Raw genomic sequence first — 141,096 nt, 5'->3', positions numbered from 1 at the left:
ATTTTTATTGCTATTTATGCTTTGTGTAACTTGATCACTTTTTCAGCTTTTACCAAAGTGAAACCAAAAAAAGAAAAAATAGTACTTAGCAAGCACTAGTACTAGATTTCTTTAGAGTATTTAGCTGATCGTGCATTTATTGCAGTTGATATGTAAAGCAAAAGATGAAATCTGTCTATATTCAACTGTAGAAGACGAATCTATACAGGAAGACCTCAGACAGCGTTTGTGCGTGTTTTCCCGTTGAAAGACAGATGGGTTTAGTATAATCCAGGTGTTAGTCTGTGACTCACCTGCAGCAGACAGTCGAGCGTTCCCTGGTACAGAGCCCCTCCCCTCTGGTTCATCATGCGTGTCCGGACCACATCTACTGGATTCGAGGCCAGAGCCCCAGCGAGGCCACACAGAAAGCTGGACCTGATGGGCAACAAAGAGCGGCCAGCGTTAGGGACATTACAGGGTATCTGCAGGTTTCAGCAAGTCAAATTTAAGACCTTGAATAAAATTTAAGATAGAAAAAAACTCCTATAAATAAAGGGGACGGTTAAGGGACTCGTATATGTTGGCAACAGAAGTAAGCCACTAGTGAAAATGAACGTCATCCAGCCAGCAGGTGATGTATTTGCATTTACCCACGATAGCTAACTAGGTGATATTAGCAGCTAGTTACCGAACGCCTCAAGTCACAGAACTGTGTGCAACTCAAACTTTAGCCAGACAGAAAAGTCACAGCAACATTTATTCCCTGGTATTGGCGCATTTATGACCAACTCACATTTTCTTTAAATTAATTTAAGATATTTTAAGTCCTTAACTTTAGATAAATACGTTTAAGACTTTTTAAGGATGCATGGGCATCCTGCATTATATCATGGCGCTAGTCAGTGTTTCGGTGCCACCAATGAAACCAAGACCTCTGAATCCTAAAAACCACTAATGCAGCCCTTTTCAAACACATCAACAATGGTTAATGTGTGTCTGTGGGTCTTTGATTATCACACTCCCTAACTGACCAGTCACTAAGTGGACAGCCATGTCTTTGGCTCTAAAGTTACTGTGTGAAAATTTTAAATCTATCCAAAAACATACATACCGCAAACCAACAACTCTAAATCCTGACAGATGCACGTCACTACAACATATTTTAACTGATGCTTTTCATTTTCGACAGCTCTAATTTACAGCCACTTAAGGGATACGTAGGGATCCCTTCAGTAACTGAAACTCACAGGAAGTGTGTGTACACGGTGTCCCCCATGTAACCCGACAGGATCAGGTGCTTCTTGGTGATGTCGTAGACCGGGAGTTCGACGCCGACCACGATGGCCGCCCTCTGCGCTGTTAGAGAAACACCCTGATACGAAGACAAAAGGAATGCTTACAGGATGAAACTCTGAAATGTGAAACTCACCGGAGGTTTTTTTTTTGTTTGTTTTTGATTCTTTGCCAATTTCCTCTACCTTCCACAGTCCTCGTGTGCCCTCCTCCTGGTAGATATTGATGAAGTTGCCCATCATGCTGCCTTGGATCACATTTCCCTGAGCCTGCATCCGGATCTGGGAGAAGACACAAAGAAAGGGCATCAGATATGACAACGGCTGCATTGTTTTTAACCTGCGTTTAAACCTGTAATTACACTGCGGGTGTGACTTAAAAAAAGAAAAGAAAAAAAGAAAAAGAAGCGGCCACTGTGTTTGTTGCTCGGTTCTGTGATGATTTCACACAGACAGCTCATGCAGCACACACCCCTATGAAACACAATGTTCCAAACCTGCAGACGCATGTGTCGAGGCGTTAATCTTACAAACACTAACCGTGCCAAACGGAGCGCAGACAGAGAGAGAGAAAAAAAGGAGAGATAAGAGTGTTGGCATTCACCAACCGGTATCATTTACAGAACGCTATGTTAGGCCTTTCAGGGGTCAGTCTATAAATAAAGCACCAGCGAGGTCACGACAGCCCCGGTTTGACTTTCGCTCTGCTACGCTGCCTTCACCAAGTATTAATATCTCTTGAACTTTTTCACATTTCATCAACTGACGGCCTAGGTTGGGATTTTTTTTTTTTTTTTGTGCAACCGGCAAAGCAGAAAACTAGTGCAAAATTGTGGCGCATAAAAAAAAACAATATGTGGCTTTCACATTTCTTTTCACAAACAAAAAAAAAAAGAATCTAGAAAGCGTCCTATGCATTTTTCCATGATAATTTTTTTCATTTTAAATATCTCAAGTTCTGTCAGATTAGACTGAACAACATTCAACTGATGTTAAAGACTTTTGGGTCTAAACCTGGCCTTCAACTGGGTCATTCTCGCACACAAATATTCTCTCTTATAATCCAAGGGTGTCAAGTTGCAGTACTGCAGATTTCAGATGCATCTATGCTTCTACACACCAAATATCTAGGCCGTTATAGAGCTACATGCAAGCTGAGGAGGCAATTCAGTCGTTTGATTTAGGTGTAGTAAGCCAAGGATTGACCAAAAAGTAGTACAATAACACACGTTAAGGGTCTCAATTTGACATCGGTGACCTGAACTATTCCACGGCAGCTTTAGCTTCAATGTTAGGGATCTTTAGTCCTGCTGGAAGTTAAACATCCACTCCCGGTTTTGGAGTTTGCTGCAAGGATTATTGTTAAGGATTCAGCTCCATCGCCACCCACTTTGTAAAGAAATCAGCTCAGACCTCCAGACCTGAGCACCTTCCCCCAAGTTTGTTGTGTCAGCACACGAGTGCGCAACTAATAATTGTTCTTGTCGACAGCTGTGTGGATCTCTACAGAGTTATTGTGACCCTCTAGGCTGTTTTTTCTAACTCGGGCTGCATTCAAACGACCTAGTCAAGCTGTCGTTTGTTTGACTAGAAAGTCTGGTTGGTTTGGGGATGACGGAAAGAGCAATAAAACTTTTTTGTGGAAAAAAAAAAACCCAAAACAAACTCTGGCCTTCCTGGAAACCTAGGTCCTGGTTCGGTTGAAGTGAACTCTGATGCGTTTCAAATGCGCATGTGAATACCAAGCAGACCGGAGACCGCTCCAAACGTAGGAAGTGGACGATAGCGCAGGGCATTCTGGGTAAATACAGCCTAAACAAACACAAGAGTCTAACACTAGAAGGAGATTAGCTTGTAATTATAATTGTTGTCGTTTTTTTTAACCAACAAAAAAAGAGAAATCCTACAACCGCTAAAATATGACGCTACTCCAGTTTTGTTTACACTTTGTGAAGGAGGAAGTTGTGTTCAGTGTCTTCTTCTGAGGTTTTCATGTAGTTTCTTTTAGTGGGTTGTGGTGCAGCGCCACCACAGGTGAGGAGGTAAACAGGTTTTTCAAAGAGTTTGGTTGGTTTGTTTGACAGAATGAAGTGTGAGAGTGAACCGCTCCGCTTAGATTTTCAGATGGACTGAACACTGTTTCATAATTCCTACTGTGCTTGGGATATTATTTTATCATCTAATCCCGCTATAAACGTCTCCACCATTTTCTCCCCAACTTATCTGAAGTGTGTCTTGATCGTCGTGATGCTTTTTGTTCACTAATGTTCCCTGACACAGAACAGCTGGATTAAAACTGAGATTTTATTGCACATAAGTGGAGCAATTAAACAACTTCTGACTTCAGCCGGTTCAAACGTGAAAAGGTTTAAATTCTACTAATAGAGTAAAACTCCACACGTTCCTCCGGTTTCCAGACAGACTGCTGCGTTTTTCACTGAAATATTTCCGCGCACTTTGCTTTGGGGGCCCAAAGACCCGTCAAACCCGCTCTGCCGCTTTAAGAACAATAAACAAGACCGCTCACGACCTTTATTTATGCTAAATTACACACCTTCAGCACATCAGTGGGGTTGGCAATGGAAGAAGAGATGACTCCAGAGAGAACGCCGCACAGCACATTGGTCAGCAAGGTCTCATCTGGAAGAAAACTGAGATATTAACTTGATCCACTCAAAGCGTGCAGTACTGGTTTTATAACTCGCAGCACCCGGCCAGGCGCTGCGCTTTAAGAGGTCACGCAATGTCACACCAACACCTGTGAGCTTCAGCAGCAATGCGCATGCATGCATGCGGCATGTTTGCCTTGCAGCGGTTTGTGGGTTTGTGTTTGAGAAGTGCAACAGAAACTGAACGCTCACCTTCTGGTCTGTCCACCAGCAGCCGCTTAAAACTCTGATATGTCCCAATTTTGATGGTCCCGTAGGAGGCCTGACGGAGCATGGCGGGGGAGATGCTACAAAAAAACCCAAAAACATGCTTATTTTTAATTTTAAAAATGTAGCACTAACAGAAAAACATTGATTAAATAATCCAGAAATCGTTCTCTCTCTCTCTTGGTTAAACAAGGATGCAGAGAGATCGGTCGACAAGAAACAGGAACAGGAAATATATTGTGTACATGCAGTAGGGTTACACTTTCATTTTGCGCCAAATAAAACACGCTCAGCTACATAAGTGAACCCACTCACCCTGAGTAAAGCGCCCGGAGCCCCTCCTCTCGTCCTATCCTCATGATAGCATGGAGCATGCCTCTGTAGCGGATCTCACGGTACTTGATGTCCCCGACTTGGCCCTGAACCTGGAGGCGCGTCTTGGCCAGGTCGATGGGGAAAGTGCCTGTTAACCCACAACATTGGAGACTCGTTAGCTTGTTTTCAAACCCAAAGCAGGAAGAAGAAGAAAAAAACAAAACAAAAACACCCCAACACACGCTGCACGGCCTCCTCCATCCCTCACCCACTCACCGCATTCTGCCGTTATGGAAGCAAGCCCGCCGAAAACGAAAGGCTTCCAGTTCACGGTGGACATTTTTTTCTTCCCCGGACCGAGTGTTAAGACGCAGCCAGCCGCTTCTCGGTACTATACAGCCAATGTGTCTTATGAGAGAATCCCAGGTCCGGTCGTCGCCAGAGAAGTTCAGCCCCACGTCGCCTCCTCAGACTGGCAGACTTGAAAGGCGCTGAGCTCCGCCTTCCCGCCGCTCCTTCACCGGCGTCTGTATTCTCAGGCTCCGCCCACTGCTCGCTGCCTGGCAACCATGCCAGAACGTCTCGTGACTTTAGATATCAGAGCTTTGCTTCCGCTTCTTCTTCAAACAAATATAGACTGACTATAAAAAAATAATAATAATACAGCTGGGTGTTTAGATTTCCACCACAGGACTTCACGAAATCCAAAGTTTTGTAACACCGCATAAAATAAATAAATACAAAATAGAAAAGCTTTTTCCCCTCCTTTACTCTTTGAGGGGGGCGTGGCCTAATTTAGGAACGGAACATGACAGAACATGGTAGTCAGACACTGGAATAATAATACAGCTTTAATGTGCCAAAAAGAACAAAATGTCAGAGATATTGGTTTTAAAATGGTGCATAAATACACACTTAACATTTTACATTTAAGGGCTTAAAGGTTCTCTTTTTTTATTTGTGCTGTCAAAACATGAGAAAATGCAGTCCACCTCACCTAACCAAAAAAAGCAGAGAAATTTGTGTTTGGTAGGTTATTTCTACGTTGTAGCGATTCTTCTAGGCAGGCCTAAGTCAAGCTTGTATGGAGCCTTAAGAGGAATTTGGTGTATATTTGTTGTATTGTGTGTCTTGTGTTGTTACTTTCATTTGATGTTAAAATAATCCATATTTGTAGTCTTTTGTTATTATTAAGTTGTCTTTATTTCACTTTGGTTACATTTGGTTAAGATTTTCTCAGGCAGGCTCTTTCATTTGTCTATTAATGATTTTGTAAATCTGTAAACAACAGTCTCGATCAAGTCTGGCCTCCACTGCCACCTTTCGGTTGATAGTGGCATTACTTCACCTGACGTTCGGTTTGTTCAGCAGCACCAGTTTTTAATCAGTGTGGCAGTATGTCTGTCAGAGACGAGTTAGTCCGAAATTCCATCAGATCACTGAGCTAAAAAAGGAGAGAAAAAAGCTACTGCTTTAGCTTGCTCATTTCAGCCTTAAAGTAAAATGATGGTTAAGACCCAAAGGAACAGAAAAAGTGCAAAATTAAAAAAAAAAAAGTAGCACAAAATAAAAAATAAAAATCAAGTAATGGAGGAAAAAACTGGCCTGGAATGTTGACCATCACGAAATGTAAATATCATTTTCACAAGTCAATCTGTGTCGTTTCGATCAGAGCTGCTATATACTAGCAAAAAAATAAAACAAAGAGAATCACCTGGAAAAAGAACAGTCAGAAATTACACCAATATCATTTTGGAAAGTTTTAAGTCTTGTCTTCTTGTTTGACCTTTTTGACACATAAATTCGCAGTCATAAAGCTAGCGAAACAAAGCAACAGAGCTTAAAAGGCTCGCGGAAACATGAAGACAGTTTGTGATTTATTGCTTCAAGCTAAACGTGCATCACTCTGGAGTTGGAGAGGGAAATTCTTCAAAAACTATCTTTGTCTGCCTTAGTGTGGGAATCATTTGGGAACTAAAACTGGACCAGATCTATCCGTGTTGAAATCTGTAATTTCATTCCGCTGCCGCTAGAGGTCACAACAACACTACTATTATAGTCGATCAACGCCACTACGGAACGCCTGATGTGACGATATGACTGTATCACAGATGAGCCAATCATTCTCTGCTTCATGGGGGAAACAAAGACAGCAGGAAAACGGAGCAATCATGAAGCTAATTAGGAAACACAACATGGAAAGCCCTGATTGAGGGATTTAAATTTGCATGGATGGCCAGAATAAAACTCAATGAGTTCTGCTTTCTCGAAACAGAGAGCTCCACTAAATATATATACTTATATATTGTTTGTTCCATTTTATTTGTGTGAATTAATATTTCTACTTCTGGAGTCCATCCTTCCTACCGGAAGAAATGCATTATTATGATCATATGCTAGTTGTGTTGCTTGATTAATGGGCCGGGTATGGGTCAATAACCTCGGAATTCCCATCCACACGTTATTAACGACCGGGAGGGACAAACTCGGCGTGCGCGTCACCGTGCGCGCTCCTGCGCACACGCGCATGTGTGTGCGGTGCGTGCAAGGTCGAGCGCCGGGCACAACATCGATGAACGGAAATAGATGAATGGAAATATTGCGGTTTTATCTGAAACCGATAGTCGGGGGGTGGAAGCAAATGGCCACATTTAATGTGGTGATTTGTCAAAGGCGAGCCTGAGCAGAGACACAAGAAGGGGAGATGATATACTGTATCTGTGTTTGGTGGTCTGCGCCGTAAGTAGGTGGAATATGGTTGTGTAGCAAAGAAAGGAAGCTATGGGTCAAGTCCAAATGCTCGGCCGGAGCTGTGTAAGTTTAGAAACAAAAAGCCACTGAGGAAAAGTTTTGATGCAATTTCTATAAAGTTATATAAAAACTCCCTGAGCAAGGTGAGATAGATTTCTATAGTCATTCAATTTGGGGGAACCGCAATACACTCAAAGTCAGGTGTGAAAAGTATTTGAGCTTCTTCTGGGGCTGGGGTGTTGTCATCTGTCACCCTCAGGGATAATTTAGAGAGACCTACCTAACAGTTATGTTTCTGGACTGTGAGAGGAAGCCAGAGAGAATCCACAAACCACTGGGAGAAGTTGGGAGAACGTGCAAACTCAATGCCGAAGGACTGCAGGGAGGGAGTCAGTCAGTCTCTGGACCTTCTCGCTCCATGACTCTAGGTCTACCCGAACTGTGTAACCCGTCAGACAAAGATACCAGAATCAGTTTTCAAAAACAATTTCATTTTTTAGGTAGAAAATCTATCAAGCCATGATGTTTTGATTTGTTTTCACACATTTTGCGCTAATGCATGTGAGTGGGAGGGTAATTAACACCGTAGGGTTACCTCGTTCATCATTTTCAGTGTGGAAATTACAGTTTTTCAGGCTTGCTGCGCGGAAAGAAACATCCTGTTATCGTCTGTCGTATTTTGGTGCCATGACTCAGTTTCTAAAGACTTTTTGTGCTGTTTGTGTACCATGCTTTGATGCAGAATATGACATTACCTACAGTGCAACTTTGGTTGCCGAATAGAACGTTTTGTGGCAGAACAGCCACAAGAGAGTTTGATGTTTTCCCTATATTGGAGCATGTGTTTAGGTACCAGGAAAGGGCTTTAGTTTTGTTCGCTTTTCCTGGTTTAAAACTAAAGACATTTTCTACACAGTTGAGCAATGATTAACCAAACTAATTGGTGTTTTTTTCCCCCTTCCCTCTGAAACAGAAAATGGTTTACTTTGTTTTTTATGAGCAAGCGTGCAGACGTATGAAGAAAACAGTCATCGGACTCAGCACGCAACCTTGGGGAACACCATCAGTCAGAGTAGAAAAAGCTGATTTTCCTATTCGGATACTTCGGGCTTGATCATTAAGAATGTCGCAGGTCCAGTTGGAGGTGATCACTATAAGACCAACAACCACACAGTTGTTACCCAAGACACAATCATCAACATAGTTGGCCTTTTCAAATTCAAGGGTCATTGTGTCAGTTAAGTAAGAAGCCCTCGTTCTCTACTGAACTGTGGCTGATTGTAGGAACATCACGTCAACGATCCTGGTCTCGACAAGACCTTGTTTAAGATGTGCGCGAACAAGAGCGTGCATTCCTGTAAGTGTGTTGTCGCACCGTGATACTAAGTCAATGTGACTTTTCCGTTTAGAAGACGCTGTAGTGCTCAGGCTATAGATGCGTCTAAGGTTTTCAGGGCAGTGCACTGGGCTGCAGTCGGACAATCCAAACAGCAGAACACAGGCTGACATCCATGACACACTGGCCTAATAAATCTCAAACAAAAAGTGTTTACGTAACTCATTACTTTAAAAAAAAATTCAGGTCAGACATTGTTTTGCTACATTAACTGCACTAATGTGTCACTCAGTGGAAAAATCCAATGTGAAACACTTGACTTGACTACCTTTTGTTCTTTCAAGAACTTTGCAGATGGAAAAGTTTTCATCCACTCATCATGGACATGAGTGCTGTACCTACTTGGGCCTTTTAATGATTGGATTCAGCTGTTGTTTTCCCATGACTACTCAGCAAACAAATGGAAGCAGTTTTACAAACTATTGTTGGATGTATTAATCTGCATGGGTAAACTTGTAGGATCAGATATATGCATACACTTAAATCTTTTAAGTAAGTGGTGCTGAAGGTTCGGGAGAGTCTTTTGACTAAGTAAGGCGAACATGAGTCGCAGCTCACATTGAGGCCAACACCGGCAGTTCTTGCATGAATGCAACACTCGAGAGCTGCGGATCAACTTCCAATGCCACATTGCTTTATCTTACATAATTTGCATATTGCACAACATCAGGCGACACTCCTTCCATGTAACTGATAATGCAGTTAGGTAAAGAAAAACTTGTTTATGGTGAAACTGCAAATGAGAAACCTGTTTTTTGGGGCGGGGGGTTCAGTGCTAATGACGCCCTCCCACGTCCCAGGACATATCGCCCAGGATGGAGAACCCCATCACTCATAAAAAAACCAGCAGGGTTAGGAGTTTTTGACAAAGAAAGAAGCCATTGCTCCAAAATATACACCTTCAGTCTTGACTGAAATTTACCAGTTGATGGCATGGATAAGCCAGATGCATTTGGAAGTAGAGGCAAATATTGAACCATGTGGTCACAATGACCAGAACACTGTACTCAGTGTCAAACATGGTGGTAGTAGTATCATCCTGTGGGCTGGCTTGCCTTGACATCCACCAGTAGTCTATAAAAATCTGAAAATGTAAGACATTTTATCAGAATAAATAATAGTAATTTGTAGGTTATTAAAAGAGGGTTTGTAGGGTCTTATCATAAAAACAGTCATTATTAGTATGGTTTTATAATGATCCTGTAATGATGTGAGAAACACCTGTGATTTAGTGGGACAGAAGTTCAGTCATGGTACGACGAGAGCCGGTGAGGAGTGCCGGAGGCTGAAGGAAACGCCCAAACGTTCCGGATATTCCTCACCTGTCAGCTGGAATGATTCAGGGAACGCTGGAGATTGTTCCTGAATCGTTAGGACATACAAGAACTTTACAGATGGAAAAGTTTGATGACATTCATGGACATGAATGTTGTGCTGATTTGGGCCTTTTAATGATTGGTCTGAGCTGTTGTTGTTGTTGGGGGGGGGGGGGGGGTTCCAGAGAGGAATGATTACTCACCAAACAAATATAATAATTTTTACCAACTAAAATTGGATGTATTCATTTGTATTTGACTGTGTAGATTGAAAAAGAAGCACAAGCATGCAGCAAGGCCAGCACTGGCAGTTCGTGCGTGCATGAATGCAACACTTGAAAGCTGCAGATCATCTTCCAATGAAGTGCTGCTTCGTCTAACATGATTTGCATGGTGCAAAACGTCAGGCGTCACTGATAAAAAAAAATAAATAAAATTCTGTTTTAAACAAAAATGAAGGCAACTATTTGCATCATTTATTTATGTTGATCAAGCAAAACTGTTCTTTGTCTAAAGCGCTTACTTATTTCTTTACATGAAAAATAAAATCCAAGTAAAGTGGACTTCATTTTGTCAAGTAGATCAAGCACAACTAAGCTCTGTATTAATTACTCAACTTTTTTAATATAGTAAATTAAATTTGAAAGCATACTGTAAAAACCAATTAGTTCACCTTGCTTAAAAACATTACGCAGACTCATTGCCTCGAAATAACCAAGGTTTTGAAACTTAAAAATGTTAATGAGTGCAAGTTGTTCATTTTAAGTTTACACAACCCAACTAACTTAATCATTTTGAGTTGCATAAACTTGCACAACCTTAGCGTACAAGTTAAGTCCTGGCTCCTGTCTGTATTTGTTTCTCTGCTAAATAAAAACTATGAAACTCAGTAGTTGTTTGCTTCACTGAAGGAAGTGAGGAAGTGAGGAAGGCAGAGCGGGTGGTCATGACAGTGAGCGTACAACTCACTCTTGGTGCTAAAATCTAGCCAATTAGCGCTCTACTGCTCTGAAAGCGCATCTTCATTTCTCATGAACTGACTGTACAGATGAAGCTTTGGAGTCTATGATTTTGCCTTAAACATCTTATAACTCATTTTTGCGACAGACAACAAAACGGTTTGATTAGTTGCTGCTGCTGGAGGCGCAATGTATTGTGGGATACCTTACTGGCCAATCCCTACAGTCGCATACAAACCACAGTCCTAAAAAAATTAAATAAAATCAACTACAGCAACATATTAAACCAGATGAAGACAAGTTGAGTAATTTAAGTATTGCAAACCTAGAATAACTTGATACATTTTGTTTAGCTGTACATAAACTAAATAGCAAAAACATGCTGACATTATAGTTTATATGAAATAAGGTATTTGGTCTAGGCTTTTCCATGGTAAACAATATTCTTAAGCTGAAGCATTATTCTAGGGATCTTCACATTAACTTATTTTTTTTTAAGTAGCTAGAGCAGAATATTTTTACCGATGTCCGTTGATGTTTGGGAACTCTGATGGCTTATGGGTAACACTGGGTATTTTTGAAATACCAGATGAGACACAGTAAAGATAACAAGATTGTTTTCTTGTTGTGTGGATGGTGTAGATGCATTTTGGGAGTAAATGGTCAGAAAGGGCCAGTTTTGAGCCATGTGGTCACAATGACCAGAGCATGGAGGTAGTTGCATCATCCTGTGGGCTGGCTTGCCTTGACATCCACTGATAAGTTATAAAAGCCTAAAGAAAAAAAAAGACATTTATGCAGAATAAATAATAATAGTCATCATAGGTACTAAAAAACAGTCATGATTACCATCTTTTTATAATGATCCCGCAATGATTTTTAGACAAACCTGTAATTTAGTGACACAGAAGTGCAGTTATGGAACGATGGAAGCCGATAAGGAAACGCCCAAATGTTCCAGACATTCCTCACCTGTCGGCTGGAATGATTCAGGAAACACCGGAGACTTGGAAACCTTAACTCTGAATTGTTTGTAAGGATTACACAACATTGTGATTGTGCATCCAGACAGAAAAAAAAAAAAGAGAAATACTGTTTATATTTTTACCTGGCTCATGACTTTTAAAAGGAAATTAGTCTTGCCTTTAAAATAGTAAAAAAAATACTTATTTGCAAAAAATATTTAGGTCAAGGTGAGCGTGCCTGGAATAAACACTGAATCCCTCCCTCTCTCACACATACACACACGCACACACACAACAGTGCTGTTTCCTGCTGCCTCTCTCTGTGTGGTGAGGTATTTTTACCCCTACCTCGGGGCACTATTGAACCTAATGGGATCTGAAGGCGTGTCCACCCCGGTTAGCGCGTGTTTGTCTGTCCTGGTTGTTTTTCGCCGTGCTCTCCTCACACCCCGAAGCTTTGAGAACGAGGCCTGATGGGACGGGCGCACGCTCCATCGTGATTGGCTGGGAACGTGAGTCCGCCTGCTCCCCCAATGGGCATGACAGAAAAAGAGATCCTTGTGACGTGGGGAAAGGAAGAAAAAAAATTTGCTGTGTATTTTTCCAGTCTTGTTTTTTTTTGTCTTCTTTTTGAGTCACATCACGATTCCCAGAAATCCAGGCTTTGAATTCACTCCGTGACACGATGCAGGGATTTCACATCACAGCCAATCCCTGTGAATAGCTGATCTTTTCTTTGCTCTACTTGCGGAGGGTTTGTTTTTTTGTCATCACCCTTCGTCTTACACAACCAAGACCTTAGAGCCGTGATGTTCCACTACGCTTCAGGGTTTCTGCTTGATCAGCTGGACGCTCTTATCAAGGCCCCAATAAGTCGGAGGTTTCAGGATGATAGAAAACCCTCTGGAAATGCCCAAAAATGGACATCAGAACTTAACCTCTGAGAAATCCCTTTTACCTTTACAGAGTCCTCAGGTTTTGACCTCTTCAAGTACGACTGATTTACTCCGCCTTGCTTGTCCGGATAACACCTGAGGAAGGCCATCGTAAGCAAGGTCGTCTGGGATGGGGATGAAAAGTCTGCGGGATCATCAATCTTCAATAAGTATATAGCTGAGTTATGTGAAAAAAATACTTATGGAAGTTAGAAAAGGCACAAAACAGAAAAAAGCCCCACCTTGAACATCAAAATGGCTGCTAAACAGTGCAACTGAAGGGTAGGTAGTACACTCTAAAGCAGGACAGTGTGTTCCCCAGGTGCAGAACAAACAAACAACAACCAGAAAGCTGAGATGCCAGAACAGGTTTGTGGTGTGAGGTGGTCAACTGCACTGCAACAACAAAAAAGCAGATAATCGACCAAGTTGCTCAGATTCTTTTCATTTGCACCATTTTGTCTTCCTCCAAATCATCAACTCCTAGCATCAGGTGTGCCATTTCTTGAGTTTTTTTTTTTTTTTTACTTATCCCACCACAAACAGCCACCTGAGTGAAGTTGCCCCTCCAACTTCACTCAGATCAGACAAAAACGGTGTCAAACGTTTTTGCGGCAAAATTTTCTGTTTAATCATTTAAAAAATATTAAGAAATGTTTCCAGAGGTCATGAAAGGTCAACCAGCCCCCCCTACCGTCTTCAAATCAGATAAAATCGGTGTTAGTCAGCCGATTAACACCGGTTGATTAATGTTTGTGCTGGTTTCTGCAGCAATTTCTTTTGTTTGTGCTGCTTTAGCTTTGAAGATATTTGTGAAAGTCTAATGGTCAACCAGGTCCCCCACTTTTACGAAATCAAAGTGACCTTTAAAATTTCATTAATATTTTCAAAGCCATTTACTCTGATTTACCTCAAATCAGACACCAATTTTGTCTGATTTGTCTTTAAAATGATAGCGGCACGAACAAAAATGTTTTGCTGCACAAACTCTTGACACCATTTTTGTCTGATTTTGAAGACAAACGTCACTCAGGTCAACCTGCCAGTGGTGGGTTTTAAACATCCTGCAAAAACAGAACAAATCACAACTTTAATATTTGCAACAAGTGACCAAAAGTATTTGCTTGATACGCCAAATTTCCAATTGTGTGTTCAGTAAGAAAGTTTGCTATGGTTGCCTGTTAAAGCCAAAAAGCCTGATAAAGCCAAGATCCTGGTTCCATGATCTTGAAGGACAGTACGGAGTGACCCCCCCCCCTCCAACCAGGGTGCATTTATAATAATCTCTCACCCCGTTTAGGTCTGTATTTAGAGCCATTAACCCCCCCATGTAGCACCCTCTCTTACACTCTTTCATTCTGCCTCTTAATAGCCTGGATTAGCTGCTGCTTTAATAGACTCATCCATCTCCTCTGTTTATTCACTAGTTTTACACACACACACACACACACACACACCCCTGCACACGCCTGCTTTCTCTGCACCTCGTCCTACTTCCATCTTCTTTGCTCATGGGCAATTACACAAACAAATACAGCTTGTTTCCACTGTTTCTGGCTGCTGTATGGCTAATGAATAGATTTATCAGGCAGTTGTTTCTTTTTATTTTTTATTTTATTGTTGGTAGGTCAGAGGTGGCGTAGTCATCCTGGCTGGGTAAAGGTGAAGCAGCGCTGTCGCTCCTGCGGTTTTGCAGGGCGCATTAAGCATGCAGATTTATGTAAAATTCCTGCCACAGAGCTCAGCTTCTGATTGGACGGAGCTTCGAGCCCCTGCAAAGCCCCCTCAGAGTTCAAAGCTGGATTCATTTGGTCTGACGTGAGCAGAAGCAGGGGGACGGAGGGGCGTATGCTGAGAGGAAGGGCTTTCTGGGGACGGCATTCGTCAGACACATGCAGGGAACCCACCCACGCTCAGCTCTTCAAAAAAAAAAAGACAAACAAAAATCCATATGAACGTAATGTGATGTCATCTCAAAGGGAGGGGGAAAGAATGACATCCTGTTGGTATTCTGGAGGGGTTCTTAAAACCTGACATGTTTTCAGTGGAGGTCCATAAATTTGACTCATCATCAGGCAAGGTCAACTGGGTCAGAGATCAGTATGGGGAGACAAATAATTGTGAAAAAAATGGAGCTCCTCTGCCTTCTCCCAATGCTAACCAGAATGAACCAATCAGAGCCAGGAGGCTTGACATACATTTCATTTTCTCTAGAATTCCCTAAGCATTTCTGAGCAAAACAATGTTTAACAGCTCAAAAAGCATTTAAAGAAACTATTCCAAATCCAAAACAAATATTTAAAATGTTTCATTTGAACTTTGTTTTAGGAGAATTTTGCTCAGCCGACTTGCTCCCCCATGGCAAAGAGGAACAAAACCAGCAATCAGGGGGTTTACTAGGACATAAAATGGGACTAAAAATGATAAGCAACGAGAAGGAAACCTGTGAAGAACATGCAGGAAACAGGGAGATCTGACAAAGTGGTGATTAAACCGAGAGGCTCTTAAAAACAGAGGAGGTCGATTACCGGAGCTCAACACAGGCAAGTCTAATTATTTGGTGTTTTATCAGTGTAGCGTTCCTCCATGGTTTTCTAAGACAAAGATCCGCTTTTGTGACAGAAGTGTTTCACTGTGCGGTACCATCTCAACATTCTGTCCGTCGATCAGCTGCCATTTTCTTAAACCTGCTCCACTGTTACTGATTGTGACGTAGACGCTTTAACTTTCAGTTGTCACCCACCCAGTGTCTCCAACTCCACCCCCACCCATCCGACCAACCCCTTTCCTCCTCATCTCCTTTTGTCGTGTTCTACTGTTTTTTTTTTCCTTCTCCTGATTCCCTGTGGGGAGGAAAATTCCTCTTATCAGCTCCGACCATATGCAGCCGCCTGTGTGTGTGTGTGTGTGTGTTTGAGCCCTGTGTGTGTGCGAGGATAATCCTTTAACTCTGATTGGCCCAGCTCATACCCCTATTTTTTTTTTTTTTATTATTATTATTTTGGTGAAAGCGATGACTGGAGGGTTTTTTTTCTTTCTTTCTTTCTTCCTTTGAGAAGCAGCAACTTTCATTTTGGTTTTTAAAGGTTGCGCCTTTTAAATGGCGCAAGGGTAATTACAACGTGAAGCATCTTAGAGTGGCATTTTGGAAAATCCATTAACTCCTGGATAATCAAAAGGAATTTGCATCTGTCATCCCATTTGAAAGACGCCACGTGTGTGTGTGTGGGGGGGGGGGGGGGGTTGTGTGTGTGTGTGTGTGTTATATTAGTACATACTGACTCACTGAGCCTGTCAGAGGACATTAACATCAATTCAGGTCTTTTTTTTTTTGTTGGAAGCAGCTTGCTTCTGAATTTGCTTCCCTCATCCATATTTGTGATGCCTTGCATGATGATGATGATGATGATGATGATGATGCTGTGGATGGTTGTGGGGGTGTAGGTGTGTGTGTCGTTGTGTGTGTGTTTCCATTCAGTAAAAGTCACAACAGTCCTGCTGCATTGGAAAATTAACACCTGTCATTTAATTACAGGATGGCGGCTCGTGGCCAATCAGCGCGGCCGCCATTATCGTCAAGGTCAACATTCATTGGCTGCTGCTCGGATTCGTTCCTCCGTTCGGAGCCGCGACCACGGGACACGGACCGCATGTGTGTCAGTGTGCAGCCCCGGCGTTTGCCAAAATTGAGAGTAGAAGAAGAAAAAAAAAAAACGAAATAGTCTTTCCCTCCTAGTTGCCATAGTAACCAGTGATTCACCACATCTGGCAAATTATAGGGCTGTTCTGGAAGGGCGCGAGGGTGTGTGTTGATGTGGGTGTGCAAACTATAAATGTGGGGGTGTGAGTGTGTGTGTGATGGCGTGAGAGTGCGTACCTGTCCCGCATGCGAAAATAGAGGTACAAGTGAAAACTAGAAGGAAGACGGATTGATGAGTGACGTTTCTAGCTAAAAAAAACAACAAAAAAACCCCCCAACAAAAAACAATTCCAGAGGACAAAATCAGTGTCCGTAATACTAGATATCAAAGTGCAACACTAGGCAAAAATAAAAGAAGAAGAAAATAAATAAAAGAAGAAAATTGCTTCCCTGTGTTGGGACGTCAAAGCCAAGTTGCAGATTAACATCAATTGAAAGTCGAAGAAGCTAACAGGGACCGTAACCCTAACCGCCATTTTTTTATTAAGTACAGACAAGTCTGTCATGCAAAATAAGTGCTTATGATACATCTATAAAATTGGCATTTAATTAGACTGCACAGCAGTTGTTTATATTAGTACCATTATTATCCACATTTTGACAATTTCAGTTGATGAAATTGCAACATGTCTCATCTTATTGTTTTCTTTCCTTTATGTCATCGTTACTGCTTTGTATCGTATTGAAACAGATGGCATTACACTGTACATTGTATCACATTACATTATATTAAAGAGAGAGTGACTGAATGTGATTTATATTTGAAAAAAATAACATTTGGCTTCACACATCTACTGCTTAATAGGTAGCTAAGGGGCGAAAAATTGCATAAGATTATAAAGTATAATGTTACTATTTGACTTAATCCCATTTACGTATTCAGCTTAGAATCTCGTAGTGAAGTATATAAAATTTTTGTGAAGACTTGGTATAGTTTTGGATATTTTTTTTGTTTTGTTTTGAGCTTCTTATAATGCATGTAGAGCACAGCTAATGTGATCTGCAACTGAAGATGTTGATTCCCATTTCTATTTTGAGCAGTGCAGCTCTTGCTTCAGAGGATGCCACAGCAATTTTGGTACGTAACGCATTCACAAGAACGCCTCGAAATTGTCAAATGAGAAATATTACGAGGATTAAAAATGTTGACACGTTTACAGGGCTAAAACGAACTAAAAGAAATTCAGTTTTCCACTTTGAAGCAGCACAATTTTAGTTTTCAGGAAAAGCCGTACCTGAAAAATCACAGAACATGCAGTGACTTCCTGATCCAAGGTCACAAGAGATGCTGCAGGGAAGTACGGCATCATGAAAACAACTTCTTTTTTTTTTTTACATTAGAGGATGTAAACATGCATCGTTATTTTGAAAATGTTTGATATGTTTTTATTTTTATTTTTTATGTGTGTGTTGTTTTCATGCAACGTATTATCCGAGCCAGTATGGGAGAGAGAAACAAACATCAACGGTGATATAAGAACATTTAGTCCTCCGTTTACAACCCGGTTTCCCCCCGACTCCATAAGGCATCAGTCTCTTTAACAGCTAAACGCTCCAGTACACACAACCTCTGAACATGTGTGTGATTCGGTGTGTGTGTGTTTACTGCTTAGTGCGTGGCAGGTAGTGGATTAATCTGAGCCTGTATGTTAAACACTGGCTCAAAGTGAACCAAACAGGTCCCTGCTGTTGAGTTTAACGGCTATTTTTTTAGGGAGCACATTAAGTTAAAGATGCAGGTGAAGTGACTTCAAAAAACATTCGTACAATTTAAACTTATTTTCTGGTGTAGCACAAACAAACTTCAAGGTATTTTGTTGAGATTTTATCTGATAAACCCGCACATGGGGATGTGCCAGTTTTTAAATTTGTGCTAATGTTTATTCCCTTTTGATCGATATTTTGTAGAATGAACTTGAGAAAGTCACACTGACAGGTTTTTAAGTTTACATTTCTACTCATTTTTCCATGTTTTTTAAAAACTTTTTTAGATTCTTAGTCGCTTAAATTGTTCAAACTCACGCAGACTGAAATGGAGAGCGTCTGAGAACACCGCTTTTCAACTTAATGGTTAAAATTCCTTCAGGTTTGGACTTTGGCTGGGACATTCTGACGCATAAATATACACTGATGCGCCGCGTACGATTTTCTCCGCTTTGCATTTAGCATGCTTGTCGGTGTGGGTCTCATCTGACCAAAATTCATTTGCAACTTTCCTGTGGCTCCTACATGACTTGTGGCATCGGCAAAAACAACCTTAGCTTTCTAATAGTTATACTTCTATAGTTCTGAAATCTCTTTCCAATTTTTGATGATGGTTGAAGTATTTATTACATTTTTTTTACAAGCTAACCCTGCTTTAAACATTTCCCCACCAAAGGTAGCGTTTGACTGTTGGCTACACTGGAATTTCTTTAAAGGGGTAGCATTATGTTTGAGCATTACATTCTGTTATTGTCACGAAGAGGACCCAAATGCAGCGTGGTTTTGAAGATTTAATAAAAAACTGGATAGCAAAAAACACAGAAAAATCACAGGGAACACGGGGAGCCAGAGCAGAACAAAAAAAAAATCACAGGAACCAAGAACAACAGGGAAGTAACAGGATATAAGAGGTAAAGTAAAAACAGAAACAAGGCTAAGCTCATCAAATAATGGGAACACGAAACAATAAATACCAGACCCAGCCCAAGATCCAGACAGTTATATAGTTATTCCATCATCCAAAACACACCTGGAATGTTGCTTTGATTCTTTTATGCATGCTTGGGAAATCCTTTAATCTCCTGTGGCAGCCATTTTGTTTGTAGAAACTTTTGCTCTCACCAAGCGCTGGCTTTTTCACCGACCTCCTTCTCGGAGCTGCAGTGTCCGAGCCAAACACTCGCCTATGACTTCCCCACTAGCTAGCTAGCTAGTCAGCTCCTTCAGACTAGCGGCAGCGGCAATTAGCAAACCTATGGTGGAACTGCGCGTCTGCTGAGCTCATCATACGAACTGCTTCTCTGTGAAACGCTGGTAAAACGTTGCAAATGACTTAATGGAGGAATGTTGTTGTGACGGCTTCCAGAAGGCGGAGTTTCAGACAGAGCAGGAGCTTCTTAAAGTGACAGAGGCCGAATTTCAAGCTGCCAAGTCATGTTTGATATGTACAGCATTTTTGTAAAAACTGAAAGTGACACATCTCCTTGAAATGGCGCAATATAGCTGGAAAATACATAAATACGCCCCTAATTCAGAACAAATGCAGATGAATACAACTTTATTTGATTAAAAAAAAGGAAAACCATATATACTTTCCCTTCAGAGTTCTGCACAAAATTGTGTTGAACACTAGCAAAATGCATAAAAAGCAGGGGAAAAAAAGTTAAAGGAGTATGAACACTGTTTCAAGGTACTGTATGTATAGAGATGAGTTTAAGTTTGAGAGTAGACAGCACAGGGCTGCATGTATACCCAGTAGAGAGAATAATACGAACAAGGCCTTTCACAGTGGCTAAACAGGGGATCAACCTTGCCTTGTTTGGCAGCGGCCCCTTTTTCTATAAATCACGGGGGTAAATGGTCTGTGTTTAAGGTTTAAACACCGCTCCTATTACGGCCTGTTCGATGGCTGACAGCAAGCTGTATATTTGCAGCATTTACCTGTTAAAAACAGACACACACACACACACACAGCACGAGTAAGACGTTTTCGCCCAACAACACCTGGGCTCGTCTCCATTCTTAAAAATGATATATCGGAAACGTTTAGCTCTCCGAGCTGAGCGGCGACGTTGACATCTTTATTTTTACTCCACTTTCAATTAAAGCTACCAGTGAACCAAAAAAGAGAAAAAAAAAAACCCAGAAGTTATGAGCTGTCTTGGGTTGAGGGAAAGAGTGGAGGAGATGGGAAGAATGGGGTGAGAAATGAGAACTCCTTTAGGGAAGAGCTGAGATGGACAGCAGATAGAGGGAAAGATGGAGGAGAGGAGGAGAAGAGAAAGGTGGAGGGAGGAGGTTAATGACTGATCGGTGTGTGTTTGTGTGACTATGTGACACAGGGGAGAGACACACAGAGAGAAAAAAGTGTGTGAGGGCGCCATTAAAGCCTTGTACCATAAATCTCCTACAGTGTGTGTGTGTGTGTGTGAGTGGAGATAACGGAGGGATGTCTCTCTCCATTCTGCTTCTATCAGGATGATTCATGAATCCCTTTCTTCCTCCTTGTGAAATATTAGAGAGGGGACCTGTGTGTGTGTGTGTGTGATCTCAGTCGGCGTGTACTCACCTCTTATCAGGGTGGACACAAGGTAATGTAAGTGGGAGACTTGTGGCCACCTGAGAAAGGAAGGGAAATGACCCAGATTCCCAGTCACACGCTCACTGATTGGGGGAGAAAAAACACCCAGAACCGTAAGGAGCGTCTGACAGTGACGGCTCTCTTTGACGGAGGGCCGCGCGGCTGACAGCGGTGATTGATTACGCCAGGGTGAACACATTTCAGCGCTCCGCTCTTCATTTAGCTGACAGTATTGTCTTTATGGCGCCTTGTGTTATGGCATCATAATCATACCGGTGCCACCGGAGCGCCGGCGGGGAATAAATCTTTATAATCTCTCCCGTTTCCTCGGCGTGGGACTGCCTCTCTCCTTCGTGACGCTTGAAGGTTGGCCCGACGGTCACACGGCCTCGGTTTGGAGCCGCCGAATGGTCGGGCGGTGGGGGGAGAGAGAGAAAAGAGGACGGACGAACGGAGGGAGGGAGTGATTTTGCAAAGTCAAGTCAAGTTTATTTTGTATAGCACGTTTCAGCAACACGTTATAGCAGTTCGCAGTGATTTACACGGTAAAAATATCAGACTAAATGGCGTCAAATGGCGTCATCAAAATCATCAGCAACCCCAGGAAGTAAGTGCAGCCCGTTTACTTCTGTTGATGCCTAAAGTCTGAGTCCTGTACGGTTGTTCCAACCGTTCTAATAGGTTTCGTTCACACTGCAGACTGAAACGACCCAATTCCGATATTTTGTCAAATCGGATTTTTTTGCTGGGGCCGTTCACACTGCCACATGCGACCTAATGTCTTCTGCAGTCTGAACGGGCAAAGGACCTGAGAGTGTCCCGCATGCGCAGTAGAGGGCGCAACAGCGTCCGCGTTCTCAGTGTTCTGCCAACCGCCATAAAAAGTAGAAGTGCTCAGTGTTTGCGGAAGTGAACATGGAGGCTAACGATGGAGCATAGCTTACACATTTGAAGTTGTTGTCCGACCGGAGCAGCATGTTAACAACTTAATCCTCATTATAGTCCGTCGTGGTTGTTGTTATACGTCCCACTTGCGCGTATCAGGGCGCAGAATAGTGAGATTTGTCCAGTTTCAGTGACGTTCAGTTCGGGTAAATGCGACCTGAAGTTTCGGTCGCATTTGAATCGATACATATCGGATATGCTAGCGGCCTGTGCTGTTCAGACTGTCATGAAATACGGAGCCCTCCAGGGGACATTGGGAATTTTTTTTTTTTTTTGCGTTCCCTCGCAATACTGTACTGATCAGTTCATGCGGCATAATTGAACACTGTAAGCCTTTCTTACGGTGGCCGCCGTACTTTCTGCTTTAATATAAGGTTATGTAAGGTTTTTCCATGAATGTTAATATCTCTTTGTGAACTATCTGTGTCAGGATCTGCGGCTTCGGCAGTTCCTCTACTTTCCTTCTAGGTGGCGTCCGAGAGCTCGCTGGCGTATGAGCACACCCCCCACAGGTGTGTTTCGGCACACCTGCAGATCATCAGCGGGAGCATATTAGAAGCGGGTTCCCGGCACTTCGTCGCCAGAGTGTTGTCGCCATTGTGGTACATCTGGTTCTGTGATCTCTATAGATATCCAGTCTGTTTCGCCGCTTACCTGTCCTATTCTGTGATCCCCAGGCTCCCGTGGCCTGGACACCCCGCGCAAGCAGGAGGTTTGCAGTTCCGTCCGCTGAGCTCCCTGGCGAGTTACGCCCACCAACCAGCTGTTCAACCGCACCTGCCCGCTCCTGATCTGACACTCCTAAACTACACACCCTTGCCCTTGTAAATAAACCTTTAACCTGATCTCCTGAGAGTGGTTTTGCATGTGGGTTCGGAGAGTCCAAAATAACATGACAGAACACTCTGGCCACTCGAACCCAGCAGACGCTCTCAGGCAGACCATGGCGGAGCAGCATTCCCTGCTGCAGTCTCATGAGGTGGTTCTCCGCGCTCTGAGCGAGAGACAGGAGGCGACAAACCAGCGCTTGGATCGTCTAGCCAGCCTGCTCCAAGACCTGCAGCCCACACGGTCACCCCAACCTGCTGACGAGACTGAGGCTTCCGCACCCGTTGCGCAACAGATAAGTCCGACTCATGACGTCAGAACCGCATCTCCAGAGCCTGAACCGATGCAGATCGGCCGAGCGCGCCTGACGCAGGAGGAGAAGCAGCGACGTAGGGAGCTTAACCAGTGCATCTATTGTGGAAAGTCGGGTCATTATATTGCCACCTGTCCGGTTCGCCCAAACCCGCAGGTCCGTCAGTCGGAGTGGGGAAACTGACGGACCGTGAAGGCATCGCCTCATCCCCCCGTTTCTTGTTACCGGCCACTCTACAGTTCAATAATGACTCCATACCCCTTTCAGCACTTATTGACTCAGGTTGTGAGCAAAATCTCATAGATCAGTCTCTAGTTCAGCAGGCTGGGATTGAGACCGTGAGACTCCCTGTTCCGTTCAGTGTCTCCGCCCTTAATGGAAAGCCATTACCTAATATTACCCACAGGACTATACCGCTCCAGCTTATTGCCTCAGGTAATCATCACGAGACTATCTCCTTTTTTGTTTTTCCCTCGACCCAGTCACCTGTAGTTTTGGGTTTCAACTGGCTACGGCAACATAACCCGCATATAAACTGGGCACACAATCGTGTGGAATCCTGGTCTACTAACTGTCTCTCCTCCTGTCTGCAGTCAGCCATCCCGCCAAACCCATCTACGGCGGAACGAGAAGGAGCGGACCCCGTAGATCTCAGCAGCGTCCCAGAGGAATATCACGACCTTAGACAGGTATTTAGCAGGGACAAAGCGCTCTCTCTACCCCCACACCGACCTTACGATTGCGCCATTGAGCTTCTTCCAGGAGCTCCGCTCCCTTCCAGTCGCCTCTATAATATCTCCCGGCCGGAACGTCAGGCTATGGAGAAGTATATAAGCGAATCTTTAGCGGCAGGTCTCATCAGACATTCCTCATCACCGTTGGGGGCGGGTTTCTTTTTTGTCAGTAAGAAGGATGGGTCCCTTCGTCCTTGCATAGATTATAGGGGACTAAATCACATCACTGTTAAAAACAAATATCCTCTTCCCCTCATTGCTTCAGCATTTGAACCTGTACAAGACGCGACCGTTTTCTCCAAACTCGATCTCCGTAATGCCTACCATCTTGTCCGTATACGTCAGGGTGATGAATGGAAGACGGCCTTTAAGACCCCGCTAGGCCACTTTGAGTACTTGGTTATGCCGTTTGGCTTGTCCAATTCAGCTGCCGTATTTCAGGCCCTTATAAACGATGTCCTCCGCGATTTGTTGAATGTCTTCGTTTTCGTCTATTTAGATGATATTCTAATCTACTCCCGGGACATCGAGTCTCACCGCAGACACGTTCGTTTAGTTCTCCAGCGCCTCCTCGAGAACCGTCTTTTTGTTAAGGCCGAGAAATGTGAATTCCATAGACCATCCATCTCCTTCCTCGGCTACATCCTAGAGAGGGGATTAGTCCGACCAGACCCAGAGAGGATCACGGCTGTCATGGACTGGTCAACCCCGAGCTCGCGTAAGCAACTACAAAGGTTCCTAGGATTTGCAAATTTCTACAGGCGTTTTATTAGGAATTATAGTCAGCTCGCGGCCCCATTAACGGCTCTCACATCGACCAAGGTTGCCTTCAGCTGGACCAAAGAGGCAGACCGGGCATTTGTGGAGCTAAAGGAGAGGTTCTCACAAGCCCCTATTCTCGTGCAGCCGGATCCCCAAAGACAGTATGTCCTAGAGGTGGACGCGTCTGATACGGGAGTGGGTGCGGTCCTCTCCCAACGCTCAACCCCTGATGAAAGGCTGCATCCCTGCGCCTTTTTTTCCCGCAAGCTCTCCCCAGCCGAGAAGAACTATGAGGTGGGAGACAGGGAACTCTTGGCCATAAAGTTGGCACTGGAGGAGTGGAGGCATTGGCTAGAGGGCTCTGAGCACCCCGTGTTAGTCTGGACAGATCACAGAAACCTATCCTATTTACAGACTGCGAGACGTCTTAACCCACGGCAATCCAGATGGTCGTTGTTTTTCTCCCGCTTCAATCTAACCATCTCCTACCGCCCTGGTTCTAAAAACGTCAAACCCGATGCTCTGTCCCGCCAACACTCCCCGGAAGACTCACAAGGGACTCCTGTTCCCGTCCTGCCGTCCAGCTGCACTATAGGAGCACTCACCTGGGAGATCCTAGACCAGGTCAACCGGGCCCTACAAGACGAGCCGACTCCAGGACACTGTCCCGCAAACAAAACGTACGTACCTTCCTCTGTTCGCCCTCGTCTTATTCATTGGTTTCACTCTTCCAAGTTCTCCGCCCACCCAGGCATCAGTAGGACTGTCTCGCTCATCTCGCGCCGCTTCTGGTGGCCTTCCTTGCATAAAGATGTCAAGGAGTACGTATTAGCATGTCAGATTTGTGCCCGCAACAAACCATCTAACCGACCCCCTGCAGGCCTGCTTCAACCGCTGGAAATCCCCAGACGTCCGTGGGCGCATATAGCTCTGGATTTTGTCACTGGGCTTCCCTCGTCACAAGGTATGAGCACTATCCTTACAGTAATCGACCGATTTTCTAAGGCATGCCACCTCATTCCCCTCAGGAAGCTCCCGTCGGCGTTCCAAACGGCTCAGCTCCTCGTCAAGCACGTCTTCCGCCTGCACGGCATCCCTACGGAGATCCTATCTGATCGGGGCCCCCAGTTCGTTTCCCAGGTGTGGAAGCAGTTCTGCCGCGCACTTAATGCTAAGGCATCACTCACGTCAGGCTATCATCCTCAATCCAATGGTCAAGTGGAACGGATGAACCAGGAGCTCGAGTCCACTCTCCGATGCCTTTCCGCCTCGAACCCGTCCGACTGGAGTAGGTTCATTCCATGGGTGGAATACGCACACAATTGTCACACCTCAGCCGCCACGGGGTGTTCTCCTTTCGAGGCCTCCCTGGGATACCAGCCACCCCTTTTCCCTACTGATGAGAAGGAGATCTCTGTCACATCTGTCCAACATCATATTCGGCGCTGTCGACGCGTCTGGTCTGCAACTATTTCGGCTCTACAGCGCGCTGAGCGCCAGAACTGCCGTTTTGCTGACCGTAGACGTATACCGGGCCCGCAGTACTCACCTGGACAAGAGGTTTGGCTGTCCTCTCGGAACATTCCATTCAGGTCCGTCCCCAGGAAGCTGGCCCCTCGCTTCATCGGCCCTTTCGTTATAGAATCCATTATCAGTCCTACCGCAGTCCGCCTGAGGCTCCCTTCTACTCTCAGGGTCCACCCCACGTTCCATGTTTCTCAGTTAAAGCCCGTACTCACCAGCCCCATGTGCCCTCCTACCGAGCCCCCTCCTCCCACCCGGGACCGACACGGGCACCCCTTGTACAAGGTCAGCCGTATTGTGGGTTCTCGCCGCAGAGGCAGAGGCTGGCAGTACTTAGTGGACTGGGAGGGCTACGGCCCGGAACACCGCCAGTGGGTTCCTCGCTCCTTCATCTGCGATGGTTCCCTCATTGCTGACTATCGCTCCTCTCTCCCGTCTACCTCCTCGGGACCGCCAGGGGGCGGTCGTTGACGGGGGGGTGATGTCAGGATCTGCGGCTTCGGCAGTTCCTCTACTTTCCTTCTAGGTGGCGTCCGAGAGCTCGCTGGCGTATGAGCACACCCCCCACAGGTGTGTTTCGGCACACCTGCAGATCATCAGCGGGAGCATATTAGAAGCGGGTTCCCGGCACTTCGTCGCCAGAGTGTTGTCGCCATTGTGGTACATCTGGTTCTGTGATCTCTATAGATATCCAGTCTGTTTCGCCGCTTACCTGTCCTATTCTGTGATCCCCAGGCTCCCGTGGCCTGGACACCCCGCGCAAGCAGGAGGTTTGCAGTTCCGTCCGCTGAGCTCCCTGGCGAGTTACGCCCACCAACCAGCTGTTCAACCGCACCTGCCCGCTCCTGATCTGACACTCCTAAACTACACACCCTTGCCCTTGTAAATAAACCTTTAACCTGATCTCCTGAGAGTGGTTTTGCATGTGGGTTCGGAGAGTCCAAGATAACATGACAATCTGAAGTTTTATATCTTTTTCTTTAGGACAGAAAGGCACTATAAACCAATGATATAAACAAAAACTGAACATGAAAACGGCCCTTTAAACCATTCAGACTACGAACACAACAGAGACACAATCAAAACTGTCAGATGACTTATAATAACTCAGAAATAGTCCAAATAGTTTGGATGTATGTTTATTTCTTTCCTACTTACAGAAAGTTTCTGTTATCATAGTTTTGTAGTGCCTTTCTATACTAAAGAAAAAGATATAAAATGTCAGATATTTCAAAAGGAGATATTAACATACATGGAAAAACCTCACATAACCTTGTAGTAAGGCAGAAAGTACGGTGGCCACTGTAAGAAGGGCTTACAGTGTTCAATTATGCAGCATAACTGATCAGTAGATCGTTGCGAGGGGACGCAAAGGAAAAATAAATTTTCTTGTCTTCTGAAGGGCTCCGTAATGAAAAGACCGGACACAGGTCGCATTACGTAAAAAAAAAAATCGGAATTGGCTCACTTCGGCCTGCAGTGTGAACGCAGCCATAGAGACAAAGATAAACGTTATTTTCATGTTTCGAAGGTAGTTGGTCACAAGGAAGTTCATTTAAAAAAAACTTGCCGAAAAAGGATGAGAAAAGCGGACCAACAATCTACGGCTAAAAACGGGAGGCGCGGAAACTAAAAATGCCAGACTGTCGTGATTTGCGATTGTAGGTTCGGACCCAAAAGCAGAGAGGAGAGGCGGCAACTTAGTTTGATGAATTATTGAGTGTAAGGACTTTAGAACTGGGGTGATGTGCTTTAGCTTCCTGGTTTTAGTGTGAACGTAAAAGTTGCTTTGAAATGAATCAGTGTTGTCCACTGTGATGCAAGTATAGTGACACCGTGACTATAAAGAACAACTAAGCATCTTGCAAGTATTTTGTTCGCAAAGTTCTATCCCCTTTATCCTGCTGTAATGACACACCTGTGTGTGTCTCCTCCTCTATAGCAAGACCCTAAACTGATGGAAGAAGTGCAGAAACTTCACATATTTGTGTCGGAAATTGAGAATTTGATAAGCATAGATATACCACGACAAGACAGTCCCTCCAGGTACAAAGAGTTCAACAGGGTTGCACTTTTTTCATACCAACGACACAACCGAAACAGAAACACGTGTAGGATAAGACAGGACATGAACAAAGGCATTCTTGAAATGTCACGTAATTCACTAGATGTAATTTAAAACCGGTTCTGCCCTCAAGACAGTTAAAGTGCTCTGCTGCAACCTACAATTAAAAAAAGTTTTAAAAAATAACAAATCACTCTTTTGGCTTTTTCCACGTTGACAAACAGTTCCTTTCCCTACTGAGTCATCAATCTTGCGAGATCAAGCTGTGTCTAGCCTACATTTTTTTCAGCTGTTCAAATATTTCACAAGGCAGTCAGTACTGCATTGAGCACCGAGGGAGTATTGAGCACTTCAAGCTGACAAATTTCCACCGTCAGTGGGAAACACACCAATTGTGCACAGTTGACCATGAGGCATTGACAATACGGCGTACAAGGATGTTCTCAAAACCTATTTAAATAGAACAGTTTCATCTTTGTGTTGAATTCGGCCGACTTTCAACCCTGTCTGCCACGTTCCGATGTCCTCTGCCTGAAAATTTCAACAAATAGATATCCAGCTCCCATTTTTTTTTAAAAATAGAAAAACAAATATGTTAACCACAAATAAACCAAAAAGATTCTTATGAAAACAGTTCTTAAGGTGCTGGCAGTGCTGTTGCCTTGTAGCAACACAGTCCTGGGTTTGAATCGAAATAGTTTTTTGATAAAAAAACAAACAAAAAACCTTCAAAGATAATTAAACATGCTTAGTAAAATTAGGCAGTATTCACACAGACTTGAATGTATGTGTATATGTATGTATATTTTCAGTTCTGCACTTTTCAAAGTGTGGAACTGGTAAGGCTGGGATCGCTGCAGCGTGCGCAGGTGGTACAGCGCGGCGGACGCTTCATAAAGCACACATTTATGTAACGCTCACATTGGGCCTGCTTAATGAGGCGTCCGCCCTATCGGATATTGTGACCACGTGTGTTCTTCGAGGCTAATGGCCTTTAAATTTCGTCCTTTTTAAAGCTGCTACAGGTTCACCTTCGGAGCGTCTCGTGAAGAGCTGCATTTTAACAAGATCCTGTTTAATTTGAGACTTCTCCTCCAATCAAACTGATCATCTGGAGCGAGAAAAAGTTGTAAGCGTAACGAAAAGTCCCGTATCTCGCATAACGATCATATTTATTTTTTCCCTGCTCTGCAAAGCTGAGAGCTGGCTGACTGCAATCGTGATGGGCTCATCCACTGAAACATCTTCTGCTTTGGAGGAGGATGGGGGGGAGGAAGCAACCGGCTGGAGATGAGGGGCCGAAAATAAAGCCAGAGGAAGGCTGAGAGTGAGGCAGATTAATGGAGAGCGGAAGGGAAAGGAGGGAAAGCAGCTTCCCAGAGAGAGATGGCTGATGAGTGAAAGAGAGACAAAGATTGAGAGAGGAGAGAAAATGAAGAAACACGGAGATGATGAGTGAGGGATGATGAATGGGGCCAAAAGAGAGACAGATGGGCCGATTCTGTCGGCGGTTTGGGCGGCAGGGAAATGGAAACGGCAAGTCAAAGCGGCATTCAGGAAGTCCTGAGATAATGATGACATACACACTGTGAAACACCCAGAGGCTGCAGTCGTCCTCACAAATAGATTTCTTATTACAAGTAAAGCGTCTGTAATAATATAAATATCAGTTGTTAAAAGCCTTTGGCTCACATGACAGTGACACAAACAAGGGAGTGATTTACTGGAGCCATAAACGGATGTGTCGTTTAGGGGCCGACCCCGACGTCAGAGGCAGGAGAACGGACGGGGAGAGTGAAAAACCGACGAGTGAAAGACAGCATTGCATTGACCAAACACTAAAATCTCAGTTTTTTTTCCTTATTTAGGTTCAGAAAATTTGCTCTTAACCAGGACTGTACATCCTGAACACAATCCTGTAACATCTGTACAGCAGACCGGCTGTCATTTGTAGTTATAGGTAGATAGATTTGAGTGTCGTCTGCAAAGCAAAGCAATGGAAAGAGACTTTGTGCTTTTTAAAAATACAACCCAGAGGCAGCAGATACAAAGCAAAAAGAGCAGGCGCTAATATCGACCCCTGGGGAACCCCATAGTTCAGAGGAAGAGTTCTGTCCTAGATTTACAGAAAAACTCTTGTTTGAAATTCGGACTGGTGTTCTGACTGTCAGTGCTACCTCGTCAGATTTTCCTATCGTAGCACGGATAGATAGCTATGTCTGTCTGTCAGCGCTACGCGTCCAAAACTGCTACCGTCATGTTTACAAACCCAAAACTATAGCGGGTTGTGTTAATGTTAAATAAATTCGATAACATTATTTGAGTGGACTGAAGTGGAAGATTAGGAGTTATGCTTAGCTTAGCATTGGAACGATTTATAAACATGGCGAAACCACAAGAAGATAACTTCCTTCATCTGAATATCCAACCCGCTTAAAATGAAAAGCTATGCACTAATTCTTTTGTTACAATATCCTACGTTTAATTTTTTGTTTTTAAATAAATATTTTGTAAGATAAAGTGGCATCAGACAGGGGAATCAGGTTTTTACTGAAAGTAAATTAACCAGACATCACCGCAACTCAAAACTTTCAAAGATCGCATTTCAAACTGGAGCCACTGGATCCACACTAGTAAGAGTAGCCATAGTTCATGACATCACTCAAGTAAAAGTTAAAAGCACAGCGAAGTAAAAATGCTCCTAAAAGTACATATTTTCCGAAAGATCAATCAAGTAAATGCAACTAGTTACTGACTCTGACTCACTTTGTTTATGCACGACATTTTCCACAATGCTGTGAGCTGCTGTACCTGACGTCCACCAGATCACAGTAACCATTTCCTGGAAGAAGAAAAGAATACATACAGCATTGCCTTGTCAAGCATACACACAGTATACTTGGTGTAAACATATGTTGGTTTCGGTGTTCTTTGTGCACCGGTCACAATCAGCAGCGGTCAGGGAAATGGGCCTTTCTTTGTCCTAATTCGTGAGTCATGGTTATATCACCAGTGACTGGCCTTGCATGTCCCTCCCTCCTGGAAAAGGGGAATATTTCCAACAAGTGAATCAATATTTAGTCTCAGTTATCCATCCGTTATGTAGTCTGATTGTGACGTCACCTTTCGGGACTTTAAACCCCCCATTTTTCTCTCTCTCTCTGTCTTTTTTTTATACAAGATGTGCACTTCCACCTGCATGCAGCACCATAATGGAGCAATTATCCTCTTCAGCTCCGGCGTGCTCCTCTGATTGTAATTTGCTTTTATTATTAGCCTTTCTCCTGCCGGAGGTTGTGAGGCAATGAGGATGTGGATCCGTCAGAAAACCGCGTCACACTGACGGACCTGCACAGATGCTTCCCAAACACGGGGAAACGTGGGCCCCGAATGCGTCGTACTTACACGCACCGCATAGGAAGGGATGTTTCTTTTTTTTTAGAAGCAGGTCTTTGATAGTGAAACCAAGGCAGGGAAGGTATGTTCAGCGGGTGCTCCTTCTGGGAGTACACGGCTTTCACGTCGTCGATGTCCTAAGGGGACGTAGCGTGTCTTTCTGCTGTCTCTCTCTGGCAGCGTGGCCCCAGGGTTCATACAAATGGAAATTTTGTGAGGAGCGCCGTCTCTCCAGGCATACGGCGCGCGCACGCGAGCACCGTGTGCCTCCACGATAAGGGACGCACGCGCTGGCACTCGAAGAGAGCCGTGCGGAGGATCGGTGGAGTGTGAAATGATTCTGTTATCATGTGGTCTGGGTGGGATATAATTTCCCATCAACCTTCCACGGCAGGTGTGGCTGTGTCTGCCTGATGATGAAGTGGCGGCGGCGGCGTGTCTGGGTGAATTTCGACGACGTCTACTGCCGCAGTGATTCTCTTGGCATGTGTAAATCAGCTGGTGATCTTAAAACAAGGAGCCAGTTTTTCTTGTTTTCTGTTTATTTAATTCCCCCCTCCCCACATTTTTGTTATTTTTTTATTACACCTTTTAAAATGAACCACAGTTCAGTCGGTTCAGCAGAGGTGTGCGATACGGGATAACCAATACCGAGTAAATATAGGGCCCTATCGCCGATACCAGCCCTTTTTATTTAAGTTTGATATATCGTCACACCTCTGACCCTTTAGGTGTTTTTGTGGGATTTCCTTTGAATTATTTTGTTCAAAGCTAATACAGAACTTGGACAAACGTTATAGGTGTCTACAAAATACTTTAATTTTTTTTTAAAAAGCAAAAAAAAAAAATCACAATTTGAGTGAAAATCAAAACAAAAATCTTGTTTGAGGTAGAGTTGAGAAATTACAATACGAAAATAAAACCAAATTTCAAGTGTGTTGAGAATAAACAATTCGGTGTTTTCCTCTATCTCTTTTAGCTATTTGCGTGCTCGTATATACAGACATGCACTCACATAGAGCACATGAGCGCTAAGCTAAGGCTAAAGGAAATTACACACTAGAGAACGCCTTTTTTAACATCTAGCTTAGAGGCCAACAAAGGGAATTACAAACTATTGTTTGATGCCATTTTGGTCTGCTAGCCCATAGGGATAGCTTGAACAATGGACCAGCTGCATTTTGGTATTAATAAATGGAATTCATGAGTTCAACTCACTGACTCTTCTTCAACCTCATACATCAAGAACCTAATGGAAAAGGATAACTCTCCACAAGAGGGAATCTAAAACTAAGGTACGGATTTTACCACGCTAGCATTGACCTGAAACTGACACCCCATTATTATGGATGTTTTTGGATCAATCCGCTTGCCTCTAATGCTTCGAATCTTTCTTAAAACCAACCCTGATCTGTTATGGCTGGAAAGTGTGCTGCCAATGTTATGCTTGGAGACACATGTCTGGCTCTTTGAGAGGACGCTCAGTGCGGACCAAAGCAGGCGACAGAGAACCATCAGCATGTGCTGCTTCTCCCTTTTCTGAACTTTGATTTTGTAACATCTAACAGAAAGTTCCAGCTCTATGATTACAAAAGCTTTCAAGTAAGAGGTTGCCAACTATCTGTCTACCATATCACTCAATCCCTTTCGTTGAGGGCACAGGAAAAACAGGTGTGTTTAGGGTACTGTTTCACTTTGTCTTCATAACATCCTCAAACTGTACAAGCAAAGATTACATGCACAAATTTTGTTTGTGTGACTTTTCTTCTGCTTTTATCACTATCCCAAAAGTCATTGCAGTGGGTGGGAAGAAGTCAATGTGCAACTGGATTTTTGACCAGAACCTTTGGCCTAGACTCTAGGCCCTAGAGTCTAGACCAATGTCCAGCAGTGTTGGGCACCCAATGTTTTCCTTTTATACAAATGATTGAGTTTGTATTGGCAAATAAACCAGATGTTTAAATTTACGGATGACACTATAGTGGGTCGGATTGACTGCAACAACTTACGTTTCGACATCTCCGATCCCAAGGAGATGTCTGATGACTTCCGTAAAAACAAACCTATCCTTGATCTAATCAATAAAACCTCCTCAGCTTTTAAAAATATGTCAACAGCATGTTTCCTAATGATCACCAAAATGATCAAATCAAACTTTTGCTTATTTACTTATTGCCATTTTAAGTCTGGTGAAACACTATTTCTATGCGGAAGCCTGGAATGTCCCTTGGACATTGGTCAGTGATCTAGAACTGCATTTCTCTCGACTTTGTGCAGATGTTTCAGTCCGACTGTCTGCTAATTTAGCTACAGTTCAGACCTGGTTTCTGGACATTTTAGGTCTTACATTGTGGCTATGAAGGCACTTCAAAAAACAAAACCTCTTTTGGGTGTGGTCTTACTGTCAACAAAATACATTTACCTTAACTGATGAAATCCTTCTGTGTGTAAACATGTGTACATCTCAATGTTGTGCAGAAAATATGTGCGAGTTAGCTTATAGGAGTTAGCTTATTGTGGGTTCTTTTCTCAGCATTGTCAGCACAAGCCCAATGTTTTACATCAGCCTTTGGAAACAAATCATTAAACTCACTTTCTTGCATGGTGAACACAGTTTTGCTTTAAGCCCAAAAGTTTTAAGAGGCGTTAAAAATCTCCGTTCACGCATAGCAGGCGAGCTACTGCATGGATACTTGCAATGTCAAATTGATGATGAGAGAGAGTTTTCAGCACAATAATCTGTTTTCTCCACCCCAACTGTGAAGGTTAAATTACTGGATGATCTAAGCAAGTAATTTAGGTTCATGAAATGAACCAAAACAATAGAGAGTACAATTTTTCAGTGGGCTTGATGATGAGCAGATGACAAAATGAAGTTATTTAAAGGGGTAGTATTATGTATTTTCCAGGCACATAGTACCATTTTATAGCACAATCAAGTAATAGAAATGAAAAGAAACTGTACTTCGTAATTCAATGCTTTGAACTTGGGCCTCTGTCTCTTTAAGAAGCTCCTGCTCTTTCTGAAACTCTGCCTTCAGGAAGTTATCGTAACGCCATTCTTCTATTCACCCTTTAGCGACATTATTACCAGCGTTGCGCTGAGAAGTAGCTTGTAATGCACCTGATGTGCAGTTCCAGCAGGTTTTTGCTAATAGCTGCTGGCCAGTGTGAAGGAGCTGAGAGCCACTCTGTGAGTCAGGAGCTTGTAGACGGCAGCTCGGAGGAGGAGCTTCACCCTCAAAGGCGGGGCTAGGTCCACCCGGCTGTTTTGCACAGCTGAATGGTTGACACGGGCAATAAAAGGATTTCTCAAACATGCGTGAAATAATCAAAGACACAATCCAGGTGTGTTTTTGATGAGGGAATTGCATCATAACATGATGTAAAGCTCAGAAGATCATCTTACATAATGCTGCCAATACATTTAAGTACGTTGTGTTGAAAAACAGATGCATTTAAAACACAAATGCAGTGAATTCCAAACTCTTCTAGAACTGCAGCAACAAGAGCAACTTTTTAACAGGTCATAGTGATTTTAATTTTTTTTTACTTCCCCACTTCTACAATCACAAAAGCCCACATACAAATGAATAAAGTCATGCACGCGTCGTGGATTCAGTGGCGAGTTGGCGAGGGAGCGTTCACCGTCCGAGAAACGTCACCGCACCGCTTAATTGGTGCGAGTTTTGAAAGTGCTTGGATGAGAGACCAGGAGAAGGCAAATACATTTAATTGTCCTCAGCCAACCTCAACTCTTGCCTTAACACTGCTTCAAATTCTGAGAGATAAGTAAACTATCCTGTCAGTCATGTGCTAAATTAGCATCTAAAAGATGGCTCACTCTTTCAGCCCGTCAATCTAACAGTCGGCGTCTTCTCGAGATCCCAAGACAAGCATGAAATAATACAGCCAAGTGCCAAGAAGACCTGAACCTATTACAGCCACACAACAACTTATTCCACAAACTCTCTCCCTCTCTCTCTCTCTCGCTGCATGCTGATTTGAGACTGAGGCGAGTCATTTCGAAGTGTGCGCGGCTAATGTAGCAGTTACAGCTACTTATTGGATGAATTATGGCTGCCACCGAGGGTGGACAGAAACAGTTACTTGAGAGAAGCCGTGAAACTGCCGGACACTGGAAGTGTTACAAACACTGCCTTTTATGCTTTAAGTGGCTTATCTGTGTAGCATTTTATTTCCTAAGTGTCACAGGCAACTTAGCAAGTTGGTGTAAAGAGAGGTGGGCTAGGAAAACATGTCTAAGGTTACAAGTTAAGGTAAATGACGCCACATACGATGTTGTTTCATTAAATGAAGTGCACCCTCTTTAAAGTCTTTTGGTTATGAGTCTAACCAAAGTCTAACCAAGAGGTAGATATACAGAGGATGGAGCAGAGAGGACAAAAGAACCAAGTAGGGAAAGAAATAGCAGCTGGGAGGGGAGAAAGTGAGGCTAGATGAGGTAAATGACAAGCAGCTGGGCAAAGGGAATAAGTGGTAGAGTAACTATAGCAAAAACAGCGATGAAACTAGAAGGGAGAGAACATAAAAATAATTACCAAATCTAACAAAATAAACCGAAGGCCTAAAATGAGAAACTAAACTAACAGAAGGAATAAACTAGAACGAAAAGCAAACAAATCCAAAACTCAAATACTTGAACTAACTGATCGTCCAACTATTTGTAAATGATTTGGTGTTCATCAGGGTCTACACACAATTATAATCAAACACAAAACACCACACACACACATTCCACACTACCAGTGATTAACAAAGATGAGGCAATAATGGAAAAGCTGCACCTTTTGTTCGTCAGCATTTGCAATACTTCATTAGTCAGTGTGAATCAAGCAATCCTAACTTCTTTCAATCATTAAAAAAATACAATAAAACTCATCAGCTTCGTAAAATAATGGTCTAGGCCGTCTTTTGCCAATCATTTTTGGGGAAAAAACACTGATTTAGGCCGTTATTTTAGGAAGGTGACAAAATATTCCCTTTGTGTATAACAACAGTAGTCTTGACATTTTAATCAGTTGATTAATGAACTGTATTAAAATGAAACTGGTGTTGGGTATTATTAACACTTCACAAAAAATGATTTAAATCATAAGTTTGCGCAATATTAATAGGTACAGTTTATATCCACTTAAAAAATACAGTTTAAGTGTTCTTATATACTAAAGTTACTAATACAGTGATATTTGGCATCGGCAAACAGCCAGTCAATGGCCGCCACTGGTTTTTCCGTACTGTCAATAGCAGAGATAAGGAAGATGCTAGCTTCTGCGGTAGTGCTAAGGCAGTTTCGACTGTGCTTACTGATACATATTAAGATATATTTGGTGCTTGAATTATTAAAATAGGCACTTATAAGTGTTTTTAGAGGGGTGGGGGCTCAAGTATTTGAGGATTTTAGCTACTTGTGGTTGGGGTCCATGCCCCCCGCCCCCATGAATACCGTCGGTCCACTGTCATCCCCTCTGTAAAACAGAATCTAGCTGCTCTGCCACCGGCTTTCTCTGTGTGCATGACTACGAAACAAGCAAACAAAAACATTCCTGCAAACTAAAACTGGAAATGAGTGTCTAGTTTGCCTGAAGACAACATGAAAAGTTAAGAAATGTCACTGTGCAAGTGTACTGTAATGCCCACTGAAGATGTTTGCATGAGAAATGTCTCAGACTGCAGACCGCCCCAGAATGGAATGTGTAGAATTTTCAGTCGTTTCAGGAACACAACAAATATCGGGGGAAAATGAATGTATTTCACTAAAATTAGAACATTTAACACAAACCATGCTGAAGTGCAATATTTGAATTGCATCAATTTCACAATATAAATAGTTTTTATTCAAATATTAAAGCCAGGCTTGAAATCAATTCTCGACGGTTTCTCCATGGAAAGAAACATTTGGAGACTAGCAGCCAACACGATGTTTGGAGTTTCTGAGGTTTGACGGCAGCTGGTCAAACAAACTTTCACCTCGTTGGGCCCTTTGTACCTGCTGTGGTTTGATGACAAGTGACAGGAGAATCGACGGCATCAAATTTCTCAGCGCAACAGGACGTTCAACAAAGGACATTTTTGTCTGCTATGCTCAAGTTTTAGGTGAAACTCACACAGCCGCAGCATGGAAAGCAGGCGAACAAGTTCAGACCTGTTTTTGAAAACGTATGCGGCCCAGCACTGATGCTGCTTTTCAAAGAAAAGAAAAACGGAAAAGAGTTCCTGGGAAGCTCCTGTTGGAAAACAAAATGTGCAGAACATCAATGGCGAGCAGAGCAGAGGGATGGGAACGCCTTTAAGTACATATTGGACCCGCTAGAGGGGGTTTGCTTTGTTATCTGAGGTTTTTGTCTGTGTGCCACTTTAATAAATCAGGGTGGAGATTAAACAGTATGACACAGGCAGAGGTGAATGTAAAAGACGTTGCTCAAACGGATGATTTCTGCACGGAGGACGCATCTCGCTCTCTTTACCGATGCACTCGATGGCGGTATTGAGATAGGCAATATGACACGCCACCCAGGGCATCAGTCTGTCGGGGGAGGGGGGCAGCAAGAGGCATTTACATGCATCAAGCTTCGAGGGCTATTTTATTGTTTGTGTCTTCAACAAGCCTGAACTCAAGTGAGTTCCAAATCTAAAATACGTAGACTGATCAAACCTGAACTGCATATCCAACACTGAAGAGAGATTCTGTGAAACGTATCTTATTTAACCTCTTTCCATTGGTGAAAACACAAGAAGGTACAATTATTGAGGTAAGATTGAGGTAAACACAATGGCATCAGAGTACAGACAGACAAATCCCACAATCTGACAGTCTGCTTGGCGTACCTGTCCCCCAGAGTCGATGCTTTTAGAATAACACGCTGCTCCATTTACAACCACTATAGTGACAACTTTTAAAGGAGTTTTTTTTTTTTAAATCTCTTTCTTCCAACAATGCTTTCTTCTCGCCATTTTTACACAAAGGCCGTATTTGTGAAGCGTATGGCAGTCGGTGTCCTGTTACAAGGTTCACGCAGAAATCGAAATCAGATCCGATCACTAACGCCGGCACGTTGTGTTCTGATTTAAAGAAATTGAAGAACAGCTGAGAAACAAAGTTATTGCCATTCATCGGTATGTAAAGGGTTGTAACGCTATTTCTAAGAGTTTAGGACTCCAGTCACACAAAATCAGACCCAATTGGAACAAATGATGAAACAATGAACAGTGGGGAGAGCCTTCCAAGAGCGGTGGGACGACCAAAATGATCCTAAAAGTGTATCCATGACTCATCCAGGAGGTAACACAAGAACCCAAAGTCATATTTAAAACTCTGCAAGCCTAATGGCTAGTTCACCCGGCAAGATCCTTAATGACTTTCAGCCCGATCTCCCCCTTCCCAAAAATCTTAAGGACGCTCCGCTTATCGGGATGGAAACACGGAGCGGAATCAAAGACACACAGAAGACCAAACAACTGCAACCAGAAACTCCAATGGATGTTGGAAACTATATCGCCGTTGCCTCTTCCCAGTCCGTCATGTTTGTTTACTTTGAACTCGCATCAGATCTCAAGACTGAAACCTACATGTTGGTGAGTGAAATCAGTTCACAACCGCTCCTGGACGCCACACACCCGTTCACACAGTCGCGCACCGAAAAAAGCCTTAGACTTTTAGAAAAAAATATATCATGTGACACATGAAACATAGGTGGAACCTTTTGCACAGTGTGCGTCTGATTACATCTGGTGGAAAACTGACTCAGCATTTCAGATGGAGAACATCGTGAAACGTGGTGATGTAATTGATAGAACCATAAATCCTCCTCCTTACAAAAAAAAAAAAGGACAATGTGTGGCCATCAGCTGCTGACCATAAGTCCAAGTGCACACCGGCAGGTCAATCTCTGCACTTGTTCAAACAAATGGAGGGGCTTGGCTGTAGTCTATGTCTGCAGCTCAAAATAACCCCACGGTGACTGAATTGAAACCAAGAGGAGTCTAAAAAAAAAAGTGTCTCCTCAAGGTCAGTCGCTGAGGAATCAAGTCAGAAAGCGTTTTAGGAGATCATTACTCCACACCACCCAACATCACCCCCAGCCACCCCCACAACCCACACCTGGAGACACGCACGTGCCTGAAGGAACAACACGTCACTGTTGCATTTAATTTCACATTTTGTCCCCCCACCCCTACCCCCACCCCTCACACCCCCACGCTCTCTCGCTCGCTCCCCAAGTCTTGCCAGGCTTCTTGTGGTGCCTCTCCGCTGTCAGTGGACTCCGGCCAGGCTTCATTAGGCGTCACAGGGAGGCAGCGCCGTGACTCACTGCCTGCGTCGAGGGACCAATGGGCAGCCTCAGCTCTCCGATATAAATAACGAATAAAAGACATTCTTGAGAGAGGACCGGGTGGAGGGCGGGTCAACGTGCGCTCGCAGCTGGATTGGATTCTTTCAGCGCGCTCCCTCGTCAATGGACTGCTTCTTGTCGCGCATATTCTTTAGTTAGTGCGTGGAGTCGATAACCTGTGCCGGTAAGATCCGTTCACCCCTTTCCTTTCTGTGCTTCGTGTTTATTGACAAGGCGTCGACAGCCGCAAAAACCCAGACAGGTGACAGGTTGATCCTTCTGGGTATCATAAAACCCGGAGCTGGTTTCATTAAACAATAATAATTATTATTATTATGCAGTTTTAAATGAAAATACTCAATTACTTTTGATATTTGAAATCCTAGAAGAATGACAGAACGAATCGTGTTTTTTTCCCCCTTCACACCTTTATGACATCGACTCGTTTTTTGTTTTTTTTTAGATTGCAATGTTTTACTGATCAAATAGATTCTTAATAGAGCAAAATTAGTCTAAATGTTTTCTATGTCCTTGTGCTGCTTCGAAAATATCAACTGGTGCGACGGCTGGGGATGCTCGACAATAAAGCGCAAATATTTTATTTTTAATTTATTTTTTTGGGTCTAATTAAGAAAAAAAAAACCGAAGGGGGATAAAAGAGGCTCGTTTATTGAAAGACGCAATGATAGAGGTGTCTGGTTCATTCCTGTCAATCATTCTCGTTATGCATTATGTATGGGGGGGGGGGGGGGGGGGGGGGGGGGGGGGGGGGATTGTTGCAAATCGAGACATGGTCGTTTAAATATTTTTAAAATATCCATGTAGGAATCGCCTTATCTCAAATATCTGCGTTTTGATGTGCACCTGTTCTGTTTATGTCGTGCGCAATTCTCTTCAAACTGCGCGTCTCGATCAATGCCCACACCGGGCTTGGTCTTCGGAAATATTTATTTATTTATTTATTATTATTTTTATTTATTTTTTATTCTTTTCATCAGATCTCACCATGGATGTACCGCTTATTCTGGATTTTATGTTTTCAGACCCCGCAGCCTCTTTCACCGCCCCCACCCACCACCACCTTTCTGTTTGCAGGTGAATTATCCCCCAGCTTTGGACACCAGATACCAGGAGAAGCGATGGCGACGTCCGAACCCAGAGCCACCGGGGAGGAGCAGGACCCCAACGCGGCTAATTTACGACCCCCGACTGGAAGTAGGTCCTCACACACCGACCATCCGGCTCACGACAAAAGCGATGTTGCCTCCGTGTCCAGGAGTTAGAAAAGATAGCAGCTCAACGACAAGGCCGATGGTGCCTTGCTAAAAGGCTCTTCTGAACCCAGTCCAACCCCTCACATCTCTCTCTCTCTCTCTCTCCCTCTCTCTCTCTCTCTCTCTCTCTCTCTCTCTCTCTCTCTCTCTCTCTCTCTCTCTCTCTCTCCACTCCCCTCAACCTCTCTCTGATAAAGGCAGTCTCGCCCGGGCCATTTGCTGTGTGGGCTCCGTCGTTAATCATCCCGGTTAAAAACAGAGCCATTACACCAGCCTGTCGCTGTCTGGCGGATCAGCAGTGCGCGCCGGGCAGCAGACAAGGCTGAAATAACGCACCATTAAAGCCTATCTGAATGACATTTATCCCTATAGAAAACACATGATAATAATTCCGAATAATTTACAGCTTCATTTTGCGTCTTCTTCCTTTTTTTTTTTTTTTTTCATGGAGTCTTATTCGTTCGCATTTACTTCTGACTTCTTAATATTCCATGACAAAACCGAAATGCATATGTCTATATTTTTCCCAGTAAAACCTGATATCATCTTTTTTATTGGCTAGTTATTTTTCATCCACTTTTCCAGAGATGACTATACATTAACCCGGGGGGGGGGGGTCAATTAGTCACATTTTCAGTCTGTGGCGCATGCACAAAATCGACTCTATTAAAACACGTTTGAGCGGCCATCTTCACCGCAACGCGGAGGAAAAAATATAATAACAATAATAATAATAATAATAACAACAACAACAGGGTGTTGTCCTCCTCAACTCAGCCAGTCAGCAGCGAGAAACGGCCAGTTCGGGGGCCAGTGAAGCGGCACATATGACATTTTCTTCTTTTGTTTTTCTTAAACGAAACATTTTGGAGTGAGAGTTTACATACTTATGGCCTTTGGACGTCAAGTGGACGTGTCTCAAACTCCCGGATTTATTCCCAAGGTGAATCTGTACAACCACAAAGACGCATTGGAGAGAAATGAAAAGAAGAAAGAAATAAGAAAATCTAAACTATAATGTTTGTTTTGTCTGCTGCTGCTGCTGCTGCCATTATCTCTTTGCTGTGCTCCATCTCACGCCTGCCGGGCTTGTGTCTGTGCGTGGGTGTTTGTGTCGTGGTACGTGAGATTGCTTTAGCATATAAAAACACATTTTTTTGTTGCTCTGTTTTGTTTTGTTACACAGAGTTTCTCATCAGGTGCTTTATGTAGGCCTATGCCATGACTTTGCAGCTCACGCTTGTCCCTCAGGCTGCAGCTGCATAAAACCTGCTTGAGTTCTGTGCACTAATAAAACAAGCTGTTAGAATTTCCTAAATAAAAGATTTTGTAGTGTTAAAATTGTTTTAATTCTTTGGGAGGAAAATTTTTGCCGAATATCTATGAAAAGAAATTATGTATTTTTTCCAGCTTATAAAGAAATTATTTGATAATGTTTTAAAAATGTATTTATTTGACAAACGTATAGCTAACATTTGAACTAATTAGTCATTTGTGCTTCTGGTTTAAAAGAAACAAAAACATAACAGTTTGTTTAGCATGTTACTACACAACTAAGATATGCTAATGAGAGCCTCAGGGTTAAGAAGCTGTGAAATATTGACAATACTGTACAGAAACAAAACGTTAGCATTTAAGCTATAAAGCCGACGTAACAACTTTGGATATTTTTGTTTGGATATTTTTTTACTCGTCTCAATATTTCTGAGTAGAAATTATGTAGGTCCAACAGCAAAAAGACTTAAGCGAGTTCCAACTAACTCTTGAGATGTGCTAACTCAACAGAATCTAATAAGCACGTTTAACGTTAGCATTAGCACTGTTCCTAATCACAATAAAAAGAAAATACCATGGTGGTTTGTAAACCTTTCCATGGTAACCACAGCTAACACGTGCTGCTCTCTGACAATGAACTCATGGTTAAAAAGTGCCACTTGCTAGCAGGTTTAGCATTAGCAAAGTTGCTAAACAGGCTAAAATTCGTGTTTCAAAACAGAAACATTCACAATTTCAAGTCATTTTAAATTTCTTAACTTTTACTAATGTAAAATCTAACAGTTATTGAAAGTTATGCTGCATTTACAAGTTAAAATGCTTGCTAGCTCTTTATCATTTTAGTAAATATTTAACTCAGAATTTTAATTTTCTAGGGCATAAATTAATCAAAAAATAATAATTCAGAAAAAAAAAATTATAAATAATTTTACCAATTTTGTTGTTTAAATTCCATCACATTCCAGGTGCAAGAAACTTCACTTGTCAGTATTCTTCACATTAGCATTAGCGCTAAGCGCTAACTTGAATTCTTGTTGTAGCACAAGTCTTTTGACAGTTCTTAATTTTAATTATGTTTATATTGATTTTTATTACACTACATACCCAGCATCCTTTGCTGGACGCCACACACAACGCATAAGAATAACAGTGGCGTGAACCAACATCTGCAGTTTAATTCTAATTTAAATGTTTAGCCAGGACGTTCACAACGATAAAGCGACAAATGCTGTTACAATTGTAACATTTTGAAACATTGCATTCGTGTAACTCTTGATTAAAAATAGAAGCAGTTTTATTGGTTCATATTTAATGTCCTCCTCAATTCATTTTTACAGTGTATCAGATGTAAGGTTTAAAGCTTTCTATTTCCAGCTTGCCACAGGCTACCTAAAATCACGCCCATTACCAGCCCGTTCCAGTCACATATCCTTTGTTGCACTCAATTAATTTCTCGTCCGTGGGCTCATTTCACGGGTGTTAATTCCAGCCCGCCCCTTGGCTGGGTTTCGAGCCGGCGTGGATGAGCCCCTCGGTCCCTATTGATTGAACCCAAAATCGGAAATGTTTTAAAACTACTCTCGCTGAAATACAAAGGGGTTGTGGCACAGAGGATATAATTAGAGGACAAAATAAAGGCCAACCAATTCTGTGTATTGAAAATAATTTAACAAAGGGAAGGAGAATATGACTCAGCCGACCTGTCCGACAGCCGTCGCTTCACGCTCTGCTCAGTGTGTGCTCCGTCGTCATCCGCCTCTGCACGGCCTGCACAGCACACACAAAGACACACACACACACAAAGACACACACACACAAGCAAAACTCAAAAACGTTCATTCTGTTTTAGCCTACGAGTATGCGTGGATGCACGGATGCACACGGAAACTGGGGATGAAGATTTGCGGTAAGTTCTGGTTCGAGCCCATCAATCATTTCCTGTCACGATTTCACCACCTCGTGAGCCATACATCAGGAGGACGGGTTTATTTTGTTTGTTTGTTTGTTTGTCTCTTCTGTCTGACATTTAATTTGCGGAAAATATTTGTATTATTGTGCAATTTTTTTCTTCGAAACCGGTCATTACTGCAGTTTTTGTTTGTTTGTTTTTACCCATTTTGAGGCCTTCTGAAATGTAGGCCATTGTTTCGAGCTGAGCTGCTCGTACAGGCCGATCCACCACTGTCACTTTGCGTTTCCATCTCCCAAAGGTCAGCGGGCATTAGCCCCTAAGGTGCCGTGGCGATACCCCCCACAACCCGCCCCCTGACCACCGTGTCCTTTCTTTATCAGCACTGAGAAGAAAAGCCCTTTCGACATGTCGAGGAAGGGAGGAAAAAACAAACAAAACCCCAGAATTAAATAAAACATTTTCGTCTCATTTTGATGAAAGTGGCATTATTATCGTTACCATTATTATTATTAATATTTTTTTATTATTTTAACAAAACATCTGTGGTTTGTTTTTGTGACTTGCAAAATCCATGGATGATGTAGATTTACAAAATGGAGATGAAGGTAATCAAACGGAATGTTATTGACCTGTTTGTCTCACCAGAAATCAATGAAAGGCCCCAGGAAGTACGACAAGCCAGTGATCCTTTTTCTTTTCTTTTTTTGTCTTCTTTAATTTTAATTTATCATTTCGACTTTGATGAAGTCGTGCCTTGAGGGCAGGTGGAGTGAGAATGTTTACAATGTCACAAAGATAGATTTTAAATCGGCTTTATAACAAGAGACATAACTGCGCCTTCAGAAAAAAAAGGGTTTCGAACAGGCGTGAATGGGACGTCTATGTTTTTACGCATTTATCTGCAGAAAGCTATTTAGTTAGGAGCCGCCTGATTAAGTGGCTGAACGTAAAATAGGCCTCCCCCTGGGCGCGCGGAGGCAGATTGCCTCGGGACTCTGTTCATCCGTCATTAACCATTGGGTTTGTATTCAGCGGCTGCGTGGAACATCGCCTCGGGCTGCCGTGTAGTTGTACTGACTCGGCCTGTTGTTGCTCCCTGCTGGTAGGGACTGGCTGTGACGTCACTGGGTGGGACCCTCTCCCCCCCCCTTTCCCCGGTGGTCGAGTCCTAACATTGGCCCGTGCCGCTGGCCTATTTAAGGTTGACCTGCCCACACCAATTAGCATTTCACACGGCTCAGATCATATGAAGCCGAAACAGCTTTTTTTTTTTTTTTTAAATTTCGGACATTCATCGTCTCAGATTTTGTGAAATAAACTCATTTTTTATTATTTCTTTTTCTGTTTTCATAAACCTTATTTTTTTTCTCTGAGTGTAATGGAGGTGCTTGGAGATAACGCATTCTCTTCGTCGTGCAACACTTTAGGCTTCCTGCAGAAGAACAACAGCCTGGAAGAGAGAGGGAGGCTCGCGGGCCAGAAGAACCTGCTCTCGTGCGACAACAGTGACAGAGACTCGCGCTACCGCCGCACAGAGACGGACTTCTCCAACCTGTTCGCCCGAGGTGAGACCTTCACACCTGGCTGTAGTTTCACAACGGTGGGCCTAAAACGGTGCTTTTAGCCCTGCCTTCGTACAAAACTACTAAAGTGTTTCCTTGTGGTTTTTCTTTCGCTGGCCTGTCGCTCTTATCTTTTCATCTACTGTAAGGTGTTCGTAATTAGCTAAATTCATTAAGTTTGTGAATTTATATCTGTTTTGCTTCATTTTCTCTCCCCCCCCGTCCTCCCCCCAAGAAACACAATTAACTAGCTATTAAGTCAAATTAGTTCATGTTATTGCTTGTTTTCACCTGGTAGACTATTTACGACGCTTAAATTTGCTCCCAATTTGATTTCACCTCAACAACATCTGGAGAACCGCGGTTTCAAAGTACATATAAAACAATAGTCAAACCTGATTTTGACTATTATGAAAGGACAATAAATTCTTGAAAAACCACACTCAATAGACAGGTCAAATTTGGACGTATTTAACGTATGAAAGATTCAACTAAATACATTCTTTTGGATGTATTTAGGCCTTTATTTTCGATTTGTGAACACTGGAAATGTGATTTACAGCTTTTTAGGTTCTTCTTCACCTCAGACAGTATATATCAGAAAACAGCGGCAGATCGGTCAAACCTGGAAATGACCTGGCACAAATAATTTAGAAATTGTATAAAATATAGTTTATGAAGCTTTTTTATTCAGTTTGTTAAAACCCAAGAAGGAGAATGGCTTAAAGCTGCTTGGCTTGTCCGCCACCTTAAATGGGGTCCAGCCAGAAAACTGCAGACTAAAACCTGGACAGATTCATTCTGCAGCAATGACAGGTGTCATAAAATACAACTTGTGAAACTTTTATCCTATTTAGATTTTTAAGACTCTTTATAAGTTATGTACAACTCATTTAAAGTTGTACTTAACTTTAAATGAGGTTTGGCTTGTAAACTGTATGACCTGCACAGGTCAAATCCTTTCAGTTATTCTACGCTAATTACAGCTTCTATGACATATAGTTTACAACTTGTTGAGTTTTTTATGAATACTCGAGAAGTGTTTCAAAGCCTTTTGGGTTTGCATGGTGTCCAGCTTGAAAACTATTTAATAAAAAAAACTCAAAAGTTCTCATAACTGCCCTTGTAAAACTTAAGTATGACTGAGGATTTTAGATTTTAATCTAAGCATTGAGGTTAATTTAATGCAGTGAAACAGCCATTTTGTCTAACACCATCATAGATTCAAAGTTCAGCATTTCACGTTATTGTATGACAACCTGGCCGCAAGGAAACTTTTATTAGTTATTATAGACTGAAAATAAGCTTCCAGAACATTCCCACCTTTAATCCAAGTCTCATTGGTCACTTGGGTCTAAAGGAGAAAATTGAAAAATCACTTTTACCCCTGAGGTAAAACAAGTCAATTTGTCCTTTTAAAGTTTATTTCAGGAACATTTCTAAAGTGCAGTTATCAAATAAGCCTGTAGTCGTCGTTAAGCTATTTGATTCCAACTGACATTGAGACACAAGGTAAAAAATAAATAAACATTTGGAGATCAAATTGAGTTTGGTGTTTTTTAAATATGTTTGAATTTTAAACAAGGACCGGTTTTAAATTCGCCGCTAAGCTTTATTCCCACTAACTCTCCCCTCCCACTTCTTAGACCTTCTGCCAGCCAAAAATGGAGAGGAGCCCACCATACAGTTTTTGCTGGAGGTTGTTGAAATCCTCACAAACTACATCAAGAAAACCTTTGACCGCTCCACCAAGGTGCTGGATTTCCACCACCCTCACCAGCTGCTGGAGGGCATGGAGGGTTTCAACCTGGAGCTGTCTGACCAGCCGGAGTCCCTGGAGCAGATCCTGGTGGACTGCAGGGATACGCTGAAATACGGCATCCGGACAGGTGAGAAGTGGCTCGTATATTGAGTTCAATAGATGTGCAGACACAGGGTGTGTGCCAATTGCTGCTGGCTAGTCTGAAGGAGCTGAGCATTGGAGTTTCGGGGGGAGGGCTGCTGTGTGTAGCAGAACCTCGAAAACTGCAGCTTCAAGGTGGAGATTTGTTTTTAAAGGCGCTTTTTGCGCAGCTGAATGGTTGCCATGGGAGATTACGGTATTAAGAATCACTTTATAACATGACGTAAAGCTTAAAAAAATGTATTTTACACAATACTACCCTTTAATTTTACACGGTTGCATAGGAAAATTACTTCAAATAGTTAAACTGTTGGCCAAAAGCTTGCTGAAATTTTACTGGTTTCGCAGTGTGACTTGGCTACAATTTATTTAGGCTGAAGGTTTGAACATGTATAATTACATTTTTGAATCAATATTTACTTTTAAATTAAGCGCCAGAAAAACAAAGAGGGTTTTATTTCCACACATGTAGTCTATTAAGATAACTACTACCTTGTGTGTTTCCCCTTGCTATTCATTTGACGTTCCCTCCTGTTTCCCCCCATGACTTATTAAACCGAGTGTAGCCTGAGGGCGATCCTGACGTGGGCTGTTTCAAGCTGCTAAAACGACAAAGCTCAAACTGTCCCCTGGGTTTTACCCCATGCTTGTTCAATTCAGCCCCTGTTTTTCTCTTTGTTTTAAAGCACTGCCAGGAGGATTTTGGTGTGTGCGTGCGTGTGTGTGTGGGCTGAAGTGGAGCTCTCCACAGTGCTGAAACAGAAAGTGGCCCGTTTCTTCCGATAGCGGTAACAGCAGATATACCAGCTATTTTTTCCATGATACTTAGTATGCATCTGTTCATCATGTAACCCGTGTAGAGAGCTCGCGTCCTGAGTGTTGGCTGAGTGTGAGCACCTTGCAGTTTAAACGGCTGTCGTACAGCTGTCACCAGGGCAAATATCACATACTAAATGTTCATGTTTGATCTATTGTTTTTACAGGTGACCATAGAAAGAAAAACAGTGTTTGAGCACCATAGCTCTTCTGTTTATTCTGTTTTTGTTTTTTTTTCCCCACTCAAATCATAATCAGATTGTCTCTAGTGCATTACATAAACTCAATTTAGTTGTTCGCACTGTATATGAAACCTGATGCAACCTGCTAATGCAGCCTGTATTTGTTTATTTGTTCAGGCCACCCACGGTTCTTCAATCAGTTATCTTCTGGTTTGGACATCATCGGCCTCGCCGGAGAGTGGCTCACTTCCACGGCGAACACCAACATGTAAGTCATACAGAAGGCAGGCCTCTGCTTGTCCTTGAGCGGGACACAGTTTGTCTTTACATGTGCCACATGAGGACAACTGGGATTTCCTGTTTAAAGACAGCTGGAAATAGCCTCTGGTCATTACCATAACAGGATGCGGCGGAAGGGTTTATGTCGGTCCCCTGCGCTCGCTCCGCCACAGGTCCCAACAACCACAAGGCTAGTTATATAAAGTGCTCTGTTTGTCCTGTTAAGACTTTGTATTGACACATGCAGGGCTCCGCTCTGCTCTGCTGTTGTGCGTATCAGAGGCTGCCATGCCCCAGGGGTGGTTAGATTGCATATTGATCTCAGGTCAGACTTACATGGTGGCCCAGTCTGATGGAGGGCATGAACCACATCTGCTTTAGACGCTCTTAATACACATGAACCCACACAGCACATGTGCATGTTGATGAAAAAAGAAAAGAAAAGCCATTACACTGATACGATCTGTAAAACAGAATAAGTAACACCAGGGTAATAGGTAAACAAACTTACTCCTTCTTAGAAAGTGGAATAATGAATCCGTCGTGTAAAGAAACAAAATTAGTCCAGTATTTTCAGAGTTTTTAAACTTGATATTGTATACTACCATTATATTGTACTGCTAATAATAATAACTTTTATTGTACATATCTGATAGAATATTCAATATTCAATCGATGGGATATTCACTGAACTTTGATCCAAAGCCGCACAGCATTCTGGGAGATGTAGGCAGAGGTGAGGCTTTAGCCACTCGACCTCTCACATCTAGCTGATAAGCAAAGATGGTGGTGTCAACTGACTCACTCACTCTTTGGTTACCTAGCAACAATCTGCTAGGTAAGTTGCACAGCAGCAGTTTCATGTTGTGCCACCGTGTCACATAATGACTTAAAAGTAAAAAAAAAACTATGTGGAATGAAAACGGGATAAAACAGGAAAGGTCAAATCACTAGTTTGGCAGCATTTGAGATAATTTAAACGAAAACAAATAAAAACATTTTCATATCGGCTGATATGAATCGCTTATATCGTGATAAATTATTCAGTCATATCGTCCAGTCCTGGTTCTTAAAAATGTTCTTGCTTGTTCTAACTGCTTAATTAAATTCCTTTGCCTTGCTTTGAGTTTGATGCGTGAAAGACCAAACAAACAAGCAATACTATCCAGCCATGCTGATGTCTCCGCTGGCTAAGCAGATCCTGGTTGTTGTTAGGGTGTTGTGTACTGCAGAAGTGGTCCTTAACTCAAAAGGAAGTCCAACAGAGCGTAGTCTACAAGAAGGTATGATTTGACAATCATCTGCAAAGCGAAACCAAACCAAAGTTAATGTTTCTGAGGGCATCAACTCAAGTTTAAACCATATTTGTCCCTTTAGCTCTGAAACCATCCCCAGCTCTTTTTCAGAGCGCTACAAGCAGCAGCCAAGCTACAAACTGAAAAACTTCCTTTGGTCTCAGGAAAGACAACACATTTAAGAATGAGTGCAATTTGGAGGTGTTCACACTTTTCCTCTTTGTCCAAACCTTAAACAAGCTGGAGTTATACATACGGTTTCCAATCTGAAAATATATATTTAAAATATCACTTTATTTTCCTAAAGATAATACATTGAAAGCTATTTATGTAGTGAACTAATAACATGCTAGAATTTTATGCTGCTTCTTCAGATTTAACCGCTAACAGCAGCCGTGTGGCAGAAAACATGACACTGAACAAGCTGTAGGGAGCCGAAGAGGAAAAAAAAAAACTGCAACGACAAAACATGAATTACGAAAAATCTACAGCACTAAGTTAATTCATTTTTTTCCCTAAACATTATCTCAAGAAATGACCTCTTCCTTAATCTGCTCTCTCTCCCATCTCATCTGCTGGTAGGAAGAATGCCCCAAGAGACAGGGCCATTGACTTTGCACACTCAAACACACCTCCATAACGACAACCGCACACACACTCACACACCAGCCCCGGCTGTCCCAGATTCAGCAGCAAGTCTTTCCAGTCCATTGACTGCCGGCTCATTGTGAGCTGGTCTTAGCAGATAGGCCAGCTGGGCCCCACACTGACACACAATATCCTCAGGCTGCACAGAAAACCCTGTTACTGCGAGGAAACCGGCTGCCGCAGATCCCTGCAGAGTCCTCATTCCGCCTCTATTGTCTCCATGGTTATGAACCGAGTCCCTGCTCCTCTGAGCGTCTGAAAGTAGCGTTGTGTGTAGTGTCAGAGGGTTTAGCACATAAAAACACACGTTCGTGCGCGAATTCATCTAAGCACACACACACACACACACACTGCACGCCCTTGATGATGATAATAAGGGCATTTAGGGGCTGTCTCTGGGGGACAGGCAGGTGACTGAGGGGTAATTTTCACCCTGAAAAGACCAATGATTGGCTCTGATTGTGATAATGATCACCATTATTGTCATTACAGCATGAAATGACTCAGAGATAAGGAGAATTTTAAAAAGGTGCATCGGTTTTGTCCCTTTTTTTTTTTTTTTTTTTTTTTTGCTGTAGCAGGGATTGGTTTTAAAACCAGAGAAAGTGAGATGTTGTGGGGATTAAGTATATATATTATTTCTTCCATAATCCATACTTCCAACATATCATAGAAGACTTTGATCTTGGTCTTTTTGTCATCTCTGCAGTTTTGTCCTTTTGTTGTTGTGGATGAAAGTCAAAGCCCATAAGTCATGAAAGGAGAATTTGTCCTTTTATGTCTGTTCAATAAAACTGAGCTTGCAGGGCAGCACATGGATTAGACCCCATCACAAAATGTTTCTCTCTTTCAACCTTTTATGCCTTTTCTGTCCTGTTTCTAAGCTATCTCCTATACAGGGCGCTCATCATTTCATTATTTGCCTTCTCATTCCTTACGTAGTTATAGTTGTTTCATAGTTTCTTGTGGTATGAACCGATGATCGTCAGCCACACATCAATTTCTTCCATTGTTGGGGGCGTTTCATTCTGGCTTTGACAACTGAGGATTTGAGAAAATTGTTTTAGAAACACACAACGTACCCATAGTCTACAGTAAAGAAATGAATCGACTAATAAATAAATGTTTCTTGGAGGTCATCCAGAGTTATTTCAATATATTGAGAAACTATCACATTCTAAGAGAGTGAGCTAACCCAAACAGGGATGAGAACCAAAAGATAGAGAGAGTAAAATGTTCCCTAATTACATCCACCTGAAATAAATTACATGAAATGCTGAGTCTTTTTTTTAAATGACAAACTATCTTCATAACTAGAGACGCAAGTCTTTCATTGTCTAACAATTCGATTCCGATTTTCAGGGTCACGATTTGATTCAGAAACGATTTTCAAAGAATTGTTCAAAATATAATTTTGCAGCAAAATTAAGCAGACTAAAATGGATTTTTGAATCGATTCAAAATTGCCAAGACTAGGAATTGTGCTTCTCTGTATGATAGGGGGGGGGGGGGGGGGGGGGGGTTCTGCACCTTTATTCAAAACAACTAAATTACAATGAAAATATTATCTGATACACGATGGATACAAAACAGAAGTAGATATGGATGAAATAATAATTCATAGGAACAAAACAGGGGACGAACTCGCAAATAGACATATATTAACCCTGAAAATTCAATTGACCCAACAGAGATGAAAAAACAAAAATTGATTGAATTAGGATAGAAAAAGTTTTGAGATTACAATATACAACAATTACATTAAATTAATCAAGATATTTGCACCACTATAAACCTCTATAGTTTATTCCAGGAATATAAAGAAATAATAACTATATGCTAAACTTTTTGAGGATCGGTGAGTCAAATAATCTTTTTGCACTTGACCACAAAACGAGGGTGCAATCTGGCGAAAGGGCCAAATGAACCTGGGATGGTATGGAGTGGGATCTATACCATCCCACTCTACTCTCCCACCACAACATTAGCAAACCCAGTGTGGGTCAGGGAGAGGAGAGCCTAGTCTTGTCATGGTGGAGCGGCGTCTCTTCAGTGATGGAAGCAGTGAAGTGTTGTGTAACTGGCCTCCTTACAGGCGCGGTAAACAGCGATGTGTCCGGAGGCGGCGCGTAGGGAATGGCTCGTCACGTAACAAAGAGAGCGAAGGCGCGTGCGCTTGTTTGGAAGAGTCAGCTCTCTGTGTCAGATTTAACCTACTTTAGCCTCCCAAGCAGTTTTGCTCTTTTGTTGTCGGTCGACATGCCTCTCATTTTATCGTTTCTGAACCAGCATTGAGGTCAAGTCCACACCTAGCATTTAAATCTCCTCCTCGCCTCTTCTTCTGGATCTTAAAAGAATAAATTTTGCTATTTAGCTTGCAATATTTTTTGTTCTTTTAATGCGATGGTGAAATTCATTGATTCAGACTTTTCTTTATTCTAGGGCCAACCAGAGCTGTTATCTCATTCAAACATCCTCTCTCCTCCTTTCGTCCACACATCCACGCACACACCCTTCCACATTTGTGTTCTTTCAGCCGTCACATTGGCCCCATTCAGAGCCGTCGCCGGGACGGACGGACCGCCAGATAGCCATCAGGGCTTTGTGTGTTCTAATTAAATCACTCAATGATTTCAGGAGCCATTTCAATATGAATGTTTGCGGGTTGGCTCCTATCAGAAACTTTTTAATTAGCCCAGTCAGCTCTGTCCTGTGCGGATGGAGATGCACAAAGGCTAATAGAAACAATGGAAGAGTTGGGGGTGTGCACGTGTGTGTGCATGCGGTGATGTGTCACATCTGCAAGTGCTGCATACCTTCATTTTCCAAATGTGTTTGCAATATGGAGCAATGTGCCGTCTTGATAATGGGGTCTCATGACTGGCAGGTTTACCTACGAGATTGCTCCAGTGTTCGTGTTGATGGAGCAGCTGACTCTGAAGAAGATGAGAGAGATGATTGGCTGGCCAGGCGGAGAAGGAGACGGCCTCTTTTCACCAGGTCAGTTAATAAATCCCACTATCGGTGGATAAGCTGAGCAAGTACGTGCTTTAAAGGATCCCAATAATACTGTCACTAGAAGAAGAATGTGTGGTTTTCCTCAGAAAATACTTGCATGCATCATTGGCGGGAATATTTGGGGCTTTTTAAGGTGTTTATTTGGATGGCCCTGATAACAAGGTAGTTTGATTTTACAATTTAAAACGTTACAGATTCTTTGATAAAAGTTTAGTTGGTGTGAATGCTCTGGCATTGAGGCTCAATTAGAACTAAAGGTTTAAGTCCTAAATTATCACTACAACCAACAGATTTAGAGTTAAAGTGACCTTCTAGCTTTTCAAAATGTTTTTTTCTGACTGGAAGAGATATAAACGTTTTATAAACCAGCCAGAGTTCAATCCTAAAGAAAACCTGTGAAGGGAGCAACGGAAAATAGTTATGGTAATCTTAAATACTTTAAGTTCATTGGAAAATAGGAACTGTCAAAAATATCTGTGGAAACATGCAGAACAAAAGCCAATAAATGCACTAATGCACTGAGTAATGTATAAATAATTTTTGGCATGCAAATTTTAGGTAAAGTATACAGAAGCTGTGTTTCCTATGACAATTTAATTGCATAATTTAATATTTTGAAAATAAATTCACTTAATGGAAAGCAATTTTTAAACAACTCTTTGTTTTTTAATAAACGATTTTGCTCTATGATGAGATTTTTTTTGGCCCTATCAAAAATGGTTTATTTCTCAAAACTGCAATGGAAACACTTTTTTTTCGCATCATCAGAGTCACATGATCAAACCATGAAGAAGAAGACAACAGGAAGTAGTTGGAGGATCATGGGGCGGCATGTTTTTAATGACTTATCCCGTGAACAAACTTATGGACGAATGACGATAAAGTTTCTTGTTTAATGGAAATACTGCAATTGTGAAACTGTCAATATTCCTCTAATGTCGAACAAACACAAAGTTTTGCACACATTTGTAATGGAAATGCAGCTATAAAGAAATGTATAGAAATAGTTTTTTCTCCCTAAAATTATATCTTTTTTTCACGTTTTTTTTACGTTCTTGGCTGAATAAAAATAACTTTAAATCTAAATCTGCCAGGGGTCAGACTAAATTTGAACTTGACTGTACAACCTCAATGATATTTTGTTAATTGCTCCCAACAAAGCCGCACCTCATTCACACAGTTTTTGTAACCATCAAGCATCTGGCATGATTCTACCTGGATATTTGACCTCTGACCTTTCATAATCTGTAGCGTTCACTTAATTGGTTGGTTTCATGGTAGAAGGGAATCTCAGGGGAGAAATCAGTAGATAGTTTAACCTATTTAACTCTTGACTTGCTGTGACGTAGAAGGTTTTGGAGGAGTTCCTCCTCACTCATATTTTACTGGGTCTGGATGATTCTCCGCTGTGGGACTGAGTTATATGTCTTTCATTGACAGGGGGCGCTATCTCCAACATGTACAGCGTGATGATGGCTCGCTACAAGTACTTTCCTGAGGTCAAGACTAAGGGCATGTCTGCTGCTCCCCGCCTCGTCCTTTTCACATCTGAACACGTACGTCATCACACACCAACGCGCTGCTCCACCTCACACCTCGGGAGAACTAGTTCAGTGTTCAGTTCAGACAGTTCACCCTTTGAAAATCTGAAACACAGTAGTTCGGATTTATTCATCAAGTTGTCATAAGCAGAAATCTTCTGGAAAGGCTTTCAAATGTTTCAAATGATGTTGTGAGTTAATAACCATAATAATTTTGTTCTTGTTTAGTATTTCCAGGCCGGAAACTTTTTGAAAAATCTGTTCTTTTGTTCCCCGGAATCACAAACTGGGGAATCTCACGAAATTAAAATACCATTAAAAAGCAAATTCAGCAAAGCCGTCAAACTCAGAGCCAGTGCTTTAGTGAGCTGACATTTCTGTAATAAAACTTTTTTTTTTTTAGCTGTTAATGATAGAATGAAATTTTCACAGAAACTGAATTTGAGATTTTTAGCTGTTGTAATTCATATCTGTATAAATGATTGAGATGCAAAAGTATTCTTAATATCTTCATCTAATATGAGTCAATGTTTAGTCTGATACTCTGACACAAAAACATGTTGAAGAGACAATAAGCGATACTTTGAGAAATATTTACATGTATGATGAGTAGCTTTAAAGAAGCACGCTAATGTTATGGTTGTTGCTGCTTTACTCTTCATTCACCTCTGAATTCACTATGTGACGGAAGGACGCCCCCTGCTGGTTAAGTTGACAAATTGGCACCAGGTACAATTTAACGGACGCTTATTCTCCAGCAACTAACTCAAGTTTTACCAAAAAGAAAACATCTTATGACACATATTCACTTTTGACAAAAGTAGTTGTTAGCAATGCAAGGTAAACATTATTTCTAAAAAAAAACCCCACTCTACTCTTTGTGGAAAAATGTTTTAAGGGAAATGTTCACGTCGTTTGTTCTTTTCTTCCTGCCAGATGCTCATCTTGCAAGAATTGCACATTCGACAGTTTTAGTGCAAGCGAGAAAAAGAAAGAAAAAAAATCAATTATCTCACAAAAATGTTCAACCTTCCGTGAATGGGGCTGTTTGATCATAGATTAAGCTTTTGTCTGACTTGTGTTCCTGCAGAGCCACTACTCTATAAAGAAGGCCGGAGCCGCTCTTGGTTTTGGGACCGACAACGTTATCCTGCTGAGTACTGACGAAAGGTTTGTTGAGGGAAAAGCTGCAATCTGCAGAAAACCCCACATACTGTATATAAAAAATGACTCTTGAAACCAAGAGTATAAAAATATATTGTTTTACATGTTTTCAGAGGGAGAGTCATACCTGCAGACCTAGAGGCTAAAATCATTGCTGCGAAACAAAAGGTTGGTGTCATTATTTCTACTCATTGTATGTTTTTAATTTCAACTCAGATTTTGATCCATCTATAATTTCTGTGTCTCCGCAGGGTTACGTGCCATTGTTTGTGAATGCCACAGCCGGTTCCACTGTCTATGGCGCATTTGATCCCATCAACGAAATTGCTGACATCTGTGAGAAGTACAACCTGTGGCTTCATGTTGATGTGAGTAGCTAATAACTCAGGGTTCACATACATATGGATCAGAGATCCATCTGATCTTTAATCGTACTTATTTTGTCTTCTCAGGGTGCCTGGGGCGGCGGACTGCTGATGTCTAGGAAGCATCGTCATAAACTAAATGGAGTTGAGAGGTAAGACAGCATGAGAATAGAAACTGCCCTCTTGTGTCTGAAGAGTGTTTTCACACCTGATAGTCCGGTAGACTCAGTTCAGACCCTTTGAAAAACCTATTCACCTCCTGCGGTAGCTTTGCACCAAGAACCACTGAAGGGAACAATATGAAAACCTCTGAAAGCGACCAGCGCAACTCCCTTCTTCACAAAATGTAAACAAAAATGGAGAGGCATTTGATTTTAGTGGTTATAGGATTTCTCTTATGTCTCAGGCAAAAGACCACAAGCCATTTCTCTTGCTAGTGCGAGACATGAGCGTTTGTTTTGGTTGTATTTACCCAGAATGCCCTGCGCTTCAGTCCGGTTCCCACTTTTGGAGTGGTCTCCGGCACGCTTGGCATCCACATATGCTTTAAAAGCACATCAGTCCACTTCAATCGAACCGAGACTGACGTTTATGGGCGAACCAGAGTTTGCTCTTTTTGGTCCACATCAGAGTACGATTGCGCGTTCATGCCTCTCCAAACAAACCAAACCTTTTAGGCAGATGAACTACAGTTGAATTAAAGTGGATTAAACATGGCTGGTGTGAATGCACCCTAATTCTGCTGGAGATTTTCAGCCTTTAATGAGTGAATGAGTGAACATAATTCACATAACGACATGTATTCAACATCGCAGGGCCAACTCTGTCACTTGGAACCCCCACAAGATGATGGGTGTCCCTTTACAGTGTTCTGCCATCCTAGTCAGAGAGAAGGTACAAACATAAAAATCAATATTTGTATATAAATATCTTATAAGTTGCATGTATTTCCTACAAGTTCCAGGTGATCTGTTTAGAGGAGTCAGAGGGGAAGTGCTAAAGTTGCGTGCCTTGTTTTTCTGCAGGGAATCCTCGCAGGCTGTAACTCCATGTGCGCCGGTTACCTTTTCCAACCAGACAAACAGTACGACGTCACCTACGATACAGGCGACAAGGCCATCCAGTGTGGACGGCACGTTGACATCTTTAAGTTCTGGCTCATGTGGAAAGCCAAGGTGAGTTGGCTGAAGAGTCATTAACTCAATAGGAATAGTTAATGTTTGCTTCTATGCCCATAAACATTGGTTGAACAACTTTTCCCCTCAGGGCACAATTGGCTTCGAGCAGCACATCGACAAATGTTTGGACCTGTCTCAGTACCTGTACAACAAGATCAAGAACCGGGAAGGATTTCAGATGGTTTTTGATGGCGTGGTGAGCTTCAGCAATTTTCTGTTTAAATTATACAATGTACATTTGATTGTTGATTTTTATTTTTTTATGAAAAGTAAAACAATTTAATGACTAATGTGGATTAGTAATATTTGTTTGACTACAGCCTCAGCACACAAACGTCTGCTTCTGGTACATCCCACCCAGCCTGAGAGGGATGCCCGACAGCAATGAGTGGCGAGAAAAGCTCCACAGGGTAACTTATGATTCTTATCAAATTATTCATATTCCGGGAATTGTTTTCAATTTGTCTCATTTTGAACACAAACTTGAATTTATTTTATTGGAATTTTATGTGACAGAGCAGCACAAAGTTGCACGTAATTGTGTTTTCCAGTTTTCTTCAGGAAGAAAGATCTTAAAAGTGTTGCGTGCTTTTATACCAACCCATTCCGACTTGCCTAACTAAAATCCAAGTGGTGACCAAATTAGTAAATAAATAAACATTTTATTCTCAATGAAAATCCATTTGTTCCAACAAATGATTTTTCTGTGTAAAAGAAAAAAAAACAGCTTTAAGGTCATTTGAGTGCGCATCTGCCCTGTTCAACTGGCTAAATATTAGACCCGCATCACACTGGAAATATAATTCCCAGCAATCGCTGCCATCTAAGCAGTCCTCTGCGATATAAATATTGCACAACCTGGTGTTGCAAAGATAATACATTTGCGATTTATTGTGTACACACAGGCATTCAAGTTTGCTTCATAGTAACCTGTCGTTTCGACTCCACCAGGTTGCTCCAAAGATCAAGGCCATGATGATGGAGTCGGGGACCACAATGGTGGGCTACCAACCCCAGGGCAATAAAGTCAACTTTTTCCGCATGGTTGTCTCCAATGCTGCTGCCACCCAGTCTGACATCGACTTCCTGATTGATGAGATTGAGAGGATGGGTCAAGACCTGTAGTTCTCTCTGCTATTCAGACAGCAAACTGTGGGGGTGTTTTTGCCTCGAGCCTAACAAGCAAAAATACCAATCACGTGAACCATCAACAGTGCTGCAGAACGATAAATGGTAGAGTCTGGTTTTGGTTTCTTTTTATTCAGTAGTAATTTACCCGAGGCATTCTAAATGTTTCAGCAACTGAAGAGAAACAAGTTCACATAGTAGACTAAATATATAACCTGTGTTTGACATCTCCAGGTACAGAAAGCGTAGGATTTTTCTGTGATGTGGAGACTTTTAATATTTTAACGTAAATGTAACAATAAGGCTCTCATTCAGAGACATTTGTCTTTTCAAGCTATATGTGTGAGTGAGTGTGTGTGAAGATTGTAAATTACAAAAATGGGGGGAAAAAGCACATAAAAATATACAGAAGTATCACTGAATAGTTTTTGCTTTATCACACATTTGCTACTCATAATTGACTCATGGATGCTCTATGATATATATCTCTCTATATATAGAGCTTATATTTATTTTGTATGCACCAGCCTATTGGTCCTGAATCATCGTCCTGAACTCCTAAGGCGCCGTGTGTCTTTTTGCTCATTTAATGCTAACAGGCGATGCTAACACACGCGCTGCTAAAAGCATTTTACAGCCTCTGTAAATAGAGCTACAGTCTGCAAAGTCTTCCCTCGTGACGATAAGCTCTTGTGACGACCTTTGTTTCATTTAGCGCTGGCTCGTATTTGTTCCCGGTACTCAGGCAACGCCAACAAGCGAGTTTAAACATTGATAGTGAGTCACTATTTGCGCGTCTAAGAACATATTTATTTAGCTTCCAGCATTTGCAGATTCATTTATTTCAATGTGGCGTTGTCTTTCTCTGCATTACGTTGTAATACGTTTGTAAAAGTGCTCAGCAGAATAAAGTTTATTTATAGTGACGTTGTCTGCCAAAGAAAGAGACCCAGGACCAGAGCAATCCATTTGTTTTGTGTGAAACTTCTTCTAGATGTTTGTAAAAAAAAAAAGAAAAAAAAAAGTTATTTATTGAGGCGTGATGAAATTTCTATTATTTGTTGATTTCTGTGAATGAGTCTTTGGCCTGAATGTTCTGAGATTAAGAATGAATCTATATAATCCTCTGGCTGTTGTGCCAGGCCTATTTTAGCAAGAAGCACAAGGATGTGAGAATGTACTCTCCTCTGGAGACTGCGAAGAAAGTTATGCATCTGACTGAACCCGAATGCATTTACCGTTGTATAGTGGATTCACTGTAATACATATTACTGTTATTCTCAGTGTTACAGGGGCCAAGTGGAATATCTTGTCTGACGGTTGCCGTTTCTGTCTTTGCACAATCTTCACCTTTCTTTCTTCCATTGTAAATGGATGTGTGTTATATAAGATATATGTTAACATATTTATGGTAATTAGGGACCATATGTGAACAGCACAATTGCATATGTAATACTGTTATCTGTGTACTGGATGTTATCAATGACTGTGACTAGTCTGAATTTTAATGAAGCCAACAGCAACGGAACTGCTCCCTTAGGGTTTTCAGAAGGCACTTTAACACAAATCATACTGTTATGGAAAAATATATTGAATAAAGTCTATTAAATGGGGAAAAAATACTTTATGTTCTATCTTTTCATTCACATCTAAATAAAATTACGCTAAACGTTACTCGTAAGTTATCAAGCTTTATAAAACATTGTTAGGCCGACAAAGGTAATCCAAATGGTTTGAGCATTATCCAATTTTAAGCTAATTTATCAGTTGCAGAGGGTGACCGGTTATTTTTTTAAACGACCGGAAAATTTAAAGCCCGTCCGTCATTTGACGCCCCTGATTGGTGCACATGGGCAGACGCAGAGGTAGCTAAAATCAATTAATTAAAACATCCTTTCTGAATATCATCTCATGGACACTGAACTAAATGCGTCTTTCTAACCGGGAGCTGCCAGCGTGTTGAAGAGTTATGGACCGGACGCTTTGGAGCTTCTGGTTAGGAAGCTCATTCCTAACCTCTGGTAGAAATGGTGCGTTTAATTCAAGTCTCCTTTACAGACCAGAGAAAACTAAAGATAATGCAACGATGTGTTAATCCATTATAGACAGAGGAACCGACAGTCAGTGGCGCAAAAAGGTGGCTATGCAGTGAATGCAACGCATAGGGGCGCTGCACTAGAGGGGGCGCAAAAACGATGAGGGGAATTTTTTTTCTAGTCAGCATTTGATGTACTTAACAGCTGTTTGTGTATGAAATGATCAATAACAGAGGAACAGACAACAGGGAGCTAAAGATGGGGCGGCAGAAAAAATTCCGGGGCTCAAAACAGAAAACGGAAGAGGAGGAGGGATAAAGATGTTGGAGAGACGAAGAAAAGCTTTTCAAAGTGGTTGAAAGACAGAAGGTAAGTAAGTAATGTCAGTGTATCAACAAGAGAGTTGTAAATATTCAGGCTAGCTTAAGCTAGGCTACAATGACAGGAGGTTGTTGTTGTGCAATACGGGACGCGATTTATTCCGTATTGCTATAAATGTCTGATAGACACACCTATCACACACATCTCGACAATAAGTGTAATAATAATGACCAAAACAAAACACGGGAAATATTAAGGTCAGCTAAATTTTCTTTGCGGGACCTAAATAGGACCCCTCCACGAACTGACGCTGTTGTCATGGTTACCTAGAGACGGACACTACGCAGCCGCAGTGAGCTGCTATCAACCGGCGTCTTTTTAAAATGTCCACCCGATAAAACACCGTCCTTAGAAATAAAACCTCTGGAAAAAATACAGACGGTAAACAATGACAGTGAAGTTTAATAGGGGCATTAAAATAAATGTGTCGGCGACATTCAGTGGGTTTGACATCAGACAGAATGGATCAGGAGAGGAACCGCAGAACCTAAAGAACCTAAAGAACCAGACATCAGCCTCTTCATCCCTCAGTGATTTCCTGAGACCGAAAAATAATATAGATGGCAATTTAAAGAACAAATCATACAAATATATTAATAGTAAATAAATATTGTGAAGAGAACATTAAAAACGTTTGTTAGGATTGTGTAGGAAAAACGTTGATATCTTTTATAAATACAGTGTTTTGTGGACAATATTATTTCACCATTTTATTAATGTGGGTTGCCAGTTTGGATCAGGCTTCCTATAAAGCTATAAGAATGATAGAAAACATGCTAACAAAATGCCTCAGACCTGCAGACACAGGCTAACAGAAAAGGCTCTTTGGCTCACTTATATATTAAATGATGAAATATTGCCCTGTTTTTTGTTTCATTCTTTTTAAATTGCCCTGTAGGCAGCAATTTATTCACATATATGTACATTTATTATTATTGATACTTTAATTAAAAATGAGTTGTACAAGTTTATGTCATTGCCGATGACCTGTTCGCATACACCTCAGGAAGTATGGAGTTGCGCCCCTGCCGACAGTTTATCTTGAGGAAATAAATGACAGTGCAGAAGTTCATTAAACCGTAGCAGGCGCAGTGCACTGCACAACCAACGCAGACTGCGAAGAATTAAACTCAACTCATCCTGCGGTTTTAACAAATGGAGACCTCTGGGTGCACATTGCCCTCCCTGCCAAAAAATAAATAAAATCCTCGTCAAAGCGCACATCTGGACTGCACAGGGTAAAAAAAACTCGCAGAATTCAATTGATCGGTTTGGTTCAGACCGATCCAACTGACTAATGAACCAGCGCTGATTTCTCTTCAGATGCGACCAGGGGGAATTTGAGAGGCTGCGAGTTCAGACCGCAGCAGGTGAGGTGCTGGTAATTTAAGTGGAGTCGTATTATCTGCATGATGCGTCGTTGATTCAAATTCAGTTAAAAAGAATAATTTCTTGATTCCACAAGGAAAATAATGAAGCTAGTAATTACTTAATTATAATATTTGTGTAAACAAAATTCTTAAATCCTGCAGCTAGTTGTAATCTGCAGTTTGTAACTGCCCTGTTAGGTTTCATTGGATTAAAGTGAGCTGGCTTTGATGTTGCCTAGCAACATAGCACACATTAATTTATTCCACTGATGGAATCTGATTATGTCAAAGTGTTATGATGTCATAAAAGACATAGGTAAGGTGTCATTACCTTAAAGGCAAATGAATCCTGCGTCTGAATTCAAGTCACAGAACTCTGGAAAACGCAGCAGGAGGTTCGCTTTTTCCGTCTTGGATTTAATATTGCATTTTGTTTCGTAGATTTTTCGATACACCGGTTGGACCATCAAAATGTTCTCATCTGACAGTGATTTGTTAACAAAGGCCCAAATTAGACAAATGACTAGAGATGAACTGGTTGTCTTGGTTCTGGAATGGTTAAAAAAGTTTAGAGAGAGAGCTGGAATACTGATTAAGGAGAGCACAAGGCAGCAGGATTTGGAAAATGCTCATAAAGAAATTGAGCTTTTACAGGAGAAAATCGAGGCACTCACCAGAGAGCTAAACTGGTCTCTCAAGCACAACAAGTTCCTGGAATGCGAGCAAATCCCGAAGTTAAAACAAGAGATAGATCTTCGCGGCTCACACAGGACTCAGTTGATGTCTGACTTAAAGCAATACAAAAATAAAGTCAAAGAGCTTCAAACCATTTTAAAGAAAGTCATGAGGGACTCAAAACTGCATACTGAGAAGATCTTGGCAGAAAAAGAGCATGTGATGTCTCGAATCCCAACATGCAATGTGAAGATTGAAAAGTATCGAAGTGAAGTGAAGAAACTGGAGCTTGACGTAATCCGAAAGAATAACGAAATTGGCATGAAGAATACTGACATTTTCAATGAGAAAGAGAAGTCCAGACTTCTTGAGAGCAAGATCAGATCTCTGGAAATGCAGTTGAAAGACTCAAAGAAGGAAAGTAAGAGACTTGAAAAGAAACTTTCCAAAACTCCAATGGAGGAAGCCATAGAGATAACGAAGCAGGCGTTTAAAGCAAGGTTTGATTTAAGTTCAGGCAGCTTAGCTGAGGAAAAGGAGCGAAACAAGGGATTAGTAAAACGTCTGTTGATGAAAGATCGCCAGGTGAGCAAACTCTTGGAGAAACAGGCTAAACAGGAGAGGGAGGCTGTGGTTCTGAAGAAAAGCTTTGACCACACAGTGTCTGATTTTATTATTAGAGACCTGAGGAAAACAAATGAATCCTTAAATGGGCAAATAAAGGCACTAGTAGAAAACAGAGCCAGGGATCAAGTCCAAATCAAAGAAGTCACCGACCAACTACTGAAGATGAGAGAACTGTACTGCATTGACAGGATGAAACACGAGAATTTTAAGGAACCCATAAAGAGCAAAGAGGCTAAGGTAGCAGATTATATTGCTTTGGAAAAACCTGAAGATGAAAGCAAAGTTGGGACACAAACCACCAATAAAACACTAGAACATCTACCAACCACTGACAAAATAACCGTGCCGACACACCAAAGAGACCCAATTTGCAACCGAAGAATTTTGATTTTGGGTGAAGGCAAGTTACAGCCAAACTTTAAAGAAGACTTCACAAGACAAGCACAGATACAGTTTAAGCCAGCGCCCCCTCACAAAAAGAAGCCTGAAATGCCACCTTTTAAACCATCAGGCAGGCAGCATTTGTCACGGAAACTGAGCGGGAAAACAGACAGCGGGCAACCTGGCGGCGTGAGAGCCTCTACAGATGGGAACGATAAAGTTCCCATATTGGGGATTAAAGGCAACAGTATATTATGAGGTGTGTTTGTGAGCATAACATACAAGAGGCTCCACTTGACTGCTCAAGATGAGACACTGTAACATCAATTACTCAATTGGATGGATGGGTGGGTGGATGGATGGATGGATGGATGGATGGATGGATGGATGGATGGTGGGTGGGTGGGTGGGTGGATGGATGGATGGATGGATGGGTGGGTGGGTGGATGGATGGATGGATGGATGGATGGATGGATGGATGGATGGATGGATGGTGGGTGGATGGATGGATGGTGGGTGGGTGGGTGGGTGGATGGATGGATGGATGGATGGATGGTGGGTGGGTGGGTGGGTGGGTGGATGGATGGATGGATGGATGGGTGGGTGGATCCATCCAATTTAGCATTCAGAAGGAAAATCTGCAAGACATGGTAGACACACAGTTGCCAATCCCACGCATTGCAAAGTTGCTTGGTGTCAGCCATGGATCATCCATCCACCCACCCACCCATCCATCCATCCATCCATTAAATCCTTCCATCCTTCCTTGTTTGTTTGTTTGTTTGTTTGTTTGTTTGCTTGCTTGTTTGGTTGGTTGGTTGGTTGGTTGGTTGGTTATGGCCAAGCAACAATAAAAGGAAGTCTGAGCGGACATTATTAGTAAATGATTGATGGATGTTTCCAATCAATCATTAACTAGTAATGTCCGCTTAGACTTCCTTTTCTTGTTGCAGTTTGGCCATAACCAAATAGCTCCATTCATTCATTCATTCATTCATTCATTCATTCATTCATTCATTCATTCATTCATTCATTCGAGTCCATTGTAAATGGTAATACAACGGTGAAGTTTAGTTTGCTTTCAAGCAGAGGAGGAGAGACCTCCATGAGTTCAAGGGGCAAAAGGCGAACAAGATTGAGCATTCAGAAGGAAAATCTGCAAGACATGGTAGATACACAGTTGCCAATCCCACGCATTGCAAAGTTGCTTGGTGTCAGCCATGGATCATCCATCCATCCATCCATCCATCCATCCCATCCATACATCCATCCATCCATCCATCCATCCTTGGTTGTTTGTTTGTTTGTTTGTTTGTTTGTTTGGTTGGTTGGTTGGTTGGTTATGGCCAAGCAACAATAAAAGGAAGTCTAAGCGGACATTATTAGTAAATGATTGATGGATGTTTCCAATCAATCATTAACTAGTATTGTCCGCTTAGACTTCCTTTTCTTGTTGCAGTTTGGCCATAACCAAATAGCTCCATTCATTCATTCATTCATTCATTCATTCATTCATTCATTCGAGTCCATTGTAAATGGTAAGACAACGGCATAGTTTAGTTTGCTTTCAAGCAGAGGAGGAGAGACCTCCATGAGTTCAAGGGGCAAAAGGCGAACAAGATTGAGCATTCAGAAGGAAAATCTGCAAGACATGGTAGATACACAGTTGCCAATCCCACGCATTGCAAAGTTGCTTGGTGTCAGCCATGGATCATCCATCCATCCATCCATCCATCCATCCCATCCATACATCCATCCATCCATCCATCCATCCTTGGTTGTTTGTTTGTTTGTTTGTTTGTTTGTTTGTTTGGTTGGTTGGTTGGTTATGGCCAAGCAACAATAAAAGGAAGTCTAAGCGGACATTATTAGTAAATGATTGATGGATGTTTCCAATCAATCATTAACTAGTATTGTCCGCTTAGACTTCCTTTTCTTGTTGCAGTTTGGCCATAACCAAATAGCTCCATTCATTCATTCATTCATTCATTCATTCATTCATTCATTCATTCATTCATTCGAGTCCATTGTAAATGGTAATACAACGGTGAAGTTTAGTTTGCTTTCAAGCAGAGGAGGAGAGACCTCCATGAGTTCAAGGGGCAAAAGGCGAACAAGATTTAGCATTCAGAAGGAAAATCTGCAAGACATGGTAGATACACAGTTGCCAATCCCATGCATGGCAAAGTTGCTTGGTGTCACCGAAAGCACTGTATTCTGTTGCTTGAGAGGATTTGAAATTTCTGAGAGATGTCAGACCAGGAAATTGACAGCTTAGTGATGGCGATCAAAGCTCCGATGCAAAATGCGGGCTCTATGCTTGTAATGGGAAGACTAAGGTCATGGGGTCACTGGATACAGTGGAGCAGGGTAGAGGCAGCTATGCACATAGTGGATGGAACTGGGACTCCTTCTCATCTAACGCAGTTAGGATGTGTTGTAAGAAGAAGCTTCTCTGTAAGAGCACCCCTTTCTATGAGGGGCCGTTTAGGACAAAAACAATGTTTTGTCTCTCACACACTACTAAAGACTCACACACACACACAAAATTCAAAAATTGCGCATATACACTATTAAAATGTCACACGCGCATACAATTTTTTTTTTCTCACACGCACACATAAAAGACTAAGGTTGCACATATACACTACTAAAATATCACACACACACAAAGCATACAGACGTACTATTCTGAATGATAGGTCGAAAATGTATGTGTGTGTGTATGTGTGTGAACTAAAACTATGAATGAATGAATAGGGATGAGACTTGAATTTTTCTGTGTGAGAGATTCGTATTTGTTGTGTGAGAGTTGTCACGGCAGAGGCGGGCATGCGTTGATGCCACAGTGAAGTTAGCTTCAAGTTGGATATTGGAGCTCCACGGTGTAAGGGGCGTTTAGCTCAAGGTTGATCCGATTCATGAACTCTCATTTCGGCCAGCCGTTCTCTACCGCTCCCTCGTCGAGCGCTCGGAGGTTCACTTAGGGCTCTACTCCGGCGTTAGAGTAGAGCCCTAAGTGAAGCTCACTTCACTGTGGTATCAACGCATGCGCGATCTGATCTCCAAATTATGCCCCGACAACTCTCACACAGACAAAAACTGAGTCTCTCACACAACAAATACGAATCTCTCACACAGAAAAATTCAAGTTTCATCCCCATTCATTCATTCATTCATTCATTCATTCATTCATTCATTCATTCATTCATTCATTCAGCCTAGTTTTAGTTCACACACACACACATACATTTTCGACCTCTCATTCAGAACAGTATGTCTGTATACTTTGTGTGTATGCGTTACGTGGACCCAACTTGATTTTATGAATTTTGTTATTGCTATTTAACTATTGAACTGACAGAAGCTACACTGAACTTTATAAAAGAAGAAAAAGAAATGTAAAAAGGGAGATGTGATGTATATTGAAAAACATTGTAATTATTTGGTGCTGCCAGTAGGTGGCACTGTGACGTATTGATATATAAGACCAGAAAGTGACAAATAAAAAAGAGAAATGTTTGTTCAGACTACAAACGGCGTCCCGTCTCACTCTGTTAGTTAGTCTTACATGTTATGGTTATGTCAGCGTGCAGCCGTGTGCGCGTGAGCAGATAAACCAGATAGAGAAAAGACAAAGAGTCCTTTTGTCCATTACAAAATGTTCCTTATGAATTTTTTGCAACATTTCTTGTCTATAAACTCACAAGATTCATAGTTTCTTTCACAGAGGACATTTTAGTTCCATTAGTCTTTTTGTTTTTCACAACGTAGCATAAGGTTTTTTTCTATTTTTGTGTATTTATGTTTGTCCTTAACTTGATCTTTTTAGCACATTAGCTCCACTTTACACCAAACTAACTTTTAGCCACATAAAACAGCTGGGGTTTTTTTTTCGATTAGCAGATGAATATGTAATCGCATCTCTAATTAGTTAAATCAAAACCCGTTGGGTAACACTTTATTTGACGGGTTGTGAATAAGACTGACATGACATGGTCATAAACATGACATAACACCTGCCATGAACATGAGTGAGTCTTCATGGATATTTATGACTGTTGTCATAAAGTGTCATTCGGTAAATAATGACACTTTTACTACAAAGTTGACATTATTCAAAATGTCTTTGTTAAAACAACTTGACATTAGCCAAGAAAAATGTGTTATAAAAGTATTACTGATTAAACTTTAGCTTTAATAACATAAAGCTGCATAATTTTAAAGTTTAATCAGTAATACTTTTATAACAAATCTATGTCCGATCATGATTTCTTGGTTAATGTCTAGTTGTCATAACAAAGACATTTTGAACTAGAGTTCAACTAGAGACTAGAGGGGTGGGCACTCCTGGTCCTCGAGGGCCGGTGTCCTGCAACTTTTAGATGCATCTCTACTTCAACACACCTGAGTCAAATAATGAGGTCGTTAGCAGGACTCTGGAGAACTTGACTGCACGTAGGAGGTGATACAGCTGTTGGATTCAGGTGTGTTGGACCAGGGAGACATCTAAGAGTTGCAGGACACCGGCCCTCGAGGACCAGGATTGCCCACCCCTGGACTAGAGTCTAGCTTGAACTCTAGCATGAAGGCCAGCACAGAGGCTAACAAGGAGACTAGATTGGAGGCTAAAGAAAACCTCCTGCATGAAGGATAGCATGGAGGCTAGCATAGAGATCAGCATTGAAGCTAGCATTGACACCAGCATTGAGACTAGCATGGAGGCTAGCATGAAGACTAGCTTTGAGGCTAGAATGAACAATAACATGGAGGCTAGCACAGAGGCTAACATGGAGAATAGCATGCAGGCTAGCTGTCGAACACTTTGAAAACCTCTGGGCTTCACTGAAGATCAAGTTTTGTATTTTGTCGTTTATCATGTAATGATTGATTGGAACATGTCATGTTTACATGAAGAACATGTCAAGGCTGACTGAGAGCAATATTTGCTTTTGTTTAATATTTAAAATGTGGCACGGTTTGAGCCTTCTACTAACAAAATGTGTCCCTTTGACCCTAAGTGCTGCTGTTTAGCCTCGCGTGTCCACAAATGCATCAAAGCAATCAAGGAAAAACCGTAAAAGCAAAGAATCATGGGTGATGAAAGAGGTCTGTGTCTTTAATAAAAAGAATCACATCAGTTTAAATTTTACCGTAGGTTCCTTTTAAAGGTTTCTATTAAACATGTTTTAAACATCAGAATTGTTTTCATTTAATTGAATGGATTTCTGTGAGTTTCAATTTTTGGTTTTAATTTTGCATTTTTAACAAATGCAAATGCTCTTAGATACCCAGCACAGTAAAAATGTTCTTTTTCCAAATAAAAGACATAAAACCCTTTCCTGTTATTATAGAGGGTCGTTTTCACAGCTCAAAAATAGACAAAATGATTCTACTTTCGGGAGCGAGAGCAGATGTGAATTCTTGTAGATTGGAAAGAAAACAGTTTTAAAAAAAACATCAGCCTGAAAACAAGGACGAGTCGCTCTTTCTTCATTTAATTAGTTTTATTTAATCAAGTTTACAATCAAGTTTTCCCTTGAGCAAAATTCACTGCAAGCTTGCGCACTGCAGAAAATGTACCAATTATTTTTAGTCCAGTTTCTAGTTCAAGTCTCTCAGTTCACTTGAGAGCGATGAGATGTTGAAGTTCCTCTGCATGCAGATGACGGCGCAGATCAGTGTCCGTGTTGTGATTGGACAGATCGGTGTCCCTCCTGTGGTTGGTGGCTTCCTGTCCAGCAGGAAGTTGTGAACAGAGTTTAAAAGCTGCTGCAAGACTGCAGACGTTCACAGGAAGCTGGACCAGCAATGGCTCTGCTGAAGGTTCTGCTGCTGCTGGTGTGGCTGGGTGAGACAGACACACTGGACACACTGGAGACATTTCCACTGGTTCCAGGGAGGCTGCTGCTCTCTGTGCCTCTCAAACCTCCCTCTGATTATGTTTCAGACGGAAACTTCTTTGCATATAAATTGTGATGCTTTTTAATCTTTAACTGTTTATCCTTTTTCTGTTCCAGCAGCCATGTTTGTACCTGATTTCTGAGTGAAGTCCTCTTTTTTCCTTCTTCAGGTGTTTCAGTGAACTCAGTTGTGTCTCTGCAGAAGAGAATAATTGGAGGTCATGACTGCGATGACAAGGAGCGTCTTTATCATGTTCGACTGGAGAGCAGCAGCGGGCAGAGAAGGCCCCGCTGTGGAGCATCTCTGATCCACCCTGAGTGGATCTTGACTGCAGCTCACTGCTTTATGTCGGAGACAGGGTGGTAGGAAAGAGATATTAACACAGTCTTATCTGCAGATGATCAGGTTTTCTGTGTGTTCATTATATTTAACGGTTTTTGCAGGTATAACGTAGCAATGTTAAAAGTTCATCCACGGACTGCTACACATCAGAATCAGGTAATCCGAGAGCCTCCTGTGACCTATACTACTGGTAAGGACCACGACATCATGTTGCTGAAGCTTCGGAGGCGAGTAACAGATGTCCCACCCGTTCGGCTTCCAAATTGCGACAATCGTCTTAAAATGTAAGTTTTTCTCAGATTAAAAACATGACTTCAGGTTTTCTGTCTCCACTCCTCCAGTCCTGCTGCCTCTGCTTCAGCACAGCTGAGTCAGGTAATCAGGCCACCAGCAGAACCAGAACCTGTTTAGCTCAGGTGTGTTGGACCAGAGACACATGTAAAGGATGCAGGACGCCATAACTGAGGACTGGAGGTGGACAGTCCTGTGTCTGCGGATGGAATCCTTCGCGATTTATTTTCTGTTCTTTCAATGTGCTTATTAACAATTAACTTTCTACATTGTTATCTTGTATTTTTACATTTTATTCTTATTGTGTTTTAGAGGCGACACAGTTCAGCTGGCAGGAGAGGGAGGAACGATGACCGGCCCCAATAACGAGCGAAGTGAGAGAAATATTGAAGTCATGAGAATAAAATCTTTGTTTCTGCCTCTACAGAGAAGGTCGAGTGAATAACATGTTTATGATGCTCATGTTTCTCTACAGTAAGAAGACCTAATGTTTCACCACGTCTTCAGTGTGTCGACATGCAAGTTATTGCTGTTTCCTGCATCGAGCCGAGAAGTGGGCATGTGTTTGATACTGAAGCAGCAAGCAAGGATGCATGTCTTGTACGTTTGTTTCTTCAGTGTCTCTCTAAGGTGATTTAAAGACTTTGCTGTCTTATAAAACAAATAAATGTATTGATGTACATTTTTCTACAGGGTGACTCTGGTTCAGGAGTGATCTTCAACGACATGATTTATGGCGTCATTTCTCAAGGTGGACTAGACTATGCGTGTCAGACTCCAGTTGCTGTCATGGATGTCTGTGAATACATGGATTGGATAAAACAAACAACTGGGCTTAAATAAAACCAAAACTATCATGAAATTAAATTCTCATCAAATTTCCTCTCAGATATAATTTTATAGCCGTGTCTTCATCAGTTTGTCTCACAGGTTTGTAGAATTAGGATGAATTAATAGTTTAGTTTTTTTCTCACTTGACCTTGACCTCCCTAATGGAGCTTTCTCTTTCTCAGAAATGAAAAATAAATCAACAAATGAATGTAAAAGAAACATTTTTTTGTCTTTATTTTACAGCAGAAATGAATAAAAACGTAGGTCTGAGGTTGACGTTAGAAAAACTGTTTCTATTTATATTTTCATAATTGTCCTCGCAAAAGCGGGGAAAAAACCCGCCTCGCCCCTAAACACAGAAATGTTTCAGCTGCACAGAAAACTTCTGACTTTAACCTCATCGTTCTGCTAAAGGCCCGGTTCGCTACAGGCAGTCTGAGTCGGTCCACCGACAGATAGAAAGAATATATGTCTTTAAATCAGACTTCCTGATATAAGACATGGTACTAAGATGTCACCGCGACGCATCTCAAAGCCCCGGTACCAGGTGGAACCACCTGGTACCACCTGCAGACTGTTGGCTCTGCATCTCCTTAATGTTTCTAACAGGCGGGTTAAAGCCGCTGCTGATGGGATATTGCTCCAGTTTTGTTCAACCCTGTAAAAACCTGTAACACATAACAAACACACCAGCTAGCTAGCACTAGCCAACCTGGCGTTGTTACGGTAATGTTATACAACGCAAAGCACAAACACCCTAGATGCCGGCAGACAGCCAAGTGAACACAGTTAGCTAGCTAGCAAACATGCTAGCTAGCTAGCTAACACAGTTAGCTAGTGGCTATTGCTAGCTAGCAGTAGCTAGCAGTAGCTAGCTAGCAATAGCGACCCTGTCGTTGGTACGGTGATGTTACGGTATTTCCATTTCTTGATTTTCTAAAAAAAAAAAAAATGCGGTTTGCATTACATGAAAATCTTTGAGATTAACCCGTGAGACACAAAGTGCACTGAATTCAGAGAATGACCCACACGACACTTTACAGTGTTTTAATTCTCAAACTGTTCACCATGTAGCCGTTCATGTACAGTGACAGAAAGCTTTTTTATGTTAAATTTGTGGAAGCTACCATTAATTAGTTTGACCTGTTTTTAAATATTTTCTTAAAACTTCTCTTTCATTCCAAATTTTGACTTTTAAATTGTTTTTCATTTTTGAACTTTTTATTTCATGTTTCCTTGTTAAAAATGTGACGTTTTGTTATTTTTAAGTTATTAGGATTTCATGACTTGTTAACTGTTGTATTATGTGACTTCTGTTTCGTTATTTTTGTGTGCAGCTCTTTGGTCTTGTTGGAGTCTAAAGATCATGAATAGGATCTCCAGAGCTGCAGAGTTTAGATGCTGCATGTTCATTTCTGCTGTAAAATAAAGACAAAATCTGAATAAATAAATACCTTCTGGTGTTCCTCTTCATGTGACTTAAAACTCATGTCATGTTTTGAGACCCAGTTCAGGGAAAATATCAACTGAACAAACTGAACCATGAATGTAAAGGCAATCAGCCAGGAAATGTTTCTTTATTTTCATTTATTGATTTAGTTTTCATTTCTGAGAAAGAGAAAGCTCCATTAGGGAGGTCAAGGTCAAGTGAGAAAAAAACTAAACTATTAATTCATCCTAATTCTACAAACCTGTGAGACAAACTGATGAAGACACGGCTATAAAATTATATCTGAGAGGAAATTTGATGAGAATTTAATTTCATGATAGTTTTGGTTTTATTTAAGACCAGTTGTTTGTTTTATCCAATCCATGTATTCACAGACATCCATGATAAAAGTTGGATCCTGACATGCACAGTCTATTGCACCTTGAGAAATGACGCCATAAATCATGTCGTTGAAGATCACTCCTGAACCAGAGTCACCCTGTAGAAAAATGTACATCAACACATTTATTTATGTTGTGGAGCAGAAAAGTCTTTTCATCGCTGTAGAGAGACACTGAAGAAACAAACTTACAAGACATATATCCTTGTTTGGTGCTGCGGTTTTGAACACATGCCCACTTCTCGGCTCGATGCGGGAAACATCAACAACTTGCATGTCGACACACTGAAGACGTGGTGAAACATTAGGTCTTCTTACTGTGGAGAAACATGAGCATCATAAACATGTTATTCACTCGACCTTCTCTGTAGAGGCAGAAACAAAGATTTTATTCTCATGACTTCAATATTTCTCTCACTTCGCTCGTTATTGGGGCCGGTCATCGTTCCTCCCTCTCCTGCCAGCTGAACTGTGTCGCCTCTAAAACACAATAAGAATAAAATGTAAAAATACAAGATAACAACGTAGAAGGTTAAGTGGGTAACATTTTATTTGACAGGTTGTGAATAAGACTGTCATGTTTTTTATGACAAGTCATAAAAATTCATGAAGACTTACTCGTGTTTATGACAGTGTCATGTCAGTCTTATTCATACCCCGTCAAATAAAGTGTTACCATTAATTGTTATGAAGAACCAAGAAAGAACAGAAAATAAATCCATGAAGGATTCCATCCGCAGACACAGGACTGTCCACCTCCAGTCCTCAGTTATGGCGTCCTGCATCCTTTACATGTGTCTGGTCCAACACACCTGAGCTAACCAGGTTCTGGTTCTGCTGGTGGCCTGATTACCTGACTCAGCTGTGCTGAAGCAGAGGCAGCAGGACTGGAGGAGTGGAGACAGAAAACCTGAAGTCATGTTTTTAATCTGAGAAAAACTTACATTTTAAGACGATTGTCGCAATTTGGAAGCTGAACAGGTGGGACATCTGTTACTTGTCTCCGAAGCTTCAGCAACATGATGTCGTGCCTCGGTAAGTGGTCGGCATAAATGACAGGATCGTACACGATTACCTGTTCCTGCTGTGTAGCAGTCCGTGGATGAACTTTTAACATTGCTACGTTATACCTGCAAAGAACGTTAAATATAATGAACACACAGAAAACCTGATCATCTGCAGATAAAACTGTGTTAATATCTCTTTCCTACCACCCTGTCTCCGACTTAAAGCAGTGAGCTGCAGTCAAGATCCACTCAGGGTGGATCAGAGATGCTCCACAGCGGGGCCTTCTCTGCCCGTTGCTTCTCTCCAGTCGAACATGATAAAGACGCTCCTTGTCATCGCAGTCATGACCTCCAATGATTCTCTTCTGCAGAGACACAACTGAGTTCACTGAAACACCTGAAGAAGGAAAAAAGAGGACTTCACTCAGAAATCAGGTACAAACATGGCTGCTGGAACAGAAAAAGGATAAACAGTTAAAGATTAAAAAGCATCACAATTTATATGCAAAGAAGTTTCAGTCTGAAACATAATCAGAGGGAGGTTTGAGAGGCACAGAGAGCAGCAGCCTCCCTGGAACCAGTGGAAGTGTCTCCAGTGTCTCCAGTGTGTCTGTCTCACCCAGCCACACCAGCAGCAGCAGCAGAACCTTCAGCAGAGCCATTGCTGGTCCAGCTTCCTGTGAACGTCTGCAGTCTTGCAGCAGCTTTTAAACTCTGTTCACAACTTCCTGCTGGACAGGAAGCCACCAATCACAGGAGGGACACCGATCTGTCCAATCACAACACGGACACTGATCTGCGCCGTCATCTGAGGAAATGTAACATCTCATCATTCTAAAGAAACTTGAAAAACGTTCTTGTTCCTTTGACAGATTATTTTACTAAAAATCAAACATCCCGTTTCTTATAACTTGAATAATTAGCCAATGAAACATGAACTTTTTCATCAATAATAAGAAGTTGACTTAAAACTAGCAGCTCCTCTATTTTGCTGAAAAGTTATTTGTTAGTTAGCTTTGCCTTATCTCAAGTGAATTGAGAGATTTGCGCTACAAACTAGACTAGACTAAAAATAAGCCTGTGAACTGTTTCTGCAGTGCACAAGCTTGCAGTGAGTTTTGCTCAAGGGAAAACGATAGTAAACTTGGCTAAAAGGTAGTTTGATGTAAAGTGGAGCAAATGTTAAAACAAAGATCAAATTAAGGACAAACATAAATACAAAAAAATAGAAAAAAGCCCTTACACTACTTTGTGTTAAACAAAAAGACTAATGGAACTAAAATGTCTTTTGTAAAAGAAACTATGAATCTTGTGATTTTATAGATAAGAAATGTTACAAAAAATTCATAAGGAACATTTTGTAATGGACAAAAGGACTCTTTGTCTTTTCTCTATCTGGTTTATCTGCTCACGCGCACTCAGCTGCATAACTGTAACATTTAAGACTGGTGACAGTCACACATAAAAAAATCTGAGGAAGGCAGGCCAACACCTTAGAGAGGGAGCAGAATGAGGAGAAAATAAAACACAACTTGTGTTATAATCTTTGCTTCACTTGGTGTCACAGCTAAAGTGGAGTCCGGCGCTGGACGGTGAATGTCATTCTTTATCTGTCCCATTAGTATGACATGTAACATTTGATCATTTTCTACATAAAATGAGTATTTAACCAGAGCTCATTATTTCTCAATTTAACAACACTGGGATTTTAGTCGAGTCCTGAAACTGGTAAACGGACCTGGTCGGACCTGGAGGGGAAAATGGGTGAACTGCAAGATCTCTGACATCAATTTTCTTCCTCTCTACCTCGAGAAGAAAACATTTGTTTAAAAATTATGATAATATCTCTAAAGAAAATGAGAACCAGATAGCTTTTTATTCCACTCCCACAAAAAGAATGCAAGATATTACTTTCATAAATATGCATGTACTTTTCCCTGTAATAACTTTCTTTAAAAGAAATTGGTGCTGCCAGTAGGTGGCACTGTGATGTATTGATATATAAGACCAGAAAGTGACAAATAAAAAAGAGAAATGTTTGTTCAGACTACAAACGGCGTCCCGTCTCACTGAAATGTTCCAATGGGATTAATTTTAAAGGTGACTTCATGTATTGTTACTGCTACACTAGGGAACGCCCTCTTTAAGGCGTAGCTTAGATAAAAATCGATAAAAGGAATCAGAAACTGGTCCATCGCCATGTTTCTTTACGAGACAACATATAAAAATAGTGTCTAACAGTGCTGCATTTTGGTCTTAATAAATGGGATGGATGATTTCAACTCGCTGATTCTTCAAGAACCTCATACATTATGAACCAAGCTGGAGAAAGGATCATCTACAACAATATAATATAACTCTTCATCCACTGTTAGAAGACCAAATGTTATTGTATTAAAACTTAAAGATGGAATAGATTTGTTGTTCAAGATCCACTTTTGAAAATCTTTGTAAAAATATGAATGAAGTTGCAATTGAAAGTTGCTGAATGACACTTCATGACTCAGCATTCTTGAAGACTCCTTCATGTTGATGACAGGTGTTATGTCACGTTTGACAGTCTTATCCACACCTCTTCAAATAAAGTGTTATCAAATATATTCATATGAATATTTTTCTGTTTTTGTTTAGCAAAACTCTGTGTAACATTGTGATGACCAATAGGTAAAGTGATTAGGACTAATAAGCTCTTTATGACATGTGATCATAAGAACAACGTTAGTTTTGTTGGGGTTTAGAACTTTTTAATGAACTTAAGCAACATAACGAATCAGAAAAAAGCATTTCCAATGATAATATAAACACGTCCAGGTGTCCCGTCAAATATTCTAAGCACAACTTGGATCACCGATGGAATGCTTGGAATGTGATTTGATTTGGCTTTTTTGTAAATTGCCTACAATTAATGTCATTTATTTATTGTGAAATTACACAATAAATACATAAATAAACTGAATTCAATTGGAACAATGACAGAACTTCATACAGAAATAATTTTAAAAAAAAAAGACTGGTAAAAACGCTCAATTCATTTCTTTAGTAGCTCAAAGTGCTACTAAAAGCATCACTTTGAGCAGCTTTTAGTATGAAGGGTGATTTATAAATAAAATGGATTGATTGATAATGACATCGTTACTAATAATGCTATAATGTTCTCATCAATAACAACAGCAATAATAACATAAATAATAATAATCATCATCTTCCTCTTCATCTGTATCATACATCAAGATATGGTTGTTGTTTTTTTTTGAGTGAAGACCGTATTTGTGTAGTAGATGGAAACGTTCAGAGTTTGGACATTAAACACTAATTCCATAGTCAAGCTATAATTTCACAGACTGAGAAGGAAAAAACATTTTCCTGATATTACAAAGTCCATTAGAAAACAACCAAAAAGTTTTATAATATTTTATAATAAATACAAACACAGAAGAAAAGTAACACTAAGAAAAACATAACTCCTACTAAACACGGAAATGAACAGCAAACCTAAGTTGTACAAATGAAACTGATGAGAATGTATATAAACCCGGGAAGGTTTGTACTTGATCAAGTACTGAGTAACTGATCAAATTATCAATCATTTAATATTTAAAAATTACATCATCAGATGGACCAAAAATATAAAATGAAGTGGAAAGGTTGGCATTTTAAGGACCAAAATGACAATAATTCATATAAGTAACAAAAAAAATTACATAATTTCCAAACCAGTTTCCTTCAATATAAAACTCATGAAATTCCAACAGAAACTGAAGGTGTGTGTCTGTGTCTGGTGAATATTTGGTTAAAACCTGCTTGTTTTTGAGAATCCAGAAATTTCACTCAAGTAAGAGTAGCGATCCTTCACAATAAAATCACCGAAATAACAGCAAAAAGTGCAGCGTAGTGAATATGTGTCACATACATGTTGGATACGAAAAGACTTTTTAGTTTTAAGTCTTTTAAAGGCTTAAACCAGAATGAACTAAACACAACAGGAACAATTCAGGAAGGTTCACACCAGAATAACTTACAAAAACAGACCTACAAGGGAAAAAATGGTCTTTGAAACGCCTTGCCTCAAAAAGTCCGTTGCTCATCAGGTTTTGCCAGGCCAGTCCATGTCTAGCTTCACAGTTTATTCTTTAGTCCCCAAGATTAGTTTTTTCACTTTGGATTAGTCCTGTCTTGTTCTTGTACCAGGGTTTTGGTTTTCTTACTCATCCTCGTTTCATTTGTGCAATTTTGGTTTGTCGTTTAGTAGGTGTTATGTTTTTCTTAGTGTTGCTTTGTAATAAAACGTTGTCTAACGATATTCTCGGACGATAATGTTAATTTTAAGAGTGGATATGTGATGCTGGCTTCTAAGGAGTAATATTTAAAAGATTTTGTTCATGTGCTTACAGATTAGCAGCCGTTCTTTTGTTGAACGGCAACCCAAAGGTTTTAAGCCTGCACACAAATATACGGTGCAGCTGCTCTCAAAGATGACATTAAAAGCCCAATGGCGCCATCTAGAAGTCGTCGTCTCAGTATTGTTGAATATTTTATTGATGCTGCTATTTCTCAAACAAGATTGAAATCGAGTCAAAAGTAGGCCTGTCGCCATAAACAACAAATCAATTAGTCGCATAATAAATGAAAATGATGGACCTCATTTTAATTTATTGTTTCTTCCTGCCTTTTTCTCTTTCTATTGATGACACTGGATGAAAAGAGGCTCACTGACCCCTCACTTCCTCATTTCCTCAGTGTAAGAGAGGAGTGAACTATTGCATCAGGTAGTCGGATAATCCCGTCTTCTCTATCTAAATCTATTGATTATTGAAGGGCAATATAGTATACAGACTTCATAATCTGTGCTCTTTTGGTTGAATGTAGTTTTTATTTCTTTGGTTTTATGTTGTGTTTAATTTTTATTCCAGTGCCTTTTTTTGTTAACGGATACTGAGAGTCCATTTTATTTTTTGTTTATGCCGTGTTCCAGCGTTAAGTGTTCTTTTGAAAATAAACCCCATTTACTTTTGGCAGGATATCGCTTGCATTATCATGTCACTACCATTACATCAGTTTAAAATGGACTTCAAACAATATTATCGTTTATCGCAATAATCTTTGAGACAATTAATCGCTCAGCTAAATTTGTTATCGTGACAGGCCTGGTCAGAAGATGTTTTTGACCAACTGTTCCTTTGTCATCATGACAGTGTTTTCAAATACAGCTAAACATCTGTTGCTGCGCAGTCCCATGACTCTCCTAGCGCCTATTCTGCAATGTGAAATCAGTGTAAGAAATTAAATCTCAACATATATTTTTAAACTAGCGTTTTTTTATGTTTATCTTGCAGCGCCTCGAATACAAAACACGCTTTTACAACTCTGTCTCAAAAGGTTTTATCCAATGTTTAAATAAAAAAGTACATTATATCACATTTACTGCATTTTGCATAATCAAAACGCAAGCACAGCGCTTTGCTCACATGTTGTCTATTTTAATATATCATGTGCAGAAGATGCTGGTAAGCCTAAATGTACTTTTCCGTTGCACAACCTAGCTTCGGATAAAGATTATTTGATGAATTTATCAGCAAAATTCAGTAAATAAATAATTGCAGTCTGCCCCTTGTACACGTCTGTTTTACTGAGCCAAGTGTAATTCACACTTCATCCACCAGAGAGGTATCAAAACAATTCTAATAGCATCATTAGTGTGAGAGGAATTATGTCTGACCCAACATTTGTGACAGTCATACACACCTGATTGTGCTCACAGTGAAAGAGGTGTGAACAGTTAGCTTTAAAAGTCCATAATTGGTAAGGCTGTGTTCTGGATCTAGAAGAATTTACACCTCCTTTTCCAACAAATCCAGCCTGCCTTATTTCTTTAATTAAAATATTACTTGCTTAGTTTATCGTTGAACACTTAAAAAATAAAAAAATAAAAATCACAGTTGTTTTTATAAGTATATTTTGTGACATATGAGTACTTTCGAGGTGACCATTTTGGCCCAAGTTTCGACACTGCTGACCTAAAGCAAGCTTTAGAATTAGCTTGACAGCAAAAATACATCTAATGTTTTTTTGTAAATAAATTAAAACAGACAGAATTGTTTAGTTTACGTTCATTGAGGAGCTATAAAATAAATGCACATTTAAAAAAAAAATAGAACATTTTATGTATTATATTGTCTGTAACTTACAAAAGTCGCAGTTGCCTGTTTGAAAATTGACAATATAAAATTAATTTATTAAATAAAATGACCTCAGACTTACGTAGCACTTTTCAATACTCAGGTTTCTCAAAGGCGCTTTTTAATTTTGTTTTCCGACTTTATTTTAACTATGAAGTGTTTAAATACGTATTTATTTTATGTCACATTTTCGCACTCTGCATAGCTGACATGTTCAGAAAAGGGCGTTATTTCCTGCCACGTAACGGCGCCTGCGCATTACAAGGCTGGTGATTTGGCGACGTGTACCCGGTGTGTGGAAGTGTTTAGGTTTCTTACCTCCGCCGGGAACTGTCCGTTACAAGATCCCCGGAAAGCCCCTAAAAACGCAAAGCATGGGAGCGTCTCAGAGCGTGGAGATACCAGGCGGAGGCTCAGAGGGCTACCACGTCCTCCGGGTGAGTTTGAATCACCCGTAGCCTGCTAGCTGTTAGCTTAGCATCCGGGTAGAAGGGAGAGGGTTCCTGGCTTGGAGAATTGATGAGAGGCCGGGGTCCGTCTCTGCGGCCTCCGTGTGGAAAACCCACAACATCATTTTAAGGAACTGCCGCGTGTTTTAGAGTCATACGTGTCTGCTGTCGTCTGGAGCGCTCATGTTGGATGTCTCCGGGTAAATCTTTAGTAGGTATTCCAGCCGGAAGCTGGGCATCAGCAGGGCTGGAGGCAGCTAAAGCTCCGGAGAGGAATGACAGCTGCGTTTGAGTCTGCATCCATTATCGGACGTTGCAGTTTTAGCGGTGAAGCCCAACTTGACAGTTAAAGCCGCGCGCCTCAATTTAGCTCATTAAAACTGAGTTATGGACACTCTCGAGTTGGATTCGCCCAACCAGAAAGAAAGCCAATAACTTGTCTCATACTTCATAAACATTCACAACAAAGATTTAAGAGCTTGGCCTCTAAACAAAAGTCCCACTTGACAGACTTGTTTTTTGTGAATTTTGATCTGACAAAACTAAAGGATTTGTTCCTTTTTTTTTTTTTTAAAAGTGTGTGTGTCCAGACCAGGGGTGCCCAAAGTCGTGTCCTCAAGGGCCTGCACGTTTCAGCTCTCTCCCTGCTGGTGGTAACAACCTTTTCAGCGTGTCAATGTTCTTCTAAAACCCTTCTAACGAGCCATCATTGGATCCAGGTGCGTTAAACCAGGGAGAGAACTAAAACGTGCAGGATGCCGGGGCCCTCTGAGGAACCCAGTTTGGGCACCTGATCCAGACGCTAAGTCTGTCTCTCATGTTCGGCACAGGTTCAGGAGAACTCACCAGGGCATCGGGCAGGACTGGAGCCTTTCTTTGACTTCATCGTCTCCATCAACAACAACAGATTGGTGAGAAGCGTAACTCATCGCCTCCTGCAGAGCAAATTCTCAGCCATGATAAACTCAAAACTCAATTGGGAGACTTCTCTGTGCTATGTATTAATTTGTATTTATTTCGGTGTTTCACTTGTAGCTCAGTATATTATAGTCATTTTTTTTCCCCGGCTGGTTTGCTGTTGTACATTTAAAGAAAACTGCCGTTCAAAAACAATCGTCCGTGTGCACGTGCTTGTGGCACAAAAGGCAACTGATCCGATTATTTTTGAGGATGTGCGTTTGTGTCTTTCCCTCTTTTCGTGTACAATGTGTGTACTTACAACCAAATTCCTCCTTTAAATATGTTTGTGTTCTGCTGCTCCAGCTGAGGTGTAGCTGTAGTCTTTATTTTCATGTGTCGTACACTCTTACAGGTGTTTGGTCCACCTGAGCTTACAAGACGCAATAAAAACGTATACAAACAAGATGCATGTAATTAGACTGCGTGGGCCTCAGTTACATTCAGTTGTAATAAAACACATGGAGGCAGTTTATGAAGAGAACCAGGACTAAGATATTCCACACAGCCTTAAAATGTCTTAAATTTATGGGGTAGAAACTGTCAGTTGACCTTAAATATCTCAATCACAAATCTTACATTTTGCCGTGGCAGGACCATTAATTGTCATATGTAGTTTTCTGTCACGCAAAGGTCCGACTCGCGCGCAGACGATTTTCATTTGTGGCTCGAGGCGGCTGCCTCTCCAAAACTCAATCGAGTCGCGAGAACGGTCACCTGCAGCAGTCTGGCAGGAAGTTCTGGCGAGGTTGGTGCCGCAGGTGGGAAAAAGTGATCGGGTGAAATGGGCGAGAAGGAGCGTGCCGCTTTCAGCCTGCTTGACCGTCTTCTCGAGTCGTTTTGAATGACTTTGTCTGTCGTTAAGTTCTTTTAGTCAAGTTATGTTCACACCAATAACACACTTATAGTTTTATAGCCACGGTTACAATAAATGTTTGTCTAGTTTACCCCTTTTTTTTGTCTCTAAAACTTGGGATGTTCTCCCCGTGAGCGTGTCATTCACGGGTTTTGCCGAGTCATTTGGCCATCTTCTTTCACCTCCGTCTCATTTTCCTCCAGAACAAAGACAACGACACCTTGAAGGACTTGCTCAAGGCCAACGTGGAGAAACCAGTAAAGATGCTGGTGTACTCGTCAAAGACCCTGGAGCTGCGGGAGACCACGGTGACTCCCAGCAACCTGTGGGGAGGCCAGGGTTTGCTCGGGGTGTCCATCCGCTTCTGCAGCTTCGAAGGGGCCAACGAGAACGTGTGGCACGTCTTGGTAGGTAGCCGCAGAAACACCCGGGGAAGTATCATCGTCCGAGCCGATGTGATCCAACAAGTGGTTTTACTGTCTGAAACAGGAAGTGGAGCCCAACTCCCCAGCGGCCCTCGCCGGCCTGCGGCCGCACACCGACTACATCATCGGAGCCGACACGGTTATGAACGAGGTTGGCTGTCGGTTCTTCTCGTAGCCATTAGTCGAACCTTCGCTTCTATTTTTACGCTTCATCTGATATCGTTGTTTCCGTGGCCGTCTTTAGTCAGAGGACCTGTTCTCTCTGATAGAGAGCCACGAGGGAAAGGGCCTGAAGCTCTACGTCTACAACACAGACACAGACAACTGCAGGGAGGTGGTCATAACGCCCAACGGTTCCTGGGGAGGCGAGGGCAGGTACAACACACACGCAGCCACCTCAACGTTCCACTTCCTGTTAAGATCTCAGGCTACCTTGACTTTGTTTTCCCCCGATCTCTCTAGCCTTGGATGCGGCATCGGCTACGGATACCTCCACAGGATTCCCACCCGTCCCTTTGAGGAAGGGAAGAAGATCAGCTTCCCTGCAAACTCTTCTTCAGAGCCAGTCAGTCCCCTGAAAGACGGATTCACAGAGGTGAGGACGGTTCTCATACGGTTCAGTTCTTACAGGCGGCAACTCAGAATAGCCACACAGCTGATTGAATATGAACGGTTTTCCAAAAGTATTTGTCCCACTTCAGCTTTATTCTAAGACAACCAAACGTTGAATACTGTTCCAGTAGCATGGATAGAAGTTGGTGGTAATGTTCAATATTCAAGGGATTTGAATACTTCTGAAATGTACTGTAGCTTAAAAAAATCACTATTTTAAGTTAACTGCTATGCTGATGACAGCTTCACTGTCAAATGGGTCTATACAAGGAGAATCCTGAAACAGACTCCAGTACTAAGTACTTATAAAAAAAACCTGACATTTATTGTAAACTTGAGGGACATTTTCTGTTTTCCTGATGCACCTTTTTCTTAACTATGCCCCACAAATCTGAAACAAACTTCCAGAAAACTGCAAAGATGCCAAAATACCGACTTCCTTTAAGTCGAGGCTAAAAACTAACCTGTTGCCTTTGATTCGTGACAGCTGGAACATTGATGAATATGTTTGTTGTATGTTTGCGTTATGATTTCAATGACGGCATTTGACAAAACGAAATGTTTATTGCTTGTTTCTCAAATGTACGTTTGGGGCACGGGGAGTACATTTCTTCCAAAAAAACTCAGAATTTTGAGATTAATTTCAGGAATGTTCTAGAAAAACAAGAACATTTCTGAGTTTGAAAAGCTGCAAATTTTCGACTTTTGACAGTCAGAAATGTTCAACTTTTAATCGAATTGGACTTTTTTTTTTTTTCGTAGCAATGCTTCCGACTTTTTCTAGAAAGTTTCTGAGATCTCAAAATTTCTGATGGAAATTTATTCTTCCCTCTTTTTTTTTTTTTTTTCTATCTCCACTGGCCCTAATAACCCATCTTACAAATGTGCTAAACAAATAAATCTGACTTTCCTCCTTTTAGGTCCAGCTTTCGGCTGTAACTCCTCCTTCCTCCACGCCTGTCGTCTCATCCGGCCTTGAAGATGCTCTGTCCGGCCTGTCCATCAGCTCCGCTCCGCCCACCATGCCTAGTGAGCTGCAGACGGGTATCGCCTTTGTTTTCACTTGGCGAGCTGGATATTTGGTCCACTCTGCATTTTGGTTCCTGACGTTCCGTGTTTCTCTCCTCCTCCAGGCTTGCCCACGGTCCCTCTCTTCCCCTCCGCCTCCAGCTCCTCCTTCGCTCCCCTCCCTCCACTGAATCCTGCCGCCGCCGGTTTTAACCCAGCCACAACGCTACCAGGTAGGTGATTGAAAGTGAATTTGCTTATCTGAAACGCTAATTTAGAAAAAACTCCCGGTTCTCAAAGTTTCTGCACTTAGGAGGAGTTGGGTTTTCAGCCATAACCAAATAGATGTATTTCTCAAAACTGTAATGGGAAAACTTTTTCTTTTTCTTTTTTTTTTGCGCATCACACAAGTCATGTGATCGACAGCCGGATGTTACTACTGGCAAAAACCATGAAGACGACGACAGGAAGTAGTCTTCTCTGTTTGTCGCTGCCAGGATATTTAATGACTTGTTGCATGAACAAGCTTTCTCACTTGTGATTGTAATTTACTTAGATGAAACACCACAATTGCGAAATTATCTTTTTGTGATATTAGCATAATATTGACAAAGATTTATGCAGATTTGTTCTGGAAACCCAGCCAGTGTGAGAAATGGATGGCGTGTGATGTGTCCGTCCTCAGGTCTCATGCCTCTCCCAGGAGGGCTGCCTCCACTCCCCAACCTCCCCAACCTGAACCTGCCGCTCCCGGACCTCAGCGCCGTCTCCCTGGCAACCTCCAGCTCCATACCCACAGCAGCAGGAATGACAGGTGAGTTTACAGAAAAAACAGGCTCTCTGTTTTCTATCTGTTGTTTTTCTTTTTTAAATATTAAATCATTTTAATTCTAAACAAATCTGAACTAATTAAAGTTATTTTAAAAAATATCTTTGACAGTGCCCCCTCTGGCTCAGCTGCCCCCCCTGTCCCTACCAGGTCTGGGTCAGTTCCCTCCCCTGCTCCCCAACCCCTCTCTGCCCTTCGTGCCCGCCTCTAGCGTCGCCGCCCCCGTCACGGTCACGGCGACGCCGGCGACCGTCCCGGCCGCCATCGCCACCACAGAGGCAGACGCCACAGAACCCTCGGCCCCCACGGATACAACACTACCACCGTCGTAATGTCGCCGCGAAGCTTTTAACGCAGCCGGTTCTTCTCTCTTTCTCCCATCTGTCTTTCTGTGGTTTTTCTATTTATTTGGCCAGGAGAGAGCAGGCAGCGAGACGCAACAATGGCCGACGCCCCAGTTAGAGCTGAGGCAAGGAGACGGGATGGTAGTTCTAGATCAGTCCGACGTGTCTGTGCTGCCGGATTGTCATTCAGCAGAACTGGTAGCGCCGGAGCTTGTCAAAGCTACTGTACAGAGAAGATTGCTTCACACTTCTGCAGTAAATAGTTTTTTGGGTTTTTTTCACTTTTTCCTAACTGGTTTACCTTTGCCAACCCTCCTTTTTTTTAATATAACCATTACATGTAAATGGGGCTGGATGATGAGCAGAATTTCTTTTGACTATGAAGTGGGACGACTATCTCCTCCACTGCTGTATTAAAAAAACAAAAAACATCTACACAACTATAAACATGATTATTTTGCCCTGTTTTCCAGCTCCATTGTTCAGCCTTTTTATTAGCAGCTGACAAACCCCCCCCCAACGCAACATTAGACTGATTAAATTACTAATTCTGAAGTTTTCCAGAATGAATCTGCATCATTTTGCACCACTTTTGTTTGTGTTTTTTGAAATGATTAGAGTCCCTTTGTATGTCCCCACATATAGGCAGAACTCTATATTACACAGTATGTCAGCAAACAGGTTGAAAGGTCACGGTTCTTGCTGCTGGCTTACCCACCCCAGAGCCCTGTTTGGGTCGGTCACAGTTGCAGTACAGTCTCTGTAAAAACTTTAGAGAAAACGTCTGCAGAATGCACGGTGCAAGCAATAAAGCCAAATGAGTTTTACAAACTGTGCCTTCGTCTCAGTGCTCACTCTTATTGATTTGTATGGTCCGTCAATGTTTAACTTTTCCAACTTGAGAAGTTTGAGTCGGTGGAGGAAAAAACCCTGACAAACCAAAAGTTTTAGTGCATTCTTACATAGAAAATGACAAGTCATTTTAAAAAGTCTCAAACATTCATACAGGATTTTAAAGTTTTGCATATTTTAAAGATTGCTTCAATTTCACTTCAGATTTGTTCAGATATTCATTCAGATTTTGTTCTATAATTTTGTTTTCTAGGTATTTTCCCAGACTAAATTCATTGGTTTTTCCCTCCAAATCCTGAACTTTTTTGTTTCCTTCCACATCCTAGTTCTAATCTTAAAACTAGATTTTTTGTGTGTGTGGTCCTAGTTTTTTTTTTTATCTAACCTTACATTAATTTTCCTAATTAAATGTTCAAGATCTGAAAGTAGCAACTTTAATGAGCTCAGTGTGTGCAGTGCCTCCTAGTGGCCATGAATAGAGTTGTACATTTGTTCAAAATTCATAAGATTAAAGATGATCGGCAGATATTTGCGTCCATCTGCTCTTATTTCTACATTCATTCAATAGCAGCACCGTTTTGACTTTATCAGCAGCTGTATGAAAGCGGACAAAAATAAAGCTGATAAACTCATTAAGTAGAAGTTTGAGTAGAATCTATAGTAGCTTTCTGCAGTCACATTTACTCACGAATAGTGTAAACCTGGACTTTTTATCCAACATCTGTTTGAATGACTGTACTGTGAAGCGCTTTGTATTCTTAGTGCTTCATAAAGCGCTATTTAGTGGTCTGCTACCTTTAAAATCCAAATTGCACTTTTTTTTTGCCCCAAAGATGCCTGATTAAATTTCATTTAGAACCACGTGTTATTTATTTTTGGGAGAAAATGTATAATTAAAAAAATATATGATATAGGAAATTTATTTTATAAGAACCACACATTTATTTATTTTAGGTTTAAGAATAAAGGGAAAATGTAACACTTTAGGAAAAAAAGACGATGTAAACATTTCCTTTATGTTGATACTTCAGGAAAATTGTGGGAACAAAATCTCCAAACTGACCAACAAAAAAAGAAATGGATCGAAAAAATATATATTACTGCTACTTTTTGTGTAATTCTATTATGGAAATTCATTGGAGAACACATGAATTTATCTCTCAATTTTAAAAACATTGATTCTTTACCGTTTTCAGCCAAAATTATGAGGAGCGACCCAAAAAGCCACAGAGGTTGCAGATGCCTGCTCCGTTTCTCCGATCGATCAGCCGGTTGTTCACACGGATCCAGCGTCTGCAGCAGGTCACTTCCTGTTTCCACTCGCCTGCTTAATATGAGGACTTGCAACAGAAACCATGCAATCAACGGTCCACAGCCGCTACATGCTAATTCAGGAAGAAGGACTGTTGCAAGTCAATCTAGTGGTTGGATATATACAGTGACGTGCGGTCAGGGGAGGCAGGTGAGGCAGTGCCTCACCAGCCATCATGGAAAGAAAGAAAATATATAATCATAAAGTAATTTAAATTGTTATATTCATCCGGTGGTTTGTACTCAAAAATATTTATTTTTCATGTAGCTTCACCAATTTCGATTTTTATTTGTTCAAAATCGTTGAATTTTCTTATTTTCCCATTCAAATGCTTGGAAGCGATGCCGGTGAGGCAGCAGAGAGCTCTGCCTCACCTTGGATTGCGCAACCCCTGGCTCTGCGCTGGCTGCTAAGCGGAGAGAGCAAGTTGCTGTACGGCGTCAATAAAATGGTTTAAACAAATTTAATATGTGAACTTATTTCCAATAATTTAGCTTATGTATATAATGTACAGTGCTTTTTGTCACCAACTGTGTTTGTGTAACGTGTTTCGTGTAATGAGCGATTATAAACGGCAGAGAACAGGTTCGAGGTGAGGCAGGCAGTTCTCTTGCCTCATGGCAGGGGGCGCTCAAGATCCCAGACGTTCGTCTTGTTCACTCCTCAACTGCCGAGTAAGTGACAGCGAGCTAGGCTAAACGATTCGGGAAGCAAGTCAAGTGCAGCGATAGATTATAATAGAGATAGTGATTTTTTTCCTCTCGCTTATCCCGACTTTCGACATGGATGACTACATTACAACACTAAAAAAGTTTTCTCAAGTGGACTTTCAATCGAAGCAGGAGATAATAACCAAAGGAAGACCAACGCCGGAGCTGAAAGGTTTGTATGTGTAAGGATGCAGAAGTGAAACATAACCTGTAAACTGCTGTCAATCTATGCATCTATTTGCAAATCTGATTCTGATGACGTCAGTGCCTCACCAGCTATGAACCTCACCGCACGTCACTGGATATATATACACACAAGATGGTGAAACAGAAAAGATGACTAGTTATCAGTCCATATTCAAACATGCACCTCTTTTAAAATGTTATATTTGACAACTGTGTGCATTATTTATTAGTTTACCTAGTGTAAATGTGATTTATTTATATTTTAAAATGACCTACACAGCCAAAATGTACATAATTGTGAAAAAAAAAAAAATCAAGCCGTTTTGATTTGTGTTAATCAAGCTCGTTTACTCACTGCTTAATGTGCTAATGCCAGAGAAACACCGTTTATCCGCCATAATCAGTGGCAATATGAACTAGTCTTAGCATTCATGGTAGGGTACATTTTAGTAAACAAGCAGCCAATCAGAGCTTCTCCTGGCTCTGATTGGTCGTTTCTGACTTGGTGTTTTTCTGCTGGTGGTAGTAGGACAACAGGAAGGAGGTAGAGGAGCTTGATTTTTTTTTTTCTCCAAGATTAGCCGTAACATAGTGACACTTAAACAAGTAAGAGACATCATTTACACACTGCAGCTTTAAAGTTTGGTTAAGGAGAAATCATACTATATTTCTCCTTAGTAGATGAAATAGATCCCTAAAATTTATGAAAAATTCAAGAGAGGCAAAAAAGAAATCTTAGTTTTTTCCGTTTGATCTGTTCCGTAGCAGTGAAGTTGCAGAGTCGCTATTGTGACTCTTGTCTGGATTTTTATGCGACTGATTCTACGGCTGTCCAATCAGAGTTCATGATGCTGGAATCGAACTTCTATTGTTTCACATTCTTTCATTACACCACTTAAAAACACTCCCTTTAATCTGACTGTATGATTGTGCTTTACTTAAAAGAAAAAGTTGATCCCTTCTAACTGAATCAGTTGGACTGTTGGACATGTAACGCTTTGAGATGACAGCCAGGGCCGGCCCAAGCTTTTTTGAGGCCCAAGCAGATTTTCATTTCAGACCCCCCATACCAATATGTCAACGTCAAATACTTAATTCCTCGGCACGTGTGTAACATATCCACTATTATTAGTGTCATTTGTGATTGCCTTAAATGCTACCAGTGTTAATATGGCTGTTGATTTTAACCTTATAGGAGTAGCAAACAAGCAAAAATGCTCCAATTAATTAACATTTTGAAATCCTAACATATTAACTTAACTATTTGAAAGTAACATCTGATGATGCACTGAATTTACAGCAAACAAGTTTTATATCTTTTGTTTTTTAAAATTTGGGACAAATTTGCAAAACGTGCAATCACTGGAAAATAAAATCAAATGATGCTCTTGGGGGCCCCCTTGTGGTGTTGGAGCCTTAAGCAGCCATTTAACTGTCGTATGACGGTTGAAATTTTTCCAAATGAAAGTGAACGGAGTTGGGAAAAAATTAATCCAGGTTTATATTTTTGGGTCTGCAAATGTGCCGTCAAGAGACACCACCAAACAGGTAAGAGTTGATTTTATTTACACCATGACAACATTTTTTTTTTTTGTGGATATATCCATTTGTTATCCAGCTGAAGTTAATAAAACGCAGTAACTTTTCTCACCTCCTCTGGCACGGGGACAGGCGGGAATATTCCTCACGACAGAGCACACTAGGTCTTCTAAGGAAGTCAGTAAGCAAACAGAAATCTGAGGAGACATTTTGATGTTGGCTGCAGAAGGGAAAAAAAAACCCAACTCATTCTTTCGAAACGACAGGTTCTGGAAATTTCCTCTGAAAAGTTCAAGTACGCGGCCGACGCGCGGTGAAAACTCATTCCCGTTGTCAAAAATAAACTAAAAGCAACATTTATAGCTAGCAGCGAACTGAAGAACAGCTTTTGAGAGGAAACAAACAGATAGGGGAGGACACTTAAAAAGCAAAGCGGGGAAAAGCCTTGTTAGAATACATCTGCTATAGTGAGAAATGTACAACAGACTCTGCGTCCGTATGGAGTCCAAACTGTGTCGCAACATGTCGCTTCTCGGACCTTCGGACTCTTGCCTGGACGACGACGACGAGAAAATAAAAAGATTTAAGACAAGATCCACTTTCGGCAGACCCGAACTGCTTCCGACTGGGACAGGAAGTGCAAATTTAACCCCCTCCTCCCCCGTCAGGGTTACATCACTTTGAAAACGAATCCCCGTTGCGTGCAGAGGAAACTCGATGAGACGGGACGATTTATTCTGTCTTTTTTTTGTTTGTTTGTTTGTTTCGTTTGAAATGAAGGGAGTATTTTCCACACCCACTGCTGCTCACAGATGCTTTTGCGTTTACAGTCATCTGGTTTGTATTTTACTATACATAGAGTGCAACTAGAGGAGGTCATATACTGATTTTGGATTCTTCTAAGGGTTAAAGCAGAAACACTTGGTTCACTCTCTGTTCTGGCTTCTCCAGTTCCCTCTTCTTTCTCTCTCTCTCCGTCATCGTTATGTTCGGTCGAACACTTCCTTCCATCTTCTTCCATTTTCCATTTTTTTCCCCCACTTTACTCGTTGCTAAATTGTCCATTCTTGAAACGTAGAGGGGGAGGAAAAGAAAAAAAAAAGGTCCACATTTCATTTATTGTCCTCCAACTCTGACAATCCTGTGTTAAGGTTGACCTGAGGGCGGTGTCAGTCAGAAGGTGGGGAGGGTGGAGGCGGTGGGCTGCAGCGAGCCGGATGAGTTCGAGCGTCTCATGTGAGGAAGAAGGTAGGAGTCGGAGCACAGCTGGTGAACGTCGAAGCGGTCCTCCTTGCGATAGGCCAGACAGCGCCGGATAAATGCCTGCGGGACAGAAGAGGAAGAAGGTTTCTTAGTGACTCACCTTATGCGTTTGTTAATGCATGTTCAAGCAGGCAGCATCACGCTGTGGGTTCAGGCGAGACGTTTAGATCGATTTTTACGGCTGCTCTGTCAGATTCTGACAGAACTGCACCTACTTTGCGATCAATCAATCCATCAAATTTGATTTGTATAGCACATTTCAGCAGCAAGGCATTTCAAAGTGCTTTACATCATATCAAACACAGAAACACAATGCAACATAGAATCAACAATCAAAACACGACTTTAAGTCAGGTTCCATCAATAAATTTGTAATTGATTACGTTTCAAATACAATCCTAAACAGGTGGGTTTTTAGTCGAGATGTAAAGAAAGTCAGTGTTTCAGCTGTTTTACAGTTTTCTGGAAGTTTGTTCCAAATTTGTGGTGCATAGATGCTGAAAGCTGCTTGTCCTCGTTTGGTTCTGGTTCTGGTTCTGAGAACACAGCGATGAGCTTTGTACAAACCTTTCAGTCGAATTTAGGGCTCATTTTAGTAATCGATTAATCGTTTACACTTAAGACTTATCAGATATGAAAATTAGCACATTCTGCAGATATTAACCACTTGAGCGTTTTTTATACAATATATTAAAGAAATACATTAAAGGACGCAAATAAACAATTAGTTTCATTTCTAAATAGGAAATTAAACATTTTACTGCCCAAAATGTAACAACATAACATTCCCCTAGAGTATGATTAATCATTTATAGATTCCTTGATTAATTTTTGAATTACCAATTAATAATTAGACTGTAAAAGGTGATTGATAGGACATTTTGTCTTTTTAAAGAATTCACACCGGTGAAACTAAAAATGAAATTTGAGGAGATAAGGTAGGACAGTTTTTTTCTGTGCATCTTAAATATAAATTGTTGATATTTCTTCTACAGTTTTGACTTAATTACTGATCTGAATATGTTGTTCTTTCAGCTTTTGGCCTTTTTTGAATCTGTTTACTCCAGTTAATGTTTAATCTATTACTAAATTAATTGACAATTAATTCAATGATTAATCATGATTAATCGTTCCATCCCTGGTTAAATTATATAAATAGTGAAAACAGAAATATATCTAGTTCAAATTTTAGACTTAAGACAAAATTGATACTTGAGATGAACTAAAGATTTTGGTCGATGGATTATTCTTCCATCAAACCACAACCGTTGTGATTAACTGTGATTAACCACAGCGCCGGAGTGTGAATAATCTGCTGAAATTTTTACTTTGTTCTTAAATAACATAAAAAAATAAATCAAGTATTCAGAGAAAAAAAATCCAAATATTTGATTTTACATCTGAAATTGAACTACAACCATTTAATGCCAGTTGTTATAAATTACAGCCCAGTCTTTGGGATTAAATTAAACCACAAAAAATAACAGAATTATTTATAGATCTGTGTCTCTTCAGTCGGTAACCGAAGATCAAAGCTAACGAGAGTTAAGTAGGTTTCACTTCACACCCAAGTAAACAATTTCCCAGTGGAAAGCTGTAAAACCAGTTAGTGCCAACGTGGTGCTTGGTGACAAACTGATACAAGTTTAAAGCAAACAAACACTGAAGAAGGCTTTTCATTAACATAGGTTGGGCTGACAGAGAAGTGCAAAAGAATCCAATTAATCGTTTTGGGGATTATGAGGCTGGAGCTCATGAGAAATGTTCACAAAGTTTTTTTGTTTCAGCTTTGTTGCCTTTTATCAATGAGAAAAATACATTCATGTAGAGAAGGAGTTACAAAAATAAAAACCAGCTCATGTTTTAAATAGAGATATAACAACAAATGCAGATTTTTAAACGGTTGCAATATTTGACGTGAATGTTCACAACGAATTACATTAAAAGTGCCAATAATGTATTTAAATCGACTCGCTTTTTAAAATTTTACATTGTTTTCCGTCCTAAAAGGAAAAAGAAATCCATGCTCTGTTTGCAAAGATTTATGTTTCTTTATTTTAAATCCTAGACATAGAGATGAAACTGTATTTCTTTAAAACAACGAGCCCCGCAAACTTTCTAAAGTAGATATTTAACTAAACTTATAAAATGTTTTCTTTTTTCTAAAAGTCATGCAACATTTGCTGATTTAAACTTTTTATTTCATTTTTATTTTTTGCTGACCTAAAAGTAAAATGTTTCTTTTGGTTATAAAGGCTACAGACTCTAGATGTAAAAGATTTAAAAACTAAACTTCCGCAAAAAAGTTACTTTTAAAGAGTGACAGAGAGAGAGTTTGAGAACCTTTGAATGTGGAACCAATTCCCGTTCTGCATAAATGGACAAAATGTACTTTTTTTTTTTTACCAAAAACATCTACAAGATTTAGAAGAAAATAAAATATAAAACAACTAGTTTAGTTGTGTGAAGACTTTTTGCATTTAACCCCATCTGGACCCAAGAATCAAAGCAAAGCTACAACATTTTAGTTTATGCAAAAATAAATAAATAAATAAAATAGACAGAAATGGTAACAACAGCTGTAAACCATAAAAGTGGGAGTGGGTCACCTTGGCCTCTGTGCTGGCCTGAGGTTTAGCTGGAAACTGGACCTCTGTGGCTTTGAGGATGGTGTTTTCCTGGAGGATGTCCTGCTGCGACTGATTGTGACCAAACGGCTGCAGAAGTGAAACAAACAGACTCATCCCAGCTCTAGAGCCTTTTACCAACCACATGGAGGACGGCAGGAACACTACGTGGTGGTACCTTGCGTCCATAGAGGCATTGGAAGAAGATCACCCCCACCGACCACACGTCCACCTTGTTGGAGATCTTAGGTGGTTCTTTCCCCACGACAAAACACTCTGGTGGGAGGTACCTGAACACGCACAACACAAACACTTTAAAAAGCTCATTTACAGACATTTTCATGGAGAGTTTGCTTCTTAAATATAGTCTCACATTGCAGCCTTTGGCCGTGTTTAGAACAATAAACGCAGCCCCCTTACACTTCATGCAGGGCTTTCATAAGCAATCTCTCTTCACGTGCAGGAAATCTGCAGCTAATGCAATTAATGATTATTTCAGTTATTGATTAATCAATTATTCCAGCGATTAATCGATTAAAAAATTGCCACATTATGCAGATTTTTTATGTCAGCCTCTTTTATACAATATTAGCAGTACAGTAAGACGCAAATACAGTAAATAAATAATTCAATTCCTTTTTAAAATAAGAAAGTAAACATTATTGCCTAAAATGCAACAGCAGTCCTGTGTATGTGTAGCAATGGATGCATCTGCAGCCAAAAAAACTTCTAACATCAACATGTCTATTCATGCTCAGCTATTCCTGCTTGGCTTAACTTCAATACATTGTAGGGTTGAGCTGGTTATTATTTTTATTGATTTGTCAATTAATAATAGGATAAAATATGTGCTTAATTTGAGATCATTACAGAATTTGTTGCGACTAAAACTTTGCCACTTGAGGAGTTTTGGGTAGAACATACTTACTGACAAAAAACTTTTTTTTTTTAATCTAAAATGCAAAATTTGCAGTTTTGGCTGAATTACTGCTCCGACTGTGTTGTAAATGGCATGTTTTAGAGTCTGTATAATCCAGTTAACGATTAATCGATTACTAAATTAGTTGACGATTATTTCAATAATTAATCTCGATTAATTGTTTAAGCCCCAACTGGAGCTTGCGTCTCACCAGTAGGTCCCCGCCCCCTGTGATGTCAGGTCCATCCCATCCACGCCATAGTTGTCGTCGTCCATTATCTTGGACAAACCAAAGTCTGTGATCTTGATTTCCCCACAGGCGGTACCGTCCACCAGTAAGATGTTCCCTGTGCAGAGTAACCGCAGTCAGACTCGCCGCTCCCGGTCGCTCCGTTCGGCAAAGAAAGAGACACGCGACGCACCTGGTTTGAGGTCGTAGTGGATGATGGGCGGCTTGATCTCGTTGAGGTAGCGCAGGGCGCTGACGATCTGCATGACGATGGAGCGGGCCTCTTTCTCTGACATCAGCTTGTTTTGTTTCAGGTAGAAGTCCAGGTCGTTCCCTTCACAGAACTCGAGGACAGTACAGAACCTGAAAGAAAAACAAACAAACAAAAAAAAAGACCAAAACGTCGGGAGAATGAATCTTATTTAAGAGTCGAAAAGCAAACAGCAGTTCAGAAGTGTTTGCAGAGAGAGAATGTTGCTCCAACTTGTCTTTCCAGAGCTGGAAAGACAGGCTTGCTGCATAACACCAGACATTTGAACTCCTTCACCGTTTGTAGGACAGAAGTCGAGGTCATTACTTTCTGCTCCTAAAGAAGCATGACGAAAACCAGGGGTGTCCAAACTTTATCATGTAGGCCAAAAGTCAAAAGTATTCCTAATCCACAAAAAGAATTCTAAAAATACATTGTTTTTCCCCACTGCTCAACAATAAACTAAGCATAGAATCATTCAAATTATACAAGTAAAGAAACATCCAGTTTGCAAATTATTTCGGGCTCAGATGAAGAAACAATGAACAATATTCTGCCTGTTCTCAGCAGTAATAGGATTTGGGTCACTCTTTAAAAATGACTGCTGTATCAAGAAAGGTTTAATAAATAAAATAAAAGCAGATTTTGGTTTGTTTCTAAGTAGAAGTCGGTTGCTAAATGTGGTCGTATTTACTATGAATGTAAAGAGAAAGCTAAATAAATATGCATTAACAAATTTATACTTTGTACGTAATATTTATAGAAAATCTATTTTCTATGATAACAACGCAGCATGTTCATACAAACATCTCATGATGTGTTTGAATACTCTCAGACATGGCCGCTGCTGTAACCCGAACACACACAAAGCAACCTCAGGATGTTGGAGTGGGGAGAGGTGAACTCACGTGTCGGTATCCAGGGAGAAATAGTCATACAGCTTGACTATTCTGGGATGGTCCAGCTGCTTGTGTATCCGGTACTCTCTGCATGCATGCCTGTCAAAGTGTGTGCAACAAGAGAAGCGCTTATCTTCCTGACGTTTAGATACAACATCAGCATGCGTCCAGCGTGATCGGAATGAAATATGTTCATAAATTAGAACCAATCCTATGTTTTAACCGCACGCGGTTATTCATACAGAACCTCAAAATGCAGGTTTATGGGAATTCAAACGGTGCCGTCTCAAAGAAATGAATGCCAATTTTGTCGTTTTATGTTTTGTTGAATGGAAGACATACTTGAGTGGATTTTGTTGTGATAGTTCATCATAAAGCACTACATACTTGAAAGGTGGAAGGAAAATGATCATGCTTGTCATCTAAATCAAATTTGACAAGCTTGTTGTGCATATATATACATATATATATATATCCAGTCCTCTGATCTAACTGGATCTGTAGAAAGAACTGGTTTCCGTTCCACCCCACCAAAGCCTCGTCATTCTAAACGTCTCATCCAGTTTCTGTCTGACCCCGTTTCCTTCTGTGTTGCTGTGAAGGGCAGGGAAACGGCTCAACTACACAAATAATTGGGCTGCAGCTCACGGTTATTTTACTTATTAATCTATTGATTAATCAATATTTCTGACAATCGGCAAAAAAAAAAAAAATTGGAATATTCAGCAGATTTTTTATATAATGCATTAAAAGATGCAAATAATCAATTAATTTTTTAAATAAAAAATAAATGTTATTGCCTAAAATGCAATGACAGCATTTCTTTAATGTACACTTGATCATTTGTAGCAAAGAATGCATCTGTAGCAAAAAAAAAACAAAACAACTTCTAACGTTAACATGTGACAAGTTCAGGCATTTGCTTCTAGACTGATCAATACTGTGTAGGGCTACTCTGTTGATCAATTTTGAATTAACTGATTAATTAAAGGTGCTTAGTAAGAGATTTTTTGTTTTCTCAAAAGTTGAACTAGTGAAGCTAAAACTATGAGTTCTGGGTAGACCATACAAAGATTTTTTTTTATTATTTTAAATGTAAAATGTATATATTTGTTGTACAAATTTAGCTCAGAGTGTGTTGTTCTTTCAGCAAATGGTCTTTTTTTGAGTTTGTAAACTTCAGTTAGCGATTAATTATGATTAATTATTTCAGCCATGTTATGCATATTTTCCCCCATCTAAGTTCTGACCAACCTCTCGGCCCCTGCTGTCGAAAAGCAGCCCCACCATGTTTCTTTGAGGTGTGTAGAGAATGGTATGCAGTATTAGTTTTCCTCCAAACCCTAACAAATCCCTCAGGCCTCCATAGAGCAGATTATACTGGTATTAAATTACACACAGGTGATTTTTTAAATCTGGTTGCCTTTGAGTACGACTGGCTGCACTGTGTTTTATTAACAGATTTTTTTATTTGTGTAAAATTCTAAGCCATATATCCATTATTCTTATTCTGCTTTGCGTTTTGTCTTTCACATAAAATATGGTTGTGATGCGACAAAAAGTGGAAAAGTTCAAGGCAGCGTGCTACTGACTGATTGAGCTCGTAACCGTCTGCTGTAAACAGAACAATGTGTGCAGACACCTACTTGTGGTAATTTTCCTTCTTCTCCTCTCTCCAGTTCTTGTTGAGCTGGTGGATTTTCACAGCTGCATAGCGCTGTTCAAACAGGTCGAATGCCTCCATGCGACGAAAAAGAACAGACATTTTGTCTCCAGATGCAAACTCGCACGAAAATCAGTAGACAAAAAAGCGACGCCAGCTTTGCAGGCGGTACCTTGTAGACTTCGCTGAAGCCGCCCCGGCCCAACAGGTGCAGCAGCAGGTACCGCTCGTTCAGAGTAGGATGGTCTTTGAAACTGTGTGAGGAAGACATTATTATAAACAAATGCAACTTTTCTCTGAAACTAAATCTGCAACAAAATGGGACCTGGTGTTATTTCATTAGGTCAGTAGTACTTCTTGGTTATCAGTGTCTTTACCTGCAGCAGCCATCAAGATGTCAGAAAATAAAGCAACTTTCAGCTGTGAGAAAAGAGACGACTTTTTGCCATCTTGATTTTGATCTCCTCTAAGTAGCTTTTAGCTCCACTCCTTTATTAGATTTCCTGTTAGGTTCTGATTTCACTGGAATGGCTGTTCGCTGCAGGTAACAGATCTGTAGAGCCAAACTACAGCTTTAATTGGTCAAATGTAACTCAGATTCATCACGTGGACACATTTTGAGCAGCTTCTGCTCTATGAACAACTCAATAAAATCTGCTTAAAACTACAGCATCTAAAACGATTCAAAGAGAATATCATGATTGCACCAAGTCATTTCCAAAACTAGATGAAGGACATTCACTGGAGTTTTATGTTGGATTTTAAAACTCTTTACAAGTGATGAATATGAAGAATGCATTAATGACTGAATAGCTTTTTAATATCATAGTGAGGATTAGAGTTTTATGGTTTGTTGTTGCGGTTTTACAGAAATGTTAGACTATATTTAGTGGACTTACGCTGAGCTGTCCTCGTTGTTTATCCTCTTCAGCTCCCGGATGTGAAGGTTCCTCACCCGCTCCAACCGCTCCAGCTCCGCCTGGATCTCAGCTTCCTCCTGACCAGACGCAGCAGGAAACGCAGAGAAAATAAAGTTTTAGCTCAGGATTTTTCTGCAGGAATCGAGCGCGTAAACATTTGTCATGCAATTAATCGATTTATTGCTCATCGTCACAACGTATTTAGCTCCACTGTTCTTCCTTCAATTCCGACCTACAATTCCAAAGCATGTCTTGCTTTGTTCAGCAAATTGGCAATAAAGTTACATTTATCTATTTTAGACACAAAAGAAGCTAGCTAGTTAGCAAGGGTATGCTAGCAGTGAGTTAGCCTCAAAAGCCCCACAGGAAAAAACATACATATAGAATACTCTAGATTAAATAGTCCAGCTAAGACAAAACTTAAGACCTGTTATTGTTGTGTTTAAGGCCAACTGACTTTTAAAAAACATTTATTCAAAACATTTTAAGACCTTACTTTAAGATACATGAATTTAAGCCTTTTTAAGGATGTGTGAACAGCCTGTATGTTGGTAATTCTTCTCCCCACTCTTCTGTAAAGACCAAATTGTGGAGTGGACCACCTTTAGTAGGTCTATTTACAGATTCTCCCTCCTGAATTATAGATCTCTGATGCTTTCTGCAACTTTACTCTACGACTGACCTTTTTTAGGTGTCCGAGCCGAAGCTTGAAGATTTCTTCCTGCTCGTGGTACTCAGCGAGGGTCAGTCTGTCGAAACGGGAGAAACCGAGCTGAATTGGGTGACTGAAAATGAATCAAACGCTCACTAAACGTATTAAAGATTTAATTCAAAACACCCGGTGCTTTTTAATTCAGTTCAGACTTTGATGCTCTGCAGCAGAAGGGTATATAATCAAGTGTGTGCGATTTTAAGCAAGTATAAATAGTCGGCAAGCGACCACCCCGTTCTGTACGGTCCGGCATCTTCCCGTTACAGCAGACGTTTATTTCTGTTGACTCACAGCTGGGGCAGGGAGGGCTTGAGGAAGGGGTCAGAGTCGTTGCCGTTGACCACTTTAGTTTTGCGCTGCTTCGGTTCAGAGGTGGACGCCACCGACAGCGAGGGGGACGCCGGGTTCGGAGGTTTCCGCTTTGCCAGCAGCTTCCTCTGCCGCTCAATATCCTCCCTCTGCTGGTTGATGCTCTCCTGTTGCCTGGGCGACAGAAAAAGCGCAAAAGAGATGATAAATTAGGGTCCAAACAACCCAAAAAAGTGACAAGTGCATGATCTTGTGAAGTGAAACAAGAGAATTACAACTAAAGCAGAAGCTGAGGTTGTTTGGAAACAACGTTTTTGACAGTAATCCTCACTTGATCAGGTTCTGGAATGCGTATCCGTCCGTCCACTGCTCCGTGTAGGACGCGCCATGTCGGACCGTGGTGAAGTGCCCGAGTCGGAGCCGGTCCCGCATGCTCTTCTCGCGGCTCGACTGCTTTTCCTGGGTGCTCTGTTGGACGAAAACAAGACAAGACAAGATGAAGGTTTCCCAGCGGCATGAGCCGAGGGAGGATGGAGTTTCTCTTCCAGCTCAAAGAAAACAGAGTTACACATTGAGGAACCCCGCACACCCTCAAAGATCTGTCGCCTTGAAGAACAACGCCAAAAAGTACAAAACACAACAAATAAGAAGAGCCTTTCAACATAGACACCTTCAGTATGAACAACATTGAATAAATGAAACATAAAACTTGGTTACAGTGGTAAGCTATGACGCTTTCCAATAACATTTATGCAGAAAGTGGTACAAGAGTGAAATCGGCCTCCGACTTTCTTCAAATTAAATAAAATTGGTCACAAAGGTCAACCAGCTAGTCCGCGTTTACAAAATCAAACAAAATACAGTGTCAATCAACTGTGTATGATGAAGTATAAAATATAAAATTAAGTCATAATATTAGGATAATATTGTTAATACTATTCTCGTAGAACAACTCTATTCTTGGAATATCACAACTTTATTCTCAAAACGTTTTGACTTTATGCTGGTATTTTTTTTAACTTTCTTCTTGTAATTTTATTACATAACTATGCTACATAATTTGTGCCATTTTAATTCTTAAGATTAAAAGAAAGGTTTCCAGTGGTTACGCAAACAAAATTTATACAAATAAGCTTTTTATGTTTGTGCAGCTAAAATGTTTGTAGCACAGTTGACTGACACAAAATTTGTTTGATTTCGCAAGTGGGAGCCTGGAGGGGGCCGGTTGACCTATGATGGTCTCTAGGAACGTTTATTAAAAATTTTTAAAATGACAAGAGGGACAAACAAAACTTTTTGCTGCACAAATGTACTGCAAACGTCTGACACCAATTTCACTAGATTTGAAGGACGTCGCTCAGGTGAAGGTGGGGCATGCATGTGAAGACTACCTTCTCTATGAGCAGCTTCTTGCTCATGGTGATGCACTTGTTGAGTCTCTCTTTGTATTTCTCCAGGAGTTTTTGCTGTTCATCAATCTGTCTCCGAAGGTCACAGTTGGCCTGTTACAAACGAAGACGAGAGGCGCGTCATGAAACCGACCCGATCCCACGTATCAGATCGCAGCCCAGACTGAACCATAACAGATGTCTGTTGTAGGTGGACTTTCATGATCCACCAAGGAAGGATAATTTTAAAAATCACACCCATTTTCATGTCCATGAAAAAAAGTGATCGTCAGTGTGAAAGTTGCTTACATTGCTTTTCTGTACGCATGTGTTATGACGCACTCATAACATGTTTCAGACATGGGAGGTTTCAGATGAAGCTAGCTTTGTTGCTAGTCAAAGATAATCTGAGAGAATTATTGTAGAATAATAAAATCAGCATTTGAAAACTACATTCTATTTTTACTCAGGTTATCTTTGTCTGGTGTCAGGATTTTTTTTTTTTATTATCTGAAACAATTAGGTGTGATAAAAAATTTTTTTTTTAAAACGTAGAAACTTTGCTGAGATGACTGCTTATAAATTCCCAACTTTCCAGCCAAAGTGCTGGATTTATGAAGCAGCAGAACATGTTTCTGTACATTTACCTGTGTATGATGAAGTGGGAGAACACTAAATCAGAGTTTGTACACTTTTCCCGCTGATATTGTTAATGTCTTCTGATAGTATTATATATTCTACAGCAGGGATATAATAATCCAAAATATAACAAACTGTTACTTTTTAAAAGTCTCCCTCACACCCTCTGGACACCTGACTGGTTTGAGAAAGTTCTAAAAAAGTCTTTAAGAAAATATTCTTGCTAAATTGTCTGGCATTTATCAAAAAGAAATTATTTTGGTCATTCTAACTGACCTAACCCAAGAGACATTTGGTCTGATTTAACTTCAGACAGAGAGGAAAAAAAGTGAGTGTCTTCTTATCTTTAAATACCCGATTTTAGCTTAAATTTTAGCTTAAATTTTAGCTTAAATTTCTAAATTTAAGCTTTTAATAAAACATTAAGATTGCAATTTATTACAAAACTTTGCCGTTTGAATATACAACATTTAAAGAAATCAGACCCTTTCCAAATATTGCAAACACCTAATTGAAATTCAAACATTTTCAAGAATCTCGAGAACCCTGCTACATTTTACTGCAGAGACAGAACTCACTCTGAGCAGGTCGTCTATCCGCCCTTCTTTTTTTTCCAGGTCCAGACTCTTGTTGCTCTCCAGGGCCGCAAGCTTCAGGCCCGTCAGCTCCGTCTGCAAACGCAACAGAAACATACTTCTAAGACGTCCGCTGGCCCGCAGTGAGAGAAAGGATGCGAATGATCTAAAAACAAAAAGTGTGCTATGGGTTTTTTTTCTCAAACCTGGACACATTTGCTTAAAGAAGCTTTGAGACTGTGCTCGGCGAAACACAGGCTGGTGGGAGAGGAGCTGTTCTGACGGATCTGCAAACACACAGGAGAAATGTTACAATCTCGCGCACACACCGCACAAGAACTCTGCGGTCCGATTTAACTCTTAGGGAGACGCGTACAATTAAGCCCGGGGCCGACTGCGAGCTCTGTGGGGAGCGGCGAGCCGATGGGAGCCCTCTGACCGGACTGGAGCCGTTTCCTCCCTGAAACTTTGCAGAAACCTTCAAATTAACATTCAGCTTCAAATGATCAGGATTCCAGACTTTAAAAAAAACAAACAAATGAATTACTCACGTCAAAGAAGTCGCTGATCTTCGGCCCACGCGTAGAAGTCTTCCCTGGAAACCAAACAGCAGAATTATATTTATTAATCGATTGTTAGGAGGATTAATCGATTAATCCTATATATATGAAAAATAGCACATTCTGAATATTTGGGGTAAATACTCAAGCCTCCTTTAAACACTATTAGAAATACATTAAAAGAAGCAAAAAAAACTATTCCTTTCCATTTTTAAATAGGAAATTAAACATTTTATTACCTAAAATGCAACAACATAACATTCCTCTAATCATCTATAGATTATTTTTTGCATTACCAATTACTAACTAAATTGCAAAAGGTGCTTAATATGAGATTTTGTTTTTCTTAAAGAATCTGAGCCAGATAAAGCTAAAACTCTGCCACTTGAGTCCTGGGTTAAAATTTTTTACACATTTAAAAAATATATATATTAATCATGAAATGCAAAATGTCAGTATTTTGTAGTTTTGATTTAATCACTGCTATGAATATCTTGTTCTTTCAGCAAATAGCTTTTTTTTGAGTCTGTATATTCCAGTTAGGGATTAATTGATTTCTAAACGAGTTGACAACCCAATAATCAATTAATCGCTTAAACCCTTATTACATTTTAAAGGAAGCTGCTGGGTGGTTAAGTTAGCGTGAATCCCAGCATTTTAATGCAACATACCTTGACTGCTCTCAGAATATGTATCGGCTTTCCTCTTCCGGCCCCTGGACGACTCGGAGTGCTTCTTCTCCGGGGTCTGACAATCGATATTTGATGAAAGGAGCAGGAGAAAGAAAAGACAAAAAAAAAAAACAAACATAAATCCCTTGCGTTTTACCTAACAAAGCAGAGCGCAGTGCAGGGTGTTCAGCAGGAAAGAGCAGCAGGAAGAAAGAGTACATACTGAGTAGGCAGGGGAGCTCCCTCTTTTCAAATCAGAGTTCTAGGAAGAGAAAAGAAGGTGGAGGTGGAAGTGGAGGGAGAGACAGAGCGAAGAGCGCCTGGTGCATAACAACACTTTATGTGTGCGTACATGTTAGAAACTCAGCTTTTGTGTCTTTGCGTGAGAAAGGACGTGCGTGAACATCTGTGTGTGGGGTTTACCTCCGACTCCTTGTCACTGGATGACCCCAGACTCCCGTAGCTGTGGTTTGAGGATTCGTTAGCCAGACCCTACGCAGAGAGACACACACACACACAGGTCAGCAAATGGGAGAACAGTCTGTACAGGTGTGTTGTGCAAGCTCAGTGACTTTTACAGAAACGCACAGAATAGAGAAACAGGCGCTGGCGGCAGGCCTGCAGTCTGACACGCCGGACAGGAATGCAGATTCTTAGTGAGTAGGTGTGTCACTTGACGTTTCTCCCCCAACGCATGAACATTTCCAGGAACTTAAGAGTCCTTTTTAGGAAAACGGGAACCTTTAACTTGATTTTCCAGCGTGGGGAGCTGGGCCTGGACTTTTATTTCTGGGATTAAAGTAGCTTTAAATTTAGTCTTTTGAATACAGTTTGGATCATGCTGAAGTCGTGCATCTGAGTGTTTTGTCTTGAAGTTGATTTTAAGCTAATCGTCACTTGTTACCATTTCATCATGGAGCGTTTCGCGTGAGAAAATGTATTTAAATAAGGTTCCAGTGTCTAAAATGAAAAAGAGTAGTCTCTAGTAATGCACTAATCGATTTGTATGTGATTGAAATCTGTAATTTTTCCTCCTGTTAGCTTTGATCGGTGAGCTACAAGTATTCCCCCTGCCCCCCATTCATTAAATGCACCAAAAGTGGAGATTATTTTATTATGGCTTCATTTTCAATTGAGCTGATGTTTGTTACAAGAGATGCACGAATCAGAATTCAAACTGATTTCAGATTGTTTTTGTTTTTTTTGCAAAGTTTAGAGTTGCCGAGTATAATCTCTTGTCAAAAACTATAACACAGTGATATAAGAAGAAAAAACAGGACAGCATATTAAATGCTTCTGTAGCCGTCATACTGTGGGTGGTCATTATTGATATTCAGAGGAGACATTATGTCACACCGTGTCTGTGAGAGTTGCCAGTGTTTCACTAATTTAAAACAAAGACAAAATGATTATAGGGTTGACATTTTGAAACTGTCTTTAGCATCTTATATTAGCGATTAGAGTCAGTGTGGCAGGAATGGGCAGTTTTACTGTAGTACATTCAGCCTTCCAGCTAATTTAAAAAAAATACTTTTTACTCTCTATAACAAAATATTTAACATCTTATACCATGGAAAATACAATATTGTTTAAATGTCATTCTTACATCTCTGTACTAATGATTATTGCAGTAATCGATTATTCTATCAATTATTCTGAATTAACTGGATAAAATATTGGTGCATTTTACAGATTATTTAGTTAACAGCTTAATCCTTTTTGTTCGATACTAAAAATACACAATTCAGCTTATGTTTAAAATAAGAATATAAATATTTTATTGCCTAAAATGTAATAATGTAGCATTCCTTTAGTCAATTTTTACCAGATGAAGCTAAATTAGGCCACTTGAGGAGTTTTGGGTAGAACATATTTACACAAAGTGTTTTTTATCTTAAATACAAAATGTAGATTTTTTTTTTTCTACAGTTTTGGTAATTAATTACTGCTCTGAATATTTTGGGTTTTTTTCAGCAAATTGCTTTTATTTGGAGTCTGTATTAATCGATTACAAAATTAATAAGCGGAAAACCAATCACCGGCCGACTCTTTGTTGCTTCTCTATTTGTTACATTCGTATGAGGAATCTAAGCATACTGAATACATATCAGCTCATAAGCAGTCTTATGAGGGGAGGGGGAGTTGCTGCCATTACCTTTGCACCTCCACTGGCGCTTCCAGTGCTGCCTCCCGTATTGCCGCTGACAGTTCCTGTAAACCTGGCCTCCAGCAGCTCCTGTCTCCTGGGGTCCAAGCTGTGCAGCTCCTCCATCGCTCCTGTTATGAAAGCACACAGGTGTTGCCATTTTAGTCAATTCAGTGACACACACAAACACAAACACACAAAAGAAATACAATAGAAAATGAACTCAAGATAGACCTGAAAATGTCAACAGTAGGAAGTAAACGTAGAAAAGTAAAAACCAAATGGATGGCGCTAATACGAAGGTGGTTCTTTAAAAGAAAAAGAAGAAGAAGAATGCGTGTGGTGGAAGGTGCAGCAGATTAGTGTCAGAGCATTTCCAAACTGAGCAGAAAGGTCACGGCAGCACTGGGAAGTCAGGAAGCGAAAAGGCGAGAGTGGGTGAAGTCAGCCTTCCAGTCTGTCCACACAAAAATTTTCCACCAGCTAACCCACGGTATCATCACACTGAGCAGTCAAAACAACAGCTCCACACAAGACACTGACATTTATGCATCCGGAGACACTAGAAGCATCTAGAATAGCAGAGTTAAAGCTGTACAATTAGAACTATGTTAACCTAAACTCGTAAAGAAAAAAAAGAAGCATAAAGCAAAAACAACTAGGCCTTTCACAGCATGTCTAATTAAAATGCTACATGTGTGCATCAGTGGCGCTTACACTGCTAAAAAAAAATAAAAATAAACAAAGGCTATTCCAGCTAAGCAAAAGCCCAGATATACCTTTAGAAAAAAAAAAAATCACAATCATCAGTGGTGAGCCGGTCACATGTAGAAAGAAACTCATGTGTGCCTGTATGACGGGGGGGCTTTGATCTGGTACAACCAGTTTCCACACAGAGGAGAGGTAACACAGCTGCTCTGCTCCCTACTGCTCCAAGTGTTTGTTTCCTCATTGGACATTTCCAGGCTGTCATCTTTACACAGCTACTGGCACTGGGGCAGGCCTTAAAAGGCATAATGGAGATTATGAAACCCTTATGAAGCACGTAGCAGAGGTTACCCTCCGACAGAATAGAAAGTGATTTGGGGGTTGATTGAAATGCAAAGCAGCTCGAGCTTCATACTGCTTCGTTGTTGGGATCTTTTCGTCGAGGTACAGTATGTCACTCGAACAGTTTTGACAAAAAATATATAACATTTCTTAGAAATCAACTTGTCAACACTACAAAAGCTCTGAATATTTTAACGTTGCAGATCGTGCCCCTTATTACTAATGGATCAAGCTGTGACGTTAAAACCAGCTGTTGCCACTTATCACGGTTTATCCATCCACACTGTCTAGGAGTAAATTACTTTTCCACCCGAACCCCTCATACACAAAAAATACGTCGAAAAACAAGGCGGAGAAAAATACAGATGCATCCACAAAAAAACTAACTAGTTGAAAAGTAACATTAGCGGCCTGCTGTCGTGTTAATAATGGTAATAATAATGGCAGGGACGTGCAGAACTATGCATTAATAGATGCATGCACAGTTTACGTTGTTTATCTACAAAGTGACAGGAGGCAAATGATACCAAGTGCAACACTGATACGGCTTCAACCTGGAAGCTACACAAACAAGTCAACAAGCTAGCTGCAGCCTTTGAGGAAACATGGTGATTTAGCTCGCTGCTACTTAGAGCTGGCATTAAACTGAACTGACAGCTGACGTTTGGCTTCCAATTCACGGCATCAGTGAACTTGACATCCATTTTTTCCTCTCTCTCTCTTCTTCTTCTTCTTCTTCTTCTTCTTTTCCCCCTCAGCAAAACGTTAGCTTCCCAACCACCGAAAAGGCCTCCGTCTCACGACAAAAATGACACCTTCTCATTAAAACGGGAGCGGGTCAAGCCCTCGGCGAGGCGTTTCAGTACCTTCCTTGCTCTTTGCGGTCGCCGTTATGTGTTGTTGAGAAATCGTAGGGGACGAGGAGAGCTGCGACCAAGATGGCGTCGCCTCCAAACTTCCACCACCACTTCCACTGTTACTTTGGACACTCATGAAGCCACTTTACCGCCGAGAGGAGCCAGAGCACACACTGCCGTTTGCGGAAATCTCGAACTTATCGCGTTCATCGTTTTTTTTTTTTGTTGTTTTTTTTTTTGGCACCTGCCGCAGCCGAACACGACCGCGAAAAGAAAACAAAACCTGGGAGAAGAGTAAGGGGAGAGACGTCAGTCCCGTCTTCGTCGCCGCTAGACGTCTCGCATGTTGTCGCCCCAGAGGGTCCTGCGGGGGAGCGGCTTCTTGACACGGATCCAGTGTAACCTTTGCATGATGACCGCACAGCGCGCGCCTGTCAGCATCCAGCTCGCGAGCGGAGCTTTGATTCTAGTGTCGGTAGGCGAGGCTATCGCGAGGCTGGCGGCGCTGCGAGCGAGCGCGAGAGCAGGCTTGACACAGACACTGATCTGGGATCATTTTACCCTCCTCCAAACTAGCTCTGGGTTCACCGGAAGCCGCCGCTCTGCGTCGACCTGGGAACAGTTTTCTTGTTAGGTTCCAACAACAAACATCCCGACAAAAAATAAAAAAAATAAAAAATGGCTGAAAGTTGTTGTCCGCATCCAGAGCAGGAAGGGAGAAGCCGCACATTTACATTTAGTCAACAACAGCGAATCATTTTTAATATACATGCAAACAGACTGGCGCTCTGCCTTACGTGCATTTTGAACAAGATGCATGTTTTAAGTTGACATGAGAGAGTTTGTGCTTGTATTCCTGCATGTTATGTGTTAGACTGGGCTGTGGTCTCGATGTTCTTCCTTTTTTTTTAGTCTTGAAGTACAAGTTGCAGGGAGGGGGTGCAGGTGGGAGGATAGTGATGTGGTCTGGGGCTCAAAGGTGTTTTGTTCTAAATTTGGTGCAGTGCATCAAAATGCCTTTGCCATCTTGTAGGGCATCACACACATACAGTCTCCTCTTTACTTTAGCGTGCAACTTGTCCCACTTCTTTAACTCTTTTGCACCCGATGACATATTTTACATTTTTATTTTTTTCCATGGGAGGGGAAAAAAACTTGCACTTAAAAACTTTATTAAGTGTACTTAAGGCTACCATTCCAGATGAAGTTAATTACGCTGTAAAGGGGCATATTGTCTCTCAGCCTTGCAGTCAGATTGCATCAACACACCGGGGTACAAACAATCACATTGCACTTCATATGCACCTGCTCATGGTAACCTGATTTTTTTTTTTTTTTTTTTTTTTGTGCCAAGGTTTCCATAGTAACTGCAAAAGGTTAGACAGGCTATGAAGATGATTGTATAAGCAGCCTATATGCCACTCATTTATAGCATAGTGCCAAACACACACACCGTGTGTATGCGGTTCTGTACCTCAATGTGAAACCTGCGTAGTTTTCTAAGGAAAGCAGTAACTGGTGATCAATATTTTAACAAGCTGTCAGGAGATTTGGAGAATCAAAATGCAGGACTGGAAAGTTGTGTTAGCTGAGATTTTGAAAACTTTCTTCAGCCAAGAAGCACAGCTGCAAGCTAAGAAGAAGAAGAAAAAAAGAAGAAGAATCAGAAAAAAGAAAAAAAAAATCTTGGAATGTAAAGTAAAATGTTTCTTCAAACCCTTAAAAATGCTAATTCTACATCCAGTTGTAATATCGTTATATTTTAAGACAGTTCTGTTTTTCATCAGCTAATTAATTTTACTGGATAAAATTCAGAATATTGCTATCACAAAAAATGAATACGGAGAAAATAAGCTGTTCATTTTTTTCATTTGGATGTTGGCTAAACACTTTTGCAACGGTTAGTTTAAAGATTATTCATGCTTTGCAAAACACAAGACATTACAGGGAGTTCATTACCGTGACCAGGATTTCTGGCCAGTAAAATCGAACACGTACTCTCACTTTAACACAGAATATCCTGTGCAACCTGAAAAAAGCCTGCTAAATTAATATCATATGTTATATAAAGCCTACAGCACCCACAACATTTATTGGCAGAAGAAAAGATGTGGGAACAAGCCTTATGATAAAACATTTTGCTATGGCAGAGGCATAATCTCACATTTGTTTTAAAAAAACCCCCAATAATTTAAAAATAATTATTTTATTCAGGGCACATTTCAAGCAAAGGAATGACAGCTTTATTTACATATTTTTTTACTAAATCAGTGGTAATTATTGGAACTGTAACAGTTTCTATCAAATAAACATAACTAAACCATGTGTGTTTACTAACTTTTGATTTAAATTAGTATATAAATATAATTTATATTCAGTAAATTAGTACTTCACCAGATAAAACATTAATAGCTTCACCAGACAAAACATTATGAAGATTAATTACACAAAGACTGGTGTTTTCAAGCTTTTATTTCTGTTTATTATTTTCCGCTTTCATCAGACCAATAAAAAACTATTTTTCAAAACAGTACTGCAAGTAGATAGACTGAGGATGAATTTAGCTCTTGTTTGAATGAAAATATTTTTCAAACGAAATCTACCGAGGTTATAAATACATTCGCTTAACTGATGTGACTAAAGTAAAACAAAAGAAGCACGAAGTGCACCGTTAATGAACTGCACCTAAGAGTCTTTATTAACTTTACTGTCCACGATTTTGCGTATAATTTGTGCCTTAAAACGTCTCCGTACCGAGTCATAAACACACTTGTTCAATTTTAATATTTACAAAAATTAATTCAAGTAAAGACATTAACTGGAGCTGCAACATGTAATCAACTACCCCCCAAAAAGCTATTATTTTTGTAGTTTTTAATGACTTAAAAAAAAAAAATTGACTCGAGTTAAGACCCAGTAGAGCCACGTGTAACTAACTTACTTTATCTTAATCTAAGTTCAAACTTTGCAAAAATACAACGTTTGTGTGTCAAGTGAACCCCCTCCCCCCCAAAAAAAACAACCCACAAATAGTGCAGAGACATTTGAATATCACTATTCTTTTAATAGGGGCAAGATTTATAATGGACAGCATTATCATTTATTGTTTACAAATGCATAAACTTAAAGATACTGAATAACAGTGCGTGGAAATCCGAGCGGCTCAGTGTGAAGCCTCAGGGAAACATGTTGTTCTTCGGTCGAGAGATCATCTTCTGCTCCTCGTACATCCTGACATACGACTTGACGAGGTCCTCTATCGTCCCGGCCTGAGGCAGGAAGAAAAGGCCGTTGATACTTGACCTTATTTAAATCTGCATTTAACCTCGGCCCACTCACCTGTGGGGTTGCACACACAAAGTTGATGCCCTTCACCAGGGTGCGGATGGTCATCTGGAAAACGTTGCCTGTGCTGCTGTAGTCTGTGATACGGTTGAATGGGTGCATCACTTGCAGCTCCTGAAATGTTAGGAGAATTGTACGTTCGTGTAGATAAAAAAGAATAAATACAAACAATAGAGACATAACTCATTCATTAAAAAAAGGATTATGTACAGGGGCTTTAAAGGGAAAGTATTATGTATTTTCTAGGCATGTAGTAACATTTTAAAGCACAATCAAGTAACCATGTTACCTTCAGTTATAAAAATGACGTAAAAGAAATTTGACGCTCTATTTTAATGCCTTGAAATTGGTCCTCTGTCTCTTTAAGAAACTCCTACTTTTTCTGAAACTCCGCCTTCAGGAAGTCATCACATCACTGCTTCTCTATTCACCCTTTAACAACGTCTTTACCAGTGTTTCGCTTATAAGTAGCTCATATAATGAATTTAGCAGACATACAGTTCCACCAGGCGTTTGCTAATTTCTGCTGGCTAGTCTGAAGGAGCTGAGTGAGGGAGATAAAAGGATTTCACAAAAAAATCAAGGCAACACTCCAGGTTTGTTTTTGATGAGGGAATAACATTATAACATGATGTATACCTCAAAAAAGTCGATTTTATATAACACTGCCCCTTTAAAAATATTTCAACCCCGTATATTTTTCATCATCTTGTCACACTCTCTCCGTAGATTTAGCATTTTTTTAGGGAGTTTATGTGATAGACCAAAACATGGTTGCACAATATTGTGAAACTAAAGGAAAAGAAGATATGATTTCAAAATATTTTTGTTAAACCACCTCGTGCTGCAGCTCCAGCTCAACGTCATTTCTTATATTTCTATAAAAGCTTTTCTACAGTCAGACGCAGAAATCTTTGCCACATTTTTGCATAATTAGCTCGAGCTCAGTCAGATTGGATGTAGATAATCAGTAAGTGGGAAGTTTTTTTGTTTTTTTTATTTTCCAGTTGAGATATTCTCTTCCCAGTTAAGAATGGCTAATTAGGTACATCATGAATTTTATTGAATGATGTCAGAGTAAATATATGCCACAGAGTAAAAACTCTTATAAAACATCACATTATCTTTCAATTTCTTTGTGTCGTTTCCATCATATAGTCATCCAATCTGCACTAATCTGCATAAATACTGACAATAACCATCAGTTACTCGGCATACCTTTGTTTTGGGGTCGATTAGGCTAACACCCTTCTTGCTGACCGTAAACCAGAGTGTGTTCGGGTACCCTGGCTCACAAGTTTGCTGCAGAAAAAAAAAAAATTAATACATTTTAAAAAAAATGACATTTTCTTGGCTTCAGAATGTCATTGCCACTCCATCTCCCGTAACTCACTTTAACGTCAAAGAAGGAGCAGCCAAAGTTTGGCCAGCTCGAAATGACTCTCAGGAAGGCAATTTTGGCCTCTTGCACCGTCATGCCGCTCTGCTTGTTATACGACGAGATGATGTTCTGAAGGCAGACATGAGAACAATACGTTTGGAATCATTAACTCTTAAACATGAGGCTGCTTTTTTCCCCCATTGTTCTTTGATTTTGATGGTTTTATTTAAAGAAAAACAACATTATCTGTAAAGTCCCTTTTTTACCTTCTTCCACTCTTCAGGCTGCATCATTTGTACTTTGTCGACAGGAACCAGCTCGTTCAGCATTCTGGGGATCATGACAAACTGGGATCTGTCTGAGTCCACGGCCACTCTGAACAGGAGCCCACCCAGATTAAACATGTCCTCTTTATTGCAGGTGTGGTATCCCCGCAGGTACTTGGGCACCTCCTGTGAGGAAAAACAGGAAATGCTTTACAATCACGCTGCATCCCAAACATACGACGGCTTATCAGGGACATAGCAGGTAGAAAGAAACAAAGGGAGGAGTACATTTCTGCCAAAAAAAATCAGGAATTTGCAAGGAAAAAAAAAGAGAACATTTCTGAGTTTGAAAAGTTTAAAATTTCCACCAAAAAAAAAAATTGAGATTAATCTCAGACGTTTTATAGGAAAAAAAAAACAAGAAAAATTTTAAGTTTGAAGAGGAAAAAAAATTCTATAAAGAACCCTGAAATTTTAAGATTCATCTGAGAAAGTTTTTAGAAAAACATTGATATTTCCAAGTTTCAAAAGTCAAAAGGTTTTTTCTAGACAACTTTAGAGATGAATCTCAAAATTTCAGAGCTTTTTCTAGGAAATTTTCAACTTTTAGATTAATCTAAAAATCTCTCAAATTTATGATTTTTCACACTCAGAAATGTCCTCGTTTTCTTCTTTAAAATTTCTGACTGATCTAAAAATTTCTGAAATTTTCAAAGAAAATGTTGACTTTTTCCAACTGCGTTAAATTTTGAGATAAATCTCAACATTTCTGAGTTTTCTGGCAGAAACTCACTCTTCCTTTTTTGTTTTTTTTTTCTGCAACAGCCCTAATACGCCGTCGTACAAACACGAGTAAAAACCCAGGCGATAAGCTGCAATAAGTACCTGCGGGTAATGAAAAGTGAGATCTGCGATGAGATCTTTTCCTGGGATCACGTTGAACCAGAGCTTCCTTCTGTAGACCACCAGGAGCGGCGCATTGGACTGACTGACTGTGAAGCGAGATTTGAGTTATGAACATGAAAAACTCCCCCAACACGGGTAAACAAGTTCTGTCTGAACACTTTCCATTTTATTTTTCATTTCATTCACTCAATAAATATGAATCGTTTATCTAACAACTAAAATAAATCATATCTGCCGTAATTATAACTACACAACTTAGAAGACTATGACAGCCAAGTTTCGAATACACAAAAAAAAACACAACTTATTCAATGCCACATTGCTTCATCATAACGGTTTTCAAATTTCTTTTTAAACGCAGGAAGACATTTACCTTCTTTCACTTTTTTCCCTTTCTTATTAACATCTGGAGGTTGCCTTAGACTGTCAAAGAAATACTTGTCCTCATCCAGGCTCATCATCTGCAACACGGCAAACAGGAAAGGACCATTTTTATCTTTTGGAAGACTGTTGATGACGTACCGTTTCACAGATCTTGTGCAGGCTTGCAACACAAAACCAAAACTTCCCTTTACATTACTTGGTGCAACCGGAAAGTGTTCACTAAGCGTCGCTTTTATAGCATTCTTGTAAATTGTATTGTGATCGCCTTCGTCAAAATCCTTCACACTAATACCTCACTAAAACACAAACATGGAGGAGCAGCTTTCAGCTTCCATGCACCACAAATCTGCATTGATTAGTAGTAAATGACACATTGATTAAGATTGCTTAATGATTTTGATGATTAGACAAAATGTAAAATAAAAATGCACTTATTTCTTGTACTGGCTGACTTTTGAGATTCATTTAAAACAATTGTAACGTAACAAAACGTGGAAAAAAGTCGAAGCGCTGTGAATACTAAAAGTGAGGAAATATCACCTTACATCTGCAGAGGTTAAAACCTGAGCGTTTCACACTTCAACCACAAAACCTCAATGTGTTTCATCACTGGGAGTTTATTTACCAGAAGTGCAAGCAAAGGGGTGTTTGTATATGTTTTTAAAACGTTTTATAAGACTGAAATTTCTCACAAAATATTTCAGCCGCCCGGTTGAGAAGACTGCCTGAACTGCATTTAATCTAGGGTGAATAAAAGAATGAATTCTGAATATAAAAGTTGAATGTCGTGCTACTTACTCTATCAAATTTAATCTCAATAAAATACATTCAACTTTATAGCTTTAAATCAACAAAATTATATATGAAAAAAACAAAAACAAATTGTCGATCACAGTCGTCGTCCCAGCCGCACCTTTTGCGTCACTTTCATGTACAGGCCGAATCCCTCTGCTGAGCTCAGCGAGAGCTGGGCGGCGATGCTGTGGCGCAGCTCCCTGTTCGTGATCGTGGAGGAAACCTCGACCAGCTGTGAGAAATCGCAGAACAATGTCACAGCTCAGACTTTGACGAGAGACACGGTTTTGCCTACTTCCCTCGTTCGTTTTCGAGCGGAGACTCTCTCCCGTGTTTGTGGTAAGTACTGAATGTAGGTGAGCAACACCGTGAAGACTTACGAAAGCCACACGCTTCCTGTTTTCAGGGTGAGTGAAGCCGATGAGCCGAGGGACATCTTTTCATTTGCAGCACAAACATTTGTTTGTACAGGTGTTTTATACAAAAAAAGGGGTGATAGAAAATGTTGCAGTTATAATAAAAAGAAAGTGCTTCCTTATTCCAGGAGTATCTCTGTCTGGTCCTCACCAGGATTTAATATATATATATTTTTTTAAACGGGCAGTATTATGGGTTATTATTATTTTATAGCACACTCAAGTATGTTACCTTAAGTTATCATAAAAATGCTGTATACATCAAATATGACTTAAAAGAAAATTTACTTCACAATTTAACACCTTGAAATTGGGCCTCTGTGTCTTTAAGAAACTCCTGCTCTTTCTGAAACTCCGCCTTTAGAAAGTCATCACAACGTTGCTCCTCTATTAATCCTTTAACAACGTTTTTACGAGCGTTGAGCTGAGAAGTAGCCCCTATAATGAGCTCAGGAGATGTTTGCTAATTTCTGCTGGCTAGTCTGAAGGAGCTGAGTAGGGGAGTCACAGGGAAGAGCTGCTCTGTGAAGTGGAAGCTCGGAAATTGCAGGAGGAGCTTCGTCTGAAAGGCGGGGCTAAGTCCACCCAGGTGTTTTGAACAGCTGAATGGTTGCCCCAGGTGATTAAAAGATTTCTCAAACATGCATAAAAGAATCAAGTCAACACTCCAGGTATATTTTTGATGAGGGAATAAGATTTTACCTAATACCGCCCCTTTAAAACATGAAGCGTAAAAGTCACTAAAGATCCCACCAAGAAATTATTTACTTAAGAATATGTCAACATGAAAAAGCTACGTTCGTAAGGACTGCTGGCCAGCTGGTGATGACCAGATCCTCTTTATGATGTCCTCATGTATAAAAATAATTCAATTAAGGTGTACTTTCTTTTCATATATATACTGTCAAGGTTTCCATGAAACTGATCTTGAAACTGTGTATCAACTTGATTCCATAAAAATTACACCAGCAACAACATGGTTACTAAAACAACTGAGTTCAAATTAAGAAAAATAATGCCAAAAGACAAATGTTTAGTTTTTAATATAAATCCAAAAATGCAGAAAAACTCCGTTATAAATGATGACATAATTCTTTGACACTGAGCCACATTTCTGAGAAGTAAATAATGTTGGTTCTTACAGCATCTGTGTCATTTGGAAAGTGGACTTTATAGAAGATCTGAGTGCTGTTCTGCTGGATGGCCTCCACCTCTGCTTGATGGGGTGGAAGTGTCCTGGGCTCTTTACTGAAGGGGCAAAAACACTTAGATTAATTAATCTGACGAAACAAAATGTCTTAGCAGATCAATGGAAGCAAAGTAAGAATATAAACCAGTTTTTGGCTAAATCACCATAGATAAATTGCCAAAACACAAATGGAAACAAGTAAAACAGTTAGCAGTTACAGGAAGCATTTGACTCTTCTGCTGGCTAGTCTGAAGGAATATCAATTTATTTTTATTTATTCTTCCTGTACATTGTTTTATTATCCTTTAGAGATACTGTCTATTGGAAACATTTCTTGTTTGAAAGAAAATAATTTGAAAAAAAAAACTGACAGGGGTTTGACTACTTTTAAATTTAGGACAAAAGCAGAGGAAAACATTTAAAAACATACTCCAGCCCCATATATTATCTAGCTAGCTAGCTAGCTATGTACCTACCTAGCTATGTAGGAACATAGCTACCGACCTATAGCTACTTAGCTAGCTGTTTAGCCAGCTAGCAAGACAGATAGCTCAATAATAAATAATCTTAATAATAATAATCTTGGTCATCTTTAACCTTTCTGTCATGAAATTATTTTGTATTAGCTGGCAGGCTGTGTCTAGATTTGAAAATAATTTGTGCAGTTTTGTAAGACGAAGTCCACCAACTTCAGAGAAAATTATTTAGAAAATAGCATGTTAGCATGCCCCAAAATCCAAACATGGTAGAGACAGTGAGGTATGGACTTGATTACCACTCTGTGTCTGGTTAGTCTGCAGACCAGGTGAACATCCCAGACTGTTATTTTTTCTTTTTTTTGAAAGAGGGGGATGTTTGGTAGCCCCCTGTTGGAGGACATCAAGTTGTCAAAATGCCGATTTGCTCAATGGAAATTTGTTTTGTCACACAAAAAAACAGTTACTTTTTACTATTTTTTCTTAAACAGATTTGATCTCTGGTGGTTTTTGATGCATTTAAGTTGTAAAGGTTTCTTTTGGGGGTTTTTTTGTAAAAAAATAAAGTGAGAGGATATAAACGCCTATTTATCCTTCATCACACATTATCCCGAGGCTGACCTGGAAAAATCCCGAAACCTCTGTAAGCAGCCGGCAGCCAGCGGGTCCCTGGGCCGTGACTCCAGGAAGCGCTGCGCGTGTGTCCTTAATCTGGGACCGGGCGGGAACAAGCCTGTGCACATCCACGTCAGCTGCCACCCACGATCCACACTCATCCTGATGGATCAGTCGGAGAAGGCAAACCACAAATACAAAAGATTAATTGCGTTAACTTTTTAGTTTATGAAGCTTTTTAATTTTTTTTTTTTAAACAGATTTGTATCAACTGAGAAACACCTGCTGCTATTGGTGGTCATCTGTCTCATTATCTGGCAGTAGATTTCATCTTGCAGCTCCTCATGCTTAGTGGCTGGACCGAAGATCTGGTCAGTCAGCTCCGTGGCACTTCGAGAATGTTTGATGGGATAGTCGCCCATGTACTTCAAGATGGGTAGGGGACCAGGTCAAGGACTCACACTGTCCGTGTTTAAAATAAGTCTAAGGTATTGTTCTGTGGAAAACTATTCACAAAACAAAATACGCTTGTGACGCGCTGACCCTTAATGCCTGGAAAAGTAAGCATGTTATTTTTCAAAGGATATCAATGAAGGCGTTGCAGGCCATGTTGCTGAGTTCTGGATTGTTAAGCAAAGTCTTCAAGAGCGGCTGTTTGATGGGCTCCTTGGAGAAAATCCACAGCTTCTCCTTGTTGGAGCCCTTGGAACCACGGCCGCCGCCTTTACCGACTGATCTGAGAGAGGAAGGCGAAACGGTGTCAGCAGGTCAGCAGAATCATGCAGAGATTCTCGGAAACACATGGATGCTACTCATTTTTGTGTCAAAATAAGTGCTGTCAATTGATTTTCTTTTTCTATCAGAACAATCTTACTGACACTAAACTTAATCACTGTGCCTAACTTTGTAAGTGTGAAATATAAATATGCATGCAACTGTGATTCTTCCAGGAACAGTGCCCAGGGTAAGCCCCTCCTCCTGCCACACTCCAGCCAATTAAAATGCAAGAAATTATCTGATTTTTAATGTAGTCTCTTAGTGCTCAGCAGCAAACAAGGGAAACTTACTCCACTTCACATGTATACACCTCTAGTAGTAGTAGCAAACCTGCTCAGGGGACAACTGACTGATAAGATGGATATTTTATTTTGTAGCTCTCGGGTGCTCCACCCCTCTCTGATGCGCCCTGGGCAACTGCCCAAATAGTCTTTATCATAAACTGCCACTCTATGCTTGTTTTCAAAAAAAATGTTTTATTGTCTCCGACCAAACATTTCCGAAAACTGTCAGCTTTTATTCAGGAAAGTTTAATAGAAATTCTAAACGTTAATTTAGAAATGTTCCTCTTTAGGTCAAGATAGGTAGTTTGGTTAACCTGCATTGTTACATTAACACATGAAAAATGTTCAGATTAAAAGTATGCATCAACGTGAACAGAACCAGCCAATTTTCCAGCCTTTTTCTGTGTTTATGGATATTTTAAATTTAAATCCAAAGAGTTTACATTGAATTTACCATGGGGGGAGATGATAAGACAAAAAATAAAAAATAAAAAATCTGCCTTTGTTACCTGAAATTCTCAAGAGCAAACTCCTTCAAAGAGACGGGAGCCACCGTCTCTTCGACCAGAGGGACGATGGTTGGGACGGAGGCTTTCCGCTGCTTCGGGCTGAGCAGGTTCTGTGGAGGGGGAGAGGAAGCGGATCGGTTTCAGCACACAGGCAGAGTCATATGAAGCAGAGTGCCGAACACTCCCAGTGAGGTTATGATAATAGGAAGAATTTCATCACGGGTTTTCTAGTCGGCATTCGATCTAAAGAGTTGGATGAAGTTCTGATTTCCATCCATGGAGGCTTACTTTGCCGTCTTGCTGTCTATATATTGTCAGAAAGGCAATCTTGTAAAGAAATAACCAAATTGGTGAAGGTTACTTTACCAGCATATCCTCAGCGGGTTCGGTCAGAGTCGGGAGAAACTCCATTTTGTCCTTGTTAACCACCCCTCTGCTTTTGGTCCTCTGGTTGATGGCTGTGAACAAGTCGCTGTCTGGCGGATAGCTGTCTTTTTCCACCAGCAGCAGGTCCCCCCGCTTACAGATCAGGTAGCTGGGATCGTCTGCGGACGGACACGAGAACGGTTGGAGTTCGGAGATCGAATCGGTCAACCCGAAACGTCCCGTGGGAATTAAAGACTCCTCACCTTGTTTGGGGACGTCCTGCTGAACCATAGCGTACACGGAGCGCTGTTTCAGCCCGTTCACGTTGTACTGCATCATCTTGGCCATGTCCGCCGCATCCTGGCACCTCAGGGTGTACTGTCCTCTGAGCGTGTCGACGCTCACCGACTGATGGCTGTCGCTACACGTGTCAAAAACGGCAAAGGTTTTTTAAAAAGCACACAAAGAAAAACGTTCCGCAGAGATAGAGATTTACCTCGGCATCTGGACTTTCTTCACTTCTACGTAGGGAATCTCCAGCAGGAGCTTCTCCCTTCGCTCCATGAAGACGATGCTTTTCCAGTTTACGGCCACAAAAAATCTGCTTTTGGGCAACGGGGGTCCTGCGGATGAACGGCAGGATGTGAATTGTTATTATTAGCAATTATAAATGGCTGTGGAGGTGTAGTGAAGAGGCCAGAGGTAATTTTGTATGAGCTGCAGAGATCCACGCTGCAAAAACAGAATCTTACCAAATTCATTTTGTCTAGATTCTTGTGCACTAGAAATAAGACAAAAATAACTTACAAGTAACTTTTCATCAAAAATATAGGAACTTGTTTAAAGTAAATAATTCCTTAATATTGATGGAAAAGTACTAGCTGTAAATGAAATAATCTGCCAGTGGAACAAGACATTTTAACTTATAATGTGGGAAAATGTTTGTTCGGCAGATTATTTCACCAACAACTCCAACTGTTTAATCAATATTATGAAATTATTGACTTAAAACAAGCTCATGTTTCTTGCTGGAAAGTTACTTTAAGTTAATTTTGTCAAGTGGTTCAAGTAGTTGTAGAAGCTAGAGCAAAAATACTTGTTGAGATTTAGTGTTTTCATATCGAAGCATTGTCATGTGTTCATAATGGCCCACTTAAAGTGCAAGCTAATTTTGTAATAAGAAAAATGCCTGAAGAGAGAAGAGAGAAGCTAAAACACTTGCTCTTGTTTTTATTCACATATATTTGAAAGTTTATAATGATTATTACAGGCAGGAGATGTACAGTAAGTACTGATTGCTCCTTTCAATTTATTATAATTTTACATAAACTGCTTTTATGTTTCACCCAGCATAAGATGATCTTATTTTGGTGGAAATGATAATCCTCCAACTTTCCCGTTATGTAATAGTTGGAACCTGGCAAAATGAGGAGGGCCATAAATACCTCTGGAAGGCGCTATATGAGAGAAAATATGTTCTGCACTGTATTGTAATTTTGCTTGTACGATGCTTCGAGCTGCGTCTTTAACAGGGCAAGTTGCGTCGACCGACCTGACGTCATTGTGACTTCGTAAAGCTTGGAGAAGTCGAGCGGCCAGTTCTGCCGGGCGATGTCCACCACGTCTCCTTTCACCTTTTCTGCCCGCAGTCTCCCGTTGTCATAGCTCTCCTACGAGAACCGAAGTCTGAGCTCAGCTCATATCTGACTGATTACGTGGATTTCACTGCAACACTCAGACTGCTGCTCTGTCTTTTACCTTTGAGAGTTCTGCCGTGATGAGATTAATCCACATCGTCATGGATCTGTTCTCGATCCGCGTGGTTGTGATGCACTCCTGGACCACCCTCTGCACCCTCTCTCTGGCGGGCTCCTGGGAGCCGAACTGGACAAAGTAGTGCTTCGCAGCCAGCTGGACGTATTCGTCCTCCTGAGACATGCAGAACGGTTATATTGTATTACGTAATCTACTAATTTACTTCTTTAAGTCTGTGATGGACTGAGACTGTTTTTTTGCTGTGCTTAACAAGCGGTGGAAGTCATTGCGTGCCGAAAATATCAATAAATATGGCACTTCGTTCTTTAAAGCAAAGTGAATCTTTCCTTTTCAACACAAGTCCGATGTCTATCTTTTCTCATTTTATCAACCACAAACGTCAATGTATTCTGTGTAAAGTGGAAGGATACATAGTTGTCAAACGTTTTGCAAAGCATTCAGCCTGATTTACTCCCCTAAGTAAAATCCAGAGCCACTGTTTGCTTTTAAAAGTCACTTCATTTATAAATGGAGTTCAACTGTATGTAATTCAATCTCAGTCCAATACCATGAAGGCCTCAGAACATTAGTGAATGACGGCGGTCATGTCTGCCAAGGATCACAGGAGACAGGTCAGGGCTGATGGCGGTAATTTAAAGCAGACTTGGGTCATAAAACAAAATCTCAGGCTGTGAATATTTATAGATACAGTTACCCAGAAAATGGATTATGGCAAAACTGTAAACCAAGAGGTCCATAGTAACCAATTCTTGCCGTACCAAGTCAACCATTTTCATGACTTGGATCATATGTTTTTGACTTCGGTCATCCTGTCCACACAACTTTAAATCAGAAATTGAGGATTTTTTTGCCGTTTGAGAGTCTCAACGGTCGTCTTACCGATTAGAGTTAGCTTCTGCTATTTTTTTCCATGTGTTTAGCGGTTCAGCGTTTGCTTCTGCTAATTCTTTTTATATATTCAGTGGTTTAGCATTAGCTCATGCAATTTTTTTAATGTGCTTCGCGTTAGCTTGTGCTAAGTGTTTCATGTGTTTAAGGTGAGCGGAGCTAAGATTCTTGTTAGGTGAATTAGTGGTTGGTGGACCTAACTTTCTGTTTCTACTACTTCCGCCAATTTTAGTGCAAACATCACCTGACCATTAAAACCATTTTGGAAAAAAAAGGAAAAAGGAAACAGAAGATCAGGAAAAGATATATGATTTCTATAGTTCAAAATATGTAGGTAGGGATTTGACACCAAACACGTCTATCTAATTGGTGATTTTAGTGCAAAAACTTAATTGTCCATGACAACCTTGGCGGCTATCTTGAATTTTTCAGTGGCTAACATCAATCCCCTGGGAACCTCTGTTCTAAGTTAGGGTCTTGTATCTGCATCTGACAGATGTTGCTGAAATATTCAATTATCTGCTGCTCTTCTATGTTTCGTTAATTCAATTTGTTAACTCAACCATTCTGAAGCTGCAGGAATACGTTTTTCTTTCAGGAATACTGAAAACAGAAGCTTGTCTTCAGCCCCTCACCTTCTCACTGACGTATTCTCCAGACTTGATGCCCTTGATGACCTGCTTGTAGATCAGGTCCGTGCTGACTGCGTCCTGGTCGCAGTCGTGCCACGGCGAGAACAGCTCCTTGCGGATGGAGAGGCTCCAGGGCGTATCCTTCTCCTCCCTGTTCTGCCTCCTCATTTCCTGCTCGCACTGAGACACGGCATCCAACACGTGGGTCTTCCCGTAGGATCCCAGAGACCACATCTGGAGACAAAACACCAGCACCGATATAACTCTGTGATAGGCAGCTAGGAACACTGAAGCCACGTGACTAAAGAAGCTCCCAGGAACCTTTTCATAGAAGCTGATGTAGACGGAGAACCCAAAGGTGTCCTTGAGTCCGATCTTGTTAGCCACAGCCTGGCAGACTTCTGAGGAGGTGGAGGCTGAATCCAGCTGCACTTTGACCGTTTCACCATTCATTAGTGTCACCGGCCAATCAATGGGCTCCTTGTTGTTGGCGGCCTGTTATCACAGATGATAATGAGTGAAAATGACTGAAAGAGTCACTCTACAATCAAATTCATCAGGATACAGGACTTTACCTTCAGCTCTAGCCAACAGGGCAGCTCTTTTCTCTCTCCGTTGGCTACTATGCGATGCAGCCTCTCAATGCAGTACTCTCTGTAACCGTATGGACCTCTTTGAAGGAAGCTCTCCAAACACTGTGGGACAGAGGAGAGCGGAAAACATTAAAAACGATAAGAAACAAAGGCTCTGCAATGGAAAACCTATGGGGGTGGTGTTTGTAAAGTTACACGGTAAAAAAAGTAACAGCAATGATTAGTTGTATTTCGCCTCAGAGTTATTCATTCATTCATAAATGCCACAGATGCAAACTAAATATTTAGTTTAAAGCTAAATATTTAGTATAGCTAAATGTTTAGTTCATCTAAATATCTATATTTAGATGAACTAAATATATAAATATTTAGTTTGCAAACTAAACATAGCAATGTATAAAATAAAAATCTAGCTGATTGCTATTAAGTCATGAAATCTTAAAGTGAAAAAAGAGTCACATCTTGCCATTCATAGCTTTGGTAACATTAAAAAAACAAAGTAATTTTTCTGGGATTTTATGCGACACACTCACAAAAAAAAGTAATGGGTAACTGTGAAGAACTAAGAAAAGGATACATGTTTTTTCAACATTTGATGCAGCTGTAAAACCTTTGGGTTATGAACTCTACAAGCATTGCACATCTAGAGCAGGCTCTTGCAGAATTTGACGTAGACCTGGTCACTTAGACATCTGGCTGAGTAATGTGTGAGCAAGGATGGATCTAAAAGCTCCGGCGATTAAGAGAACCGATCCTGAGCGGCTTTTTTAACTATTCTTTGCAAAATAGCTCTGATTTACTCAATTTAGACATCTTTAAACAAAAGGACTCAGATCTGGACTTTGACTAGATCATGCCACATACATGTGATTTTTTTCTAAGTCATCATATAGTTAGTTGCTCAAGCTACATGTTTTGGGTCCTTGTCCTGCTGGAAGGTGAACAATTTCTTCCAGGACACCGTCACAAGAGCAACTGGAGATTAATTACCCTTTTAAGTGACAACTTTTTTAAACCCAGTGAACATAGTACCACATCTGAGTGTCTAAACAGAGACTGCCAACCTCCATGAAGAGGCTTGTTGGAGGGAAGATCCCCAGACAGAGGGAGAGGAGAGTCCAGCCTTGCATGCAGCTCTTCCTGTTCCTGTTGTTCACCAGCTGTTTGCAGATCTGACAGTAGATCTCATCCCTAAAAGTTCAAGAAAAGGTAAAAAAACCAAAACACCGCTATTCTCCACCAAAACACAATGTTTCGCCAGCTGAGTTCCACATTTTACCTGATGCCCTGCCGCGACAGGCCATATCCAACGATAATGTGCAGCTTTTCCAGCTGTGTGAGCTGTCGATCCAGCGTCGTGCTCTCTCCCACCAGAATGTCCTCGTCCTCGGTCAAGTTCTCTGGCTGCAAAAGATGAGAACCAAACAGAGGAGTTAGAAACGCAAATAATACCGAGAATAAGAACCAACTGGAAGAGAGACAAACATGGTTCCAACCTCCTCCAAGATAGCCGAGGCTTTTCTGTTCCCAGGGCCAAACTTTTTCTTGTTCTTCCTCAGGATTTTCTGTTCAGAAATGTGTGGATAAAGATGAAATAATGACCACTAAAAAAAAAGAAAATGTTTTTATTTATTTATTTTCTATTCTTGTTTCTCAAGAGCTTACCTGATCCAGGCCCACCAGATTGCTCAGCCTCCGGCCTTGCCTGTTTGGAAGCAGGCGGGACAGGGTGCTCTGGGAGATGGTGCTGGACTGCTGAGATAAGGAGTCTGCAGGCCTCTGCTCCAGTATGTCGCCCATGAACCGCATGATGATCCAGGACACGGTCAGAGACGCCTGGCGGAGGGAGAACACTGAATGTGAGGCAGACGTCTAGCAGACTCGGTTGGATTGGGGAGCAATCCAACCGTTACGTTTTCAACTGGCGCGGTTCACTTTCACACTGCATTGTCACACAGACTAAGCGCTTTAAAAAACCTGTTCCCCTCCTCGCCTGTGGGGGCGCTGCACCAAAAACCACTGAAGGAAACGAAGAACACCTTAGAAGAAAATTTGAACACAACTTCCTTCTTTGCAAAATGTTAACAAAAATGGAGTATTTTAGCGGTTGTAGGATTTCTCTTTTGTCATTGATAGAAGACAATGAGCTGTTTTCCAGCTAATGCTAGACTCTCATACTTGTTTTGGTTGTATTTAGCCAGAATGTCCAGCTCTATTGTCTGCTTCCTGCTTTTGGAGCAGTCTCCAGTCTGCTTGACGTTCACATATGCATTTGAACCGCACCAGAGTTCACCTCAACCAAACCTAGACCTAGGTTTGTAGGCGGACAAGAGTTCGATACGTCCTAGACAAATGAACTAGAGTTCAATTAAAGTCGACCAAACATGGTTGGTGCGAATACACCCCGAGATATTAATACTACGGTCTCGTCTCACCAGGGCGTCTGCTTCGTCCTCGTGGTGCAGCAGCGGCTGCTTCAGCCTCTGTGCGGTGTGCTTGTGGTCCTCGTCCTTCTGGAAGTGGCGTTTGCTGAAGTTGTAAAAGGAGAATATGTCGCTCTCGTCGTCAAAGCCGTCATCAATCTCTTCCTCCTCCTCCTCGTCCAGCGACGGCGTGGAGCTCGCCGAGTTAGAGGACTGCGTGACGACGACCGTCATCTGGTTCGAACTGCGAGGGCTTTCCTCGTTTGCCTCCCGAATGCCCTACTCAGAAAAAACAGAAGGTCAAAGGAAATGTAACGGACAATTAATAAAGCGCAACACGACAGAGTAGTTGCCTGACCTTGGCATCTGATCTTTTGTCTTCCATGTCTTCATCAGAGAGTTGGAGGTTTTTATTTGAGCTGTCCTCCGATTCAGAGTCACTGGAGCTTTCCGATTTACTAGATTTCTCAGATTCACTAGATTTCTCAGATTTGTGAGATCTGCCAGATTTTTGTGATTCTATGTCGGCTTGTTCTTCAGCGACTTGCATCAGCCTCTGATGGATTTCTTCTCCGAGATCCTCTTGCTCCTGCCTCTCCATTTCTAAGAGCAAAGCCTGATGGGCGATTTCTTCTCTCTTCCGCCGGCAGTCTTTCCTCGCCCGGTGGCCTCGCACCTACAGTCAGTTCAGCACAAGAAATTTAAATTTAAATATTTGAAGGGTGACATCCACCATAAATTATTTTACATATGAATAAGAGAAAGAGAAATACCCTATGTTTTCAAAGGCCCCATCGCAAAGAAAACAACGCCAGGATTACTTAAATGATAGGAGGAAGCCAAGTTAAACCTGCTTTGATGTGTCGTTCACGAGCGATTCGATTCTTTTTGATGGCTCTTTGCTAGTCTCAATTAGTGAGAAATGTAATTTGTTTTTTACGATTGTGTTGTTGTGAGTCAACTTCAAGTTAGGTGGTCTGCGAGTGTTTATTAAACGGGTTAAGTGGTCCTCACCCTGAAAAGGTTTGAGAAACACCGACTTAAAGGTTTGCAAAGTTGTATCTAAGTGAACCGCAGAACTTCTGGACGCAATGTGCTTTGGACAGATAAGAGCAGATCCAGAGGGCTGAGTCTGAAGAAAGCCAAACGCAACATATCGGCACCAACAAACACCGGTGAACTGTCAAAGGCCCTCGGCTCTTTGCAGTAAATCAACTGGATTTAGAATATTGAATTTCAGAAACAGTTGTGAGGTTGTCTGGTTAGCAAATGACGTTGGCGTCCAACAGGACAGTGATTCCCAAACACAGCGGCAAATCTATGAGAGGAAGACATGAATGAAAGTGTACTAATGTCAGAGTCGCTATCCAGACTTCAGCCTGACCTGAGCAGGAACAGATGTCTCCAAGACTCAATGGAGTCTAACCTAACCCTAACCCCCTGGGAAGGGTGGGACGAAATCCCTCCACAGTTTGTGTGAGACTGATAAAGTTGTGTTTGGCTTTATAAACGGTAACAGTGTGTAGTCTGCCTTGTGTGTTTGGACACCTGAGAGTAGAGTTCAATGGTTTGTAGAACCTTATTTATCTTATTTGTCCACTTTTGTCCTGATCCGTAAAGCTCCACATTTGGCAGAGGGTGCACTTAGGCTTGTCGTAATAAGCAATAAATTAAATAATTGTACTGATAAATTGAAACAAGCCCAATAATGCCATTTGCATGATGATCAGCTAGCCCCTTTTTTGAAGGACAACTTTGTTTACAGAAACTTGATAATTCATTTTATTTGTTGTTCCTATAGTTTTGTTTGTTATTATTATTGTTTTGGATATTTAAAACGTCTTCTAATTCCCAGTGCTAACAAGATTGTTCATTAGAATTTAATGTTGATTGACTTTTGAGAACGTCCTCTTGCGTTATTATTATGTCACTAGCTTTAGATTACTTGAAAATTGTTGTTTAACTTCTGGGACAGTTTATCGTCCAGAAAAATTTGTCATGGAGACAGGCGGGGGCGAGCTTTCTTTTTCTCATGATGGTATTCGGACCACATGCCTGGCTCTGGATGACGATGGCAGCCGCTCGCCGTCTCTGGTACTGAGACTTAAGCTTCCGACCGCGGACCTTTGACACCAGGCGCCCGAAACCCTGCTGAATCTGAAAAAAACCCCAAAAAACAAAACAAAATAGCTTCAAACAATCTGAGATCAACGAGTAAGGTCCACACTCCAAAGGTCGACTGGAAGTTAGAAACCATCAAACCTTCTTCTGCACTATCCTCTCTCTGTAAGCTCTCCATTGCTTCTGCAGCACCACGGCTGCGCCCCGTTTCCTCAGGAAGAGCTTTCTGAAAAAAGCAGATTCGATCCGTTCCATAAACACTTGTCATAATCAGCATCTTTTCACGTGTTCTTATGTAACATCTAGCTTATCCAGGCAACATAGAGGGCAGTAAATCACTATCTGTAGATGTGCTGAGGTGATATTCCTATCAGTTATTGCGGGTGGAGAGAGGAAAGGGGGGCGGGGCGGGAAAGATAAATTTAATTGTGCTGTTCACATTTCGGTTTAAGATTTCAGCTCTTCTTGCAGCACCTGTCTTTGATTCCCAGCATGACCCTCTGGATCACCACGGCCACCCTGCTCAGTTCTGCTTCCCGTAGATTTTCCAGAACAGCGTCGTGGGCATCCTGGGAAAAAAAACAACAACAACAAAAAACTAATGACTTAATTCAGATGATTCTGAGTTTTTTTTCTCAAAGAGTTTTGGATTCAGATAACAACGTTTCAACACTGACATAATCAGACAGAGCAAAGGGAGTCAAAATCATTTCATTTAGGGGAACACCAAAATGAACCCATTCACAAACTGCCGAACTTTGACTAAATAGCTTTCTTTTAATTCAAGTCTCTTTAAAATGAACTATTATTGATCGTCTTTTCACATTGATCAGGCCCTCTGGGATTTCACATTCTTTTATGCTAATTTTTTTTTTTTGCAATACTTTTTTAAAATTTTATTTCCAATATCTGTGCTTATATGACTGTAAATGTGACTTTTGTTGCTTTCCACGTAGATTACAGGTAGGTAACTTGACATCAAGTAAGGTTGATTTCAACCTGTATCAGTGTCATCAAAGTAAGAAATACTGCCCCCTAAAGGTGGGAGTTAGCAGTCGCTTAAAGGGCCAGTATTATATAAAATCGCCAAGTGAGCCAGCCTTTTTGGAGTTTTACGTCCTTTTAAAATGTTATTCCATCATCAAAAACATGCCTGGAGTATTTGCTTTGATTCTTTCATGCATGTTTGAGAAATACTTTAATCTCCATGGCAACCATTCAGCTCCTCCTCAGAGCTGCAGTTTCTGAGTTTCTGGCAAAAACATTAAATTGTTAATAGAGGAGCCATGTTGTGACGACTTCCTGAAGGCAACGTTTCAGAAAGAACAGAAGCTTCTTAAAGAGACAGAGGCTAAATTTGAAGGTGTAAAATTACAAAGTCAAATTTCTTTTAGGTCATATTTGATCGAGATAGCATTTTTATAACAGCTGAAGGTAACACAATTACTTTATTGTTCTGCAAAATGGCACTATGTGGCAGGAAAATACGTAAATTGTTTCTGACAATTTTTGTGAAAGACTTCCAATAAATCACAGTTGCACGCGAAAAAATGCGGGGATCTGTGTTGACATTACGTGAATTCGTGAAACACTGGAGGAACTGATTGCTGTAATTTGGCAATAAACAGATAAAAAAAACTGCAGTGATTTGACTGACGCATAAACTGTACACCAGATTTTAATCTTAGTCTTTTCGTACCTTTAGAAAAATTTTCTTCCTTCCAATTCTCCACTCGTCTCTTCCTTTGATTACAGCCTTGCAGATGGCTTCACAACAAACTGCGGCGTCGGTCTGTAGGGAGAGTCAAACGATTTTATTTTATGTACTCACATTCACAGTTCCCAAATACGGCCCGTATAAAACCGCTTTGGGAGAAAATTGTTCACAGTCCAGGAAGAAAATGGTGACTTAACGGTTCTGGGATTGCAGACGGTGGTCTTCAGCAGGACTCGGTAGCGCACCAGGAAGTCCTCAAATTTGTGACGCACGGGATACCCCAGCTTCCTGATGCGGATGGTGTCCATCATGCCGGAGTACCTCAGCTGGCGCATGCACAGCTCTCGGTCAAATTTCTGCAAGGGAATGGAGTGAGTGAAAATTCGTAGATTTTTTTTTTTGAAGCACCAAGAAATTGGTTCCCCGTCTGAAATCAGATAAATTTGAGGAAACGTGACGTGGCACCGCGTTGCTTCACCAACACTCTTCAGAGTGAATGCTGTTACTGTGCAAAGACTTGATGGATGCTATAGTTTCAGAATAAGTGAGGAATTCAAAATGAAAACCAAAGGGGCAAAGAGATGCGGCAGATCAGAACTTACAGCAGATAACACACGGCAGGTTTTATTGTCCGCTTCAACAATTTCTCAAAGTTTTCATTTCTTCCTCTTTTGAAAATTTAGTGATTGTTTGAAGGATTACAGTTATAACGATCGCATAACCTTGCTGAGGGCGCCACCAGTGGGACTTGTACCCACAGATTGAGAACCATGACACTAGAATATACTTAAACGTTTCAGAAAAAAAGATGAATTGTAACTAAAGACGCCAATAAACATTCGCCAGTGAGTTTAGTCTGGGGTTTGACATTTTCATGCAGTCAAAGTACGTACATAAATACCAATGTTGTGTTGTGGTAATAGAAAAAAACAAAAAAACACACAGCCTGCACAACTGACTTGTACTGAACTTACGAAACTGCATTTATGCTGCCGCAGTATTGCACTTTACTCTTTGCATTAGCAGCTTGAAACTGATCCAGGTTGCTTCCCACTTGTTCAACTGTCCACAATATCATAAGATTACATTAGTTTTCTTGGCATGTTGACTGGAATCAAGCCTCCTAATCTTTTATCTAAGGCACACAGAGCTCTGTTTATCCACGCTGAAGACCATCCGTGTGTTGCCGTGCGTTATCTGTGCTGCCGCGGCGGAAGCTCACTCACCTTAGATTGCTTGTCGTTGTTGGGTTTGAAGCAGCGGATGAAGAAGGGCTGGCAGGCGGACAGAGCCTTCATGAGGGAGTCCAGAGACACTCGGAACTGACCGCTCAGCGTCGGCATCTGCTTGCGTTTGTCGTTCTGCAGCTGCGGAGACGACAAAAGGAAAATGCCACTTATGACGCCAGTATCCGTGGTAACAAAATAATTTGGGGAAGATAAATGAGAAGTCAAGGAACATTAGGGGTTAACGAATCTGGCAGATTTTGATTTGATTTACAATTTTCATGATCGTATCGGTTATGAAGAGGACCTTAAATAGCCATTTAAATATCTTAATATATGCAGGTTGTATGCAATAAGATTACTCACTGTTAAATTAATTCAAATCTACCATCAGAATTAAATTTGCTGGTTTATTTTGTGAGTATTTTGTGAGTTCTGATGTCAAGTATGAAGCATGAGCTGAAAGCTTCCTACCCGTGGTGAGCTCTGCGGCGTCAAGATGAACTTTGCGGTTTTAGTTGCCTTCACTCCGTTGGTTGCCATGTCCTTCTCAAAGATGTCCCGGAGGAGCTTACTGGTGGAAACGCCGATCGTTTTAATGATGTCATAACTGACTCCGTCTCTGTTCTTTTCCAGAAATCCTACAGAGGGAAAAAATAATAATTAAAAAAAAAAAAAAATCTTCGTATTCCCAGAAGTCCAGCATCACAGATGTTTTTTTTTTTTTGCTTAGCGGTTTGCGTTACCGTTGGTGTTGTAGTAAACGGGGCCGGCAAAGTGGCGAATTCCAAAGTCTGTTTCGTGATTGCGCTTGGAACTGATGTAGGCCTTGTCTCCCTTATGTTCTCCGTTCAGCTTAGTCAGCAGGGTGGAGTCTGTCCCCTGTGGCGAAAACAGAGTGAAAATTGAGAACTGTTTTTTTAAGCATTTAAGAAGTCTAGGCCTAAGGCCCGGTCGGCGTACCTGCGGAAAGTGGCTCTCTTCATCGATCAGAGCGAGCACGTTGCACGGCTTCCCGGCCAGAAGGTCCAGGACTTTCTGGTTGTCGGTGAACTGGATGTTGTTCCACAGCACGCCCTCTTTCTGGTACTCTTTCTGCTCCAGCTTGAAGATGTGGGCCACAAAGAACTGCTGCAGCTTCTCGTTAGCGAAGTTGATGCAAAGCTGCTCAAAACTGGTAAAAGGGGGAAAAAAAAAGTACAAGATATACTGTAAGCGTAGCACAGTGTGTAAAATTCAATAGCAAGTTGGAAAATCTTTTCTCGCCCCGCCCCCGACCTGTTTGTTTGGAAGTTCTCAAAGCCGAAGATATCGAGCAGGCCGATGGACAGGAGCGAAGAACTGGGTTTGTCGGACAGTTTCTGATAGATGACACTGTTGATTTTTCCAACGATCCATATGAAGAGTTTGTTGTAGATTGCCTGTGAGAAAAACCACAGAATAAATGCAGAAAAAGATGTTTTTAGGGACGCGCCGATCCACTTTTTTCACTTCCGAAACCGATATTTGAAGTTTGGTATTGGCTCATACGGAATGGATACAGAAAAAATAAAGCTAAACTGGCTTAAAATGTTTCTTTTTTTTTTGTTTATTAAACCGGACGTAAATGTACTGAATTACAAATTAATTTAATAACTTTGCACCTGTGCAGCACATTTAAATACACATTTAAGCTTGTGTATTAAGCAACAGCTTAACAAGCTTGGTCAAACATGTAAAAACAATTTTAAGTTGTTCAGTCTGTGCATTTATTAGTAAAACAGCCGATGTAAAAAATAATAAAGAAACTGAAACTGACAACAACAATAGTTATTTACATATTGGTAAAAAAAAAAAAGTAAAAAATAAACTGCAACAAACTTTTTTTCTAATGGTTCATAACATACAATTAGGAATTCTAAACATATTGTGAAAATAAATGTAATTAATTAATAAATTGTGTCTCTCAGAGCACAAAGCATAGAATTAGACTGAATAGATCTGGGCTTATGGATCACAATAATCAATCTAAAAAATGTTTCAATATCAGGAAGGATACAGATGTTAATATTCGATCGGCACATCTTTAATGAAAACTTCACTCTTTATCCATGAGAGCATAAAAAAAAGTCAGCTTAGCGATAAAATCACACTTCTTTATCTAAACGTTTCCCCGAAGAAGCCGATATGTTATTCAAGTGCAATATTTGTGTTTATGGGGCTATGATTGCTGTGTCATGATGCAACAGCCATACAGTCATCTAAAAAGAATGCAAATAAGTTATAAAGAGATTTTCTTTAACATTCCATTGAGTAGCTCCTTCCGTCAAAGCAGTTTGTGCTCTAAGACAGATTTGACTGGCTCCCTTTGCTTATACGATGGACCGTAACACAGTTGTGCCATTGTCGTCCTGATTTAGGGCTCAATAAGGAAACAGCCGACTGTGATTTAAAGTCCGTGGCTAAACTTTGGTACCTTCACAAAGGCGTCCCTGCAGTCGGTGGCCTGCTCGGCGCTGAGGGCCTTAGTGACTCGCTCTCTGTTGGCCATAAAGGACCGATGCGTCAGGCCGTTGGCCAGGACAGACCTTTGCACCTGTCGGGCGAACGCATGTTATAATCCAGCCAGGAGAGCCGTCGTATTTACAGACGTGTGAACGGTGGCCCGGCCGCCTACCTGCAGCAGCGACGAGGCGATGGTGAAACTCTCCGATTCGCCCACGTCACTGGTTTCCAGGTTGTTTATGACGGAGCCTGGTCGCATGCAACAACAACAAAAAAAAAGCCACAAATGACTGTAAATGACATGAACTTGAACGACTGCGAATTTTAAAGGTGTGTTTTATAATTTTACAAAACAATAAAAGATCAAACAGTAAATTTAATTCTATAAAACATTAAAGAACTTTCAGCTTGGTTCCTTTTTAAAGCTTACAGATACAGCAGGAGGGTGTAACTTTATTGACTACACTGTGTCACAATCTTTACGGGCCAGTAAAATTATGTTTTTATTGCTCCTAATGCAGGATTTTCTGTTTTCTGTTTTCCTTATCTACTTCTAATGAAACCATGAGGTAAAGCGGTGTGGTGCCGTGTGGACTCCCATCACCTTGTTTTAAGAGCTACAAGAATGTAATAGTTTATTTTATAGTTATTATAACGATGGTGCAACTAGAAACGTCAGTGCATGGTTAGGAGATTTAACCTTTGACCCATGTCAGCATAGGAAAGTGGCGAGAGTTTTTGTCCAACCCCTTTACAGTGAAACTCTTAAATCAGTGTGGACCAACGCTTTTGCCTTTTGTGCCAAAATTGTTAAATTGAGAGAACTCGAAGGCCCCATTTATTTATCTATTTATTTTTTTATCAAAACTGAAAAGATTTCTTTCTAAAGATATTTATTGTTTTTACCTCTTCAATAAGGTAAAAGTAATAATAAAATGATACTGAAGAGGTGAACAATACCTCTTCAATATTTCAACAGAGCAGACAATATTTGCTTTACAGACAATATTTCAATAAAGCTAAGTAGTCTGATTTTTGTAGAAAAGGAATTTGTAAATCATTGTTGATTCAAAATATAAACAGTTGCATATTTGCGGTATTACATGACAGGTAAATATTTTCCAAAAGTTTGGGGGTTTCTTTTTTACTCTTGTTTTTTCTTTCTTGTTTTTCTGTGTTTGGAGACGCATTAATCGCAAATTCGCTCCATTTTTTGTATTGTGGGCAGAGGGGCCAAAGAAAATCGTCCAGAGGGCCGCAAATGACCTCCGGCCCACATTTTGGACATCCCTGTTCTGAATCAAATATACTACAACAGAATGCCGGATGAGTAAGCAGAGACCACGTTTGTGTAAAGTTGTCAGAGAATGCAGAAGAAGAAACAGCAGACAGGTCAGCGATGAAACACAAAGCAGCAATAATTCTGAGTGTCACACCGCCGGACAAGACACATTTAAAAATAAAAATAGAATGGTGTAGTCAAAGTCCAGACCTAAATCTAACTGAGAATCTTCAAAAATGCTTTTCACAAATGCTCCCCTTCCAATTTGAATAAGACTGAGTTTTTCTGCAGGTAGAAACCTTTGGGTAGAGAAGCAAAGCTAAATACAAATCCAAGCCACACATTCAGTTTTTTTAAAATTGAAATTAATCAAATAACCTTTTCCCTTCCACAACACTGCTGTTTCCACTTTATGTTAGACTATCCGATAAAAAAAAAAAACCCAACAGAACGCGTCAAATTTTGTCGCAAGAGTGAAAAAGTTCCACAAACCTGGAAGAAACTTCCAGAAAACTGCAACAATGCTGAAACACTTAAAAGTTTCTTTAAATCAAGGCCAAAAACCCTTTTTAGAGCCGCCTTTGATTAATAATAACTGGAACATTGATCAGTATGTTTGATGTATATTTGCTTGACGATTCAGATGTAATGTTCAGTGCTTGTTTCACCATTGGTGCCTGTATGATGTTTCTGTGGTGTAAAGCACTTTGAGCTGTCTCATTGCTGAAATATGCTCTACAAATAAACTCGGCATAACTAGATGTGAGCAATATTAAAAAGCACTTCAAGTTTCCAGTCATTTATATTCATGATATTCTTAGTGTTAATTAATTCCGTTTCTGCTTCCTAAAAGACAGAGTTCCAGCTTTTGCCGTGATGTTGTGAATTTTGCGGTAAAGTAGACAGAGTGAAGCAACCACTCCCGATCTAACGGCGCTCACCCTTGAAGCTGACGTTTCCAAGGTGCAACATGGCCGCCAGCAGCTTGAGGATTTCCTGGAACTGGTCTTCCGAGAAGTTCAGCGTCTTCATGGCCAAGCGGATGCGGCTGAAGTCTTTAGCATCGTCTCTGCCTTCGCACACGATGCAGTTGCCCTAAAGGACACAAGAGACTTTGGTTGCGGGAAACTGGTGGACGTCAGCGTCGTGAGGGGTGAGTCTGTTTCCCAGAATGAAGGGTGGCCTTTATTTGGAATACCTTAGTAATGTAGTTATAGTCCTTGGAATGACCAAGCCTCAAAGTTTTCCTCTCTTCAGTGGTGATTCCTGCCAACAGGCAGTAAAATATATGGTAGTTTCGCTCCTCTGAGGCCTGGGAAAAATAAAAGTTTATGGCGACAGAAGAGGAAAGAAAATATGCTTAAGCCTTTCTGAGAAATCAAGAGCCGCATTTAGAGTGGATCATGATTAATAGCATGTTTTTCTCCCTGAGCACAGTTGTTTAAAAATCTCACCAAGCAGATCGAAACACCATCAACACACTCCAGAGGTGTCCTTCAGGGGATTTTATGAGCTTACAGTATCGACCTTTCCGGCGTAGAGATAACAGACAGGCAGGATCTGTTTGGCTGGAGCTACCTCACCTGATGGCACACTCGAGACTTTTCCAGGAGGTACTGCTCCACACGAGCGCCTTCGATCACCCCGTCTTTGTTGAAGAAGATCTCCAAGTACTTGCCGAAGCGGCTGGAGTTGTCGTTGCGGATTGTTTTGGCGTTCCCAAAAGCTGAAAGACGCAGGAAACCATGGTGTTTAAAAAAAAAAAAAAAAATCCACGACGTCTGCTTTTTTTGTTCACACGAGCCTAAGGGGAGCTAACAATGGATCGACACTAACTTTGTTTAGTCCGCCTTTTATAGAATGCTGGTTTGTTTGAATAGAAAGTCCGGTTCGTTTGGGGAGGTGTGAATGCACAATCCAATTCTGATGAGGACCAAAAAAAGGAAACTCCGGTCCACATCAGTCTGATTGAAGTGAACTCTGGTGCGATTCGAATGCATGTGTGAACGCCAAGCGAACCAGAGACTGCTCCAAAAACAGGCAGTGTCCAACAACGCAGGGCATTCTGGGTAAATAATACCAAAAACAAACGCTTGTGTCTAGCGATACCTTGTGCTCTTTTACCAATGACAAATGAGAAATCCTACAACTGCTCAAATTTGATGCTACTCTATTTTTGTTAGCATTTTCTGAAGGAGGAAGTTGCACTCAGTGTCTTCTGAGGCTTTTGTGTCGTTTCCTTCAGTGGTTCTTGGTGCAGAGGAGGGAAACAGGTTCTTCAATTAGTTTGGGTCAATTGATAGAGTGCAGTGTGAAAGCAAACCGCACCATCTGAAAATGTAACAAACATTCCAACACTGCTTCCCAATCGAACCAGGTCTACCGGACTACCAGTTGTAAAAACACCCTAAAGGTGCTGCTGGCGTACCTTCCAGAATCGGGTTGGACTGCAGGATCTGATTTTCGATCGATTGCTGGGAGAGTTGCCCGCTGACCGCTGCCAAGTACTGCAGGATCAGTTTTGTGCTCTCCGTCTTCCCAGCTCCGGATTCCCCGCTGAGAGAAAAGCAGAGAACATGGATGAACAGGAAGCAGGGGAATACAAGCAAGAGCAGCGTAACCCAAGGCAACGAGTGGCAGTCTCCGACCTGATGATGCAGCACTGGTTTCTGAGGTTGCGCATCATGTTGAAGTAGCAGGACTCAGCAATGGCAAAGATGTGTGGGGGGAGTTCTCCGAGCTTCCGGCTGTGATATAAATCCACCTGCAGAACGGCAGGATGTTCACACCGGGAACGTGATTGGTGGAGACGGCTGCAGGTTGTAATGGATGGAGATAAGAGGCAGAAACCTACCTGCTCGGGTGAATATATCGGAAAATCCTGGTAGGGATTCACTGCCACCAAAACGGAACCTATGAAGGTCTGGAGAACAAAAGAATAAAATGATCTGTGGTCAGCAGAAGAAAAATATGATTTGATATGAGGAGAAGGATCAAAGGTTTCTGATTTATGAATATATAAATTGCAAAAATAAATTGAAACTATAGAATAAATGCAGAAAAACAAAAATCCTTCACGCTGAGTGTCAAGAGCTTAGCTTGATTGTGTTTGGAAAACCTCTGAGATACACCCTTGTTGAGATTATTTCAACTTTTTTTTTCCACCTTCAATGTGACATATTTGTACAGTTCAAAACAGAACATGTTTTAATGTTTTCAGCATTCAGTCCTTTTGAGTTCACAGCTGCCATCAGTTACAGAGAATCTGATTAACCAGGAATAAAGCTAAACCCTCTGCTGGGATTTTTCTGAAATTTGCATAGTTGCTTATCTTTAGCTAAAGCTATTGCAGAGAGGTCATTAGCTATTGTTAGCAAGCAGCCAATAGCTGTTGTTATCTATTAGCTATTGTTATGGTTGTGTACCAGGTTGTGGTACACAACAATAGCTAATAGTTAGCTGTTAGTTATTGTTGCTGTCCCAATGTTCTAATAGCTAGCTGTTAGCTGTGTACTACAGGGCGTACACCCACACAACCAGGTTATAGCAGCCACATAGTTCTTTTCTTCAACAGATTTATTTTTCCTTTAAGTTGTACAGAGTATGTGTCTATTAAAAGATAGGGAAAGTGATTATTTTTTATTTTGGTCTCATCTTCTATTTTACAAAGATCCACTAAATGTATTTTTGGGTAGAAATTGTATTTCCAAAGAAAGACATTTGAGTAACTAGTGTGCAATGCCAGCCTGGTGGCTCAATAAAAATATTTTAACTAGGTGAATACTCATATAATTTCATTACCCAGGCAGTTATTCTACTTATCTTTCTGTAGAAATCTTTAATAGATGACTCCACATGAACAAACTGGTGTGTAAAGTAGCGTGTTTTCCGGAAACGAAAGGGAAAATCTTCCACGGTGTTTTTTCCTGAGCGAGCGTGTGACTCACGTAGATGTGGCCTTGCTTGTGTCTGAGCAGCAGGTTCCTGAGGAGGGCAGCCTCCGTCATGTCCCCGAGCTTGATCATGTCATCCACCCCCTCCACAGATGTCGGGTGCATGATCTTGAGCGAGGCTTCCTCCTCCAGGGACAGGCGCCGCTCCTGAGGGAACATCGAGAGAAAACACGCACAGTGGCAGATGGAGACATTTTTTATTTTTTTTCCTTCTTTTTCTCGTCATCAGTGGTTACGTACATTTCCCTCATCGTCCACCAGTAGCCTCTGACCAGATGGCGTTTCTTTGACCCGGGCTCCAATGGGCACCCCGATCTTTGAGTCCACCCAGACCCATTCTCCCTGGAAACAAAACAATGGCAAACTCATTGACAGCTTCGTGTAGTTTCTGGTATTCTACAGGCTACTGTGTGGCTAAGTTTTAGTTATAGACACAGAGGTGATATAACAGCCAGATCTGATAAGCTAACTTTTTAAACATAAAATATAAACACAAGACACTTCATAGTCTTACCTTTCTCAGCATCTTGAATTAGGCTTTTCCAGCTCCCTGAAATAAATCCAAATGTGAAATCCGCAAGTTTCTCAAGTTAACTTTGAGCTGTGTCACCGTAATTCATTGTGTTCAACGAAGTCCACTTGTGAGTTCCGAGTTAAATTGTCAAATATTTAGAGGGGGGGGGGAGAAAAAAAGAGAAAAATACACCATAAACCAAAAATAATTAGGAAGATTACCCCTGGATCCTTTGGTTCGTGATCCTCATTAAGCCTCCCGACTTGGCTTGAGCTCGTTTAGTAGCCGACTCAGTATAAGGAAGGAGGAAACACGGCTCTTCTATGACTGATGGACAGTTTATGATGCTTTGACTTTGGACTGGCTCTGACGGGAAGGAAATGAAACTTGGAGAGGTGAACAGCTGTCTTCCCCTTTAATGAGCTCTTTCTGAATCCGCCCTCGTCCCCAGGGTGGCATTTTGTCAATTCTTTCCCCCTCAACTTGAAAGAAACTTTTGCAAAATCACTGCCTTTGTTTGAACACCGTGCAAACAACGGTTGATTGACGCAGGGGAAAACGGGCATCCAAATGTTGAGACTAAATCTATGAAGTTTTAGTATAGAAAGCTGCCACGACATCAGCATCGATGCTTCTGTTACTTAATAGTTTACATAAACAGCCTTGACGTCGATTTTCCAGGGTCAGTGGTGAAATGAGTTTATGTGCAGCCTTTGGACCCTGCTTGTGTAAATCCAAGGAGGCATAAGGGAGCATCTCGCTGCCACACCAATAAAGATAAACGGCAGAGCTTAAAAACTCCTTCCTCCTGGCCTTATAGCTTCACTCAGGAGTTCAACCCTGACTGGTGACGTTTTTTCTGCTCACTGGATCAGCAAGTCAAATTTAAGACTTAAGATGTGTTTAATGCCACTTTGAGTTAAATTGAAGCCCCCAAAC

General features: G+C 41.0%; 7 protein-coding genes and 1 long non-coding RNA gene across 18 annotated transcripts in view; 4 read left to right on the top strand and 4 right to left on the bottom strand.

Moving 5' to 3' along the window:
- Window positions 1-4,986, bottom strand: part of LOC116722149 (kidney mitochondrial carrier protein 1) — an 8,353-nt gene extending 3,367 nt beyond the window's left edge. Inside the window, exons 1-7 of the mRNA XM_032566329.1 lie at window positions 4,742-4,986; window positions 4,466-4,613; window positions 4,136-4,230; window positions 3,829-3,914; window positions 1,461-1,556; window positions 1,230-1,354; window positions 294-417 (exon numbers count right to left, since the gene is read on the bottom strand). Of these exons, the coding sequence (XP_032422220.1) occupies window positions 294-417; window positions 1,230-1,354; window positions 1,461-1,556; window positions 3,829-3,914; window positions 4,136-4,230; window positions 4,466-4,613; window positions 4,742-4,805 (738 nt within the window). The 5' untranslated portion in view covers window positions 4,806-4,986. The remainder of the gene's footprint in view (window positions 1-293; window positions 418-1,229; window positions 1,355-1,460; window positions 1,557-3,828; window positions 3,915-4,135; window positions 4,231-4,465; window positions 4,614-4,741) is intronic.
- Window positions 4,987-39,618: 34,632 nt separating this feature from the next.
- On the top strand, window positions 39,619-60,855 carry LOC116722124 (glutamate decarboxylase 1-like). Of its 3 annotated transcripts, none has more exons than XM_032566279.1 (17): window positions 39,619-39,877; window positions 40,737-40,908; window positions 44,092-44,148; window positions 45,582-45,719; window positions 47,363-47,605; window positions 48,795-48,885; window positions 53,727-53,839; window positions 55,298-55,413; window positions 56,489-56,568; window positions 56,676-56,730; window positions 56,814-56,930; window positions 57,015-57,079; window positions 57,743-57,821; window positions 57,953-58,102; window positions 58,194-58,301; window positions 58,426-58,515; window positions 59,057-59,230. In XM_032566279.1, the coding sequence occupies exons 2-17, from the start codon at window positions 40,833-40,835 to the stop codon at window positions 59,228-59,230; spliced, it is 1,752 nt and encodes a 583-aa protein (XP_032422170.1). In that variant the 5' UTR covers window positions 39,619-39,877; window positions 40,737-40,832. The 3 variants fall into 3 exon arrangements, with proteins under 3 accessions (XP_032422170.1, XP_032422171.1, XP_032422169.1); XM_032566278.1 differs by having other exon boundaries at window positions 39,620-39,877; window positions 40,789-40,908; window positions 59,057-60,855; XM_032566280.1 differs by lacking the exon at window positions 44,092-44,148 and having other exon boundaries at window positions 40,789-40,908.
- Window positions 60,856-70,323: 9,468 nt separating this feature from the next.
- LOC116722153 (kallikrein-5-like) lies at window positions 70,324-72,843 on the top strand. The gene is made up of 6 exons (XM_032566334.1): window positions 70,324-70,554; window positions 70,777-70,969; window positions 71,051-71,233; window positions 71,553-71,614; window positions 71,716-71,840; window positions 71,934-72,843. Exons 1-6 carry the CDS (start codon window positions 70,515-70,517, stop codon window positions 72,081-72,083), a joined length of 753 nt encoding a protein of 250 aa, XP_032422225.1. The 5' UTR covers window positions 70,324-70,514; the 3' UTR covers window positions 72,084-72,843.
- A 798-nt stretch (window positions 72,844-73,641) lies between these two features.
- Window positions 73,642-77,440, bottom strand: LOC116722152 (kallikrein 1-related peptidase b27-like). 2 transcript variants are annotated; one of them, XM_032566332.1, is made up of 6 exons: window positions 75,527-77,440; window positions 75,112-75,304; window positions 74,845-75,030; window positions 74,319-74,380; window positions 74,093-74,217; window positions 73,642-73,999 (listed from the first exon to the last, which is right to left on the bottom strand). In XM_032566332.1, the coding sequence occupies exons 1-6, from the start codon at window positions 75,567-75,569 to the stop codon at window positions 73,850-73,852; spliced, it is 759 nt and encodes a 252-aa protein (XP_032422223.1). In that variant the 5' UTR covers window positions 75,570-77,440; the 3' UTR covers window positions 73,642-73,849. The 2 variants fall into 2 exon arrangements, with proteins under 2 accessions (XP_032422223.1, XP_032422224.1); XM_032566333.1 differs by lacking the exons at window positions 73,642-73,999; window positions 74,093-74,217 and adding an exon at window positions 74,754-74,787 and having other exon boundaries at window positions 74,898-75,030.
- Window positions 77,441-81,334: 3,894 nt separating this feature from the next.
- Window positions 81,335-87,399, top strand: LOC116722135 (Golgi reassembly-stacking protein 2-like). Of its 2 annotated transcripts, none has more exons than XM_032566310.1 (10): window positions 81,335-81,520; window positions 82,363-82,443; window positions 83,549-83,752; window positions 83,835-83,921; window positions 84,015-84,145; window positions 84,233-84,365; window positions 85,303-85,411; window positions 85,516-85,623; window positions 86,076-86,204; window positions 86,331-87,399. In XM_032566310.1, exons 1-10 carry the CDS (start codon window positions 81,458-81,460, stop codon window positions 86,549-86,551), a joined length of 1,266 nt encoding a protein of 421 aa, XP_032422201.1. In that variant the 5' UTR covers window positions 81,335-81,457; the 3' UTR covers window positions 86,552-87,399. The 2 variants fall into 2 exon arrangements, with proteins under 2 accessions (XP_032422201.1, XP_032422200.1); XM_032566309.1 differs by having other exon boundaries at window positions 81,336-81,520; window positions 85,303-85,426.
- Window positions 87,400-91,165: 3,766 nt separating this feature from the next.
- LOC116722121 (serine/threonine-protein kinase tousled-like 1-B) lies at window positions 91,166-109,375 on the bottom strand. 5 transcript variants are annotated; one of them, XM_032566272.1, is made up of 22 exons: window positions 108,849-109,375; window positions 106,942-107,063; window positions 105,210-105,278; window positions 105,010-105,048; window positions 104,787-104,862; window positions 104,107-104,150; window positions 103,932-104,015; window positions 103,762-103,842; window positions 103,559-103,651; window positions 102,345-102,455; window positions 101,285-101,421; window positions 100,936-101,127; window positions 100,615-100,681; window positions 99,912-100,009; window positions 99,185-99,266; window positions 98,996-99,087; window positions 97,359-97,448; window positions 96,394-96,563; window positions 96,183-96,318; window positions 95,231-95,342; window positions 95,035-95,142; window positions 91,166-92,485 (listed from the first exon to the last, which is right to left on the bottom strand). In XM_032566272.1, the coding sequence occupies exons 1-22, from the start codon at window positions 108,973-108,975 to the stop codon at window positions 92,336-92,338; spliced, it is 2,280 nt and encodes a 759-aa protein (XP_032422163.1). In that variant the 5' UTR covers window positions 108,976-109,375; the 3' UTR covers window positions 91,166-92,335. The 5 variants fall into 5 exon arrangements, with proteins under 5 accessions (XP_032422163.1, XP_032422162.1, XP_032422165.1 ...); XM_032566271.1 differs by having other exon boundaries at window positions 103,932-104,021; window positions 108,849-109,374; XM_032566274.1 differs by having other exon boundaries at window positions 103,932-104,021; window positions 109,123-109,374.
- LOC116722158 (uncharacterized) lies at window positions 92,495-107,367 on the top strand. Its single transcript, XR_004339716.1, has 3 exons — window positions 92,495-92,508; window positions 105,059-105,066; window positions 107,250-107,367. It is a non-coding gene; the product is annotated as an uncharacterized LOC116722158 (long non-coding RNA).
- A 2,497-nt stretch (window positions 109,376-111,872) lies between the features above and the next one.
- On the bottom strand, window positions 111,873-140,739 carry LOC116722113 (unconventional myosin-VIIa-like). 3 transcript variants are annotated; one of them, XM_032566258.1, is made up of 49 exons: window positions 140,379-140,739; window positions 140,158-140,193; window positions 139,884-139,985; window positions 139,638-139,790; window positions 138,545-138,613; window positions 138,339-138,454; window positions 138,119-138,246; window positions 137,274-137,416; window positions 136,889-137,002; window positions 136,632-136,785; window positions 134,581-134,657; window positions 134,380-134,499; window positions 133,203-133,345; window positions 132,888-133,098; window positions 132,671-132,806; window positions 132,399-132,565; window positions 131,925-132,065; window positions 130,896-131,054; window positions 130,681-130,773; window positions 129,456-129,550; window positions 129,123-129,207; window positions 128,916-129,017; window positions 127,219-127,536; window positions 126,873-127,139; window positions 126,103-126,273; window positions 125,934-126,002; window positions 125,717-125,841; window positions 125,502-125,628; window positions 124,420-124,539; window positions 124,166-124,339; window positions 123,848-124,078; window positions 122,307-122,477; window positions 122,101-122,218; window positions 121,045-121,171; window positions 120,812-120,969; window positions 120,549-120,727; window positions 120,183-120,292; window positions 119,200-119,348; window positions 118,895-119,048; window positions 118,619-118,774; window positions 117,475-117,580; window positions 116,035-116,148; window positions 115,111-115,198; window positions 114,717-114,823; window positions 113,832-114,017; window positions 113,578-113,694; window positions 113,403-113,486; window positions 112,179-112,298; window positions 111,873-112,108 (listed from the first exon to the last, which is right to left on the bottom strand). In XM_032566258.1, exons 2-49 carry the CDS (start codon window positions 140,167-140,169, stop codon window positions 112,016-112,018), a joined length of 6,459 nt encoding a protein of 2,152 aa, XP_032422149.1. In that variant the 5' UTR covers window positions 140,170-140,193; window positions 140,379-140,739; the 3' UTR covers window positions 111,873-112,015. The 3 variants fall into 3 exon arrangements, with proteins under 3 accessions (XP_032422149.1, XP_032422148.1, XP_032422150.1); XM_032566257.1 differs by having other exon boundaries at window positions 140,158-140,739; XM_032566259.1 differs by having other exon boundaries at window positions 126,873-127,123; window positions 127,218-127,536; window positions 140,158-140,738.
- Window positions 140,740-141,096: the final 357 nt, after the last annotated feature.

Source organism: Xiphophorus hellerii, chromosome 6 (assembly GCF_003331165.1).
Source record: "Xiphophorus hellerii strain 12219 chromosome 6, Xiphophorus_hellerii-4.1, whole genome shotgun sequence".
Taxonomy (NCBI): Eukaryota; Metazoa; Chordata; class Actinopteri; order Cyprinodontiformes; family Poeciliidae; genus Xiphophorus; species Xiphophorus hellerii.
The sequence above is the reverse complement of the archived record's forward strand: the minus strand, read 5'-3'. Positions and strand labels throughout refer to the sequence as shown.

Excerpts from the sequence above, each read along its gene's own strand:
- LOC116722124 (XM_032566278.1), top strand. The coding sequence starts at position 40,833 with ATGGCGACGTCCGAACCCAGAGCCACCGGGGAGGAGCAGGACCCCAAC. Across the intron at positions 56,569-56,675 it reads CTGCTGAGTACTGACGAAAG|AGGGAGAGTCATACCTGCAG; the intron begins GTTTGTTGAGGG and ends ACATGTTTTCAG. Across the intron at positions 58,302-58,425 it reads AGATGGTTTTTGATGGCGTG|CCTCAGCACACAAACGTCTG; the intron begins GTGAGCTTCAGC and ends GTTTGACTACAG.
- LOC116722153 (XM_032566334.1), top strand. The coding sequence starts at position 70,515 with ATGGCTCTGCTGAAGGTTCTGCTGCTGCTGGTGTGGCTGG. Across the intron at positions 70,970-71,050 it reads TTTATGTCGGAGACAGGGTG|GTATAACGTAGCAATGTTAA; the intron begins GTAGGAAAGAGA and ends CGGTTTTTGCAG. Across the intron at positions 71,615-71,715 it reads CGGCCCCAATAACGAGCGAA|TAAGAAGACCTAATGTTTCA; the intron begins GTGAGAGAAATA and ends GTTTCTCTACAG.
- LOC116722152 (XM_032566332.1), bottom strand. The coding sequence starts at position 75,569 with ATGGCTCTGCTGAAGGTTCTGCTGCTGCTGCTGGTGTGGCTGG. Across the intron at positions 75,031-75,111 it reads TTTAAGTCGGAGACAGGGTG|GTATAACGTAGCAATGTTAA; the intron begins GTAGGAAAGAGA and ends CGTTCTTTGCAG. Across the intron at positions 74,218-74,318 it reads CGGCCCCAATAACGAGCGAA|TAAGAAGACCTAATGTTTCA; the intron begins GTGAGAGAAATA and ends GTTTCTCCACAG.
- LOC116722135 (XM_032566309.1), top strand. The coding sequence starts at position 81,458 with ATGGGAGCGTCTCAGAGCGTGGAGATACCAGGCGGAGGCTCAGAGGGC. Across the intron at positions 84,366-85,302 it reads TGAAAGACGGATTCACAGAG|GTCCAGCTTTCGGCTGTAAC; the intron begins GTGAGGACGGTT and ends TCCTCCTTTTAG. Across the intron at positions 85,427-85,515 it reads GCCTAGTGAGCTGCAGACGG|GCTTGCCCACGGTCCCTCTC; the intron begins GTATCGCCTTTG and ends CTCCTCCTCCAG.
- LOC116722121 (XM_032566271.1), bottom strand. The coding sequence starts at position 108,975 with ATGAGTGTCCAAAGTAACAGTGGAAGTGGTGGTGGAAGTTTGGAGGCG. Across the intron at positions 101,422-102,344 it reads AGAAGCTGCTCATAGAGAAG|AGCACCCAGGAAAAGCAGTC; the intron begins GTAGTCTTCACA and ends TTCGTCCAACAG. Across the intron at positions 95,343-96,182 it reads CAGGGGGCGGGGACCTACTG|GTACCTCCCACCAGAGTGTT; the intron begins GTGAGACGCAAG and ends GTGCGTGTTCAG.
- LOC116722113 (XM_032566257.1), bottom strand. Across the intron at positions 134,500-134,580 it reads TCGCCTCGTCGCTGCTGCAG|GTGCAAAGGTCTGTCCTGGC; the intron begins GTAGGCGGCCGG and ends TTCGCCCGACAG. Across the intron at positions 119,349-120,182 it reads TTTGCTCTTGAGAATTTCAG|ATCAGTCGGTAAAGGCGGCG; the intron begins GTAACAAAGGCA and ends TTCCTCTCTCAG.